The following is a 144,179-nucleotide window of genomic DNA, read 5'->3' as shown; positions in this document are numbered from 1 at the left end:
CCTCTTTGCACTCCTGTGATTTTCAAAAACCCCAGTGCTCTTTGAAGGCACTCTATCATTATCATGCACGGCGCAAGTTAAAAGCCTTTTGTTCTTTCTTTTCTTTTTTCTCTCCTCTTCCACTGGTACGGTCCTTTCCAGGAGGCGTCCTGCAGCCCAGCAGCAACCTGGGGTTAGTTTTAAATGGAACAGCAAAGTTCAAGGGTTTTGAATGGCCGATTCAGTTGCAATACTGAAACGCAGAGCAACCATACTGAGCGGGCAAATGAGTGCTACAATGCATAAACCTCTTTTATACTTGTCTGGCAAAGCTTTTCAATTGTGATTAAATTCATCAACAGAGTCTGAAAACCCCAAAACTGGATGTTTGCCCAATTCACGGGTTATGCAATTACGAGTTATTAGAGTCCAGCAGTCTAATGATGCTGCCAAGCCCCAAAAGAAGCTGGCTGCTCTAAAATACTGTGAGCTAAAAATGCAGTTACGCAGCTTCTTCTATAAGACTTTTGCACTCACTGCCTACAACGACAGCAGTGATGTTTCCTGGTGACCCTGTAACAGAGCTCAGAAACTGCAAATATGGAAGACTTCTCCTCTGTCCTGCAAGGAATTAACGGGCAAACCTTGCCCTAGTTTCACTGGGGAGCAGGTATTTTACTGTCAAGTTTCCCATATTTTACAGGTGAAGAATAGGGCTAACTTCCCAAAACTTACAGTGGAAGCTTATAGCAGAGACCATAAACTGCAATGGATAATCTATCATTCATGAAACTTTAACATGAAAACACACTTCCTTGTAAAAGCTAAGATGACGTATGGTGAGGATTGTTTATCATGCAGTGAATTCTCACATGTACTGTTGCAGTGGTTTCTCCCAAAGGGTATGTCACAAATCTTGTTGACTTAAGGTTGCTGATTCACACAGTTTGGAAAGTGAAGAAGGTTTCTTAGGGAAACAAGTTTTGGGGACTAATTCTGGGAATTCTGGGAGTGTGCTCTTGGCCAGCAAAGCTCGTGAGCAGCATTCCCATCTTTTTCTTTCTTGTCAGCTCCTGTGTAAAACAAAAGCAGAGACTGGCTTAGCTTGGACACAGACTGCAGAGTGGCATCTGGAACTGACTTAGTTCTGCTGTGCGTAGGGAATTAAAGTAAAGAAATAAATGTATACAGAAGTGAGTGGAAAGTATATTTTTAAATAACACCTCTCATTATCTCAAAATCAGTCCTATCAGACATACCATAAAAACACAGATTGTTTTTTTTCTCTGGAATCACCTCTTACTAAAAGAGGGGTGAAATACTCTACGAGGTGACATAAGAACGTTTTGTTAATTCTCTATGTCTTTATTATGTCTTCATCTCTGTTCGGAGAAAGAAGAATACATCTTCTATATGCATCTATATGCTGGTATACACCGCCATACCTCCTGTTTCTGGAAAGCACCAAGAAATTTAGGTAGCTCTTCTGAGTCCAATTCAGGAGAACATACATGTTCAGGAAAGCTATAAAGCCAGCATTTTACCCTTGTGCTTCAGTGACCTTGTCTTACGACCAAGTGCTTTCCCCCAGAATGGCTGGGCCTTAAGCCATGGTTGAACACCAAGGGCCCTGTTTCTGGGTCAACCCACAGAGAAAAAAGGATTCCCCATACGAGATTCCTCTGATGGGGCTCTGGCAAATACCAGCATGCTTTACTTGTCGGGACTTCCTCTGTGCAAACCGAGAAAAGCCTTTGAAATAGCAGCCCAGTGTCAAGCTGAGAAGATTTGCTTGACAGAGAGCCACGCTCACCACAACAGAAATTCAGGATGAACAAACGCACACACACAAACCCCTTGCGCTTTCCTCAAAGTGAGACACACCTGCTAGCTCAAGAAGATGACCATGCACTAGCCTGTCAGTCAGCTCATCATTTCTCAGCAGAAATCATCCCAGGAATTACAGGACTTTGTTTTTCTAAAACAGTCTGTGTCAGAGAGAGAGAGAGAGAGAGAGACCTTCCCAACAGCGCAGTGTGGGCAAGGGTTTGTATAACATACACCATGCCGTGTGGCCAGATGACTTACAGAAACCCTCCTGGTTTTCAGTACCAAGGGAAAATCATATATCTCTGAATCTGCACATGCTGGAGGAAACTATTCCAAAACAAAGCATAATTCAAAGTTCACAGTTTTGAATGTTTATTATTTTATCTGTGCCTGCTTTTAATATTTATATCTATCTCCATGGCAAAAAAAAAAAAACCAAACACAACACCTTTTTTTTTTTTAAGATTAAGTTCTATCATTGTGGGAAACATTACACAAGCAAACAAAGCCACATAAAACAGCTTTGGAGGTCAACATAAAAACAAAATCAGGCCATTTCCATGCAAAACTCTGGCCAATGGCACAAGCCCTCACAAAGTGTGGTTGACGTTAAAGAAGATTCATGTCTAGAAGGACAGCAGGGCCTTTCTTTAGGGGGGAGGGAGAGTGCTCACGATCCCTTATTGAACTTCACATAACACTGACCAAGAATGGCACTTCTTCAACGGAGTTTTTAATTGCTTTTTGGCTTTGTAAAATTGAAGAGTTAGCCATAGATTTGGAGTTATACCTCCATGGACTGGAAAAACTCTATCCCTTTGTGTTCCATGTTACAGTCAACCCACCCCTTACATAGCCTTCAAACATAGGCATCAAAACCAAGTAATTTACCATAATCTTAAGATATACAAATACATACCCAGCTGGCTATCCCTGCCAACTGGGTGACCAACAGCTGCCAACTTGTGACTAACCTAAAACCTGACCTTGCAAAGTCAATAAGAGCTGTGTTCCTTAGCTAGCAAAGATCTCAGCCCTTTACTTAGCCACTACATCATAAAAATAAGCATATTTTTCTCCTTTGTATTTACTCTTTTCAGTTTTTAATATTATACATATTTAGGAACATGTTTTTACTCCCCTGATCACTACTTCTGTGTGGACACTGCTGTCATTCTGCCTCACTGATGAACTATCTGAGGCACTGAAACCTGAATTAGCCAGCTGGAAACCACGCAAGGCAGTAAGAGCCAAAATTTTAACTAAGCATTTCCAGACCCCACACCTTTATTTCTGCAGACACCCCAAGCTCTTTATGCAGTAAAAATCTTGTTGGAAAGACCTGGCTGGATGAATAAAAAGACAGAATGAATCAACTGAGTTAAAATATGAACAATCTGAACTTTAACCTAATGTTTTCACTGGATTTTTTTATTGCTTTCTGCATGATCTCTGACTTGTCAAGGATCAAAAGTGCTATCACATCATGATAATCACAGAAAACATTCTTTTTCTTTCCCAGACGGAAGCCAGAGCTGCTGGCAGCATCCTTTCTCCAAAGGTTGTGGTGGCTTTCTACCTCAGCTCAATACAAGGGCTTTTGGGTCCTAACACTGTCCCTACCCCTCCTGTGGTACCTGCAGTGACAGAGGCCAGCCTAAGCATCTCTGGTGGTTGTTCCCAGACCTGGCTGTGCCTGCACTACCTGGGCAGTGAGGGTGACTCTCCTGCATGGTGTGCCTTTCTCTCTGATCTGTAGGATCCATGGCAAATACCTTCTCGCAGCTTGGCAACCTTGTGTAGATGAATGGCACTTTTGATAAATAAGACCACACTGGGCTGAGAAGCTCCATTCCTTGAAGTGCCAAGGAAACTCCCTCACTCATTATTGAACAGCCTACCATGTTGTGCTCTGCTATAGAAGACATCAACAAGCCCTTGCTTTATCCTCTGAGAATATGATAAATATCTGATAGTCACAAGCCGCCTAATGCCAGGCAAGTTTCCAGGTAGAAGGCCTGATTGAATCGGCAGCGTGCATACCTCACGTCCTTGCAGTTGTGTGGAGGCAGGGCCGGTCCCTGCCTGTGTCACTTGGGCCAGTTTGGGAAATGAATTTGGCAGCTTGGGTCCAGCTTGTGGCCAACCAGCGGCTGCACTGAAAAAAAATCAGGGCTGGAGTTGGCACCAATCTGAAACTGCTGTGTGATACATTCATCCCACATGTGAAAGGTCAGCCTCTACTGTTGATTTCCAGAACTTCAGCAGGCTTTGGATGCTTTTCCATTTTCAATTTTCTCTGCACACAACTGCAGCAGAAAGAGTGGTGTCTCTATTGTGTGATGTAAAAAATATGTAATGTAGAAAAATGTACTATCCTGGCAAGTAATAAAGAGTTAAAGTCAGTGGAAAGAATATTTTTTTATAAACTCTGACAATGGCTAATACTTTCCACTGAAACATTTTCCCAGTGATAATGGGGTCACACCGCCATTTTGTATTTTGGGGGACAGTGGGGGTATTTTCTGATGTTACCAATGTTCTGATTTTCTGATGTTAGAAAAAATATTTAAGAAAAAAAATTGGATTGAGCCAACATATGAAAGTGAAACCTTGTGTTTTTCAAGTTGGTATTTCAGCATTTCAGTATGATAAAATATGCAAATGCTATTACTTCAAAGCATGTCTTTTCAGTGCAATTTCCACATTGGCTTTTCCAAAAAACACATATTCCAAAAAACACATATTCCAAAACTCCCTGCTGCATAAAAAGGAAAGAAAACTGTCTAAACAAATGCATTTGAGTATGTTTTTATTAAAATAACTGTTAAAATAGTACAGTCTCTGGTGGCAGGAAAATCCCTCCTCCAAAGAGCCAGCATGTATTAAATTTGCATAACAATGTTCTTAATAACACTCATCAGGGATTTTAGCTCTTGCCCTGCCCATGTTCCAGGAAATTCTGTCTTCCCATTGCAAAGAAAAAGTCGTTTCTTCCATAAAGACTCGCCTTCCTGGTCGACATTCAAATAATCAAAGTGACTTATCAAAGAAAGATCTGCTTATTTTAGAGCTGTGTATGATACAACTGCGGCTGTGGTTTCTCTTTTCAAGTCTGATTTGTGCTTTACTTCCTTGCTCTATTTGAAAAGTATTCAGCTGAAGCACAGTGTAAAATTAGTTAAGCAGCTCTTGTGGGTAAGTCTATTTGCAAGTTCTGTGTGGTCTTGTTTTTAACAACACAAAGACAGTGGACCTGTTAACACTTGTTTAAGAATTTACAGGCGTTAGGTCCTCCTAGCAGAGCTGACTTTTATCCATAGTACAAAATCTACCACACTGCCTTTTCCTCTTGCACAAGAAAAGGGAATCCACTCCAAGCATTTCTAAGAAACTTTGGGTAGCTCACAACAAGTCCTTGCCCTCCAGAATCACGCTCTTCCTTGGCAGGATTACTCCAGTACCAAAAAATGGACTAGATCTTCATCTAGCATCACCCATCACAGGTTTGGATAGGACAGTGGGAATTTATCGCTATTGAGGATGTTGTTCAGTCTGAAAAGCTAGACGTCTGACAAGGGCTCCTTGAAGGTGTCTTGCTTACCTGATCAGCAGAGATGTCTCGGCTTTGTGAGTGCCAGCTTATCTTTTTTAAAATGCACATAAAAGGGGCCACAGCAGCACTGAAACAATCTTCAAAGTATGTCTAGCCCAAACCTAGTCCCATTAAGTTTGGAAAGGTTTCTGTAAGTTCATCACTGGCTCTGCTGTTAACAAGTGTTAAGAAGTTCTCGTGGCACTGAAATGCCGCTGCTTATCTTGAGGCTATAATTACGCACTACTACACAACTGAGCAGAAAGCAAAAGCCCTGGAACAGACCAAACTGCCTTTTTTAGAAAACAATACCCATTTTGCAGCGATAGTCATGCTTTTTCTTTCTGTTACTTAGCTTTGTTGCTTTTACTGCCAACCTGGGATTTGCTGAGCAACAATTCTCTTGTTTTGGTTTAAGCTCAGGATTCCTGCAGAGCACAACGCAACAAAAAATATGGTCCTATGTGCTGGGGGAGAGCGTTTGGTTTTCAGATATTCAAATACAACCTAGTTGTTTAACTTTTCAGACCAAGAAATATTATCAGCTATACTTGCACATGATACGTGTATCTCATTATAAGGTCTGATCCATGCTCACTGCACAAAGACCCTTCTGAAGAATAACTAATAGGCTTGTAAATTTCTACCAGTAGTTTGGCGTTTTTTTCATTTATGCTGCCTTCTGCTCCAAGGGACTTTGAATAGGAAATCCACAGTCAAAAGTTAACATGTCACCAAATAACAGTTTTGCCTGTTTACGCTTCCCAGCAAAGTCCTGGAAAGGGAGGTCTTCTTCACAACCCTCCCTACTTACCCAGAGCATACCAGGCTCACTGAAGCTCTTCTGCTACAGTGCTTGCTATCCAGTGCTTACTTAACATCACAGAGTGGCTTTCATAGTCTGTTTCATGAAAAGGAACAGGTGAGAACAAGAAATCTCTGTCAGGGAGTCCTTGCACAGGAATGCTGAGCTCTTCCCATCTCCCTGCTCAACTGCATAGCCCAGCTAATGCTTATATAAACCATCATGGAGATACACTGATTTCCACCAGCTGATGATCCAAGCCTGTATCCTTTTGATACATTTTGGCATGGCCGCAGCCTCAGTCCATTTTTTTTTTTTGGTGCAAATGGAAGTACTTCAAAGAGAATCTCTGAAATATCAATAAAAGATAAAGACTGGGTTACATAGAGACACACTCTAATTTGTATCACGGAAGGATCTGCCCCAAAGACATTAACAGGAAATTCCTGTGTCATCTGTGAGAAGTTCTTGCAAACAAATGGTTTTGTCATCAGAGATGGACCTTTTTTCTTTTTCTTTTTCATTTTTCCTCTTTCAGCAAATTCTCTGGGAAATGCAGGTTTTGGGTGGTCAGGCTTCTCTGCAGATTCAGATGGGATTTGAGGAGGACTTTCAGCTGAAATAAAAATGACACAATAACTCACGAGTGCTTAAGGTACCTCTTTGAGAAAACACCGGAAAGATGCATTCTCAAATGTGTCTTCAGGTTCATGTATCAAAACACGAAGGAGTTGTTCCACCTTGACCTGCCAGGACAGTTTTCAGAGCCCCGAAGCAGGCAAAACTCACAGAGGACCCTCCTCACCCACCTGCACTCTCCTACAGCTCTTGCTTTCCAGAATGGCTCCACTCACTCTTGACTGCTGAGGCTTTTCCATTTTGCATGGACATAATCTTTGAGCCAGGGAGGAAGCAAACATACAGAGGAATTGTACGAGGACCCCTGTACACCGTGCAGGCTGGACGCTGCACATCACAGCCCCCTGCTGACTTAGATGTAGCATTAATTCAAGTAAGTAGTCTTAGGGCAATTCCACGACTTGAGCACTTCCATGAACCATCAAGCAAGGGGGTTGTTTCATTAGCTCACTGAACCAGTAGACTGGAAGAGACCTCAAGCAGCCTCCTCCTTCGTCTTCTGACCACATGCCTGTTAATGTCATGATCCCACAGAATTGCCCGTGCCAAAGCCACAAATGGCCCTCTGACATTCTTTCAGCATCTCAGTGATGGATACGCCATAACCAGGGCATCTGCACCTTTGCTATCCTTACCTTTAGATTTTCTCTGAATTTCTTCTTGCTATGGAGGGGTTTTTCTCTCTTTACTGGAACCTTTTACCTATCCGAAGACTATTATCTTTCACTTCTTTTTGGACTAACAACTTTCAGTACAGTCTTCCCATGATTTATAACTACAACATGTTCATGGATAAGACACTGTCCTTGGAGATGTGGTTTTAACACTTAGGTCACACACATACTGGGTGTTCTAGCCACATGGCTTTGGGCAGTTCTTGAAGGGAAAGTACAGGAGCCTTGTTATGATATGTAGAAGTCCTGTTATGAGATCTATGGTACCTTTGTGGAAAAATCTATTTAGAAAAGTCCACATTTCAAGTTCAAGTACATAACACCTGTACCCCATTCCATTTCAGCCCCTGCTGAGAAAGCTAGCCCGTTGTTTCTTGGGATGAAAATGAAATGTGCTACTTCGGGTCAATCAGATTTTATGGTCAAGCTCAATCAAAAATGTTTGCACTGTTGTTCCAGGAAAAAAAAATCCTGTAATCAGTCTGACTGACTGCACGTTTGGGACATTATTGTTCAGCGGCTCAATCAAAAAAATGTATAATTTCATAGACCTACTCATCATATTCAGACACATTAACACCTCCATAGATTTTTAAAAGTCCAGGAAGAAGTTAATTTCAGCTATGAAAGCTAAAATCACTTTAGTTCTTACTTTACAAATTTCTAAAATATTCTTCGGGAGAAAACTTAACTAAACTTAATTTAGTTTTCCAGAGGAAGATTCAAGATCATGGGCTTTTTTAATCCTTATTTTAATCTGATTCATGGCATACTACCTTTAAATTTAGAAGAAAACCACCTTGAACGAGTCCCGAAAGAGGGATTCAGATATTTTAAACAAAGACTTTCTATACACAAGCTGCACTGAAACACTATCTTTCCCTACATGAAGATTTGTCCCCAATATGCCAAATGCTAAAGACTGCCTCACTAGGCAATCTTACACTTTCAGCTCGTTTTCTAAATAGTGTTTTGATTTTCTAGTAGTGTAGCTGGCATCCGGTATTTTTCCAGTGTTTATTATTTTTGCTTCCTACAGGAGCTTTCTTTTTCCTAGTTACACTTTTCCCATTGCAAGCTTTGGTCAGGGTCCAGGGGATTGCGGTCGGGTTCTGCAGGGATTGTTCTCCTGGTTCTCTCTCTCCATGCATATTTCATGTGCCCATTAGTTTAGGTGCCATAGACACAAATTAAAACCAGCATCATTTCTGTCAGAAAGGACCATATTTCTCTACTCATTCATTATTTATATTGCTTCCTTAAGTGGTGTTGTTCTTGCTTGTTTGTCTCTAATAGGGGATACAAGTTATTTCACCGCCTTTGTTCATTACTGAGGTTGGGATGATCAGAAGGTCCACTGAGCTGTAAAAGCAGTGAGGCTCATCTCTGCTGATAGATAAATCTATGAACAATAGCTGTTGCTGAACAACTAGCCCCATTCAGCCACAGAAACCACACTAAACTCACCTTTCACCGTGTGTCATGGGAAGGAAGATGATTTCTGTGCTTTGGGCCCATTTGAGCACTGAATGCTTCACCTCTGCACCTAGAATGGGCTATGAACTCGCATGGTGCATAATCAGCCTCCAAGTATGAGTAGATAAAAAACTGTCCTGCGTCACTGAGTCTGGTTTTGTGAACCTCACCTTCTTCTCAGGAACAAGTCAAACTGTTTTTAAAAAGCTGTTTGATTCCCTTCTGCCACTGCTTTTACCAGGAAGCCTCCAGATTCTCTCTACTCTAATTTCCATTCTGTACTTACACATGGTCACTTTTGACCCTTTTTTTTTGTTTGCGCTAACATCATTACCCTCCAATTACATAGTTCTTTCCACTACGGTGCACTACCAAGCAATGTACCTTGAGGGAGCAGCTGCAGAATCTCGCACATTTTATTTTGTTATGCTAAAAATGTGCCTATGAGGCTGCAGCAGAGACAACTCCACTAATCTTGACCTAATCTGAGGCCAGCAAAAATTTTGAGACTTAAAATGCCTTGCATTTTCTTGGACAAATGGCAGGAATTTGGTTTCTGCCATCAAAGCCACTGTTTTTCACATTTTCAAGCTATTCCTTGCCGCCAGGAAAGCCACAAATTCCCTTTAAAAGAAGAAGGAAGAGAGATGTCTTTGCGTGTCATATGAATGCAGACTGAAGCTTTGAGAAAAGCACCTGATGCCATTAAATTCTTAATAAGATTGTGAGACTTGACCACACCACACTCTATTTTTCTCCAGGTAACACTACACCAGAGGGATTGGTAGGTCTACATTACCACATGCTGCAGTGCGTTCATCCTAAAGAGGTGCTGGAGGACTGTCATCTCTTATCAGCAGAGTCAGTGAGGACACTATCTGAATGCAAGATTCCCATTACACAGGGAACAGGGCATTTGAAGGATATCTTATTTCCCCTTTCTCTCTCCACAGCTATGATGCTATAGATGTCTTGTTGAAGGAGAGGCAAGAGCACGGGTCTAGTGCACTCAGTCCTTGTAATTTTGGTGAGTCTCACAGGGACCAGAGCTTCACTTGAGAGCAGCCTCTGGCTTCGGGTGCCACCACTGACAGCTAACCTTTCAATGAACCTGACCTCCAGCACCGTTGTCTGGTCTTCTTGGAGAGCTGAAGGGCAGTTAATAAATGCCTTGGCAATGGGTGTTTGCTGAAGGCTGCTGTGTTTCCTGCTTTCAGACATGTCACAGTCAAAGACTGGGGAAGGCATGGTGCTTCCCTTACCAGAGCACAGACAGCTTGGGAGAGAAGGCAGGCAGGAAGGCAGGCAGGAAGGCAGGCAGGAAGGCGGGAAGGAAGGTGGGAAGGCAGGAGGGAGGGAGGAAGGGAAGAAGGGAGGGAGGAAGGGAAGAAGGAAGGGAAGAAGGAAGGGAGGGAGGGAGGGAGGAAGGCAGGCAGGAAGGCAGGCAGGAAGGCAGGCAGGCAGGCAGGAAGGAAGGCAGGAAGGCAGGCAGGCAGGCAGGCAGGAAGGCGGGAAGAAAGGTGGGAAGGCAGGAAGGGAGGGAGGAAGGGAGGGAGGGAGGAAGGAAGGAAGGAAGGAAGGAAGGAAGGAAGGAAGGAAGGAAGGAAGGAAGGAAGGAAGGAAGGAAGGAAGGAAGGAAGGAAGGAAGGAAGGAAGGAAGGAAAAAGTAGGACCAGTCCATAAGGGGCAATGCTGTACCAGGCAGAAATTAAATATCAAGTATGGCCCTAAGACACCCCATCCATCCCATCCATTTCCCTCCCATCATCTATCCTTACCCTCAAGGGACTCTGACAGACTCCCCCTGTCCTGAACTACAAACGTTTTCACCCATTTCCATCACCTCCTTTCCTCTCTTTCCTTTTAGGGAGTCCTTTAGATGTTAATCAAAGCTCCAAAACAGAAGAGCTCTATTAGAGCAGAGGAACAGTATTTAAAATGAATTAAGAAAACAATATTAGGCAGATTATGAGCCCCCGGTTGTGCAGAGCCATCACTTCCCCCCCGCCATGTCTTCTGCAGGCAGCAGCAGCAGCCCCAGCAGGCAGGGCTGCCGGCAGCGCGGGCGAGCACTGCCACCAAGTGCAAACCCAGCTCCTCCGCATCTCCCACGCAGGGAAAATGATTTTTAAAAGCCCATATTCACACATTCTCTTCAGTCCCTTGCCTTAATGAAACTGCCACAAGTCCCACAGGTGGTCACACTGGCTTTTTTGGACTTTTCAGCCTATAATTACTCCATCGCTTCATCGTTTTTACTCCATGAATTAATATTTCATCCTGTTCTTTCACCTTCTTTTTAACCAGCAGTTTTTTAAGTAATTCTGCATAGGCAAAAGCTGCTAATATCACAGACCTTTCAACAGCTGGTTAAATTAACTGTGTGATGGCAGGGCATCCAGCAAGCTGTGAAGTGCAGAAATAAGAAGTCTCCCAGTGGTGCTGAGAAGAGAAGGTAGAATACAGCTTCAAGACTTAGAAAATAAAATTAGGTCCTGACTATGTGGGGATGATGAGGAAAGGTAAGTTGAGCTAATTCAAGGTGTGAATGTAAATTGGATCAGGTAAACCGCATTACATTCCGAAGTGAATTAAAAGAAGCAGAATTAAGGCCTATTTTAAATCAAAATAAAAATGGCACTAGAGTGAGGCAATGCAATTTACCCAATACATTTAAAAGTTAATTTGATTAACTTTCCTGCAGGTCCGGTCCCTGTAGAGACTAGCCCCAGATCACAATGCAGGCACAACCAAAAGTGGTTCAAAACAGTGATATTCCCTCCTGTGGTGCCCTCTGGCACTGGCTTGCTGAAATGAATTTGGTTCTGCTCCACTCCTGTATCGGAAAAAGCAGCCTGGCCACTGCTTCAGTTACCTGAACAGTACCATCTCTGTCTTTGGTTTACTCACCTGCAGAATGGGAATGCTACTGTTCTTTACAGAGGGTAAATAATGAAGAAAACGCTTATGGTTTGCTCTTGTCTGTTCAGCACTGAAAGATGTAACATGATAAACAGAAAAAACATGCTCTGCTGGCTAAGAAAGGACAGGTAATTTAGTTCTTTTCTTTCCTCATTATACTATTAATAAGAATATAAATGCTTGTGATAAGCATTTAAATATTTGTACTACCGATGAAATCAAGTCACCCAAGCAAAATTCCCTGTAAATATAAACCAATGGAGGATCTGAGCTACAGATACTTGTTTTCAGAATCAGGCAATATTTAGGAACAACAGCTTAACTCTGCTCCACCACAGTCTCCAAAACCCGTCTGTGCCTGGTTCAGTCCTCTGGATGCCAGCAAAACTGTGCAGAATTGCCATGAACAATGCACTTAGCAAGGCTAATAAGCAGTTCCTTCCTGGCTCAGTTCCACATCATGGTTAAAGGTAAGGGAAATAAAATGAAGGAAATGTTAAAGGCTGTTAGTAGATATTGCAGTTTATTCCCAGCTTCATAACAGCAGAGTGGACTCTACAGCAATACGCTATCATCTGTTTCTTGGTGATCAGCTGTACAAAGTCATACTGTTACTTACTTTTAATAACTACATTCCCACTAATGCTCTTCATAATTTACATACTACACATCCCTGAAAACAAAAGTTCTGAAAATATTTTCTCTGCTTCTTCCTTCTATTCTCCCTCCTCACCTTAGCAAAAATTAAATGTAGGGGGGGAAAATCACTGAGAACAAAGACAGAGAGCAAGCTGGCAAATCCCTTGCTTAATTTGAGAAAGAAGTGGCCTGTCCAAGCGGTTACACACCAAAATGGGCAAAGCACGAAATTTCTCATAGGCCACATGAGTCTCCACCATGTGTGATGTCTGCAGAGCATCTGCCCCTTGCTCAGTGTCCGTAAATCATGGCACCACTTTGTCGTGGAGGTGTTACCAGCATTAATGACAGACAAGACAAGTCTTGTGTGTTTCATGTGAAAAGCCCAGGTTAGGCAGGGACAATGCTGCTGGGCAGGCACCATAGACAAAGTGGGTTTGGGTCTTTTAGATGCCCTGCCCTGGTGAGAGACTGCGAAGGCCGAATAGCCTGGGTGGTTTCAGAGAAAACAGGACGGATGAGTACCTGAGGCACCACGTACTTTCAGCTCAAGTCATCAAGAGGATTTTCAAATTCAGGCAGGATCTCCAAGGTAGGAGCTGCAAAGAAAGGCAGGAAGAGATGGATAGCGTCTGACCTTACACCACTTTCTGAATAAATCTCGGCTGAATTTTAACGCTAACCACTAACCACTCGGTGCTGGGAAGCGAGGGAGACCAGCCAGGCAGACAAAGTGAGGACACGGTACTCCCAAACAGGTGACGAAGCACAACAGCCCTGCAAGGGGCATCTGGGGGTAGAGGACCCATCCCAAAAGGGAGGCCAAAGGTTGGGCAGTACTTCTTGCCCTGCTCCAAAGAGTCAGAGAAGAGGACAATAAATACTTCCAGATGCAGGCTTTAGGGAAGGGAAGGAAAGGAAGACACAGCAAAGGACATTGTGCAGCTGTAGGGAAATACCAAACACCCTTTTTAGTACAAAATTCATGATGTCAGGGGAAAGATCCTGATTAAATCTGCTTTTTTTAACATATTCCTAACCCGAAAAATAATTCAGTGGTAAAACAAAGAGAAAGAGAAAGCCAGCTCACACGGGACATTTACATTAGGCAGGACAAGCCCTTGTAAATGTGCAGCAGGGATTAATTGCACTTTGGCAGACAAGGACTAGATGACCTACCGTAACAGTTCTGGAGGTAGCTAACAGCCAGAATAAGTCATCTTGAAAATGCAGTAGGGAAGCTTAGTGTCGCAAAGATTCATAGCAGAAATGGCCGTGTTCTGCTGCATGATAATAAGAACAAGTACAAAGGGGTGAAATAAGGACACAGGCTTGGTTTTGCATTCTAATTTCCTGATTTTTGTCAGGTTATGCTATAACTTAAACATTCCGAAGAGGTACTGCAGTTTTGTTGACTGAGAAATTTGTATCTCTTTTATTTTTGCTTTTCTTTTTCTCCTAAGTAGAAGGGGGAAATATCTTATGACAGATTATTAAATTCTAAATGGCTGATGCAGCTTGGCAATAGGCATTTTACAGGGAAGAATGTACAGAATTAAGTACGTTTAGTGTGTGCATTACATGGTTATACCACAATTATTTATTCAGGTAATCATATCTTTTAAACAAAAACCCAATCTTTATATAAGCATGATTTATTTACCCTAGAGACTGGAAAAGCTCTCAGGGAAATGTATATTTAGATATCTCCAAAAAGTGACTTATTTACCCGGTTCAATACATTAAATCTGGAGATTTAGACGATTCACCTGACAGACATCGAGGCCTCCCCTGTAACTGTTTCATTCCGATAAGCAAACATGCATTTCATGCCTGTTTACCAGGGAAAAATTATTATATTTGCACAATATCTTGTAATGACTCTAAAGAGGTGTTTAAACACCACTAGCATTTTCAACCCCCTACACAAAAAGCAAACAAACACAAAGACAGTCAATATTGTCTTTATACAGTAGTGTATTCAGCTATGCTGCGGCTTTGATTCAGGGCTGGTGAACATTTACATCTCTCAGACATCTGCTGTCTTCAGACAGGCAGTCATTTTGTCTTCAGTTTGGAGCAGGCAGCGGAGAGTCTACAAAGAAAACATGTTTCTTAAAAATGTAATTGAGCTGTTTCTTGTGTAGGGTATTCTGATTTAAAGTGCATGGCTGCTATTCACGTAAAGGAAAGCAAACTTTCTACTAAAGACAGAGATTTTTATATAGGAAGAATGTTATTCCAGCCTGTCTTTTCAAGGTGGCTTGAAAAAAATTATGTGAAGTGCGATAACAAGGAAGAAGGGAAAATCAATGTCTTTGTTTAGCATGAGAAGCTAGATTGCCCCTACAGCCAGAGTTACATTTTTCCCAGATGGCTATTTCCCCAATGACAAACTCAGAATTAATTTTTTTCCCAGCCCCCTAGAATTAAGATGGGGAAGAAAGAAAAGAAAAAAGAAGTGTGATGAGAATTCAGACAAACCATCCTGGTTCTTTTTTCTCTTCATGTGCAAAAGGGAGGTTAGCATGCCACGTAGACAGCCCAAGTTTCACCCTCTAGACCTAATGTCACCCACCAAACACAGACTTGCTTTCAAAGTTGGCACTGGACACTTTCGTCAGGAGAACGGCAGAGCATGTCATACTCTGATGGGCTGAACCAGATGGACGTAACCTAGCACAGGAGGAGTTTGATAAGAACAGTTCCTCAGCGGACAACAGCTCATAGCCCCTGTATAATTAATATCCACTCTGGCCAGCAGCAAGGTGAACACCAGCGGTTTGGGCACCTCCAGTGGGAAGCTCAGGAGTCCCAGGAGCACCTGAGTGGAAAAGTGTGAGGCCTGCCTTCAGAGAAATATGAGATACTTTGGTAAGTAGCAACAGGGTGGCAATTTGCATAAGAGACTGACGATAATATTGGTGCTGTCACTTTCTGGAAATGAAAAACCATTTTTAGAATTCTAAGTGGAAACTATTCAACTTTTATTGAGCATATTATGGGATATTCAGAGTAGAGGCCGGAAACAGCAAGAGAAGAATCAGAGGCATAAAAAGGGAGGGGACCAAAACCAAAAAGCAAAGTAAGGATGCAAAGGATAAACTGCTATCAAATTTTCCACTTAACAAGGCGTCTCATTTGGGACCCCTAAAGCAGGAATTCCAAAGAGACCATTTCACATATTGGGAAAACAGCAGCAGTAGTATGGGAAAAGCCAGATTTTCAGACCAAGTTGAAACACAATGAAAATGGGATAAAATAAAATTCTGTAGTTTCCTTGGCATTATGACTACATTACGTAGAAGCTTTACTCCATAAGAGAGCTCTGCATTACTCTGCTCACACAGACTTACGTGTCCTTCTGTTCCAGCGAACCTCCTGTCCAAGTAAGCTCTTCCTCTTCTTCCTCTGCCTCCATCTCAGCCCACATAACCAACTTGCAACAGTCTGGATGTCCTCTTTCAAACTTCTCAGTGCTGGAGGTTGGAGTCTTCAGTACCAGTTTTGCCAACATTGTTATCACGGATGTCCAAACACCAAATGTGGAGGAGAAAGAGACTCCCTCCACTGAATTACGTTTTCCAGTTGTGTAATCGTAGTATTTTGCTCTTATAAAACACAACACTTTTCATTCAAAGACCTCTGAGCTTCTAACTGATTACTTAATTAAGTCACAAAATGTTCCTGTGATCTAGGAAAGTATTGAAATGGGTGAGTAAACTAGTATAGATGAGTAAAGTCATTAGTCAAGATGACTAACAGAGATGAGAGATGTACTAATAGAGAGTAGTTGCAGTAGAAGAAAATGAGCTTCAAATGGGTTAGCAGAGTGATTTTTAGAGAATATTTCTGAACACCTACACTCTTTCATAACCAGCAGAAGCTGTGACTGCTCAGGAATGTCTAAAAACCACACTAGGTCTGACTTACCTAGGGACACTGACAGAGAAAAACAAGACATTTTCTAAACAAAAGTGCGTACTGGGGCATAGGAACACAGGGCTGCACAGACCACCTGGGCTACTCAGTCCACTCGCTCACCTACGTGGACAACCACAGAAATTATGTTCAGTTTAGTAGTCCCTGCAGATAGTACACTACTCACCACCCATCTCCAGTGTCAGTTGTCATTTTAGATGCTACTGGCCCAGAAGTCTCTCCTGGATGGATCTCACTGTCACCTGGCTCCAGTGGATGATACTGAGATTGCCTTCCTGTATGGACATCTCTACCAAGACTGCATGGGCAACGTGCGTTTTGACCAAGACAACCATGGTTCTATTCAGTCATCCCATGCTCGGTCTCCCTGCAGTCTATGGCCCACCAGCACCTTCTCCAGAAGTAACAGGAGAGAGGAGCAGAGAGAGAGACGGTATCATTTATTTCCCCTGTCGAGTAGTGAGGGTACCAAAGGGCTGATGGATGTGGAGTAACGCTTAGGTAAGATTGACAACTATTTCCTCCTGCTTCATACACATAACCAGCACCCACCTGTTTTCCTCCCACCCAGAGATATTTTTGAAAGCTTCTTCTAGCAAATTTCTGCACCAAAATTAAACCCATCTAGCAGTCAGCCTCACTGCCGTGTTCCCACGTCAGCTGTGTGTCATGACAACAGATGATAGAAATGCTGCTATTCAGGCTTCAGGGTGCGTGTTTCTTTTCTTTTTTTTTTTAATTTTAATAGCTTTAAAAAGAGCTCTGAACAAAAGTGCTTGCTCCGTGATGCAGCACTGAGCTAAGGCACGCAGGGCAGGTATACCTGCCCACACACCAGCGGGCAAAAATAGGTAGAGTGGGTGAGGTTTCCTGTGGCGCTGTGGGGGCTGAGGGAGAAACACTTCAAGGAGAAAAAGAGATGGCAGGAGAAGGGAGAACAGAGAGAAATGAGAGGTAGAAGCAGAAGCGCTCCCCCATCCCCGTATGCCAGGGCTCCACATCCCTCCCCTGCGGGGCTTCAGCAGCGGGGCGGCCCCATAGCCCACACATGGGTGTCCCTGTCCTGCCCCGTGTCCTAAATCAGGTCAGGCCTCCCGGCCTTGGGGTGCTACCTGGCAGATACAAACCTGAGCAGCTGGAGGGGCCCTGCCATGCCCTGCCTGCCTCCTCCTGACCCACGGTGCTGACCCAGGAGAGCAGTGGCCACTCGGAGGCCCCAGTGGAAACCAGGAGGTTGCCACCTTCAGCGTCTACCAGCTGATCAGGGATGAATCCAGTGCTCTGGAGACGGCACCATGTCCATCACTACTTGCTTGCGTTAATGCGTGGTACAAGTGCCACAAGCCACCTGAGGAAGGTGAGTGTCAGTTTAGGACCAATTAGCCACGGCTGGGTTTTCACTGCTACTGTCCATCCTCGTAAATCTTACCTGTGGTCCAACAGATCAGGACACCCCAGGGTTGGCTGAGCTTTTGTTTTGCCACCATTGTGATTTTATAAGAAAGGGCCATCGTACGCAGAAGTAAAACTGTGAAAACCAGGACAGCTGACGTACATTAGTAGATTCTTGGTGCTAAATATTTCATTTGCCCCATGCTAGGTGAGCAGAAGTATTGACTGGCTTTCTTTGGAACAACACCTGTCCTGAAAGTTCAGTGTCAGCAGTGTAAAGGAGCCTGAGGGAGGCAATTTTAGACACAGTCTGTGTTAGGGTTCCTCTCCATGCTTCTGAATGAAATGGAGGGTAGACATCTTTGGAACACGTAAAAAAAACCTTGAAAATTTCGGGCCCTCAAAGGCTACAAGCTCAATAGCTAAGACAGGCAAAGGACATCATGGGTTAAAAAACAGCACTGAGAAGCACAGCAGCTTGTCTCAGGTCTCACAGAAAAACAGTGACAAGGGCTGAGATGGGGAGCAGATTTGCAAACCAATTTGACTGTGCAAAATTCTTTCCCACCTAACTGGCTAATGAGAGAGCATTGCTCTCGTAACACTATGTACCTATTTTCTACCAGTCAAATTTCTGAGGATGAATATGATTTGCAATTCATTTTAAAGTGAGTATCTTTAAACTTTCTTACATACCATGCTCCTGTGAAATGCAAAAGGCAACCATAAAAAAACCCCAAACAAACAAACAAACAAAACCCAGCAAAACCCACAAACCACTTCATAACCCGATGGACAAAAATTAAAGGACAAAATAATTATAAAAAAAAAAGATCCAAAGCAGAATAGCAGATCCCAGGAGAAATCCTCTTTCAAGGATCACCACAATAAGCACAAGTTCCTGATCTCACCCAGCCAGTGCAAGTCCCTTTGCATGCATCCTGGACAAGCGGCCCCAATGGGTTTTGCTCTCAGTTTCAAGAAAGGGAAGTTTGGATTTCCAGGCAGGGAAATCTTGCTCTGCGGCCATCAGCTGTGTTACTCCATGGGAGTACAGCATTACGAATGAAAGCCTCCTCCCATGAAACAAGATATAATTTCTGCTAGGACAGACCTGCAAATACTCCTATCTACTCAACAGCTGAACTAAAAAGTTTGTATGTGTGCCCGCCCTTTTTGTTTTGTTGAATGCACTGCTAGGTCCTCGAGGAAGAAAAAGAAAGAAAGCTAGTAAAAGTAGGGTCCCAGTTACTTTGGGATCAGGCTATGCAAGGGCAGTCAGAGGCTCAGAGAGGAGGGCATCTCCAGCTGAAATTGCTGCAGTTCACAGCTCACACCTCAATAATCGTCACAGTTGTTTCTGTTTCACAGCATCATAAAAGACCGCAAAGCAAACCCTGAGCCAAGCAAGAATTTAAATGCGTCTTTGAGGCCTTTCACATTTACAAAATCGCTTGTGTCTATGCTTGATACTAAGGGCTGTTTCTGAATACAAATGCTTCCCTGAATCAGGGCTACACAAGTATCAGAAGCTTAGATCAAGGAGCTGATCTGTCCAAATGAGACATTAGAGGCATGATGAAATGCTGCAGATCTTCCCTTTAATGAAACTTAGTTTATGAAACGCTTTAATAAAGCTGCAGTGAGTATATTTACATTCCCAATAGAGAAAAGCTCCCTCTTGAAACAGGAAAAAATTACCACAATTAATAATATCCTGATATTCTTCATAACGCCAGTAGATTGCACGTTTTTGTTGAGCTGCTCATCATTTTGAATTTCCATGCATCCCTTTATTCCACATCCACATCTACACCCGCTGGGGCACTTTAAGGATTAAAATTCATTGCTGGATATTAAAAATAGCAAATGAATCTCATGATTTCTTTTGTATCTCCCCAGTTTATTCAGCATACAAAAGACAAAATCAATGGCATCCTGCCTGAGGAGCGGGGTTATTTTTATTTTTGTACTTTTTTTATACTGCTGCAGATTTTTTGCTTTACTCTTGAAACTGTGTTGTGCTGCACCAATATATTTTCACTCTATGAGTTTTCAGATCATCTGCATTTTGCTGTGCTAATCCCGGATGTTTAATACCCAGCAAAATAGTATTTATATCTCATTCATCTTGTTCTCCAGCATCTCCTGTGTATCTGCGTGTTCTTTTTCCATTGCCAAAAGCCTGAGTTGAAATATTCAGAAATTATTTTCTTCCCAGGGGCGCAGATCCAAGTAAGCACTTACACCTAAGCTTACATACCATTGAAGGTAAACTTGGCCTTGAGAGGCTGAGGTGCTTCCTCAAGCTGAGAGGGCCAGAGGGTAAAGGAGGGAGGGCTGCCCCTATGGGCTCTGCCCTCTGGGGAGAGATGGGATCCATAGAGCTGGCATGGCTGTTGCTAGAATTAGTTTGCATTCTGTTTTAGAAAAACATTGTGCTACTTCCTTTTCTTCCATCTTTTGGCACTTCCACAGCTGCCCATGGTTTTCAAATAGTTGCAAGTGGCAGAAAATTATTCAGGAAACAGTGCCTTTATCACCTAAGGACGTGTGTCATTCAAGTGACCAATGTGTGCCCAGATTTCCTATATCGTTTCACCGTTTTTTTTTTTTAGTAGGTTATTCCCTTTTGCATTTACTATTTGTTACACCCACTTTGTCTATTACTTTTCCTCAGATGAATGCAAAAGCAAGTTTAGCGTTTCAACTGTGCTAAGTGTCTGTTAATTTAATCTCCATCCCAATTTATTAACAGATGGACTTTCTACCAAGAACCGCTATATCCCCAGCATACTGATAAAACCCTTTCTATTTGTCCTCATGTGTCTGATGGAGGCAATTCACTTTGCTTTAACTGTCCTCTTTTCTCTGAAATTATCGGCTGCCTAATTACTCTATCTACGTGGGTTCCTTCATTTCCCAACTACCATTCAGGAGATTGGGTTATTTGATTTTATTATTCTTGATTCTGAACCATAAGACTTTCCATTTTATGACAGAATTCTTTCGAGTGTAACTTTTTGGTCATGTTTTATTATTCGCTATAATTTTAAGGCAGAAGTGAAAACACAAAGAATATACTTTTTCCTTCTGACACCTCTCTGGTACCATTTCTTCTGGGACTTTTCCCTGAAATGTGAAGAGGCTCTTCCAGTAAAGCAAAGCAGATGTTTTGCAACTGTTTTCACAGTTAGATTTCCCTGACAAGCTATATATAGCATATGCGCCCTGTACTGCAAGCATTGTGTGAACACCTCTACTTCTAACCAGTCTCAATGAAATTAATAGGAATGTGTACCCCAGTAAATTATTTTTCTTCCTGGTTGGGAGAAAATAAATTCTCTTTGCATTTCCATATATCATAGAATCACAGAATGGTTTGGGTTGGAAGGGACCTTAAAGATCACCTAGTTCCAAACCCCTGCTGTGGGCAGGGACACCTCCCACTAGACCAGGCTGCTCAAAGCCCCATCCAGCCTGGCCTTGAACACTTCCAGGGATGGGGCATCCACAACTTCCCTGGGCAACCTGTTCCAGTGTCTCACCACTCCCACAGTAAAGAATTTCTTCCTAATATATAAGCTGAATTTCCTCTCTTTCATTGAAAACCGTTACCCCTCATCCTATTGCTCTACTCCCTGATAAAGAGTCACTCCCCATCTCTCCTGTAGGCGCCCTTCAGGTACGGGAAGGCCGCTATCAGATCTCCTTGGAGCCTTCTCCTCTCCAGGCCGAACAATCCCAACTGTCTCAACCTGTCCTCATAGGAGAGATGCTCCGACCTCTGATCATCTTCATGGCCCTCCTCTGCATCCACTCCAACACGTTCATGTCCTTCTTATGTTGGGGTACACAGTACTCCAGGGGCCTCCATTTAGCAAATGGATTACAAGGAAACCTTATACATACTTACAGTGCATCTCGTGATGGAATTTGCAAGGATTTGGAGTTTATTTCTTTGATTTCTACCTCCTAACTTATGGCTCAGGTAGCTGAGAGATGTGTCTAAATTCCAACTTTAACTAAAGGCTTACAAATTTGGAAAAAAATGGAGGCCTAATATGAACTTATCCTGAATTTAACTCGAGTGCACTTCAGATGCAGTACTTGATTGGATCCCACCCAGCGTACCTGAAGAGCAGTAATCCTTGAAAGACAACATCTTGACTTTGTCTTCCTTTAGAAAGTACAGACATTTTCAGTTCACTTCTGCTTCCTTTTCCCTGCCGATGAAGCAATGTTTGTTCCTTCTATAAAATGGAGCCAAACAAGGCAATTATGAGTCATCAGAAAAGAGCAACAGCAGTAGACGGCTGTCGACGGTGATCAGCCTGAATTGCTTACTGCCCCCCTGCCGATGCCTTGCAGACTTTGGCATCTGGACGACAACTGGGACTTGTCTGGGGAGCAGGCTTGGTGCCCATGAGGCAACACGCAAAACCAGTTTTATCTGAAAGCTAAGTTTGCATTCTCAAAACATTGCAAGTCTAACACTGTAGACTACTGCCCTAGCTGATCACAAAACATAAACACTAGTCACAGTACGTGGATGTATTCCCTTCTAAGCATAATAGAGATAACATATTGTCAGAGCAGAGGCAGGTAAAGGGAACATGAAAAGATTCAGGCTGTTTTGAGATTTTACTATGCAGAAAACCTCTTCTTGTTTGTCTGCAACTCTTCCGTACTGCCCTCTGAGTTAGAACTTCACACCACTGTGCAGTTGGGCATCTGGCAATAGTTGTAGTAAAGAGATTTTGAGGCACACGTCATCAACATGTATATAAAAATGAGAAAGCCTAAACAACTCCAAACAATGCAAGGAAATTACTGAAATTAAAAATGATGGAGAAATGTGTTCCCCTTCTTTAATCAAATGGCAATATGAAAGAAATTCAGCAGACCTCAGCGTTTACACCAGGGAAGACTTATCATTCACCAATGCGTTCTGTAGTTTCTTTTAGTCAGCGATAAAGTTTTGTTCCCTCTGTTTTTTACAACAGGGGAAAGGGGGGAGCGCGGCATTGCACGCATCACTGTATTTTCACGCACTTCTTTCAGGTTCCTAAATAGACACTGACCACAGCGGCAGAGGCAAATTAACAACATCGAACACACCTAAGCAGCCACGAAAGGGAACTGCACGCATCCTGCTACCAGACGCGACGCAGGCAGAGGACGGCGACGGACCCCCGACCCCGCCACAGCGGGCGGCGCGGCGTGGGGCGGAGCGGAGCGGGGCTCGGCGGGAGCCAGCTGCTGCCGGGGCGCCCCGGGGCCGCCGCCGCCCCCTCGCCCCGCCGAACGGCGGCCCAGGAGCACCCTCTAACGGGGAGCGGCGGGAGGCGACCGCGCAGCTGCCTGCCGGCGCGGGGCTCGGGCCTGGGAGCAGCGCGGTGAGGCCCGGGTTTGCTGCGGCTGGTGGCGCTGGTGCGGGACCCCCGCGGCCGCCCCCCGCCCCTGCCAGCGCCGAGCCGTGCTCATTTATCCTCCCCGCTCAGGGAGGGTGGGAAAGTGCCTGCGAACTGGAAGGTTTTGCGGCATGCTCTGATCTCCTGGGGATTTTGGCTGGGTCTCGTCTCCTGGAGGAGCTGCGGCCATAGATGAGCGCCCTCAGCCAAGAACATTCTGTCTCTGCGTCTCACATGCTTCCCTCTTTTCTTCGCTGCCCTGGGGTCCCCGGGGGCAATGCTGTCTCGGGGCATCGCAAAGGGGCTGGTGGCTTCTCTGGTGGTCGGGTCTCAATCCATGGGGAGCGTAAGGACAAAAACCCAGGGCACAGGGATTCTTGGCGGGATGCAGGCAGCAAGGATGGCGGTGGCTCCAGACGCAGACAGTGGCCAAGCTCAGTGCGGATGGCCTGCCAGCGGCTTCAAGGCCTTATAAAGAGCAGCTTTGGGAAGCAAAAGACATTCCTGACAATCCCTACGCTATTAGAGGCAAAAGCTCCAGTGCAAAAACATAAAGCATAGGGTAAAGGGTCCGGCCAGAGGTTTCAGCTGAAATTTGGACCTGTTGCTGTCAAAGCAATGAATTCTGGGTGAATAAAAAGGGGTCCAGCTAGAGTCACCCTCTGGTGCAGTCCCACACCCCTCATCAATGTGGGCACTGGCAGAGCCTGTTTGGGTCTTGCAGGCTGGGGGTTGCCTCCATCCTCAGGAAGGCGTCACCCACTGCACACAGAGCGGCAACACTTGGCAGCTTCTCTTACCCAGCAGAGGTGAGCTATCATCTGTGCTGATGATGGGTCATCACCCTTTGCTGGAAGTCCCCAAGTCCACGGTGGCACTTTGGCCGCGCACCAAATTGCACCTTCAGTCCCAAAAGCACATCTCCTGGCAACGCTGCAGGAGCATCCCCAGTGGGTTCACCCACACTGAAAGGAGAGACGAGACGGAAGTAGGGGGTTAGAGCAGGTCTGTCTCTGGCCGTACCAGTTGGACTCAGCGCTGTTATCTGCTATCAAGGGGGAAGGGAGCGGCAGAGGTTGGTGCCATGGTCACCCTCCCCTCCTCGTCCTCAACCTGCAGCTCACACCGCTGCGGCGTCAGGCTCCTGTGGACACCAGTGGTCTGGGAAGAGCGGCTTTCACCCCATTTTGAGGGTGCAAACGGAAGAGCTTGTAGAACAAAGGCTATTATTAATTCCCATCTGCTGAAAGGAGGCTGCAGCTGTTTTGAGAGGCTTTCCTGCAAGCTATGCAGTTCTGCTTAGAATTTTAATGGTTGTTTACCAACCAAAGAGTGCCATTGAAAGAGCAAGATGTTTCCAAGCAAACAAGGTGTGAACGTCATTTCAGCCTGGACATAAACCTCTTCTTTCTCGTGAACGTTTTTCTGGGTGAGCAGACGTTTTTGTATTTGTTTCAGTTTTCAGCTGTTCTTTTTTAACTCATCCTCTCCCATCTAAGAAGTATACAGAAGAGATTCCTTGAAATATGCAGTGCTTTTTCACACAGGCAAAAAGCCTTTGAAGGGGGACAGAAACCCCCAGATATTCTCTCTGTGTGGTCTCTAAATGATTGAAAGAAAAAGGGTAGCCCCATGGAACACTGGTCCACGGTTGAAGTAGTATGCACATAAAACTGGTATCTGACCAAAGACCCTAGTAATCCCTGAAGAAAAATGCAGCAAACAAAAGATTAAAGAAGGGAAAAATGAAGAGGCTTTGTTGTATTCTGGGGAATGACAAGACATAGTGCAGGCTTTTTATCTTGTATTTTCTGCAGTGGCCATGAACTTCAAGAGGATTGTTATTGCTATGATATTAACATGTCTTTAGCCAAACTCTCTAGTGCATGTTATTTATATTAGGAATTAAGTCACTGCAGCTATGTCTGTGCTTTATGGCTGGGTATAAGACCTGCTTCTGTGATATTAATACACGCAGTTTCTCTGCGACATGTATACTGTACACAGCTGAAAGGAGCACTAGAGAAACGCCTGTTAGACACAAATAAACAAAGATTTTTTACTTCAGTGCATTTGCAATCCAAGCTCTTTTTCTTTATCCCAGCAGACTTTGAACTGCCTGACCTGCAGAGGGTGTTTACAGCTGAAATGACAGTCCCTGAATGCAGCCTAGCATTCCTGGTATCACTGCCGCAACTGGGGGATGGGAAGGATCCGCTAGCCAAAAAGTTGTGACCATCCTGCATTTAGAGAGTACTACACCTGAGAAACTGAAAAGACAAGAGAGTTAAGTGACGTAGTAAATGGTGGCCAGGAAATGAATATAACATTGAGGCAGTGGTAAGGAAAGGGTTGGACAGCCTGGTGCTGTTCCGTTGGTTCGTGGAACGGAAAATATTAGTGAGAAAATTAAACTATTCATCTTTCACTAAGACAGAAAGGAAAAGTGATCTGGACAGTCTGACCTTCTAATCTGAGTTAAGTCAACACATAAACAATACAAATGGACTAATATTTCAAGGAATTTCTTTTTAACGACTGTAGCAGTTCAAGTTACCATGTGATATTTTCCTGTAATATAATAGAATCCCACTAAATGGTCTCTATTTGACTTCTGGTGATGGAGACACCAAGGCTCTCTGTGTGTTGTGTGTTTCTATTACAGGATTCCAAAAGGCAGATTAGGCTACTGAGATGGCTTTCACCCATGTAGACATGAATTTAGTCTCTCTTAATAAGTGGTAACCTTCAGCTTTTTATAATGGCAGTGCAAAGTGAATTTCTACTTTGTGCTAGCTAATTCATGGCAACTAACTTCTAAAACAGCATGGGGCTGAGACAGCTCTGGACTGCTAAATATTAGGGATGATTAAATAAATTTTTTTGGGAATAATCACACTTGCCCATTCCTTACAAGTACTTTTTCCTGTAAGCCTACAGCATAGCGCAAACAATGACTGAAACAAGTGTTAAAAAAAAGAAAAAGAAAAAAGAAAAGACTGGGAAATCAGGGGAGTGATAAACATGAGAAAATTAATGGCATAGTCTAAAATGGTCAGAGATATCAACTGAGTGAGCCAAGGGGCGAAATGACCCCTCACTGCCCAGTGTTTTCCTTAGTAAGAGAGTTGATGCTCTCCCATCTTTTAGGAGTGTTAAATAGGATTTAGCTATATAATCCCGCCACCCCCAATCTTATTTATGCATGCTGCCATTCATGGACATGATCTCAAATAATCTAGGCACTTTCATTTACTGTGAGACAGCATCAAGAAAACAATTACACTACCTGAAAATAACTTGATTTAATACACCACATGATTTTACCAACGCTCTGCATGTATGTAAAGGTGGATAAAGAAATCATAGAATCATAGAGCAGTTTGGGTTGGGAGGGACCCCCAAAGATCACGTAGCCCGATCTCCCTGCAATGTGCTGGGACACCTCCAGCTACATGAGGTTGCTCAGAGCCCTGTCCAGCCTGACCTTGAATGTTTCCAGGGATGGGGCATCTACCATCTCTCTGGGCAACCTGTGCCAGTGTTTCATCACCTTCATTGTACAAAATTTCTTCCTTGTAGGTAGTCTGAATCTACCCTCTTTTAGTTTAAATCCATTACCCCTTGTCCTATTGCAACAGGCCCTGCTAAAAAAATTTGTCCCCATCTTGCTTATAAGGCTCCTTTAAGTATTGAAAGACTGCAGTAAGGTCTCCCTGGAACCTTCTCTTCTCCAGGCTGAACAACCCCAACTCTCTCAGCCTATCTTCATATGAGAGCTGCTCCAGCCCTCTGATTATTTTTGTGGCCCTCCTCTGGACTCACTCCAGCAGGTCCATGTCTTTCCTGTGCTGCGGACTCCAAAGCTGGATGCAATATTCCAGGCAGAGTCTCATCAGCATGGAGTAAAAGGTCAAAATCACAGAATCACAAAATGGTAGGGGTTGGAGGGGACCTTCGGAGATCATCTAGTCCAACCCCCCTGCCAAAGCAGGTTCACCTAGGGCAGGCTGGACAGGAATGCATCTAAGTGGGCTTTGAATATCTCAGAGAAGGGGACTCCACAACCTCTCCAGGCAGCCTGTTCCAGTGCTCTGGCACCCTCAAAGACATTTTTCCTTATGTTGAGATGGAACTTCCTATGTTCCAGTTTGTGCCCATTGCCCCCTGTCACTGGGCACCACTGAAAAGAGTCTGGCCTCTTTTCTTCTTGATGCCCACGCTTTAGATATTTATAAGCATTGATGAGGTCCCCTCTCAGTCTTCTCCAGGCTAAACAGACCCAGGTCTCTCAGCCTTTCCTCATAAGAGAGATACTGCATTCCCTTGATCATCTTTGTAGCCCTCCCCTGGACGCTATCTAGCAGTTTGTTTTCTTTCTTGAACTGCGGAGCACAGAACTGGACACAGGACTACAGATGCGGCCTCACCAGGGCAGAGTAGAGGGGGAAGATGACCTCTCTAAGCCTGCTGGCCACATTCTTTTTAATGCACCCCAGGATACCATTGGTCTTCATGGCCACAAGGGCACATTGCTGGCTCGTGGTCAACTTGTTCAACCTGGTCAACCAGGACTCCCAGGTCCCTCTCTGCAGAGATGCTTTCCAGCAGGTCAACCCCTAATTTGTACTGGTGCGTGGGGTTATTCCGCCCAAGGTCCCTACGCTTGCCCTCGTTGAACTTCATTAGGTTCGTTCATCTCCCTCAACCTGCTGGCCCTGCTTCTTTTGATACAGCCCAGGATGTGGTTGGCTTTCTAGGCTGCGAGTGCACATCACTAGCTCATGTCCAGCTTTTCATCCACCAGTACCCCCACATCCTTCACGGTAGGGCTACTCTCGATCCCTTCATCCCCCAGCCTGTAATGATACCAGGAGTTGCCCCAACCCAGGTGCAGGACTGTGCACTTGGCCTTGTTGAACTTCGTAAGGCTCACACGGGCTTACTTCTTGAGCTTGTGCAGGTCCCTCTGGATGGCATCCTGTCCCTCAGGTATGTGAACTGCACGACCCAGCTTGGTGTTGTCTGCAAACTTGCTGAGGGTGCATTCAATCCCACTGTCTATATCATTGATGAAGATATTAAATAGTACTGGTCCTATTATGGACTCCCGAGGGACACCACTTGTCACCGATCTCCATCTGGACATTGAGCCATTGACCACTGCCCTCTGGGTGCAACCATCCAACAAAATTCCGCATCCACTGAACAGTCCAGCCATTGAATCCATATCTCTCCAACTTAGAGAGAAGAATGTGGTGGGGGACTGTGTCAAAGGCCTTAGAGGGATCCAGATAGATGACATTCATAACTCTTCCCTTGTTCACCGATGTAGTCAGTCCATCATATGTTTGCCCTCACAAGGATTTCTCCCCTTCAATCTCTCACACCCAGTGCTGCAGCCTGCTGCGGTGTCATTAGACTCCCAGTGCTATGGGAATGGACACAGAGCAGTGGGCTGGTTATCCATATCACCCCACTGAACAAGGTCCTTACTTCCTTACACAAAACTTGCCCAGAAACAAGGCTGGACAGATTTCTAAACAAGTTCGAACCACAGGAGCACTAGGAAACATCCTTATCTCCCATTTGGGATCAACATCCTTTCCAGATGCAAGAGCTCACTGTCTGGCTGTTCCAACACCCTGGGAAATATGCTGTCTCTCACTGCTTCTGGACCTGTCTCCTCTACCTCAAAATGCTAAACACTCACTGAATTCCCACATCCTTGTAGCTCAAAACCATATCATGCAATCTGTGCACGCCAGCCAAAACACGGCTCATGCACCTTGTCACTGCTGCTGCTTGGGACAAAACAATGCGCCAGTGTTAGTCGCAGCTGCAGGGCTTTATGAACACCCAACGCAGGTCATGACATGGAGAGCCAGGGACTTCCAGCAAAAGCTATGCCAGTTTTACATGAGGCGCAAGGATGGTGTCACCTGAGGTGTAGGAGACTAGCACCTTAGTGCTAGTCTGAAGAGAAATTCTGATGCACAGTTGAGGGATTTTGTGCTCAAGGGCATAATGGGCCTGCACCGCTGCAGCCAACACAAAAAGACGTTTAAGCCTGTCTACCAAATGAACTATGCGAATGCAATGGCAAGAGTTGGCAGCAGCGGGCTGCAGGGGTGCCTTCTGTGAGAAGAGAATAGGGGCTGTCCCATGCCGAACATGGCCAGTTGCAGCCAGTGCTAAAATGGACCCACCACTCACCAGAGGTGAGCAATCCATCAGTCAAGCTGGTGATGTCTCTGGGCAAATGTATTTAAGAAAGGGTAAAAAAACATCTCTCACCAGTTGTGAGAGAGAGGAATGAGAAAACTGAGAGAGAAACAGCACTGCAGACATCAAAGTCAGTGAAGAAGAAGGGGAGGAGGTGCTCTAGGTGCTAGAGAAGAGGTTCCGCTGTAGCCCCTGGTGAAGACCATGTGGAAGCAGATGTCCCCTTGCAGGCCATGCTGGAGCAGATGTCTACACTGCATGCAGCCCATGCAGGACCCCACACCACAGCAGGTGGACATGCCCTGAAGGAAGCTGCAGCCTGTGGAGAGGAGTCCACACAGGAGCAGGGTTTCTGGCAGGACCTGTGAACCCATGGGGGACCAACACTGAAGATGTCTATTCCTGAAGGACTGTACCCTATGGGAGGGAACCATACTGGAGCAGTTCTTGAAGAACTGCAGCTCATGGAAAAGACCCATGTTGGAGCAGTTTGTGAAGGACAGTATCCTGTGGGAGGGACCCCACACTGTAGCAGTGGAACAGTGTGAGGAGGAAGGAACAGCACAGAAGAACTGTTAGAAACTGACCACAAACCCTGTTCCTCATCCTCCTGCACTGCTTGGTGAGGAGGTAGAAGAGTTGGGAGTGAAGGAGTGAAGTTGATCCTGTGGGGGTGGAGAGAAAGTTGTCTTTGTTTCTCACCATGCTGATGCACTTTTAATTGGTAATACATTAATTTTCCCCAAGTCAAGTCTGTTTTGCTTGTGATTGTAGTTGGTAAGTGATCTCCCTGTCCTTATCTCAACCCATAAGCTTTTCCACCTTATTCTTTCTTTTGATGTCAACTCACCACAGACAATAATTATTCCTTGCATGACCCACCAGAAAAATACCACTGGTGTGCAGAAACAGGGGTGGCAGCGCACCTCTTTACTGTTGTTCAGAGAAGTCCATGGACATCTTCCAACTCTTCCAGAAATCCCTTGCAAAAGTGGCAGCAAGCAAAGATTCCTAACTTGGCTAAACCTCCAATGTCCTGTACTAGCCTGTAGACTCGTGTCACTACACAGAGAGCCACCTAGAGTGATTTCCTGCTTCTTTTGCTACAACAGAAATCCATGACCATGTTTCATTGAAAGACTGTGGATTTTATGTCATACAATGATGGAAGTTAAATGCTTCTGTATTTCTGCTACTTATCTGAACAACATTAAAATTGACCACTTAAGGCAAAGCTAGTCAGAATAAATTTGATTTTACAAACAATAATTTTTTTTGTTTTAAGTCTAGAAAATTTCCTTAGTGGAAGCAACTTATCTCCAACATTTCTTAAAGAAGGCAGCACTGAAATTACTACAGCAATAATCTCAGTAAGCGTACAGCACTACCTAATCAGCATCAGGCAATGTGACACAATTAGTTCCCAGACTACCCTCTTTTTCCAGGGTATTCTGCAAGCCTGTGTCAATGTATAGGTTGCTGTAAACATGCAGAAGCCCTGCAGAAGTAAAAAGATGTAGATTATCTCTTGATTTTCTTATTTGGACACTTACACACTCAGAGACTCACGCAGATACTGATGGGAGTAGACCTGTTGTGTGACTGACCACATGAGTTGTGGTTTGTTAGATTACATCTCCCGTGCTATCTCTGCAGTCAGACAGCTGTGGGCTGTGAGCCGGAGGAAGGATGACGCTGCATCATGAGAGCCCAACAGTGTGGTATTCCCAGGCAGCAGCTTGCCATGGTAGGGAAATCCATCCTAATTTAATTAATAGGAAAGAAACATTTGGGATTGTTTGAACAAACCAAAATATTACAAAGCCACTTGGGCTGACCTGAAGCAAAATATCAACATGAAGTATCTCAGACAAGCTGAAAGCTTTGTGATGCAATGTTGTTTTGTAGAAACTACACTTTCTATTGTAAAACAATTTTTAAAAATCCTGACTAGCTTCTTTGGCCGAGAAGAATCTGTCAGTTCCTTGCTCATGGGTCTATATTTTGAATGCTATAAACATCAACTTTTTCTTGGAAGATAATATCACTTTAAAATTCTAATTAAAGACAAGAAGAGCTGAGAGTGCTCAGTGCAGGCCTTTTAATTTTAGATTAACAAAGTCATCAATTTGAAACAGGAACAGACCAAATAAATATGACAAAGTAGAAATGAAAAATTGTCTTTCAGAAATACTCTGCCATTTATTCAAAACAGATGAAGCAGAACACCTGGCTCCTTAATATAGAACAGTAGTTGGGGCAGCTCCATTAGGGGAAATTGATTTCAGCAGAGATGGTCTTGGAAAAAAAAGTAATTTCCAAAAAAAAGTCATATGGAACCACTTGTTATTCCCTCCTCTTCCTTTTCAAATCTGCTTCAGGGAAAAATCTTTCAGGAGCAAGAACGTAAAGATAGCTTCCTTGTGTCTGCTTCCAACAGAATTTTTCATGCTCTACTTCTGATTAAAGGATCTGTTCTCATCAGGTTTACACAAACACCACATTTCATGGTTTCCAGATTCTAGCTCTAATTCCTTTGGCTACTACTGCTCTCCTTGTTGGTCTTCACCTCCTGTAAAACAAATTACAACCTCACATGAATCACTTATTCAATGTCCACATTCAGTTAACAGAATTGCACCAGAAGGAATGAAAAATAAATATCTCAAAGTCATTGAAAACAGAATTATTACTAAGGGCTAGAGCTCCATTGCTCCCTGTTACACATAGCTACGTCTTTCTGTGAAAAGGTGTTATAGTTTTTTTAACCATTGAGTCTGGTTCTGTAAAGAGCAGGTGAGGAGACTTTCCCCATTCATTAATATTTACGGTACTGCTGAATTCAGTTTCAATTTCAGTGGCTGGTAAAGGAGTCCTGCATCTTGTGAGGGCAAGTATTTTCTTGGTCACATAAGCAGCGATGAATTTGGGTAGGAAACCAAAATTGAAAGTAGGATGGTAACATTTCTGCTTTGATAGAAAACAAAACCACCAGCTCAGGAAAATAGAATCAAGCTGATTGTTGTCATGACGCTTCAAGAAATCCAAGTTCACATGTTGGAATTGCTTGAGCTTTCTGTAATAACCTTCAGTAAATCATTACCTTTCTCTGTAAATACAGAGAAATGGAACTACACTGCATTCACCCTTTTTCTGCCTTGCCTTCTTGTCTGTCTTGCCTTGCATATATCATGTATTTCCCAGGAAGGACAGGTCTAATTTGTTTTCTCTGTAAGTTTCACAGAATCACAGAATGGTAGAGATTGGAAGGGTCCTCTGGAGGTCATCTGGTCCAACTCGCCTGCTCAAGCAGGGCCACCTAGAGCACGTTGCCCATGACTGTGTCCAGGCGGCTTTTAAAGATCTCCAAGGATGGAGATTCCAGCACCTCTCTGCACCAGTGTGCAGTCAGAGTATATAAAAACTTTATAATGTTTTATAAACTTCTTATGTAAGCTTGTACGAAATTTATACGTTGCCTAGCACGAGTGCTCTCCTGGTGTGGTAAGCGGGAGCTACCTAAAATGAAACCTAAGAACAAGAAGAGCACAATGGTTTGTAAACATGGGAGTATTTGGGATCCAGGAGCAAGTAACAAAACACTTCAACACCAGTTATGCATGTAATCACACAAGGAACTAAAGAGTGTTTTATCTCCTTAATGCTGTTTGAAGCACTTCAGTCACTCCTGAAACAGCATGAAAATGGTCAGCAGTAGGACAGAGTTCAGAGCCTGCCTAATGAAGAAGGGCTTGAGAATCACTATCCTAACACTGAGCAAGGAAACACATATGTTACTAATATGAGATGGTGCGTAGCATGTTGTTCTTCTGTATGACATCCAGATTGTGCATTGCCTCAGAGACATGCATGTTACCTTTGCGTTTGTCTGAAAATCAGGGTGTTTTTTGTCCAGGCAAAGGTCAGCAGGAAGACAGCTGTTCTGTTGGAAGACTGCGCTTTGCTTCTAGCAGCAGTGGAAAAGTCACTTTTTCTTTCTGAGCTTGTTTCCTTCACACATTTGCCTATTTGGATTGCAGGTAGCCTGGGGCTGAGTTTGCCTCACAGTTCAGGTGGTAGATTTTAGCAATAGTTTTGGCTGCAGTCTCTCATTTCTAATTTGAATAGTTTGGGGTTTTTTTAATAATTCACAAAGCACAAAGCTTTTCCAAAAGACTGAGACTTCGGTTTTGCCTCAACAAAAAAAGATCAAGCAAACAAACATCCTTAACTGGCTGATTTGGGGTAGAGGGAAGAAAAACTGGCATAAATTTAAAGATTGCATTCATTTAGCTAGTCTGGGATTAACTTCTCATGGGCCTCCCCCAGCTGTCAGCAATATATAAGTATCTATCTGTGTCTGTGTATACCAGTAAACAGCTACAAAGAACAAAAGAGTGTCATATTAAATGCTGATCATTTAATCAGTTTGCACCCTGCTACCATGCTGGTTATTTGGCTCCAACACCCATAAACAGTATCATTAGGAGCGTTATTGGAAATAGCAGGAAAACTTTTGCTGGGCAGTAGTTTTTTGCTAAGGGTAGCAGAACTCTTGAAAACTAACTCTAAAATAATATTTGTGTGTTGGTTTTTTGTTGGGTTTTTGTTTATTTCAATTTAACAACTTGATCATAATCTGCTGAATACGTAACACATACAATAGATCACATAAAATCACACCCTTTAAAAATTTGGGAGGTGCAAAACACTTAGCAGAGAGATCTACAGTGTCCTGGCTCAGTGACTTCAAAACCTACCGTGTCTCCACAGAGATTTCTTGGTGTCGTCACCATTTGCGCACCCAGGCAATACAGATGTCTCATGCTTTTGTGGTCTCTCTCCAATGCACATCCAAATTAACTCTTCATTAATGAGCAGGTTCATTCTCTCCACCCAGCCCTGTAACTTCACTCACTTTCTTCTTCTAATGGCTTCCTGCTGACTAATCCACGCTAAAAGGGATAACATGAGAACAACGAATACCCCTTTTTCATTTGCTGAACAGGTAAAAATCACAAAATGCTCGTGGGTTTGAATCCTTCAACTTGGCCTAAATTGAGAATTATTCTGAACCTAGTCACCTATTTCATACTCACAATGGGGAATCACAGAACTTTGCTCTTATACAAAATCCAGTAAGCTTTGTATCGTTCATACAAGCCAAATCTTTATTGATTTTTACAAAGAGGGCAAGGCTAAAATCATTTTCCCGCTACCACATTTCATAATAGAAGTATGCCCATATTTTAGTCTGTGACTATGAAATCTGAATGCTTTGCACTGTCAAACGGTGAAGATGGTTTCATGCACAAAAAAGATTGTTTTTTAAGTGATGGGAAAACATCTGGAGAAACACTTTGGGCAAGGTGAAGTTCTCAGTTTCAGAATTCTTCCCATGAAAGATGCATTCTGACCCGCAATGTGGCCTTCTGACACAAATTACTAAAAAAACCTCTCTATTTTTGTCCAAACTACTTCGAAGACAGTGTCATTGCAGTACTTATTGCACCATGTCAGATGCAACTAAATATTAAATACTTGGGAAAATTCTACCTTTTGTTAGACCAATATAAATCCACAGGAGGATAAAATCAGTGAAGCTACTGTTTTCTTAAATCATCAGAAGTTCAGATTATCCAGACCTTGCTAACCATTGCTAGCATGTGTATTCCATGAGTGTTTTTAACTGTATTGTTATGCAGCTAAAACCTTTCTCTTGCCTTTCAACCAGTACACATGTGCAAAGAAAAATAAAGCAGACAGAACTCTGATCAGTGAATGTTTTATATCCTTGGAGCTGTATTTTGCAGTCACGGGGAAGTTTCAGAAGGAAGAAAAAGTTTTAAGAAGGAAACAACACTATAGTCTCTTCATTTTTACTTCAGAAAAAATGCTGGCAAGATACTCGGCACAGTTCTCTGGAAATACTTAACTGTTGCCCATCTTTTTTCAGCATAAGCACCACAAAGAAAGGCACTTTTTAATGTTTTATTTTGGCTTATTTGCACTTTATTTGCAAAATGCCCTGACACAAGATGGATGAACATCAAAAAAGCTCATGACAGGTCTTGATTCAGTTTTATGGATTCAAGTTAACACCGAGTAACTCGCATTGACACTTCACAGGACAAGTGCATAGACAGGGCAAAACCATGAAGTCACAGTTTACAGAGTTTTCAGACAAGCTGTTTGTATCAGTATTAACGTGATAACTTTCTCTAACCAGAGAAGTATTTCCGATGAAATATTTGGTAAGTAGCATAGAGAAATACCTTCCTTCAAGTTTGATTTAATAAGTCTAAGTCCATTGTACTACTCAAAACACTCAGCTTGCCATATAAATTTAGCGTGATTTCTTTTCAGCCTTTTTAACCAGTGCTAGGGAAAGAGATAATCACTGATTTAATATACGATAATCTCTTCATTCATGGCACAGCAGCACTGAATTTTAACCCAAACCAGGTGAGCTGTATTCTATATTTTTAGATACAGACATTGGTCTCCAAATGAACTCAAGAGGTGTGTGCTTGCATCTAAGGGCAGGTTTTGGCTTTTAGACAAAAATTTTTCTATTCATTTTCAGTCCAAATCAGATAAAGCTGGTTTTCTGTGACTTCACGTCAGTGGTTTGAAGGGAGAAAGAATTATGTCACCTTTTTGCTAAAATTAGACATTTTCTTTGTGTCATAGGTAGAGAGCTCACTCTCTAAGCGATCAATAATTAACAAGTAATTGAATAGTAATTAAAGATTCAAGACTCCTTCTTGTAAACCTATAAACACCACCTTACCTTTATTTGGGTAATTGTAATTAAAGTAACTCGTGCTTATGCTTTGGTAAGGTCAGGGCTGAAGTTAAAACAGCAGCAAGAAGCTTTTTGGAACCATGGGCAACAGTTTTAACTTCGTGTATTTTTAGTAAGGAGACTAATTAGCCATCAAGACATGAACAAAGTGTATGATCTTCTTCTGGAAAGTTGGCAAATCATGATTAAAAACATTGCTATGGTTGAAACTACTGAAACGATGGCTTTCAATGGTTCATTTTTGCTAAATCACAGCCATCGTTCACTGAAACAATCAGTGGCACTTATTATACTCATTAAGTCCTTTCTTAGAATCAGAAATTCAGACTTTGGCCTCATATGGCTTTGGCACTACCAGATGTTCACATAAAATCCCCGGGACTCATTTGCTCATTTTTGTTTGTTTAGGGCTCTTCCTCCTTCCTCTCATCTCACATTTCAACATGGTGTAGCTTTAATTTTTTTTCCTCAAACTTTCAAAAACAATTCAGCCTCAGGCAAAGCCCACGCACACAGCTTCAGGCTGGTAGGAGAAAGTTAGGAATGAGTCACGCCAGAGACATGTGGATGGCTGACTGGAGGGCTCTGGCTAGGGTTATGCATCAGGCTTCCCAAGTGCTCTTCTACTGTAGATCTCACAGAAGTTCACAGATGTTAAAAACAATTAGTCATGTTGAAGGACCTGACACACGTTAAATGCACGTTAAATGTCTTTCCCAAGACCTCATAGTAAGCAACTTTACAAAGAGTTGAAGGCAGGCCATATGATGTCCAGTGCCAGGCATTTTTCTCCAGCATGTCATTGCCCTTCAATACACTGCTGATTATTGGTTTTGAGCAGTGTTAGTATTGTGTGGCATGCAAGGAGTGTGACATCCAAGACTCCTGAAGTCAGGCTCTGAAACCCATTTAATGCTATGCTTAAATAAATAGCTACGTTTGTGAATACTCTACAGGAGGCAAATGCTGCCACAGACGTCAGTGGAACAGCCTTCTCACTCCCTTCCCAGTGATTCACCAAAAAAAGCCACTTTCTCTAGCCAGAATTATTTTCCTTTCTCCAGTCCCCTCTTCCTTCCTTGCACCAGTTTCATGCTTTCTTATGCTTTCTTTCAACACCTTTACTACCACATAGGCCCTTACAACTTCAATGGTGGTATTTTGCCGTCCCATTTCTAAAGGCATGAGTCCAAAATGCCTTCTTCCTAGCTGCAGCCACCTCTTTGCTTTCTCTCTATCTGCCCTGTGCTTCAAATACTGCTTTAAACTGTGCTCCTCTCAGGCTAGACAAGAAGGGTGTGACCAACATGCTCTTAAAACCCCTTTTCTAGACTGCCTTGGAGCAAGAAATAAAGCAGTTATAAATAGCAGGGTAGAGACTCCAGATTGGACGGCTGCTCTTCTCTTCAAACTTGAAGTTGCTCCTCTTTTCTTCTTTTCCTTTCTACCGGTTTTCATTTAGTCAAATATCAAGGAAGGATTCATACTGCTCATAGGCAGCATGTACAAGGTCTGTGTTTCTACCTTACTGTGAATAACTCTGCTAACCAATGGAAACAGTTAACTTAGCACGGAGCTGCGGACATGAGGAAAGGAGACAGAAGAGCAGCTCTGAGTCACTTCTGCAGGTACTTACCAGCTGGGTCAGATATCTTCTGACTGGATCTGTTATGCTGCCCCGAAGGATTACGTTCAGCAAAGGTCTGTGACAGCACTCCGCCAAAAGTACTCTTTAGTGTATAATAACGGAGACACGGTGAGGATGAGATAGTACAGGGCCCCTTACAGATGTTCTTCCTATTGGCAGCTCCTTCCACACAAGCAGTTTACCCAGGCATTGCATCCGGCAGATTATCATTTTCATGACCCTACTCCCCTGGAAAACAAAAAAAAAGGAAAAAAAAAAAAGGCATTTTCTCATGTTATTTTCCTTCTTACTCAGTACCGGATCCAGACTGTCCCCTGTGCTAAAGGGAAGTTTATAATAACAAAGGCTCACAGTGCTTTTAGTCTTCATTAAAGCATACAGGGGGATGTGTCAGCTTCAGGGCAGACATGGAAGATGCAAACACAACATGGGACTGGTTTGTGTTTATATATACTTATGCAGGCTTTCCTGAAGGGCTTGGAAGTCTCTCTCATATACAAACAAAGATAGTTTATTGGTTACAAATATTAACCTCAAAAAAATGAGTTTTCTGTTTTTTCACACTTATCTAAAACAGATATTGCTTTCCATAGCAACATCTTCTGAAATGAAAAAGAAAGTCAAAGGAGCTCACTCCTTCCTGTTTTCAAAAATATTTGTAATATCTTGGCTACTCTATACTCATTTATTAACTGGCATGTCAAGAAAAAAAAAAAAGGGAAAGACATCCTTTTAAATGGGATGAGATCAGATCTCAGCCACTAAGGTATCAATCTCTAGCCTCCGTTCTCCAAAGTGAGAGTATCACATTTATGTATATATCATTGATTAAAGTCAGACTAATATTTAGGCAAACATTTCATCTAAGGATCTGGACATAGGAGATGCAAATAACACCGTTTTACTACTCCATTAACTTTTACAGGTGGAAAAGCTGAAATACAAAGATACCCATTTCACTCTTGCTCACAGAAGTCAGAGGAAGTGCCTCAATAAGCTGGATGTCTGCTCTTCTTCCATACTCATAAGACTTTGCAAGCTCTATTTTGCCTTTCTCAGATGTTTTGATCCACTCTTTTGTCCTTGTCCTTGAGGAAAAAGACAAAAAGAAGCAGGAAAGGTAGATGGTAAGGCCTGGCTTAATTAATCCTCAACAGAAAAAGATGTCTCAGTGGTAGGAGAAACTTCAGACAGAGGAGAAACAGGAGAAAATGGAAATATTAACTTGGAAATTAGAGATCTAGTGGATCTTTATCCAATGCAACAAAATTTAAAAAATACGGTAATATAGCACTAACTATTGTGTGCTGCACCAGTATTATTTTACCTTCAGAAGTGCTCAGCAGAGGGCTTTTTTTCCCCTTGGTCAGCTGAAGACACTCATGTTATTAGGAAAGAGTGTCAGGAAACGAATATAAATGTTATTGTGAGAGGAAACCTGTTTCAACTCCCATGATTACAGTTTAACACAGCTGCACCCCAAGAGAACAATAGCAAGATTTATTTCTTTTATAAGTCTCAATTTTATAAAGAATAAAAAAGTCCTGTTAAAGAAAGCTGTGAGCACAAGAACTGTCTGGGAGGATGTGAACACAAAAGAGAGGGAGGAAGAGAGAGCACAAGAGAGCAGGGATGCACATGTACTTATGAAAGGGGAAATAAACGTTTCGATCTAATAGTTAGCTCATTTCTTTTGGGTACTTAAAGAAAATGAATCATAAAACCTCCAATATTCTAAGCAACAAAACTCAATAAAAAGCAAGGCCTATTTTACATGCTCACTGTAGGGACCTACTAGCTGTGTGCAAAGCACAACAAATGGGCACCCAGGCAGAGGGTCCACCTGTGTTTGCTGTGCACCTCCTGATCCCCTTGCAAAACCAGGTCCCAACGAGTGATTTTCTAGTCTCCCAATGGCCTGCCACAGCTGCCTTACATCGTGTTTTTAATTTGTGTTTTGCCTATGCCACAAGCAACTTTGAATCTCTCCCTGCTGATGATGTGCTGTCTGCGTGCACGTGGGGCAGGTACACGTGCCTCGGCACCTCACCTCGCCCCTGAGGCACGGGCGTATGCTCAGATCAGTGTCTGAGGGTGTGGAAGCCGGGCTCAAGGATGCTGGGATGTGTTTCATGTCTTGCCAGTCAGTGCCTGGGAAAGGCTCAGCAATTCTCTTTGCCTCTTCCACCTTATACTTTTGTATAAAGCCCTTCTGAACCAGTGGACTTTCTCTTACTGCAGGTGTCTCCCCAAAACGGGCCTCCTTCCTATTTGCTGGTGCTACCAGGCTGGTTGTGAAGGGCTGCTGTTCCCTACCAGTGACCCGGCGCTCAGGCCCCCACCACTCATCGGTGTGCTGCCTTTGCAGCTAACCCAGAAAGGTTCCCATGCCTGAGGGGGAGATTAGCCAACAAGAAATAGAAATCACATTCAGCGCAGTGACCATGTCAAGCCTGCAAGAAACCTCCTACCCCCAGTTGCCTGTTTTGCAGCTGGGACGAGCAAATCTGCCTCTCAGCTGAGAAAACAGAACAGCCATTCGTGTGTATTATGAAAAATAAAAGTCAAGGAAGCAGAAATAATAAAACGCAAAGCCCAACCATCAGAAACAACCACTAAGCAGACAGTACAGCCTACCAAGAGAGATCCTCTCTGCATTTATTTCTCTAATACATAACTAAATGTTGTATATTTAAGCTGCTTCCATTGATCTGCAAAGTTATTTTTTGGCAGGGCAGGGGAGAGAAATTACTGTATGAGAAATATGTAAAAAGAACTGCTTAGTTGCCTTCTCAAATCCTGCATTAGAAGTCAAAATACATTCCAACTCCTTTCATTTGGTAAATATTTTTTCCAGAGATTATGGCATTTCCTCATCGCCTGCCCTAAACTACCAGTATCACAGTTTTCTCTGACAATAGTTTCTGCCTATCAGTTCAGAAACATCAGCATTCAAAAGTGAGAAAAGTTTTACATTGTGGTTATAACAGAGTGTGCAGTCAGGAAATTTTATTTCCAGATCTGCTTTGGAAATAAATCTGTCTGGCAAATCCTTTGACCCTTCCGTGCTTCAGTTTCTCTGTCTATAAACAGAGAATCATCTATTTTTAAATTGCTGTGAGAAGCCAAGATGTACTTATCTGTGTACAAACCCAAAATGCTGTGTTTTGAAATGTGATCAGCTATCACCCCCTGTTATTAGACACTATATACTGTGATTTGAAAAACACAAATGTCTGTGTGCTACTGTTTAGATGCAAAATCCAAAGTATGTTAATTTTTATATGAGGTATCTGAAAAGAAATTAATAATTCAAAAGGAAGGTAGACAATTTGAAAACACATGGTAGCCATACTGTACCTCCTAACAGTTCCCCCCATTTCTCCTTCTATTTCTACATGTACATCAAAAGTAGAATAAAGGAAGAGCAGCAAAAAAGTGTCAAGTGTTATGAAGGAAATTGGTACACAACTAAAATCAAGAAAGCTTCCCACTGGTTTCAACAGATTCAACTTACGACTTTTTAGGTTAATAAGAACCATTTTGCTCTAGAAGCCAAAAGAAAAAAAACACAGTTAAACATTTCAGAACCAGTTTTACTTCCTAAAGCAAAGGAGTGAGTGATCATGGATTTATTACAAAGATGTAATCTTATTTTTACAGTAATTTTGAAAAAATAATTATCTGAGTTATTCTTTGCATCGTCATTGTCATCTCTTCCTTTTAGATAGGCAAGTTGTGTTCCACCTTATGTCATTACTCACAGACACGCTGCAATGTGTTAAAGTCAGTATTTCCAAATGGAGAAAAATATATCTCATAATTTAACTTTTTCAGCTCTATTTGTCTGCCACCAACTTTCAGAGAATGAAAAGAAGAGATGGTCACAGTGTTGGCTTTGTTTCTATTAAACATGCGTTCTAAGATGCTTGGCCCTCTGTTGCTTTAATGTATGCAGTAGTAAGAAACTTCTCCCAAAAAGCTGGAAACTGTTGCAAATCCTTGGGAAAATGTTTAGTCTCTGAACTTGCCACTAACAATAGCGTCATAAAAAGACTACAGAATAAACTTGTCTCTGACATAATTCAAAGGGATAGCAATGAAATTAAATTAGGAACGGGTTTGGCTTCAGAACTTAGACCAGTCTGTTCCTAACAGATCCTGCAACAAACCCAGAATCCAGATTTTCTTATTCTGAGCAGATGTTTTCCGTTCCTTTGCATAGAGCGGCACCAGTAAATATGATGCAATTTTTTAGACCATCCACATTAACAACACTTACATGAGCTAAGGGTGCATCACTAACCCTGGCTACTAAATGCTCACATCTGTTTTAAAAGGTCAGTCCAAGGACCACCCACTTAACACAGAGAAAAGGGTGACCTCTGCTATCTCCATAAGAATATACTTCTCCTTTTCCGGGACCAAGACTGTCCTTCAGGCTTTAAGCTGAAAGGAGGAGGGAGACAGAGGTTTCCTCCACCATGGTCGCACCATATGGAGCCAAGCAGAGTCCCCTTCAGTGCAGCCCCCATGAAGCCATTAGCAAGGAAATGTGCCATCAGTTTCACTCAAACAGCATGGCAGAGAGGATGCCAGGAGGGATACCTCTAGCTGCTTCTCAGTTAGCAAGATGGCAGCTCTAGGTGAAAAAATCTGGAGTATTTTCTGCAAGGGAGTATTCTTCCTTCTGGGAATGACCCTCATTTACCTACCAGGCTCTCATAACTTTTACTGAGTGAGAAACCGCCTGCCATTTATTCTGTGGGATTTGCAAAACTGAAATGAAACTTGGAGTTTAAACAGCCAAAAGGGTCAAAAGCATCTTTAAATTAAAAAAAAAAAAAAAGTCAGACGGAAAGCCAGAAATCAGTACAGAATTATCTCTTAAGAGTGGAAGGTGTCAGATCTTTGCTATTTCCAGAGCACACAGAAGAGCACCTTTGTTCTTTGTTTCTCATCTCCAGTCTCTCCAATTTAGATATCTACATCTTTCTGGCAGAAATCACCTCCAAAAGGAGAGTAAGGAAGGAGCAGAGAAGGAAATTTCTCATGCATTACATACGCTGCAGTCAGAAGCCAACTTTCCCTTGCCAGTAATTCCCAGTTTGCCTCACTCCCCATAGTTTTCAACTGCCACCATAGTTTTAAAATATTTGTGCTGATTTACAAATATAGAATCTGAAATTGCCCTATTTTCTCCTCTTGCGAGCGCTGCTACCAGCTCCAAGGGCAGGATGGCTGGTAGTAACAGCCACTATTTAAGTGCCAGCAGACAGCCTTTGGAGGGACTGGTAACCACCAGATAGAAAGGATTACTCCAGTCCTCTGCAATCAGAAAAAAGCCAAAACTGCTACCGTATGAGCCATCATCCTCCTACCTTACTTTGTGAGGTGCCAGCTATAGTTTTTTTCAACAGAAAAGATGCCTGATATCAGACTATTTTGTGTCCTTGCTATATTAAGAATGCATAATTAGTTGCTTCATTAAGTAGTTATTAACAAGTTTGCTGCTAGGCACCCCTTACCCAGAATACAGACAATATCAAAGAAATTAGGACAACAACCCTCAGTTTGCCATGGTGCAATCTGGGAAGTGAGGCACGCGGAGAACAGGTATCCTGCTGGCAGAGAGAGAGGCCAAGTGTTGTACAGGGAGAATGTGTAGGAAGAAAAGGAGCAAAAAGTGGAAGATGGGTGATGATACAGCTGATGAGGAAGGAGGGAAATCATGACCCTTGCTAAGCAAGAAGTCCCACAGGGACAAACCAAAGATGCTCTGTAATATTCCCCCAGGAGTACTCCGATCTGTGTTTTGGGTTAGCTCGCTGTGGGGATGGGCATGGTAGGAGAAACACAGCCCTTAAAATGCAGGTTTTCTGCTGATCTCACACAAGGACACCATGGTCAGGAGAGTTACATTCTGATTTCATTTAAGGGAACCACTTACGAACTATTGCCAGCCAACTCAGAGCCGTGCTGCTCCACGCATCACAAGTGACTCAGAGTCATGATAGCTTGAACAAATAAACAAATAACAGTCGAGGAGAGAAATCAAAGGCAGAATGGAGTAATGCAAGCCATGTTTCTTATTGCTTTTCATACAAATCATCAGATGCTGAATCCATCCGCCTAAAAAAAGGACAGAAATTTTTGTTCTCCAGGACTTGGATTAACTTTTGTGTGGTTTCCTAATTATGCTTCTTTTAGTTTTTCTCTGCTTCTTTAATTGTTTATTATAAGCAGAAAGCAAAGAAAACATACTGATTTTGCAAGATATTTTCCTTTGGAGGCAAAGGAGCTATTGGGACTTTGCAGTAGCTGCTTACATCGTCTTTTCTTTCTAGGACCTGTCTCTCTAACTCAGCATTGCTTTCTTTCACAATTATTTTACTTTCTTCCTTGGGTGGCTTTGAGGTTGCAAGAGCTGAAGAAACCCTTCCTTCAAACATCATTTTGACAAGAAACACGTGGGTATATTGCTTCTTCATACTAATTTGGAAACTTTCCTTTTGAATTTGGTGTGCAAGAAAACAAAGCAAAGGTCAATTTAAGGAAATATTTGTCCTAAAGGAGGTCCAGCCTGTTCAGGAGGCTTTCTAGAACCACCAAGTCATTGCAAAGGTGGTGCCAACATGGAACAAAGCAAGCACAGCTTCCCCACACTCCTTCCAACGCGTACACAGGAATTTATACTGCAATACTGCTAGCAGGAAAACAAAAATCAAGCATGTGCTACAGTTATTGCTATATTTCTCACAGAGAATTAGACGTGCAATTAGCATACACACAAAATAGAAAGTTCTGTATGTGTAGCACAGTAGAAATATACCTTGAAGTATTCGGCTTCAAATAACAACTTTTTTCAAAAGGCCCAGAGATATACCAGTTGCATTAGGAAATTTGGGCCCAGTTATCCCCCATTAGTCAATACAATCTACAGGGTGAATGGATAAGGATGCAGGATTTGCTTTGATGGAGAATTGTCAGTGAAAGGGGCTTTAACGTCAGCATTTCCATTTGTGTCTGGAACAATTTAAATAATGCTTTTGTGACAGAAGAAAGGAGTCAAACATTTGGGAAAGAAAAGTAATTTCATTGTGCATTTTGGGGAAAAGCAGCCCCAGAACCCACTGAAAATTCATCACTCACCTCTAGATTAATAAAGGGTAGAAAAAGTGTTACAGCAATCAGTTCACCAAAGATATTGCTGTTAAGCAGGCCAAGAATTTTATTGCCTGTTTTGTGAAGTCAAGTTCATTGAGTATCATGTTGAAAAGTGCATTAGAGGTCCAACTTCTAAACTAAATAGTTTTGCCTGGCAACAAGACCCTTAAGATGCATTTTCCTGAAGGGCTGCTTTAGATTCAAATCCCAGGCCTCCCCGCTAAGGCATCTGAAACCAGGCTGTAACTTCTCTTGCATACTCCTAGCCCATAAACAAGCGGGGTCATCTGCAGGTTTCTGTGGCAGACACAAGGATCCTTTCATCCTTCTGGGATGTGAAGGTAACATCCACACAGCGTTCAGGGTGGGTAATAATATCATCTGCGATCAGAAAGAGGAGGATAATGTAAGTGCTTAAGAACACACAACTTCCAGCAGAGATGGAGATGAGAACTAGTTACCTCATTTATTACCCAGTAATATTCCACAGGGTTTCTTTGCGGTCATTCTAAGCAAGATACGCAGCCATCTATTATCTTATAATTTCTTGGAGTTCCCCAGGAATGTGATGTCGTGCTACACAAGGACTGTCTTATTGCTGAACGTGCAATGACCACAACAAACAGATTTATTGAACTGCTTTTATTATAAACCTTTTCTTTCAGTTATACCAAACTTTCTACAGTTTTTACCTTGCAGTCAGAAATTTTCCAGGCTTGCCTTTTGGATTAGTACTATGTACTTCGAAAGTTTGTTGGAGGAAGTGAATAAAACAGAATCCTCCCACATACTTGGAACAAAAGGGAAGTAGAAAACCATGCACTTGCCTCAATCACATGCAACAGTCATGGATTCATTTTACACAACTCATGAGAAGGTAAAAAAAAAAAAAAAAGAAAAAAGAAGAGAAACCCAAAAAAGTTTAAAAGAACAAAAGTCAGTATTTATCAGGGAGGAAGTCAAATAAATGGTACCATGCATTTGAACATTGGGTGAACATTAGTTTAGCTTTATGGAAAACACAAACAGTCAGACTTCCTCTGCACCAGCATATTTCAGGCATGAGATGTATCCCTGCTTCCTCTATCGTGCCTCAGGGGAGCAAGGCAGAGAAGATCCCAGCTCCTTCAGCTCCCCACGCCACTCCAGCTGGCCCCAGGGGCACTTCACCTGTGGCTTTCCAGGGAGCAGCCACCACAGCAGCTTCCCAGAGGGCTCTTGGCTTTGCTCAGGTTGCACTTTGCTTTCCTACTGACAGCCCTGTTTAGCTAGTGCTGCCATGCAGCAGGTGCAACTACCGAGGCAGCCCCACTGGTAGCAGCTCTCCAGGAAACAGGGCACCCACAAGCCAGCATTTATGGGGGTCCCCATATCCAACAGGTGTGTCTCCTGACCCGCTTGCAGCTCTCCTGGCTGAAGGTGCTGGCGTATTGCTGCTTGTCTGTGGATTTTGTTACTGCAGCCTTTCTCACTGGCATTTGGTTTGAGACTACCAATTTGCTTCCCAGCAAGGGATTACAAACAAGCCAATGGGTTATATCAACTCTTCATAATTGCTGAAAACGGCCAGCTGTCCAAACCAATGAACTGCATAAAAAGGGGTTTTAGTCCATTAACAATTCCCTGAACTACCCAGACAGTTTCTTTTGGTATGCCTGAGCTAGTGGAAAGGCAGCACAGCTCACATAACAGGGGGGTATTGCTGATTTGTAACAAAGGATGTTGTAATTCTGCCCTGCATAGATACATACAGCTCATTGGCATAGGAAAAACAGCAGCCGGTTTACTGCACTGACAAGTAGAAGTTTTCTTGGCCTACAGAGCTACTCGGTATTACATTGGAGAAGGCTGACTGAGACAATTAATGTGAATTTATTAGCAATTAGGTAAAATAGTTCGTAAAATAAAAGCTGGACCAAATCTTCTCTCTGAATCACACCTGAATCAAACTTCCTCCTTCAGCTGAGAAATACTTAAGTGGCATCCCAAAAGTTGCCACTTCTTGTTTGCAGATCCTGCTGTTCAGAGATGATCAGAAATTTGCCAACAGTGTTTTTCCCCATCAGAAGTTACCAATTGCTTAAAACAGCAACATTTTACAGAAATATTCAGTTCTGACACCAGTTGTCATAAAGAAAAGAAGGGGAAAGAATTTCTATTAACATTCTTTTGGACAGCTCCAGAATGGAGTAATTTGGTTTTTCATTTTGAAAAGAATTTCTGTATTAGCCTCACTTTAAAAATTTATTTGTAGGGTGTTGACATCTTGTTTTCATTACCACAAAGGCTTTTTTTTTCATGAGAGTTATTTTCAAAACTTTCTGTTAAACTTGTAAAATTTGCTGCCAAACAGAAAGTCTGGTTCCTGTACAGTCCCTGTCACCGAGTCTATTTTCTGTTGTGCAAGGAGTATGTCTCATGAAGGACTGAACTGAATTTCAGTCCATGGCTGGGAAATACAGAGATTTAGTAACGTAACTGTTCTTCAAACATTGTATTCATGTGATAACATGATTACTTTCACATTAGATGCAAACTCATGTGATTTTAATTTTTTCCCCTTTATTAATAAAGTCCTGCAAAGATGTTATTTGTGGCTATATCTCATTGCATCAAATTAGTATGCTAGTTTATGCCCGTGAGTCATCCCATTGAGTTAAAATGGTGCTGCTTCTGTGAATGTTCTTGAAGAATGGAGCAAAAGGAGCCTGCAGGGACACTTGGTGTCTATAAAAACCTTAAAGTCCAAGAAATGTACTGGTGGGCACATCTTAAAGTACTTCTCAGCAACATTTAAAAACATAGTATTTGCACAGAAGGATGTTTTTTATTGATTGATTTGATAAAACAGACTAAAACATCTCAGAAAGTGGTGGTGAAGAAAGTCACACAGCTGCAGTGCAAGGGACGTCAGCTTTTGTTTGCAGTTACAGCTTCATTTTCTTTCTGGTTTCTCTTGCATGTACAGTGGTCAGACTTAAAACTAGGCAGATTTACTTTGATAAATAAATACATACTCTACTTCTTCCTTCTGTTTACTTCAAATAGCCATGATGAATGCATGATATTAACTAAAAAGAGAAAATAATAGGGACATCTAACAGAAAAAGGGGGTTATATGTCAAGTGCTACGTGTGGTTTCACACTAATGAATGTGCCAGGTAGATTTCTAGCCAGCTGCATCTGGGATCTCAATCCTCCAAATTTGTTTTAGTGGCCAGACCCTCTTTTTACTGTCTCCCCTCACACCTGCACTCATGTCAACCTCACACATCCAAAAATGAGGTTGCAGGCATTTCTAAAGACTTTCCTGGTTGCCAAGATCTCCATTTGTGAGCCAGAGCAATGTTAGTATTGGTATCTGAACTCAAGAATAACCACCACTAGTAATCCTTTAGTTTGGGGGACATTCTCAGTACAGAATCATAATCAGAGATACTCGTAACAGGTGGTCAGTCAACTGTGGCATACGTTTGCCAAGTAGTGCTGTTCATCCCCTGGTTATCAAAAAGCCCAGCAGAATGAGAAAGTAACCCATGACAGACATAGTGTGACCTTAGGTGGACCAGCATATGCCATGGATGGATCAAGGCAGTGCTCTTAGGAAAATATAAAGGTCTCTTGAATTTGCCTTTGTGAACACAGGGAGCAGCTGTAGCTCCTGTGGGTCTCTGCAGAGGTAGCTTGTTATCACATACATGCAAGAAATAGGCAGTTCTGGCATTGTTTCCCAAGTATTTGAGGGAATGTTTGGCTTCCATTTACCATAAAACTAATAAAATAATTCTAGGGAGAATATTTGACTCACAGTAGGCTATATCTATTGCCACACACATTTTAACCCTCCCTGGAAACTCAGCCTTGCAGTTTTTTCAGTTAGGTTTACATAGCTAAGAAGAGTGAATAACTGGGTTCACTTCATGAGCTGACAGAGAAACATCAAAATGGCATAGCGATCTACCTAAATGTCAGACGGTAATCAAGACTCTAATTGCATTGTCAGTTTTAGACTGAATGGATCACATACTTCACTGCATTGCACATCTGTACTGAAATCCTGCACATGGCCAGGTAGAACAGCCAGCCTCTGCTTCAAAACCTGTCTGTGAGTCCCTTCTTCCTGGCATCACATATGGTTTGCTCTGGAATCCTCTGTCCCAAGGGTGATATTAAAGTAGCCGCTAAATGAGGGACAGAGCCTTTCCACCCACTCACATTATCCATCACAGATAATTACCATGTTGTCTGTAAATGAATAAGGTTTTTCTCTTTTTCATTGCTTTTCCAAATGCTTACAGCTGCAATGTCAGAAACAGCATCTGTGACTTTCCTATATTTACTATTAAATTAGAACAGCAATCCTGCATCAGTCAGTTGGGAGAAGAAACGTTATAAAAGAGAATATTAAACACATGCAACAGGAATGATAAGAAAGAAAAGACAAGGAAGTTAATGACAATATACGTGCCCTAGGTGTTTGAAAGTATATATTCATGGTTTATGGAGCTGCATGAAATAGAGAAAATCAGATTCCACAGACCTACAAAAGCTATGGTAACCTTGATAATCCTTTTCAAAATACAAATACTTTCAGCAAGTCCTGGAAATTATTTTGTTGGTGAGTCTAGAGCAAACTGAAGCAATTCTCATTTTGCAGCAGGTTGCAAATAACCGATGCTGTTTTCCTTGTTGTATGCAGTTGTTTTATGAATTATGACTCAGATGGGACAATGTCTGCTAACTGATAGTAAAATAAATTCTAGTCTCATGAGAAAGCTTAATGTAACACGGTAGGGTTACAGGATATTGCTCAGGCCCAGGGCATATTACATTATGCAATATAATCATCCCCAAATCTCCGAACTTTCTTCACATGCACTATTATCAACCATTTGCAATTGGGTTTATTTTTCAGATAGCAGATCTGGCAGTTTACTAGATTAACCAAAGTCTTTCTACAGTGTCCTTTCTAGTCAACCAGAGACACTGAAATTCTTATCACCTGCTGTTGTCTTAGGTCATGGTATTGCTCGCACATTAGCTGTGCACAGGTTTCACAGTTCTGTTCCCCCCATTACAATGCTAAGTCTGAAAATGAGTACACTTGAGTGTTTCAAGGAGTGAACCAAGCAGTTACTAGGGTGTAAACTGCAAAAATAATTAAAATCATTAAAGGCCACTGTAAGAAAAGATACACTCAGTGCGCGTTGAGACTGAGCTGATAACATAAAAATCTGTGGAGTTGATGAGATTTATGGGAAATTATAGAATGTGGCACTTGAGCAGAAAACCTGAATCTGTGTCATAAAGTCACACTTCACAGTGCAGGATCAGACTGATACCATTCTGACTGCCTGATTGTGGTGTCCTGAAAGGACAGCTGACTTTAAAAGGCTTCCTATTTGTGAGGAGAAGAACTTAGAGCTGGTTCATAGGCTGCTGTAAATGGTGAGGATTGTTCAGCTGCATCTCCCAAAATAGACTAGGAGGAGATTTAGTGCTCCTCCTGCTACTCCAGCATGCCTGATCTTTGGCTCTCAGCATTTCCTGCGGCATCAGGACACTCTTTTTCCGCCAAGCATGAAGAACTTTGTAACGCCAGGGCTGGCTGCAGACCTCAACTTCCCCTGGGGAGAGCGGATAATGCTGGACAAGGAGCAATCATGGCCTGAGGCTGCCCTCTAGGCACCCAACACATCTCTGCACAACCGGAGAGAGACCAACCAGGCAGATCTCCAGGAGAGACCTCCGCCTTAAAGGAAATCCATTCAAAGGAGTGATGAACAGCAATGAAAAGTTGCTCTCTGAATATGCCTTCCCTACAAGGATCATCGGCTAATGTGTAATTGCCCAGGTTTAACAGTGGGATCCTTGAATCCCAGTGCACTCCGTGCAAGTGAAAAAGACCTTTGCACCTTGCTGCCATTTCTGCAGGGTTCACTCACAGCAGAGAGGGGCTGGGCTGGGGGAAGTCCTGCAGAGACCCCGCAGTGGGGAGGTGGTGGCGACAGTCAGGGGTGCTGGCGAACTGACAGCGACCATCTGCTGAAGAGGGGTCTTTTACAAGTCAGGGAGAGTCAGAGAAAGAGGCCAGCACCAAGGCCGGATCTTCAAGAGCGGGAAGCATTGCTTTGTTTGAGGGCAACAATGTGTTCATCTTTCTCTGCTTGTGCAGGACGTCTTTGCCCTGAGCCAAGCACCGTGGGGCCTGGCCGTCTTCTTCCACAGACCTGAGTCCCTCAAACCAGGTCACTGACCACCGTGGGAACGCGCCCTGCATCATGCAGGGCCTCTTTCTCCTGATTCAAGTGCCTTGCCAGTGCAGGAGCCAGATGCCATGGCAGCCATGGCAGAGAAAAGAAGCCCTGAAAAGCAGAGCCAGGCCCCGTGGTCTGGAAAGGGGCCTGCCAGGCTATCCTGCCAAAAGCACGGCAGAAAGGCTCTCCATGAGCAGGGGCAAAGCCCCTTGGTGCTCCAAAGCCCTATGGCCCTCACATCGCACAGAAAGATCACCTGCAAGATTGAGGGCCAGGCACTATGTTGCTTTATCAGGGGAAAAGGGTGCTCAAATCGGTAAAAACTACCACAGCAAGAGTGGAGGGCTAAGTCCCATAGCTCTCCAATGAGGTGGAAAAGGCCCAGCCAAACAAGTCGGCTGGTCTCAGTGGTGCTCAAAGGAGCGCACAGAGGCCCTTCAAGACCAGAGGGCCAGGCTCAATGGAGATCAAATCAGGGGAAAGAGGTCCCATAGCGCAAAGGCCCTTGGTGCCTGAATGAGGGGAAAGACCCCTGCAAGAGCAGGGGCCCCGGCACCACAGCCCTGGGACCAATAAGCCCAACACGGAGAAGAGCAGATGCAGATGAATGAAGCAACTCCTCTGCCAGGGCTGGTGTGGCTTTCCCCAGCTCCTCCATGCTTGCCACACTTGGACTTTCGCCCCGGGCCAGAGGAGGTGCCTTGGGAAGGACAAGGTGATCCCTGGTTTCCCAACCCCTTTAGCCATCCCTCCTCTTCCTTTGTGGGGGAACTAGAAAGGAAGAGCAACCTGCAGCCATTGCCCGTTCACTCGCCCCAGGATATTGTCTGCTGGCACAAGGCAAGGGGCCCTGCCAGTTCCAGCCTGCTGGGACTTGGGCTCTTCCACCTCCACCAGGAAAAAGGTCTGCCCAGACCCACCACGGATGCTGCCCTCCAGCCCCCTGGCCAAGGGCACTGATCACCTCCAGCTGTTTTACAACAAGATGGGGCTGGTGGATTTTAGACTGAGGCTCTAGTTTTCGTAGTTAAACATTTCAAACATTCTAGCTTATGCAAACAGGTAATGTGAAGTGTCTGCAGAGGGAAAAGTTCTACAGAACTAAAGCACTTCAAATCTGCTTATTACCTCAAGGATGCCATAAAGCTCCTGGCAGTATGCTGTAGGGCAAACTGAAACAGTTATTGTAGTGAAATGTCCCACTGTATATTTGGAAGCTATTACAAAGGGGTTAGGTGGCATAAAAATTCTGTTTCTCCTATCCAAAGTCTATTAGGCAACAACTGTGATTTTTGTGCCTCTGGCATAATTTTTGGAGTTTCAATCTGACTGTTTGCTTGTTCTGTTTTTCTTTCAAAACTAGTTTCTGCAGCCAAAAAATACATACACGTTTGGTTCACTGCTTAGATCTAACAGACGAAAGGTGGTAAAAGTCACAAAAGCCATTCAGTGCCATCATTTGGTAGTTGTCTAGGATTAACTTGATCTTTCCACAAAATGGAGAGGGAAACTGGTTGGAGAAAAAAAACAACAACAAAACGTAAACAACAAACCCCAAACTAAAAAAACCCAGACCAGAGGAAAATAAAAGGGCAGACACTCCCCCCACCCCAAAACAAGTCTCTGGTTTGAGCCAGACTGCTGAAGCAGGTTGCATGAAAGCAGCTCTGACTTCTTCCTGAGCCTGAGGAGTGCAGGGAGACCCCATGAGACGCCCCTGAAGGTGTCTGCTCTCATGCATCATGTGGTGTCCAGGGAGAGATCGTGTCTTGCAGCTGGGTTCTTCTCACAGGGCAGACCTCTGGCCTCTGTGCATCCCCAGCGTGGTAGGGCCTGGCCAGACCTCACTGCTTTCTGCCTGCCTGCCAGCCGAGCCTCACCCTGCTCTGCTTCTCCCCTGGTTCTTGCTGAGTGCCCGAGACACACGGGATCACTGGTAGCCCTGGCATTTGGACCTCACCATCTCCAAAGTCCCTATCCCAGCTGCCTAGGATGTGTTTTCCCAACAGTTCTCTCTCTGCACATGCCCAGCTTGCTGTGTGTTGGACCTGACTGTGGGTGGGCAGCATTTGCCCTCTGTGTGGTGCCATGCCCTGCCTGCCACAGCCCCACCGCCATTGTGTCCTCTCCCAAGAGGGATGCCATCTGTCTGGAGAGCCAGGCCAGCAGGAGCACGACACTGGGCTCAGCACAGTGTCCCTGGGGTGCTGAACGGCTTCTGTTGGGGCATCCTCAGAGTGCAAGAACAAAGAGCATGGCTTTGCACTCTGAAAACCAGCTCGGAGTGTGATTGACATCCCTCAACCAGGGGAATATACTTTCTTTTCTTTCTTTCTTTCTTTTTTGTATAAGAAGAATACTAAATCAAGCATCTTAAAGGAGGGAATTTGATGACGGGAACATCTACCCTGTGAGAAGGAGCCTGAACACTTTACAAATTCCATTATTTCAATTCTCACTTACTATACTGGGTAGTTTATATTATAATCCATTACGTCTCAGAAGACCTCATAAGTAAAGCAAGAGCTATTTCTTAAAACAGAATTTAAAAAGTTCTCACCAGGACCTAAATTCAGGGCAAACAACTTATTCAGCTTCCACTCAGAACACCATTAACAGGATATATCCTCTGCAAAACTGGGAAAAATTGAGGACAGCGATTGTTGCATTTTTTTGTTATAAAGCCAAAAATGATCCCAGTCTTGGTTTTCAGACATGCTGAATCACCAAAAAAGCTGTGTTTCATATTTGTGTATCTTCTGTATTTCTCTGGTATTTTTGGCAATTTAAGGAGGGAAAAAATAGGTGCAATATAAGAATTTCATTTTGCATGTTCACGTTACAAAGATTCCAAGCTTAATTCTTTCTGTAGTCCATTTCTAGGCTAATGAGGTCCTGCATTACCTTTTTTTTTTACTATTTCTGACAGCTAGGAGAGCTACTTGATCTTTCATAACCTCAATTATGATGCCAAACAATAAAAACAAACTTCAAGTTTGCGATCCTCCTTCTGCTTTCTGGAACTTTGTATCTCCCAAGGTCTCTGGAAAGGAAAGAGTGCTTATCCCTTTTTGCTTTGACATAAAGAGCAAACAGGAGTATGAATAACAGCCCATGTAAAAACATTTAAAATAAAAGCAATTTATGTTCAGAGCAAGTGAGAGATTTAACATTGGAGGTAAGTTTGCTTTTGGCGAGTTACTATTTTTTATTCCACTTTAAACATAATTATTTTGCATACTTTCCTTTGAAAATAAGCACAAGATAAAAACAGATATTTGAATTCTTGCACGGGGATATTTTAGGGAACTGTGAGCTTTTTTATTATGTAAATAAACTAATAATATTTTACAGTTACCCTATCAAAATGTCTATGTGCTCTACATATGTTACTACAAAGATGAAAAAGTTCTTGTCAGATTTTTTGTTTTTTTTTCAACAAGTATAACTTGCTGGAGTCATTTGAAGACAGTGAGATTGAAACAGCATTTACTGGTTGCTGGAGTGCAGTGAAAGACCTAAGTGTATGCTCCATATAAAATAGCATTACTGTAGTAATAAGGCTGCATTCAAGAACTCGAAAGTTGCCTGTACAGATTCTGTTCAGCCCTCATATGCTTATAAATTTTGATGCATTCTTTAGGTATAAACTTTTTTTCCTTGCATCTGTGCCTCGTTCACTGCATGAAAGAAACTCTGCACCCTTCATGAGCGACTATTCGATATGCTGTTTCATCCCTGTTGTTCAGTGCAGGATCTCCTGCCTTATTAACTTTGCACTATTCAAAGTATTCTGAAACCAAAATCCTCAAGTTCCTCACAGGACTCATAAACAGATTTTTTAAAATACCATGATGCTCATCGCTGTATTTCTATTCAGCAAACTTAAAATGTTTGAGCAAACCAAAAATGGTTTTCCTCCATTTTTTTAGCTGGGACCTGGGGTGTTGAGAATTTAAGATGCAAAATAACTACAAATGCTCAGTGCCTTCTGAGAAATGTGAAGCATTACACTCCATTTCATGTATTCACAACTAGCTCCCGTCAGTTTCAGCAAGTGTGTTGGTGGTCTCAAGTCAGGCATTCAGCAACTGACACCAACTCACCAGCCGCTGAGAAGCCAGGAGCAGCAACCTGGCTAACTCCACAAAGCAGAGGCAGCAGTGGACACCAAACCTAGATCTTCAGGCTGGCATTAACAACTGACGCTTTTTTGGTGATTGATCTGTGCTTTATTTGCCACACAACTCCCATGGTCGACAGAGAGGAGTCCTTCCTACCCACATTGGGCTCACTTATGACATACTAACTCTTTTCCCCATCACTAGTCCATAGTTTTCATAGGCACTAAATATTAAAATAAGTTTGTGCCAAATTTTTAAATGGCTCCTACAATCTGCTTAACTTTAGGTTTTCGTAAGTTTACATTGAATTTTAAACAGGCATATTTTGAAGTGGAAAATTATGCTCAGTGAATTTTTAAAGTTTAATTTAAATTAAAAAATCCGCGTATAAGTCTCTACTTTTTGCAAGAAGAATAGAGAGCTTATTCCCCAAAATGAGAGTGCTTACCTGCTGAACACAGAGTAAATTGCAAGATTAGCTGATCTCACAAGTTTTCCTGCAGGGAAGTTCAAGGCCAGATATCTGAGAAATAAAAAACTGTTCTGGAGTAGTGACTGTAGTTTTGGAGAACAATAACATAGGCAAAGAAGTTAGAGTCCAGGCAGAGAAGCTATGTGAAACCTCAGCACAGAGACGATGATATACTTGGGTGTATGGCCAGGAGAAGGCTTAGTAGAAGCAGAAGAACTCATATACTGCCGCCCACAGCATCAGGGAATCTGTGGGTACCACACAGGGCTGCCATATGGTCTCTGGTGACCACTGCTGAACAGGAGCCCATGACCCAGGGACCACTCAGAAAAAGCTGTGAGAATGAGTGCAAGTTTAGGAAGACACTTTACAGGAAAACAGGCTGAAGAAGTGCAGTCCACTCGCTTCAACAAAGAAAAGATTGAAGGATGACTTCCTTGTAGTCATTTCCAAATTGTAAGCAGGCAAAGACAAAGTGAGATACAGTACTAAATATCAACAGCTAGATATGCTAAAACTAGAAAATGGGAATTTTCCTTGTCAATCATCGGAAGTAATTAGCAATTTAAGAAGTTTCTCAGGATTCAGCAGCTCTCAGAGTCTAATTCAGGGCCAAACTACAAATACTACTTTTAACAACCACTGACTAGTCTGGGACAGGAGCCGCTTGATAACCCTTTAAGCATTAATGAAAGTAAGGTGTGATGGTGCCTCTTGTCCTGAAAATCTATAAAGTCTCTGCTAATTTGCAAGCAAATCATATGAACTGTATTTAAAAGTAGTTTCAAAACCAGCTTTTTTTGAAAATTTACTGCATGGTCTCATGCGACTGTCCCAAAAGTTGCAAAAAAAAAAAAAAAAAAAAAAGGAATAACGCAGATCTTTCACATTTCCCCAAAACTGGAAACTCACAGAACTTTCAGGCATTTGAACAGAAAGGAGGGAAGGGCATGACAGATTTGTGCTGTTATCTGTCATTTCTTTCCATGAGAGCATTACTGACAGCTTGGAGGTCAGACTATTCAAGTGCTTCTGTCCTGCTCTTCCATTGTTTTACCTGCTTAGATTCCTACCCATTAACTCTGAATGCATGATGATAGTTTAATGTAACAGGCATCCTGGATTTTCACTGGCTTGTGACTGTAGCCATTTCCACTTCGAAATACAAGATGTGGACTGGGGCCAAATGGCTCCTCTTATCTTTCCTAGAGCTGTCAACACTGGCTGATGGCAGATATGAGGTTACAAACCCTTTCCCTGGTTCAGTAGCACAGGTCCTATGTCTTTTCCAGTCTGTGAGGAAATAAAATTGTTAACCTGTAAATTGTGCCAGTATATAGGAACACAGTGGACATTTTTTCTATAGTATAGGTATTTAGTATCACCTCGTTCATAGGTTAATGAGTGACTATTCAAGAAATAGAAGGCAACTGCATAACTTAAAACAAACCAGAGGAATAAGGTACAGGAAAACATTATTTTAATGATTCCTGGTAGCATTTCATGGTCAATACATATTGAAGGACATCTCCTTTGCCACTTCATTAGGCCAAAGCCTGCCTCATCATTACAGACACTCATTCAAAAATCCCAGTCACCAGGGAAACACACTATAAATACGACCTTTAGCTGCCACTCATAGGGCTGCCTGGAAAGGCTCCTGCCCCCAAACAAGGAGCAACATTTGCTTTACTCCTCCCAACACTTCCACAGCTATGGTGTGCAACCTTCTGCTGTTTATTTGGTTGTAAGATATTAACTGGCAGCCAGATGCGTATGGTGAAAATAATGAAATTTAAGATGCATAAACAGGAACTCTGTGTAAAATAAGACACAGCTTCTTCTCAGAACAGTCTTGCAGCTTGGAAACATGCTGCATCGCTGAATGCCGTATGGACTGCTTTTCCACTTCTTTACAAGCTTTCTCAAGGGATTATTCTAATAACTGGCATCACGTGGGGATGTGAATCTCTTACATATGTAGTACTATCAGGCAATGCATTCTAAGTGTACTACCAGTTATCATAGCTTTTATTATAGCAATCAATATTTTATATCCTTACATGATGTACTATAACTGCCCTTCCCAATTTACAAACCTTGGGCTGGAAAATGGTATATTTCTTACACAGTATTGACCTACATTATGAATGAAGCTTTAAAGGACATCAGTAAAAAAGAAGAAGAAAGAATGGGCTTGGGTTCGTGCTATACATGGCCATATCCTTGAAGTGGAAGGTGGTCTTTTGTAAGAAACAGTACCGCTTCTGTCAGTATACCAGGAAAAATTTCTTTCCTATCAAGACAATACTGGAATTTACTAGTTTAAAAATGAATTAATTTGAGAACCTGAATTTTAGAAATTCAGAGTTTTAGTGATTGCAGAAATAATAGTGAATTTGTTGTACCTACACTGTGTCATGACCCCCTCTCCCTTTTTTGAGGCACTGAAAATAAGTACATTTAAGCTGTTTGAAACCTCTTTGCCATCTCTGTAATTTGCAATACCATAACCTCTTCTCTTCCTCTTTTGGCATAGTTTAAATCCTTAGCACTTAGAGGCATAGAGAGCCTTTCACCTGGGAATGAGAAAATGCCTTTCCAAATTTCTCAGCCTCCAGCAGAGAGGCTGAGAGGTTTCTCAGCCTCCAGCAGACACATTTGGCTTAAATGTCTCTTCCTGCAAACCCCAGAACTCAATCTACACATAAGTCTTCCTGCACGTAAGGCTTCGGTCTCAGACACATTCTTTGCACCCTCAGATTTGACAAATAATACCTCTACAGTTTTGTTGAAGTACTCCGTTTTTATTATTCCATTCACTTAAGCACCTGCTAAGGGTGAACATAAATCCTTGTGATGTAAATCACTACATTTAGCAGGGATAACTTTGTAGGTGGATCCTCGTTTTAAAGTGATGATTTTGAGTTATAACTGAATGCTTATGGCCCGTTTTTGTAGAACAAAATTTTTTCCTCAGACTGAGATATTAATGATACAGCTAGCAATAATTAAAGATCTGTACGAATATAGGAGGGAGAATGGTAGAAATAGAACATGCAAGTCATAATTTAGAAATATGCAATTACTTGAGATCCCTGGCCCTGCTGCTCACAGAACCATATACCCAAGGATCCTGCTTCTGCAGACTGGCAACTCTGTTCCTGAAGGCCCAAAATCTTGTATGATTCACCCAAGTGGGTTGATCCGTCATTGTAAGACATGTTATGACCCTTCTTTTGGGCCCATTTGTTCACACATCTTATTCTGCGTGCAAAGAGATGCTGCAAGCAGGATATACACAACATCAAAGCATAAAGCAATTTTTCACTGGCTAGCATGCACAAAAGATAGCTGGTATTTAGCGAGCTGCTAGGTAAAGCGCTAGTCTGATGACCACCCCAGTAAGGCTCTGGGGGCCAGACAGGCATTGGTCCATAGGCAGCATCGGCTCCCATGGGATTCTCAGCCCCACAGAAAGGCGGCTGCCACCCACACACTGGTACCGGCAGCTCAGCCCGGTGACTCCCACCTACCTGCCCTCTACTTTTCCCCTAAGATGAAGTTGCCAAGCCGCTATCAAGAAGTCATTGCAGTCCACTAAAGTTCCCACTGAGGAGAAAAGGGGAAATATAACCCCCATTTTTAAAAAGGGGAAAAAGGAAGACCTGGGGAACTACAGGCCAGTCAGTGTCACCTCTGTGTCTGGCAAGATCATGGAGCAGATCCTCCTGGAAACTATGCTAAGGCACATGGAAAATACGGAGGTGACTGATGACAGCCAACATGGCTTCACTAAGGGCAAATTGTGCCTGACAAATTTCATGGCCTTATACAACAGGGTTACAGCATTGGGGGGTAAGGGGAGAGCAACAGATGTCATCTACCTGGACTTGTGCAAAATGTTTGACACTGTCCCACATGACATCCGTGTCTCTAAATTGGAGAGACGTGGATATGACTGATAGACCACTCGGTGGATAAGGGAATTGACTGGATGGTCACACTCAAAGGGTTGCAGTCAACAGCTCAATGTCCAAGTGGTGAGCAGTAAAGAGTGGCGTTCCTCAGGGGTTGGTACTGGAACCAGTGCTGTTTACCATCTTTGTTGGCAACATGGCAGTGGGATTGAGTGCACCCTCAGCAAGTTTGACAACACCAAACTGTGTGGCGTGGTCAACACACTGGAGGGAAGGGATGCCATCCAGAGCGACCTTGACAGGCTTGAGAGGTGGGCCTTTGTGAACCTCAGGAAGTTCAGCCAGGCCAAGTGCAAGGTCCTGCACATGGGTCATGGCAATCCGAAGCACAAATACAGGCTGGGCAGAGAATGGATTGAGAGCAGCCCTGAAGAGAAGGACTTGGCGGTGTTGGCTGATGGCAAGCTCAACATGAGCAGGCAATGCGCACTCACAGCCCAGAAAGCCAACTGCATCCTGGGCTGCATGAAAAGAAGTGTGGCCAGCAGGTCAAGGGAGGTGATTCTCCCCCTCCACTCTGCTCTGGTGAGACCCCATCTACTGCATCCAGCTCTGGGGCCCCCAACATAAGAAGGACACAGACCTGTTGTATCCTGTCCAAAGGAGGGACACAATGATGATCAGCGTGCCGGAGCACCTCTCCTATGAGGACAGGCTGAGACAGTTGGGGTTGTTCAGCCTGGAGAAGAGAAGGCTCTGGGGAGACCTTATAGCGGCCTTCTAGTATCTGAAGGGGGCCTACAGGAGAGATGGGGAGGGACTCTTTATTAGGGAGTGTAGTGATAGGACAAGGGGTAACAGTTTTAAACTGAAAGAGAGGAAATTCAGACTAGGTATTAGGAAGAAATTCAGCTGGAACAGGTTGCCCAGGGAAGCTGTGGATGCGCCATCCCTGGAACTGTTCAAGACCAGGCTGGATGAGGCTTTGAGTAACCCAGTCTAATAGAAGGTGTCCTTGCCCAGGGCAGAGGGGATTGGAACTAGATGATTCTTAAGGTTCCTTCCAATTCTGACCATTCTATGATTCTATGAAGTTATCTAGGTTAGTGTGTTCTTTCTTGAATCTTTGACCCATCAATGTTCCCATCTCAACAACACTGCTCCTGCCTTCAGCGTTACCTGTCATTCTGCTGTGGGGATGCTCTCACAGCTGTGCCAGTAGCCTGGCCTGGCCCCAAGTCAGGCAATGGTGCTCCATCAGGGCCCCCAGCACCTGGCCAACCCTCACCATGGCATGGGGCGAAGCTCACGGTAGGCATTGTGGAGAGGGATTTTCCCAGGTAGCCGAGGATTTCCTCAGGCCCCATTTGCCTCTGCTAGACTAGAAACAAAGGAGGCATTTCTTGTGTCCATCTTCCGTTTCCTTTCACTGCCAATAGGTGCTTTGCCCAGAGCCATCTTGCCCTGGTGGATGAGTCACGGATGAGGGTGGATGCTCTTAAGCACTAGCCTATGTGACCCTTAATATTGGCAAGCTGTAATTTATCCTTCTCTCCCTCTCCCCATACCACAGAACACAACTCAAGGGCAGAGGAAAACCTGCGCACAAATCTCCATGGTCTGTGAGGCAGACGCGGCCAGGTGAAGATGTTAAGGTGATGACTTCTTCCTCTGCTGTGAATGGTGGCATTTCCTCCTCAACATAGGAAGCTGCGTGAGAGGGAACGCCAAGTGACTTGGCTTCCATATAGAATTCGCTGACCAGGAGCCGCCCCTGCTTGAGTACATTAGATTTCATCTGCTTCCCTATTAAAACTTGGGTCCAGGTGCTTAGGATAAAGGGATTTGTATAGTTAATATCTTCCTGAATTCACTCATTCCAGTAACATAGATCTGAAAAATTATTCTTTTGAAATATAGTCTACTCTGTTCTAGACATTCTGTCTTTGGACAAAAGAAGCAAGTGCCTGACATAGTAAGTAATGAGGTACTTACTGTATTTAAATAGATGATTTGGGGGTCCTTCTTTCATTCTGGAATGCATTCAAGGTGTCATTTGGTAACAGCAGAGTTTTCAAGCAACCCTGACTGATGTGATTCATAACAGAAAGCTTTTGTCAACAGCAAGGTCAAACCCAAAGGGAGAGTGAAATGTCGCTGGCTAATCGCTGAAGGACTGGCTTGACCAGACTGGATGCTTTAGAAGAACACAGTAACCTAAAGCAGACGTGGATTAAACTGAACTCGTGTACAAGCGTACACAAGATCTACTTAAATTGAACTTGTCCCTTTTGTGATTATACACAAGCAGTAACAGCAGGATGACTGTTGCAGAGAATCTGCAAATTTTGCAACAGTCTTCACAGGACAGAAAACCCAAGGCATACATTATTTTGGAATTGCGTCTGACCCAGTTTAGGACATTTCATTTGGCAGTGTATTGCACTAAATTAAATTAGCTGGGATGCTGGATCAAAGCCAAGTATTAAGGCAGACTGTTGGCTGAGGGTTTGGGTGAGACACCTCGTTCCAGTTTGTCTTCACAAAATGTACAACTGAGCCATTTTAATCTGTGCGGTCAGCTGGACTGCTCCTATCATTAATAAGATTTATGTAAATATGGTACAATTTAGCAAATATTATACAAAATATTAAAGATCATCTGTGCTCCTTACTCTGTGTCTCATGTCTTGTTTATGCTGAAATATTTTCATGTTCATTTTCTTTTAGGAATGAAGTCAGCACAAATACAATGCTGCCATCTGAGAGTCGTTTATGTTGCCTTAATGATTAGCCAGAGAAGACAACAGCTCTGATTTAACCCTGTAAGGCCAAGTGAGAGCGGTCTGCAACCAATCAAGTGATGAAAGACCACCCCAGTGCAAAGCAATTCAACTCCGAAAGCCAGTAGCCTCCCAGAGCTGTTTCAAGTGCTAGGGTTAAACACAAGACTGCCAGATCTAAGTAAAACATGGGCAGGGTGACCTGGGTTTTGGCGTCAGCCTGCATCACCTTTTCCAGCTGTCTGGAAGGCAAATAACCTTTGTTTCATTTTCAAGTTTGAGGGGAAGCAAGACTGTTGTTCTGTAAAAGCTAAACCCCTGTCTCGGCCATTCCTGGGCCATGGACATACATGTTCTGGGGCAAATCTCATTGTGACCTTGACAGCTTTTTTAATAAGCTTAGAACTTACCTTAAATTGAGACACATTATAAAGATTTAAGCTGTATGAAGATTTCTACAATGGTATTACATAATTTTGAGACCCCAGTTGCCTTTTTCGTGGCGGGGGAGGGGGGGAGAGAAACCAAAATAATTGAGTAATAGAGTTATTCTCTAAATACACTACAAGCAAATCTCGACCCTTTTCTTTTGAAGCGAGTAGGACAAAAGATAGGATAGGTCTGGGGTTTGGAAAAAAGTTCTTAATCAGTACTAAATTGTGGAGATCCTTTTCTACAGGATCCTTTTCTGGAGGGACACTGCAAAGAAGAGTCCTTTTTCAGATCACTCTAAGTCAATCTCCCCACTCCATGTTGACAGCAGTGTTTCACATATGGAAGTACTATTGTGAAATTTTGTTAGTTGGGTTCTTTTATTATTTAGCATTCATCCCAGTGAAAATTTACAGTAGTGCTATGTGGTGCTGCTAGTTTAAGTAAGTATTCTTCCAACCTACAATGAAAAATTATGCATGCTAAATAACCTCATTCCAAGAAAGAAGGGCACGCATGAAACACAAGCATCTTGTGGTAAAAATGCTGCATAGGCAGCAAAAAGCAGCAGCTGGTTGGCATTTGGTAACCACATAATTTGGATCAACAAATCCTATAGTGTGCTGTTTCCTTTGTTGCTAAACCCATAAATTTCAGCGATGATTCTTTTTGAACTGCTTCAAAAGCTGCACTAACAATATTATGTTTTTTTTTTTAAAAAAAAAAAGAGAAAATAATAGAAAAAAGATATATGCATCTAACATTTTCTAATACCAGAAGAATTAAGGGAGGGTATTTCATTGTTATGAAGTATTTTACAGGGACTAAACAAATCCCCTATATGATACTATTGAAAACAGCCAAACCATCTATAATTTAAGGAAATGTATTCTTTACTAGGCTTCAAAGCTGTTTAACTTTTCATATTTTGAAGCCCTTCTTTCAAAGCAATCTACAGTTAGTTTATTTAAACAAACAAGATGCAAGGTCACATCTCAAATGCTTTACATCCTGATGACTTCAGAAACATTAAAATTTAGAAACATTTAGAAACATTTAGATATTAGGAAGAAATTCGTTACTGTGGGAGTGGTGAGACACTGGAACAGGTTGCCCAGAGAAGCTGTGGATGCCCCATCCCTGGAAGTGTTCAAGGCCAGGCTGGATGGGGCTTTGAGCAGCCTGGTCTAGTGGGAGGTGTCCCTGCCCAGGGCAGGGGGGTGCGAACTAGGTGATCTTTAAGGTCCCTTCCAACCCAAACCATTCTATGATTAAGATCAAAGAAAGATATCCTTAAGATTAATTGTGACTCTTCTATATCCTACAGCAGTCTGGACAACAGAAGTGTGAAGTATGAACAACGAAGTTGTTCAACTTAAACTAACATGACAGATGTTAGTTAAGCACACTGCATACGTATTTGCAAAAGTGTCACTGATGATTCCTAGTAACCACTTGCTCTTTTCAGACAGCTCCATAAAACTAAATCCACTTTTATCTTAAGCTTTCCCTCCATAAATTGTCTCAAATCTTTAAATTGCTACTGTAAAAATATAAATAATAAAAATAACTTAGTCCTCAACTGCAGTCTGAGCTTAATTGTAAAGTGGTAACTTAGCGACGAATAAACTTGTGCCTTTCCTAAATCAGATGAAAAGTCTATTAGTTGTGTAGGAGGGAAAGACTCTCATCAAAAGACTCTCCTTCTTCTGTGCGTTCTGCTCATTGTGGTTCATCTGAAGTCTTCTTAAGTTTTACATATGCTGCTGAATATTAAGCTTTTTAAGAGCTATAATTCAATCTATTAATATGCAAATAGTACTCTAAGCCCGCAGCACACTGACTTTAACTTGACAATGAACAAAATATTCTCCTTCTTGAAATGCTAAGCACACTCCAATTCTTCTAGGTACGTACATTGCTGCAAATGCTATGATAAGAAATCCTTTAAACATTTCTAACCAATAATAGGGAAGCAAAATGATTGTAATTAATTCTTTATTATGTATTTTTATTAGTAAGTATTGTTATTTGGGGCATACATAATAACACTGCAACAATTATATCCATCACAGCTTTACATTAGGACCTATCTGAAACCTTGATTTTTTGTATTTTGTTAACAGTGTTTACGGATACTGCATTCTTATTTGAGATTCACAACAGTTCTCCCTGATAAGTCAGGCTGATAAAGCAATCCACCTCCAAAAATGACCAGCCAAGATTTCAGCAGAAACTGCAGTCTTAGCTGTAAGTTACATTACAGCAGGGGATGTCACCAGTGAAGACACAATATCAAAATTTGTGCTGCAACTTGCATTATACCTGAAAGGGGAATAAAGTAATTAATCACCCAGCAATTATTTAAAACCAAGACAATAAATAACACGGATGTAATTATTGTTTATAATCTTATTTGGTGTTATTACTGGAAAAAGATATAAGACTATCTTCTTTTCCTATACAAAATCAGCCATGCTTATAGTAAAGAGCATCATTTAAAACCAGAAACATTGGAATGCCAATGCATAAAATAAAGACAGTCAATTGTCTGGGACAGGCCATGCTAGACAACTGATTTGTGACAGTTCAAGAAACTGCCATTCTTTGCTATCCATTCTGCCCATTTATTCGGGGTGAATGCCATAGTAACAGAATGGAGCGTAACAGAATCAAGCCTCAGCTATTCCATTTTCAGCTAAACACCAGACTTCCCACCAAAACATATAAAAAGGGGATACCAGTGCATGTCTTCCAACAGCACTGCAACAATGGCAACATGTAGTAGAGAAGGGATAAACAGTGTGAAGCAGCTACCACTGTGACAGTTCTTCCCAGGAACTGGCAACCCCGTGAGCACGGATGGAGACGCTGCCTTTCAGAATTTACATGAAGTGCCACAAAACACGTAAGAGGTAAAGGCCTTTGCATTTTCAACAACGTGTAAGATAAGGATAAAGTTTCACTCTTGCACTGGGACTGCACTGGTAGAAGTTCAGACCCACAACTGACAAACCGACATCTCATCTAATCAAATGCATACATCTCATCTAATGTATAAGTGCATTAGAATCTAATGTATAAACACATTATTGTTTTAGGAAAATGCCCATTATCCTGAGCCATTATATAAGTAATTTGTAACTCCTTTGCACAGACTAAAAGCTGTAGAACACATGAGAACATATATGCACATTTACTCAGGATGAAAAGATGATTTTGTAGTACTAAGCCATAATTCTTTCTAAATGGATGAAGTCCATTTCTAGTCTTGCCTGTATTATGAAAATAGTCTTCTAGGATTAATACAGGTTCATATGAAACTAAGGAGAAACGCGCAATGGGGTTAACCAACATGTGGCATCCTGCATCCCTGAAATTTAAGTCAAAATTATTTATGTAAGGTACTGCAGTACAAGTCCTTAAGGATGAAAATCTATTTATGCAGATAACTAGTATAAGACTGATGCAGCAATGTAAGCGTTCTGGTCTGCTCTCACTGGGCTCACTTAAAGAGAGCTCAAATTCTGTGGCAAGGTTAATCCTTCTGTTTGGCAGATTCCCAAACTCCTCTACAGTTTCAGTGGGGAGGGCTCCTCTTCAGCAGGGTATTAATTAACTTTCTTATTTACAGTACAGAACACAAGGAATGACAGTTTTCACTAGAGAGAGTTATAAAGGGATAAGAATGTAAATGTTTCCATTATACAATTACATCTCAAAACTGTGTGGTTATTAATATAAATTTAAGCCTTTTAACACAATACAGTAGCATATCACGAGGGATCAAAAACCCTTCCCCAGTTTCAGAATCAGAATGGTATGTATAGTCATCACCAAACAATGCTGCATATGAAACAGCAGATTCTGGTGAATATCCATCTCCAGACTGAGAATCATTGATACACTTAATTCTCTTCATTTTTTTTTTTTTTATGCTTCTACCAAAGGCACTCTTCCCCTCCAAAATACAGTTTTATTTGCAACACTAAACATACACGAAGTTCTTATCAGTTAAAAACCTGCTGTAACTTAGAAGTGTTATTCTTCATGCTCTTAAAGCCCTTGCACATGCATCAGAAAATGAATGCCACAATTGGGTCACACCAAGTAAAAATAATTTTGGAAAAATATTTTTCATTGCAAAACATGTCAGTCTGTAAACAACGAGGTACAACTTCATTTCTTTACTAGGTCTTATTCTAAGCAGAGGCAAGAGGCAATAAGAATTCATAGATGACAGGAAAAGATGAAGAAGTGTAAATGCTATGCCTGACGACTTTAAACGTGAAGAATATAGAATCACTGAATAATTATTCAGGCTGGGAGAGACCTCAGGAAGTTACAGTCCAATCTCCTTCTCAGAGCAAACACTGTATTCAGATCAGGCAAAAGATGTTTAAACCAAAATGCACTTTCCCTTTTAAAACATTTGAATTGGGTATATAGTTGATGTGCCCCCAGTAAAGTGAACTCTTTTTTACTACGTGCATATTGAATGAGAAAAATTGAGCAACTGAGTAGCTGAACATACATATGGTATATATATCTAACCACTTCTTGTAGTCATGTACACTTGAAAAAACCCAATCTCTTCGTATAAGACCATGCCTACTTTATGGGAAAGAGTTTTATACAAGTGTATAGTTCCTGTAAGCACAGGTTGCATTGGTCACTGTGCAAAATTCCTTAACTGTGAACAGACATTATATATTTTCAGGTAGTATTGTGGCAAAACCATATAATCATCAGAAGCAAGAAACAAGTGCAACAATTCATACATCACTTCTTAATTTTTAATTTAGTAATTATTGAATAGTTCCAGAGCAGGCACTACATTACTTTAAAACACAATCAAGTATCTTTGAAATAATGTTGAAAAATAACCTCTTCACCTCAGTATACACATGCGCATACACACACACACATACACAAATTAATTTAGAAAATTTGTACATACGTATTTTTCAGGAAGCAACTCGAAGAACTGTACCACAAAGAATTAGTTTCCGTACTCTGACACAACAGAAATTATACTCCATTTTTCTGAAAGTAGGGTTTAAGGACACAAAATGCCATGCGGTGCTATTTAGTAGAAAATTAACTTGTAAATAGATTTATCTATTTAGTGCTAGAAGAAAACACAAAACTCCTTAAATAAAACAAATGCCAATTTATCAGAAACCACAAATATTTATTGTCCTTGAGCTAGGCAGGGCCCAGTTATTTGTGTTTCCTTAAGCATATCCCCTTAGTAGACAAAGGTGAGGAAGTTCGTGACTATGAAAATCCAGGATACTTCATCTCTTATTACTGGCTGCAAAGATCGTTCAAGAAAGGAGTATCCTTGTTGAATCTGAGTCTGAAAGTCCATCTTCTTGATTAGTTGCCTCATAATCACCCGCATTATCAGCTAATTCAATGTCTTGATCATCATTACTCTCTGCGCTGTAATCAACTTCTTCAAGAAAGCGAGGCTCATCTTCATCCAAAACATATGTAGTGGGGCTATAATGAACAAGAAGTTGCATGAATCACGTCAAAAGTTTTACTTGGAACAACACATTCAGACTGTGCACTGTCCCTGTCCTGACACACCATAATCCAAAAATTACTTCAGGAAAGGAGCAGTTTACCTGAAATAGTATGGATTTTTTAATTGCACGTAAAACATCTGGGAGCCAAAACCACACTCCTAAGACCCTGAACTCATTAGTCAGTCATACACCGCATGTTATAAAACTGTGCCATGACAAATCAGCGACACATTATAGACCTACATTAATGGCCTGTAAGAAATTCATATAATTACAGCAGTATCAGAAGTTGTTGCAGAAGGATACAACTACATCAAGAAATAGCAGTTCCTAGAAAGTATAAACAAACTAAAAACCACATGAGAGTCTCAAAATTCCATCAGGAAACCTCTGTATTTTATTAAAACACCCATTTTACTGAAAAGCGTTGTGAGCAATTGCACTGTATGTACCAGAGATGACAGAACAAGAAGTCACGTTTATACCTACAACTAAGATTAAGTTCCTATCTGAATCACTTGACTCACATCAGGTCCTCACACACTTGCACGCAGTTAAAACTTAAGATTTGTGTGTTACACCTTGCAACTCAGAGGCAGTGGATTTAAGGAACTGAGAAACTGCCCACAGAATGGTCTATTGCCCTTAGCTAGTGGCCTCCAAGAATAAGAGGACTAACACCTTCAGTGTTAACTGAAGAAAGGTTAAAATATGACTTTCTGATCCTCTCACCTCCCTAGGACAGAGAAAAAAGAAGTGTTTTCCAGACCCAGTTTTACTAACCTCCCTTGGGACAGAAAAAGATATCTGCTTAAAAGTGCTAAGTATTCCTAAATACTTCATAAGTGATTTTATATTCAGATGAAGTCCTAAGAGGGTTTTGTAATGCATTTTACCTAATAATCAAATCATACAGAACTCATACAAAACAATGAGAATGTTCTTATTGAGAGAGATCACAGGGTACTTGCAGAAACGTTTGCGTATTAGTTTTCATTAATTTTGTCTTAAGCCACACAACAGCCTAGCTTGGTTATGGCTTTATAATTAAAAGGATTAATCACTGCTTCTTCCTAAAGGTCTTTTAGGACCTTAAGTGGACCACCTGAAATCTGCAATGCAATCTCTCTTCAATATAAATAAATTTCCTAGTATTCCTCCTCTACCTGTACCCTCAATGACATGCTACACTGTAATGTTTTGTGCTGTTGACAGTTAGCTCAAATACTGGGAGAAGAACAAATGAGAATAACACTTAGTCCTAGCTTAGAAAAAAAAGGACAGAAGACCTAAACTAGTAAAGTTATAAAAAAAATCAGTTCACTCACGGTCTCTGGACTTACATTAAAAATAATATGTATCATAGTTCACTAAACAAATTCCTGCTTAAGCCATGCAAAAAAGAATGGTCCACAAAACTAAATACTTTTAAAGATTATTTAAGTTGTAACAAGGGCAACAACCCACTACACTGGTTAATGAACTGGGTGCTTAAAACAAAATTGGTTCCATGTAAGAGAGACAGTGAAGGAAATAACCAGTATCTTTGCTAAGACACCTTTTTCATTTTACAGGTGGGGAACATAACATACCATAACGACACATGCTTTTCATGAAGAACCTGTGGTAGAAACAGCAAAGGAATACAATTTTTCTGTGCTTTCATTCCTGTGACGCTTTCCACCCTAGGAAGTCACTACCTACCAACACTTTTTCCAAGGAAAAAAAAAGTTGGGGGGAGGAAAAAGCTTAAATGTTTCATTTATTTAAAGAACACAATGAAAGGAACTTCACCAAATATATCACAATCCAACAAGCAGACAGCTTTTTTGCAACTTCTGCTTCAAGTAACTTAACGCAGGCATTGACTTGTTAGCTTTTGTATGCAAGGAATCCACGCTGCAACTGCAGGATAGACTAATTAAATTCACAGGAAATGGAGCCATTAAATCTGAATGCTGACCTAATATTAACCAATAATTCTGAATACTGAAACAGAAAACTACAATGACCTATGCCAATGTTTATTAACACTGATAATGGGATGTTAATGCATTACAGTAGGTGCTTATAAAAATTCATGTTAGTGAGGTATAATACAGAATAATAAAGCTCTTACAAAAATTCTATTTGTTCTTTTTAGTAAGTGTCATTACTTGGAAATTAGCCTTGCATAGTTGATCCAGTTAAAAAAGTAACTAACAAAATGTATTTTAAACAAGAAACACAGAACCGGACACACAAACAAACCACATAGTTCACCTCTTCAAAGTGGCTTGTCAGTTCATAGAATATGTCCCATTTTATATTGTCTTTAGAAACAGGCAGTTATATGTATTAAATACATAGTTGTTACATTTGTATAAATTTGTTTTACTTAGTTACATGTAAGCATGTAGGCATGCCCCTAACTTATAGAAATTCAGCCACTGTGCACAGTCTTAAAGTCAGTGTGTATGATACAACACATTTTAGACATTTGCTCTGGCGTGTATACATTCAAAATTCTCATCTGAAACCGAGGGATGCTTTCTGTTGACATTACCCATTCAATAAAATAAAAATCAAAACTATAAATTACTTTCTCTATTCGAGAAAAGTACCATTAGAATAGATGAACAGATCTTATTTTCAAAGCTACATAAGCTTTTAATGTTAAAACTAGCTCCGAAAGCTGCCTCATAATAATCTTAGCTTTCAATTACCATCCAGGACAATGCACCATGACTTCTCAATCATTTCTTATGAAAATAAGTGTTATGATTATATTTATTAAGATTATTTTTTCACTTTCCCTTTCTTGAGTCTTTATTCCTCACAGAATTGTATCTGAGTACTCTCTGCATTCAAAGGAAGAACCTGTGTCACAAACCACTCATGTATATTTGCTCTCCCATGGCATGTTTTCGTCTGATGTAGCAAATGTTAAACGTGGATATTTAATTTTCCACCAATCTTTATTCTACAGGCTCGCCTGAATCTGCAGAGTGTAATTATTACTTCACTGTTTTACTGAAGCTGGGGCACAAAAAAAAATGTAGAAACCAAAACACCTGAAAAAATTTCTTGCTGTTTAATCAAATTCTTTATATGCCTCCCTGCCGCTCCCCACCCTCGGCATATCTTGTGACAATATATTTTTAGCTACCGTCATGCTGATTCTCTGGGTTTTAATTTCCTAACATTTCCCTTGGGCTGTTTCTAATTAACTTGCTCAATAATCCCTCTTCCTCTACCCCTACACCTCCCGCTTTTCATTTTAAAAGGAAACCATTATTTTGCTCAGGTTAGAAGAGGTTGTTTATCACACAACTACAGTTCTGTAATGTAAGGGATGCCATAATCCCTGTATTTGCTTTGAAGTCACAGCAGTTAAAAGAGAATATTATATGAAAACCTGAAGTTTCGCAGATTTTACTTTAACAAAATTTTATGGGTAAGAAGATGAGCTCCTAAATACCTGATTAATATATCTGATGCAATACTAAAGTTCTTCATAAACATGAAGACCATAAGAATATCCTTTTAGTTTAAAAAAGAGTACTTCTGCATCACCTGCCATTGAATACACTAAATTTAGGAATTAACACAACTCTTTTTCTAAAATGTATTTACATGATTTTTTTTAATGACAATACCTTACTATGTGTTTTCTTATTTATATTAATGCTCCATACATATTAAAAGATAAACTTATTCACTAACTTTCAAACTAAAATTTTATTTGTCCCTCAAAAGACATACTCGGATTTTTCATTATGACTCAATTACAGAGAAATTAATACACAAGCCAGACACAACCATTACTGATTTCAACCCCATGGAGATCAGCGGTTTTCTGAGACTGCAGGTGAAGTGTATACATCTTAAAACTTTGGAAGAAAAAATTAAGAAATATTCCCTGACAAACTATGGAGAATTGTAGCTACTGAGGGAGTTGGGAAAGGAAGGAGAGAAAAATCTGAAGAACTAATGATTCTTTTTAAAACTGCGTTACCAGGGGAGGGAAAATTTTACAGGAGAAAGAGAGTCAGGAAGTTTCACAAAGGAATTGTTTCTCCACACTTTTCCTTTTAATTTCCCTTTAGGGTCTACATTCTCTTCTAGGGATAAGCAATGCTGCTACAGTAGGCAGCGACGCACATGCAGCTACACGTGCTGTCCCCTTCAGGAGCTCTTCACCTATGTGTTTTTCCCAAGTAGTAAGGGTATTTCCTCAAGGGAATTTCCAAGGCTAAAGAGCAGAACAACATGTCCAACTCTTTTCTAAGCCATAAGAAGCTGGGTATCCAAATCCCATGCAAGCCTTGTTTTAAAGTGTCTCCCCCCTGCAAGATTACTAGTTTCCTTATCTTGCCCTAGAGAAGACAAACAGTACTCTGATGCTACAGTCTACACAGAACAAAAAGCAATCAATTTCACTTGGGCCAGAGGAAGGTCCTGGTGCATGGGCACTGCCACCAGGCCCACCACTGAAATTCTGGGTCTCATTTTTGGAAGCTTTTTCTTCCAACATTCAGACAGACAGACAGGACAAAAGTTGCAGTGTAAGATGCCTGCTTTTTAACTAAGTTGTACTCCTAACATGCTGGAAGAAAGGCCAAGAAAAGCTCAAATGCTGCAGGAAAATAGGAAGGAAAAAACTTTTACTCCCAAGTGAAGGAGATTAGAAGTATGCAAATGTGTGGGCAAATTTAAGAGTTATGAAGGGGGAGGGAAATAAAGTAGCACAGATCCCGTTTCCTTCTGGCAGCCTAGAGAGAGACCCTTTGCAGGAAGATCTTGGACACATTCTCACTGCATGTACCCTTCACTCCTTGCCCCACCAGTCTGTTGTCTTTTCTCAAGTGTAAGACTAAGTGCAGGAAGTGGATTTTGCATCAGGTTTTTTCTTTCCCACGGCTCCTTTTGGCAGCCTACTTTTTCTACCATTTTCTAGACATGCTGAGTCCCAAAAGCTCAAGTCTGCTTCTCTGCTATAATTAAATCAAATTAACAAACAAAAATACACCATGTTCTAGAACACGCCAATGAGCCTCAAAACAATCAATGAAACGACTAGAATTTCCAAAAAGAGGTCAAGTTATTGCGCAAAGGATAATTCCAGTAAGGCCTAACAGTTATGACTGCAGTCATGTGTTTTTGTTTCATTGCATACAGACCCTATCAAACCTGTCAGCATAACAACTATAATTCTTACTACAAGATCAGTATTACATTTCGTCTAATCTTTTCCATTTGGAACTGGGGGGAAAACATTGGCAAATGGGTCTGAAATAATTAAAGGAAAATAAAGTGTTTAATTCATCACTTAAAATGTTAAAGGGCACTGTCAGAGGGAAATAAATCTACTTATTGTTTTGTTTTTCTTAAGTCAAATGTGTTTCAGCCATGGTTCAAAATGAACTCATGGAATCTAAGCCTATATGTAATGAAATACTGGAGGCATATTTTAGAATATTAACATTTACTTGGTCATTTTAAGTATAACCAGTAAAACCAAAAAGAATTTGAGAAACTCTCAAAATCATTTGCAAAAAATAAAAGCAGTGCTTCTGTGTGTTTAGACTTGAATGTTTAAACTTGCCTGCTTATCCCCCAAAACATTAAAATTGTGTTTTTGTAAAAAGTAACACAAACAACATCCAAAATAAAATAACTACAATTTATTAATTGTTCTACTCTAACATTACAGGTACATTACAGCTATGTAAAAACTACTTTGTTTTATACTTTTTAGTCATGATTTTTTTACCTGCATTTTCTGTAGGAAGCCTCTCATTCATCTCTAATGGTAAGAAAGGAGCCATGAATCATGTAGGTGTGAGGGAAGTATAAGCAGTACTGTTATTATAATAGAATAATGGGAATGAAAGTCCAGGCATATAAAGCAAGGAATTGTGTGACTGTCTTCTGACCCGTAACTTTCTCTGAAGAGAAATAGAAATTAGCTTTATGAATTTTACTCAATAGAGGCTCTTTGTATATTGCCAGCAGTCAAGTAAATAGATACCTAATAAACAGATGCCTCAGCTGATAGATATTTTTAGTATCTTGTCTAGAAACGTACAGAAACACTAAAACTTCAGCACTTTGGATACGAGGATTGAATCAAAGGATAAATGGACAACATAGTTCACAGATTTGGCCTACAGGTTTCAAGAAGTGTTAATAAAAATCTGTTTTTTTAAAGTACTAAGAAACAGAAAAAAAAATAAATGAAAATCTATTTCCTGTTAATTACAAAGAAAGGGACGTCTGCTGCACAGAAAAGTAACTAGATCCTTACAGGTAGCAGAGGGGGAGAAAGAAAACCCTACCAAGCAAACTTTTCCTCTGAACAGGAGTGAGGTCTCATACGGCTAGGGAGCCCAACTCCCCTGTGCTTCAGCTGTAAGTGCACCCAGAAATATCAGCCCTGGGATTCTTTACATTTCATTGTCATTGGATGGGGAAGTGGGAAAAGGAGAGCTCAAGAGTTTGCTGAGGAGCTGGTACTCATCGTTAGTATGTAAACTAGTTGCAGCCTTCTAGCAAAATGTTCTGGAATGCCTCTCGCACCCCCAGGAAGATAAGAAAAATTATGATTATGGAATCTGAATGAACTTTAACACCTTGAGGCAGTGTCCAGTCTTCCTTTCCACTGTACAAGGGAGTTACAGAATAGCCTTGAAAACTTGTTCAGTGATCATACAAAAATACTGCTTAAATAGAACCTACCCCTCCCCAAAACCCTCAAATCTATGAAAGATCAGGGCAAAAAATCCATGCTCTTCTTTGGCTGTTAAAATATTCCTCATAATTTTTTTTTCCTTTTTTTTTTTGTTCTCAACACCTATCCACTATGTCCTCATCCTGTACTTCCTGAGACAGCACAAAGTTGACTTCAATAGAATTAATTAGAAAAGACTATTATATTAAAATCTATTTTAAATAATATCCAAAACAGAGGAACACGGTATCTCCATTATCCCATAAAAGAGCTGGCCTGTAACTACAATCTGTTATACAGTATGTGTTTCAGTTCTGAATATAACCCAGTCCCTAAAAATAAATAACATGAGACTTCACCCTTGCACATCATCATTCATAAACTGTACAGGTTTTTAAACTTTCTGCTGAGACATGCAGCGAGTGTACCAAAGACAGGAAACTTGGACCCCAAGGATATCTGGCCCAGTTGTCACATGCACATATTTGTTGGGGAGCTAAATAAAATTGCTCTGCTCCAGACAGACTTTTCCAAGTAATTGAGGCAAAAAGTCTGATGGCCTGAGGTCAGAATGTCAGAATATGTCAGAACTCGGCTTCTGAGCTTCCGCAAACAAAAATCGGATCATCTCTTAATTCCACCTATGGCAGTATTAATCCCTTTAGCAAAGAATGAAAGAAAATAATGTGCAAGCATTAATGACTTTTATTGCTAATAGTGGAGGCACTGTGAAAAAAATTAAAGCTTCTTGTTTATGCAAAAATGATGGCTTGTATGCACACAGCGCAGCTATCAAAATAAAATGGAGTCAACCCAGTTATACGGATAGCAAATTCCTATTATCATGCATAGAGATGGGTCATTCCTGTCTCAGAAGGATACTAAAATTATAATTTTTAAAAAAAATCTAGCTGTGTTGTTCTAGATTTACTAGAGGAACATTTTGCCAGGCTAAGTATTATGTACTTAAATATATTTCAATTTTTTAATTAGAGATGATTGCTTAGGTAACTTTTCATGAACAAATCTGTTTGATGATGCATCAGCATGTACAGAAAATCAGTCACTGTACATAAGGCTGCCGTGGTTACACAAAAAGTTTAAGAAAATTCTCACTTGAAAAAAGAGACAGTCTGATAGTTGGTCAATACTCCAGTAGTGACAGAGACAGCAGTACACTTTGCACTTTTCTCTGAAAAATATTCCCTGTTAAGTCTCTGATTTCACTCCCATTTTTTAAATAAAAAGCACTTCCACTGAATTCAATGAAATAAGTCTCTGTATAAATAATTATAATTATCAAATCACTTTCAAGATGGGGCCAGAACGCACAGAGAGTCAGGTACAAATACACAACATATTTCAGTCTTAATGCCACATTTTAAAGATAAGTTGTTCGAATTTACACACTTAGTTTTTCCATCACAGATTCTCACATAGGTATACAATATTCCTATATGAACACTGAGAGCAAGGCACTATTTTCTCACTTCATGCTACCTATTTTTCTATTTTAGCATTATTAAGGTAGATTCACATTTAGTAGATTTAAATTTAATAAATTTAAGAAACAAAGCCATTGGACATTAGAAAAATCTAAACAGTTGTTAACAGATTTCTCCAATGAAGGTTTCAGTGTTCATTTGGCAATGCACAGGATCTGATTTTTTTATCCACTGCCTTAATTTCTTCAGTGCAGGAGCATTTGGTTATTACCTTTCACCATCTGTAGCTGTGCAATGACCAAAGGAAAATATATTTTTTTTCTATATACAAATTCAGTTTCAAAACACTGAATTAACTTATTCATGATCACTCTCCAACTTAAAATTTTGTCTTGCAGTAGAATTAATTTTGTGATTTTCAGGACCTGGTCTTTTGGGATGGAGACTGAACCTTCCTGTTTTTTGAAGTTCCTGACTACCAGTTACCTTCCTCACACAACAGGATTATAAACATTTCCATGTGCAGTCTCCCTTATTATGAGCCTCATGCTATTTTTCATCTATGCTCACATGTGCCAAGCCAACTACACTGTGTTTTCGCAGTAGTCTTTTATTAGTGCTTTCAGAAAACCCAGTATGAAACAGTCCCTGTGCCCCTCGCTCCTAGCAACAACATAAGACATTTATATTGAAGCTTATTTCTAATAAAATTGAGAATGATATAACACTTACGGATGGGAAAAATATTACAGTCTCATTAACATATAACAGTAGCTGCAAATGAAGAAAAAAAGTAAACCCCCTAAAAACTGGAAAGTATGATTAATAGGTGTAACATATCAGTATTAAATTTTGAAGTTCAACATGCTGCATCAACACACACAAGGAACTCAAGGAAGAAACACATGCCCTTGCTGAAAAACTATCATTTAGAGACCATCTACAATAGCTGTCAAGTGCAACTGCCTTACGGTCGCCCTGTATTTATGGAAGACTTCATATTTACAAAATTATTAAAGCGTATATGGCAGAAGTGCCAAGGGATCAGGAGTCTGGCTGTGAAAGTTCTGAGGGAGAGAAATATAACTATATTGTGATTTTAGAACCCTGTATTCTAATTATCTAATTAGCACTCCAATTCAAAGCTGCCCACAACACCAGCACTCAGCGTCTTTTGAGGACAGACTTAAAGACATTTCCCCCTTTTCACAGAACCACAGTATGGCTGAGGTTGAAAAGGACCTCTGGAGGTCATCTTGTCCAACACCCCTGCTCTAGCAGAGCAATCTACAGGAGGTTGCTGAGGACCATGCCCATTCAGCTTTTGAATATCTTCAAGGATAAAGACTCCCATGGGAAACTTGTTCCAGTGTTTGAACACCCTCACAACAAGTATATATCTAACCGTTATATATATAATGCTTAAATGGAATGTCCTCTGTAGTTCATGCTCATTGCCTCTTAGACCGTCACCAGACACCACCAGAAAGAGCCTGGCTCTAACTTCTTTACAACTTCCCTTCAGGTATTTGTACACCTTAATAAAATGCCCCCTGAGTCGTCTTCTCCAGACTAACAGTCCCTGCTCTCCCAGCCTTTCCTCCTACAGGAGATGCTTCAGTCACTTCATCATCTTAAGGGTCCCTCACTGGACTCTCCAGTATGTCCATGTCTCTCTTGTACTGGGGAACCCAGAGCTGGAAACAGTACTCCAGGTGTGGCCTCAGTGCTGCTGAGAAGAAGGAAGCATCACATCCCTCGACTTGCTGGCTACACTCCTCCTAATGAAGCCCAGGATACCAGCAGCCTTCTGCAGCCAGGGCACATTGCTGATGTTCAACTTGGTGTCCACTATGACCCCCACAGCCTTTTCTGCAAAGCTTCTATCCAGATGGTCAGCCCCCAGCATGTACTGGTGTATGGCATTGTTCCTCCCCAGGTGCAGGACTTCACACTTCTTGCTGAACTTCATGAGATTCTTGTCAGCCCATTTCTACAGCCTGTCATGGTCCCTCTGGATGAGCCACTCCTAGTCCAGCATCGTCTGGAAACTTGCGGTTGGGACACTCTGCCCCATCATCCAGGTCATTAATGCAGATGCTAAACAAGAGTGGACCCAGTATTGTGCCCTGGGGTACACCCGCTAGTTACCGGCCTCCAACTAGACTTTGTGCTTCTCATAATCACTCTATGGGCCCAGTTGTTGAGCCAGTTTTTAATCCACCTCACTGTCTGCCTATCTAGCCCATACTTTATCAGCTTCTCTACAAGGATCTTATGGCAGACAGCGTCAAAAATTTTACTGATGTCAAGATAGACAACATCCACTTCCTTCCCCACATCTACCAAGCTAGTCATTTCATTGGAGAAGGTTTTCAGGTTGGTCAAGCATGACTTCCCTTAGTAAATCTGTATTGACTACTCACAATCTTCTCCTTCATATGGCTTGAAATGCTTTCCAGGATTAGTTGTTTCGTCACCTTCCCAGGGATCAAGGTGATGCTGACCAGCCTGTAGTTCCCTGGGTCCTCTTTCTTGCTATTCTTGAAGATAGGAATGACATTCACTTTCCTCCAGTCTTCAGGCACCCATCCTAATCACCACAATCATTCAAAGATTATTGAGAGTAGCCTTGCAGTGACATCAGATGACTCCCTTAGCACTTATGCATGCATCTCATCAGGACCTACAGACTTATGAAAATCCAGTCTGCTTAAGTATTCTCCAACATATTCCTTTTCCACCAGGGGTAAGTATTCCTTGCTCCAGACTTTCCCCAGTCTCTGGGTCCTTAGATTACTGAAAGCTAGTCTTCCTAGTAAAGACTAAGGTGAAGGCGGCATTCAGTACCTCAACCAGAATCAGCTCCAGATGGACTTTATCCTTCCTAACCATGTCTCTGCATACTCAGTGCCTCTATATTCCTCCCAGGTTACCTGTCTCTGCTTCCACCTTCTACATATATTTCCTTTACATGTTTCAGTTTTGCCAGGATCTCCTCATTCATCCATGCAAGCTTCCTGCCATTTTTGCTTAAGTTTCTGCTCATGGGGATGGACTGCTCTTGAGCTTGGAGGATGTGGTCCTTGAATATCCACCAACTTTCTTGGTCCCTTCTTCCCTCCAGGGTCTTATTCCACAGGACTCTATCAGGCAGACACCTGAAGAACCAAAGTGTGCTCTCCTCAAGTCTAGGGTTGTGATCTTGCCTTTTTTGCCCTTCTCCCTCCTATTGGGAACCTGAACCCCATCTTCATGGTCACTGCAGCCAAGGCTGCCTTCGATATTTACATCCTAACATCCTTGTTTGTGAGTACCAGATCCAGCAGAGCATCTCTCCTTGTTGGTTCTTGTATCACTTGGGTAAGGAAATTGTCATCAATGATTTCCAGAAAGCTCCTGTACTGCATATGCCTTGCTGTGTTGTTCCTCCAGCAGATATTGGGGTGGTTCAAGTCCCCTTTGAGGACCAGAGCTTGCCAACATGAGGCTGCTTCTAGCTGTCTGTAGAAGCTCTGATCCATTTGTTCTTCCTGGTCAGGCAGCCCTACAGCTGACATCCCCTATTATGTCATGCAGAGTGATCTGCTCTTTAATCCTCAGCCATAAGCTCTTGCTTGGCTTGTCATTCATCCCCTGGCAGACCTCCATGCATTCCAGCTGCTCTGTCATATAAAGGGCAACTCCCCCTCTTTGTCTGCCTGGCCTGTCCTTACTTAGAGAGCCTGTATCCCTCCACTGCAGCACTCCAGTTGGGAGGCATCCCCATCACGTCTCCATGATCGCAACAATATCATAGCCCTGCAACTGCATACAGATCTTTCTAATTGCTCATACTTATGCCCGATGCGGCATGCATTAATGTGCAAGCACTTCAAAGAGGCCCCCACCCCAGCATGCTTATTTCCCAGAAAGGGTCTGGGTTTTTTCCTATATGGTCCCTCATAGGCACTTCCTTGCTTACATGCAAATGGCTTGAGAGAATGCTGTAAAGCAATGGTTTAAAAAAGAGAACACAGTGACTTTTAACTATTTAGAATTTATGAATAAGTAATTTATATTAAGTATGATACTTAGTGAAGAAGTTTCCCACAGTCCCTTTGTGCACCTCTGTGCATTAAGGTTAATTCAGCTATTCCCACTGCCATTCTAGACTGAAGCCTGTCTATACTAGTCTTAATCTTGTGTGGAGATTGCACCTTCCCCAGATGACTATTCCAAAACTTCATTTTTGCTTGCCATATAGAATTTCTACCTAAAGTCTAGACTGACTTTTCCTTGTAATTTAAGTTCATTACTCATGGTCCTGTCTGCCCTAGGGAGAAGAGGCTCTTTGCACCTGTCTTCTTGTATTTGAAGGGAGCTGTCGTGTGCTTTTCTCCTTTTCCATCTCCTAGTTTTCCTTTTCATTTTGATAAAGGCCTTGTGAGGAAAACTAATCAAAACAATTAATTTTATTTGCTGTAGTAAGACTTCCTCTATCATAAAGGTGGAATTCCATCTGGTGATTTCTCTCAAGAGCTTTACAGTATAAAACATTGCCCCTTACACCCCAGCTTTATTTCAAGGAAGATATTTATTTATTTGAGGTACACTATATAATTTTTTTCAAGCATCTGCACACACCCTTATCAGTTAACATTTTTCACTTTTCAAGCTTTGGTCTCTTTTGCCAACACCTACATCCCATCCCAATGAACAACTGAAGTGTCTATCACACAGTATAAGCTTCTCATTGATTTAAGAAGAATCCTAAACAGACTACCTTCAGATGATACATATCCAGAATCCCTAGCAACGTATATAAAACAATACGTAAGCAATTCAGGTTTTTTCTCCTTAGGCTGATCCCTGTCCATGAGATAAAACTCACTGAATCAGTGCTTTCTTAATCCAAAAGCTTAAGACAAGAGAGCTGCTTTCCATAGTTACCTGATGATCAACTATCTCTGCCCCTGGCATAACAGCAGTGGAGCAAATTTTCTGTACTAATCTCCCTGTAGTATTGCTCATTAAACTACTATGCTACACAAATGGACAAGCAAGAGACATTTTAGAGCAAAGCAGATAATTACATTAATTCATTCTAATGGGCAACTTTTCAACCAAGGCAAGGGATAAAAGAGTTCAAAACCATTCACAGTTACACTTCATTCATTTACACTTTCAGACTACATCTAACAAGGCTAACAGAAATTCATACAACATTAAATGAAAATTTAGAGTGATACACTGAACAGTAACGTTACAAATGCTGAGCACTGCTCTCCGCTGCTACCATCATTTTGGTATAAATGTTACATTAGTACAGTAAACAACACCAAAGCATTCTTAGTGATTAAAATGCTGTGTTTCGCCTGCACTGGAGACACCATGCTAATACCATTCCAGGAGTTGTAGAGTACTTTCTGCTTTTTTCAGCATCTGCCATACGACCATCTCCCAGTCAGCCTACCAACACTTCAGTGTAGCATCTAATCCTACCTACACTTAGTCTAGCATCTAATCAAAGTCTCAGTCTTAAGCATCTCCTTGTTTCAGTTGCACACAAACAATAATAAATTTCATTTTTTCTGCAAATTTCCACAGTGTCACTTCAGCTAAGTTGGAGCAACAGCCAAGGCCACTAGAAAAACATTTTCAGCTCTAAGTATGTCAAATGGTAACATATTATAGTGTGCAAATCTTACTCTTTTCTAAATTTAATGCTTTTCTGAAGTAGGGACTCTGCTTTATTTAATCTCTAATCAGATTTTTCAGAAAGAGATGTCTGCACATTTGAAATCACTTACTTGCTGTGCATCGCCGATTACTGCGTATGTGTGCATACTTCAATGATGAATTACGCGAACGGAAATATGCAATAGCATGCATACTTTTGCAAGCCTATCTAGAGCTTTAAGAATTGTCAACTTAATAAGCTAGCTACTGAGCAGATACAATACATTTCTTTTGTGACCCAAACCTTATTTCACACGTTTTAGATTATTTAAATGTTGATATATATCTCTACCGAAGGGAAAAAAGAAAAAAAAGTTCCAAAGAAAAATGTGCAGTTCTTAGAGTGCTGTAACTCATATAATTTAAGTCTGTCTAAATGTATTTTTAATACTGTAGACAGTAGTAAAAAAAGAAAAAAATGCTCTCAAAGAGACAATTGAAACCTAAGACCTACTGAGTTTTACTGCATATAACAACTCCCCAATGACATTAAAATTGCCAGTTTTTATCCCAGTAAAAAATGTGACACAAAGTCTAACTCTGTATTTATTGTTTTCTCAGAAATTGAAGCAATTGAATTAACACAACAGGTCCCTAATATACTTAGATTAAAAGTTACACTAACAGGTCACAACACATCAATTTATTTTTTTTCATGAGTGGAAGAACATTTTTGAGAGAATCTTTATGTTACTTGAGAAACTTCAATTTTTCCTGAAAAAAAAAAGTAAATATAATAAACGGGCACTACCTTGTCACTTTACAGCTTGATTCAATCAGCTCATTTTCAATGTCCAACAGACTAGAAGGTAGATTGTACTCCAAAGGTGAGGCCATTCTTTTCAAACGCAGTAAGCCAACACAGAACTTTGCTCCCATCTCCTCCAGTTCTCTTGTCCCTATCTGCAATCCCTAATTTAAAACAAGATTTAAAAATACGAAATAGGTACATGCAGATGGATCAACACATGCTGCAGAATTACTATTTAAAACACATTTTGTTATTTTATTTAATACACTTTCTTCATCTAAAGACAGAAAAAATAAGAACTGTAGAGTATCAGAGAAAACTCAGAGCGTAACCACTTGATTCCTCTAAGGCTGAACAGACATTTCTGGCCACATCCACATTTCTTTGAAGGTTTCTAGTCTACAGTTCTAGCACATCAATATTAACAGGACTTAACCCAGTGGCATTGGAAGAGAGACACAGGTCATGTAAAGTTTATATGTATAAATTATTTTAAAAACCTGAGACAAAATTTATAAAAAGGAATTTAAAATACTAGTATTTCAAATACACAATTCTTCAACAGAAGTTCCATCAGAATGAAAATGAGTGAACTCATACTGTAGCTGTGATCAAGTTCACTGCTGTTCTTAAATAAGATTATTTAAGGCCACGAGTTACTCATTGACACAAAAATCTCTTCTCCTCCTGTAAGTTAGAGGCTACATGTGTTAATTCTGAAAGCATTTATTCACACATTTAGTAATCAAAACCAACAAAGTATCAAAAGCCATAGCTGTTTTCTAAATCAAATGATATACCAAGACACTTTCCTCTGAAAAGAGTATTTAGGAGGTCAAGGACAATAAGAACAGCTTCTTCAAGTACATCAGTAGCAAAAGGAAGACTAGGGAAAATGTGGGCCCGCTGCTGAATGAGGTGTGTACCCTGGTGACGGAGGATGCAGAGAAGGCGGAGTTACTGAATGCCTTCTTTGCTTCAGTCTCTACCGCTAAGGCCAGCCCTCAGGAACCCCAGACCCTGGAGGTAAGAGAGAGAGCCTGGAGTAAGGAAGACTCCCCCCTCAATTGAGGAGGATCGGGTTAGTGATCATTTTAGGCAAACTCAATACCTGCAAATCCATGGGCCCTGATGGGATGCACCCACGAGTGCTGAGGGACCTGGCAGATGTTATTGCCATGCCTCTCTCCATCATCTTTGAAAGGTCATGGAGAACAGGAGAGGTGCCTAAGGACTGGAGGAAAGCCAAAGTCACGCCAGTCTTCAAAATGGGCAAGAAGAAGGACCCAGGAAACTACAGGCCAGTCAGCCTCACCTCCATTCCTGGAAAGGCGATGGAACAGCTCATCCTGGATGTCACCTCTGAGCATGTGGAGGAAAAGAAGGTAACCAGCAGCGGTCAACATAGATTCACCAAGGGGAAATCATGCTTGACCAAATCTGACAGCCATCTGTGATAGCATGACTGGCCGGGGGAGAGCAGTGCCTGTTGTTTACCTTGACTTCAGCAAGGCTTTTGACACTGTCTCCCATAACATCCTCATAGCTAAGAAAGTGTGGGTTAGATGAGTGGGCAGTGAGCTGAACTGACAACTGGCTGAATGGCAGAGCTCAGAAGTTTGTGATCAGTGGCACAGTCTAGTTGGAGGCCTGTAACTAGTGGTGCTCCCCAGGGGTCAGTACTGGGTCCAGCCTTGTTCAACATATTCATCGATGACCTGGATGAGGGAAAAGTGTACCCTCAGCAAGTTTGCTGATGATACAAAACTGGGTGGGGTGGCTGACACAGCACAAGGCTGTGGCACCATTCAGCGACACCTGGACAGTCTAGAGACTAGGAACCTAAAGAAGTTCAACAAGGGCAAGTGTAGGGCACCTAGGGACAGTTAACCCCATGCACTTGTACAGGTTAGGGGATGACTTGCTGGAAAGGACCTGAGAGTCCTGGTGGACAACAAGTTGTCCCTGAGCCAGCAATGTGCCCTTGTGGCCATGAAGACCAATGGTATCCTGGGGTGCGTTAAAAACAGCATGGCCAGCAGGTCAAGGGAGGTCATCCTCCCCCTGTACTCTGCCCTGGTGAGGCCCCATCTGGAGTACTGTGTCTAGTTCTGGGCCACCAGTTCAAGAAATACAAGGAACTACTGGAGAGAGTCCAGTGGAGTGCTATGGGAGATCAAGAGAATGGATCATCTCTCTCATGAGGAAAGGCTGAGAGACCTGGGTCTGTTTAGCCTGGAGAATAGAAGACTGAGATGGGATTTGATGATCTTCAAGGTCCCTTCCAACCCACACCATTCTATGAGTCTATGATTTTATCAATGCTTGTAAGTACCTAAAGGATGGGCGTCAAGAAGATGAGGCCAGACTCTTCAGCGGTGCCTGGTAACAGGACAAGGGGTAACAGCCAGAAACTGGAAGAAACGACATTCCATTCCAATATGAGGAAAAGCTTCTCTAGTTTGAGGGTGGCAGAGCACTGGAACAGGCTGCCCAGGGAGGTGGTGGAGTCTCTGTCTCTACAGACATTCCAAACCCGCCTGGACGCGTTCCTGTGCAACCTGCTCTGGGTGACCCTGCTCTGGCAGGGGGGTTGGACTAGGTGATCTCCAGAGGTCCCTTCCAACCCCTACTGTTCTGTGATTCTGTGATATTCCAGAGTGACCCTCAATGCTTATGGAATTGGTTAGTACTGACTGTATATACACTAACAAATTCAATGTCACAATCCAACTCAATCTCCCCCTTTGCAACTTCTGTATCTTAGGAGAATTTAAAAGGATTTTAGTTTGGATCTTCTAAGCCTCTTACGGTAAAGGGTAGTTAAAAAGGAGCTTTGACAAAATAAGCAGGGAAGCAGAAGAACCTGGAACTGGTGGTAAGCTAAGTCATCAAGTAGGAAAACACATGAAGCAAAAAGAATGGAGGAGGAACTTTTTTTTTTACTAAAAAGCTAACACACGCACTCTTTGTGTATATTGCCTCACTTGACACTGTATTTTAAAATGCAAGGTTTAAAAGCAAGTGTTATGTTGCTCCAGAAATGGTACAGTCTGCACATTCTTCATGTAATTCTGTCTTGAACATATGCACACTTAATAAACGGAAAGTTTATTTTTCTTGTGACTTCTTTTTTTTTTTTTTTTTTTATTTCCCCTCGGTAGTCTTCACAAACAAGGTGCTTTTTAGTAACAAGAGATAAAGCTATATCCACTATTCTAAACAGTGCCATCCTCCAGCCAAATGGTACAGAAACCTGTTAGCAGTGAACAAGAATTGGATATTTTAGAATTATTGTTAATAGTAATACTACTTACCTCTTTTATAATGCTTTTGTGCTGAGGTTTCAAAGCACTTTATTAATAAAGGAAGAATTATCCTCACTTTACTGATGGAGAAATGGAGGCAGAGAGGGTTGAAGCGATTTGCACAGTGTCTCACAGCATGTCACTGACCCCGCTGGGAACAGAAATCAGTTCTCCTCACTCCCAGTGCAGTACCTTATCCACAGAGGCCAATTTTTTTGTTTTTGTTTTGTATTTGTTTGCACGTCAGTAACATTCGAAGACCCCAATCATAGCTGGGGCTCCACTACGCTAATCACAGGAAGACACAGTCCCTGCCCCAAAGAGATTAAAATAACATTAAGGACAAGAGGCAACAAGTATGCAGAAGAGGAAGGAGAAGTGTAACAGTAATCTCACTGTTACACAGATTACTAATGTGCACAACTTGAAGGTTCAGAAACTTTTCCAATCATTGTCTACATCTGTTGCTGAAGAAGTTATCGTTAGTTGGAAGATTCCTTATAGACAGTATAATAGAAGTGGCTGTAAGTCAAAAAAAGACAAGAGTACAGTATGAAAGAGGATGCAAAGACAATTGTTAGAAAGATAAAACAGCGTGTGCATGTTCCCAGGCTGCTATTTTCAGCATAGCAGGAAGAGGATATAACTAAAGACAGACCTAAATGGATCAGATTGCAGGTAGATATCTGTGAAATGCCTGGACAATAAATTTGAACTTACTATACTGAAGGGTCTACATACTTGTGCTAAAAGTCCATGCCAAATCCTAGATTTGCTTCTGTCATTTCTTTAAAACATAATGGAGAATGCAATAACACAGAGCTGCCAAATACCAGATTTCTTAATCCATTATTATTCTTCCATCAGCCAAATCTCTTAATTTCATGAAACAAGAGATCCAATGCCTGTTTCAGGAAATAACAATAAACAGTTGCCCTAACTCAGGGACCTGAGGTGAAGTTCATTTTCACTGAAGCCTTAATTACACTCCTCTTCTTGACCTTCTAATTACCTTCAACTGTTGTTCTAGTACCTTTAACTGTGGCCTACTGAAGTTCCTTAGGTATTACAAGCATTGCTTTTAAGCACAAGCCACCTTCAAGTAGCTGCTTTTTTATTTTTAAACATGCACGGATTTTCTTTTTTCTTTACGTTTTATACAACTGTCTTTCTTCTAGACTGTGACATTTTAGATGGCTCACTGAAGTCCTCCTTACTAAACACGTCACGAGAATACCTTCACACAAATAGCGTGTCTCGGTGATCAGAATGTGACCTCAAGCTGAGAAGAATATTCCTGCCATAGGTACTTAATAAATTGAACACAGCCATACTAAGATTTGGAGAAGTCAGTTGGACAGTTAAACATCATCTTGTTCTTCTGCAGTCTTATTCAGCAAAGGCTACAAAGATGCAATCATTTTTGAGAACTCAAAACCTAGAGACTGAAGAATCACAGTAACTGACAAAGTTCGTTGACTGAAAGTTTATCTCCTAAAGTCTTCTCTTTACATGCATTGCCAGATAAAAAAATCTTCTTGATCTAGTTAAAAATTAAGCAATACTCCCAAACTTGTTAATCTCCAATCGGTAAAGGGACTGATTTCAGTTTTCAGGTGGTTTCAATTATTAAAGAAATTGTTCTTTTGTCTCACATATTAATTGTCCTCCATAGTAGATCTTGGAACATCTTTTAAACTGAGGAGTTGCTTTGCAGTATCTTGAATCACAGATCACTGAGCAATATTTGCAGCACTAATTCTCAAGACATTACAAAGGCCCCATACAAGCAGTTAAAACAAGATTGCTTCAAGAGATACAGCTCTGTCACCAGGGATCCTAAATTCTGGTAAGAACTGATAACTTCAATTCTTCAACAGTTTCCTGGCTGGCAATAGTCTAGCATCACCATTGCCTGAGTAAAATAAAAAGGATTAAAAAAGAAAAATTGATGTTCTGATAATATCCAGCTTTGGCAAAGACTCAGCATTTCTTCCACAAAGAATAGAATTGTTGAATAATCCTCTCTGTGATTTGAACAAAATTCAGTGATGATGCCAAACCAGAAGGAGACTGGAAATTTGCTTCAGACCTTTACACGATACACAGTCCAGTTCCTTAGATCAGAATTGTCATGTCCTTTCGGTGGGAAGTAGAAGAGGAGGGAATTTCTACAGTTTAACTCCTCACTCTGTTTTGAAATAACATACTATGAAATATGACATCTAATTTATACTACAAGTTTATTCATAGAGTTGCTGGCCCCACTCCCGCTACAAAAAAGAAGAAAAGAAAAGAAAAGAAAAGACTGAGCTTTTTCATTTCTTTGACCTTCTCATTGGAGAAATGTTGCCCTTTTCTTGTGCTGTCTAGTCACCTTAGCCTTCTACATACCTTTTCTTAATAAGTCTGAGCATTATCATAGTGAAGAAAAAAATGAAGAATCTTCCTGTGTTTTCAAGAGAATGACTAAGACCTCACAAATTGTTTTATTCCAAATAAAATGAATGACAGAACAGCAATTTTATCTCATCAGCTAGTTCATATTACCTAGAAGAATGCTCTTCCTTTTTGACTAAATGGTTTTTCCACATAATTCAGCTGTCTTCCTCCCTTACTGAAAGGCTTTGCAGGTTAAGCAACTTGAAAGTTTGCCCACAAAGCATCTTCAATTCACCTTCTTAAGAACTTCCTGTAGCAACACTGCTAAAGCCATGAAGGTTGTTTAAGAATATTCTGGAAGTTTCAAAATAAGCAAGTTGTATAAGTTCTCATTTTTTTTAAAGCTCTATGATGATGTCATCTGAGGAATAATAATATTCTGACAATAACAGGAAAGCTTCTGTTAACTGACAAAATTAATTCATTCATTTACTAGTTACAGACCTACTAAAATTCCTGCCAAAATATCTGTCTGTCTTCTGTCTAGGGAGATAAGCATGGGTGTTGGAACATACATTAAATGTACCTTGTACCAACTTTTTGTTGTCGTTGTTGTTCCTGCCCAACTCTCCCCCTTGATCCTGGCCTTCTGATCCTCTTTTTGTCAAGCATCTTATTCGAGGCTTGTGGGCATTTTCTTGATTAGCATTCCTAAACACTATTTTCAGGGAGGAAACTGTGACTTCTTCCATGAATGTTCATTTTAAAGACTTGCTTCCATTTGTAGCTAAATTTAACCCAGTGACAGAAGTCGGAGATCAGATAGATGTTAAGGTTGTTGTTATCCTTTTTTCCCCTATAAATATTTCCTTTAAAATAAGTTTTCTACTTGTGAGAAACTATCAACAAGGTCACCTTTTGTTTTCAAATATACAGTCCCATTAGCACTTTCAAAGGAGACAAATTGGAAGCAAGTTTTAAGTCAAGAAGTTAAGCAACTATGATGAGTTCAGATACATGTAATTTGTAGTTCTAGTAACCTGATATGAAAGTATGCTGATTTATAGGCCTATTTCTGTAGCTACACAGGAAAATTCTGCAAGGCACACTAGCAAGTATCTGGTAAGAACCATGAACCGCCATGGTGAAGTCTAAAACTGCCATGTGTAAAGGAAATTTTTATTGTAGTATTGGCATTTATTACTACACAATTTTAATAATCTAATGGAAAGAATAGTTCTTATTTTTTTTAACTACATGCATATATATGTGTTACAAGCAATAATTAATATTAATCTTGTTAAAACAGCCAGTAAGCATAACATATGGGGGGGGAGGGTGCTAAGTGACAGATGAAGACTGTTATGCAACCTATAATATTATAAATTATGTAACAGTGTACATAGATCTTAAAAGAGTTTTAGAAGTTTAAAGCAAGCAAGCAAAGCTATAGAACAAGATACCAATGCAAATGGAAGAAATTATAAAGCAAGAACAGTTTAACTGATATATTTTCTTACCTTGTATTTGCCCTGGTCACATCCACATAACGTGCTTTCCATTGTGTAGCTCCTTTGTACTCCTATCTCTCTCCAGACAACAACTCGTGCTGTAGATTCCTTGGACTTTTCAACTACAAAGCTGCAGCTGCCCATGCAGAATGCTGGGGCAGTCTGACTCAGGATCTTGGGGAGTGCCTGCAGGACAGCAATTTGGAAAATGCAGCGATTCTTTCATTTCACTTACGGAAGCAGGGGGGAGGAGAACATGCAATTACAAACTGTTATCAGAGAACTTTGCTGCAATTTGAATTAAAAGAACAAGAATGAAAACATTTCATGATCTTGAGTTTTCAAAACATAGTGTGTTCAAGTGACAACAGGTTTGCCATTTCCTACTTATTAAAATCGTCTTTTTCAGATTCAATCACTAAAATCAAGTGTTAGTCATGAGGGGAAGTATCAGGATACAAAAGAATTCTTCATGTGATCACATCTCCTAATTCACTGAGGTAACTTTACTCAAATTAAGTGTACTACATACCCCGCATAATTAATTGATTTAATTCAGTTTCAAACTGTTTCAACAATCCAATCTGCAGACCTAACACAGGCAGTATTTTATTAGTACATAAAATTCATTCATATTCAGCAAAGCACTAGGTGCATATTTAACTTCAAGAACATGAATCAAAGTTCAATATAACTGTTTACATGACAGCTTTGGGAAAAAAAACAACAAACAATAAACAGTTATGCAAATGTATGTATTCAACTAATGCTAAATCATGACATTCTTTCCAGCTTTATCTTTTCTTTTTTTATATGTACTATTTCAATAATACATATACCATTATTAGTGTAAGCTTGCCAAAACTTTTCAGTCTGCCTTTTTGAAACCAAAAGTATTTTTCCCTACTGCTTCTACTGACTGTTGTCTTTTGTGGACTATGGTAGTGCAGGCTGAAGTGGCAAAACCCCGCATAAACATGTTGAGCAGCAGACGTGAATCAGACTCAGCGTCCAGGAAATCACACAAGAAAATCAAGGAGCAATTGATTATTTTCTTTAAAAGTGAGGAAGATTTGAGAAAAAAAAATCTGAAAGCATCTGTACTCATGTACACTCACGGATGCATAACAAGCGCTTTAACGTGCATCCACACGCTTTTCAAGCTTAGCTCTACATCTCATCAAAAAAACACGGGGTTTGGAAGCATTAGGTTGCACAGATTTGCAGTTGCCACAAGGCGGCAGTGGAGTTACGCAGAACAAACAGGTAACAAGTTTTTTAAATCACAGAGTCACAGAGTGGCCAGGGCTGGAAGGGACCTCTAGAGATCTAGTCCAACCGCCTGCCAGAGCAGGGTCACCCAGAGCAGGTTGCACAGGAACGCGTCCAGGCGGGTTTGGAATGTCTCCAGAGACGGAGACTCCACCACCTCCCTGGGCAGCCTGTGCCAGTGCTCTGCCACCCTCAAAAGTAAAGAAGTTCTTCTGTTGTTTAGATGGAACTTCCTATGTTCAGGTTTGTGCCTGTTACCCCTTGTCCTGTTGCTGGGCACCACTGAAAAGAGCCTGGCCCCATCCTCCTGACACCCACCCTTTAAGTATTTAGAAGCGTTGATAAGATTCCCGCTCAGTGGTCTTTTTTCCAGACTGAAGAGACCCAAATCCCTCAGCCCTTCTTCATAAGAGAGGTGTTCCAGTCCCCTAATGATCTTGGTAGCCCTTTGCTGCACCCTCTCCAGCAGTTCCCTGTTCTTCTTGAGCCAGGGAGCCCAGAAGATTATACAATGCAGTGGATGTTGTTTGTACAAGTTTATTATGTATATGTATTAGGGGCACATGCCTTAACTACACATCTTTAAGAGGAACCTTGCCTATTCCCATAAATAAAAATTAGTATTTCTCAGAGCAGTTCAGTATTTTTATTTTCTTGCTGCTAGAATATTGTTTGCCATGCTTAAATGACTCATTATTTCATCCAGTAATTATAAATTTACAGAAGCATATTTTCCTTATACTCACCATAATGGTAATGTTGAACCCAAAAAAGCCCGTTTGTACAAAGACTCAAAAAAATAAAGCGCTCTATTAACATTAAATCCTTAGCTGTATTAGTGTACAATGTTTAAAGCTTTCAAAATACTTTGAAATACACTCATGAACTAAGAAGAAATAATTATAGTATAAGCAGACTTATTTAGAAAGTCACGATGTGCACAGAATAATCTTGGGAAGCTATTTGAAAAGTATATTCCCAATTCATGCCAAGTGAAAAGGTACAAACGCCAAACTTACCCTGTAACCAGGGTCTTCCATCAGGTCACAAGAGGCAGCATTAACATTTGTGTGCCACATTGTCTCTTTGATGCTGCAGCCATACATAAATACATTCTTTTTACGAGAGTGACCATGATAATCACAGTAAACCTACGACAAATCATTTGGCAAAATAAAGCCAAGGCATATGGAAGTAACATTTTATAACAATAGTAGAAGGACAAATACAAATTTTTATTTGTACTGTTGAAAGTTCCAAAGAATTAGGAAACACAACTCCTTATATAATTAACTTGTGCATTAAGACAAAAACCGTAGGATTCATCTAAGCAAGGTTTAACCTTCTACCCTAGTAAAGGAACAGATTTAGATCTAAAGGTTTACAGAAGACCAGTCCTCCAACCCAAAGTTAAGCATGACACAGTTTACAAGACCGTATTAAAATGTTTACTTTACAGACTAGCTACTCAGACAAGGTTAAAAAGATTCAGAATTGCTTACACACACATACTCACCACAGGTAAACGTTTTATAGCAGCCAGATATTGCAGTAACCCTTTAGCATGGTAAATAGTGGGATGCAGATCTGGATTTGGATTTTGCCACTGTCTGTTTAAATCTTCTCCACTTAAAGAGCAACGGTGGCTATTGTGGGGGGGTGGAAAAACGCATGATGTAGTCTATATTATCATACTGTTAAATAAGCCTCCCCCCCACCTCAAGTTTTCCTTGTCACCACTGCTTCTTTGGAAGGAGTCTGGCAAGAAACAAACTTCAGTTTTCTAACACGTCAAATAACAGAAGTGTTTGGGGGTTTTTAAGTTATGTTACAGAAAATCTAAAAATAAATTAGAAGCAGCTTCTTACATGAAGTCAGTTGTAATCTTGCTTATTTGCTGTTGAAACTAAATGCTTGCAATTCTATTCAAATGCTAGTTCAAAATCACTAATTTCAAATATATGGCATTTTTACAGTTTTGGTGTCTTAATTTCTGTAATATAAAGACTAATGTAAACCAGAAATCTAATACTTGAAACATGAGGTTGCTAGGAGACAAGTAGCTGTGAGAAAAAAAAAGACAACCAAAAATCCCAGCAAACAAATAAGGATCATCTCTGTATTCAGTAAACTATCAGCAAGAACTTTTAAACTTGCAGAAATTCATGTTCATGCAGTCATCTTCAGTACATTTGTGTTTAGGTGTGTCTGCTGGGACAGATTTCTTGTATTAAACTTTCACTTGTATTCTGAATGATTTAATTCCAGTGGTTCTGTTATATACATGCTTTTACATATATAAAGACAGGGTTCTACATAAATCCTCAATTGCTTTGATTTTTATTTTGTCCACAAAACCTTTTAAAATACTACCCATAACTAGGTAAGAAGGAACTGTAGATTCACCATGCGAAAATTTCCAGTTCATATGAATTCCCCGTAACCAAGTAAATGTAGATTGCTGAATGCTTACTCATAGCAGTATCAAAAGGTTCTGAAATATCCCTTAAATTTATTAAGAAAAGTGGTAGTAAGTGAAAGAATTACCATTAATAAATTAAATCAGGATACTCTCTTACCCTTCCTCTTGCACATCTATTAACTTTCCCCCTTTTAATAACATTTGAAAACAGACATTTCCATAACATCCTTCTAAAAACTATAACTAAAAAAAAAAAGAGAAAAGTTACATAAAAAGCTTTCTCAGATACAAGGACTGTTCTTTTTTATGAGAACTTGTTTAGCTTTTCCTAAAAGCAGCTATGCTCTCATATAACACTCTACACCTATCCAAAACTGTAGCTGAGAGAGACAATTAAAATGCAATGTCAAATCACATAGGAATGATTATTATCCATGAACAACTAAAAATACTTTTTATAAAACTGAAATTCACGGAACAGTGCATCTGCCTTTAAAATGCCAAAAAATTGAAAAATTCTAGCAATTTTGTAAGTGGTTGTTTTTTTCATATTAAGTATTGCATTTGTATGTTTTCGGGATTAGTTTACATTTTCTTTTTTGTTTGTTTTTTTTTTTTAAATAACAGATGCAAAGACTTAGTAGTACAGGTTACATATTTGTGAGTAAACTTATGCTTACTTTCCATTGATGACACCATCTGGATTGAGCATAGGAATAATTTTGAAAATATAAGATTCTCGTAAACATTGGGCACTTGGATTATTGCTCATAAGGTATTCCAGTGTTCCCTTCATAACCCAGCTTGCATTAGTCTCTCCAGGATGTACACGAGCAGATAGGAAAACATAAGGACGATTCCCTAAAAGAAGTATGCACAGAAGTGGCAAAATATGATTCAAGCTAAGTGAACAGTTTGTTAATTGAAAAAAGAGGCAGTAGGCCAGCTCCATTTATTACAATGTAAAATACAGTATTTGGGAGTTGAATATTAATGAGTATCAGTATTACTGATAGAGTTTGCCAGAGTATTGTTATTTGCTAATAACAGAACTGCTAATTCTGCTGTAATTCTGCTAATTACAGAACTCTCACAATGGAGCTTTAAATTCAATTGGACAATTATACAGTCAGAAGTAGTTTGAGCTGGCAATTATGATATGCTGACTTTGATGGCTTTTTTTTTTCCAATAGCCAAGAAAAATACTGTGGTGGAGGAACAAACCAGGAATGCTGTCATAACTAAAGCTCACTTCAAATCACAGTAGCTTAGATCTTTATGAAAGATCTTTTGACAAGGAAATAACCCAAGCATTTGGAGAAAAAAGTTACTCAGAAGTCAGGAACTCTTTTCCAAGAAGTGTTGTCTGCAAAATGTAACAAAAAAATATCTAGCAACTGATTTAAAATATAAGACTATATATACTTTTATATATCCAAATATAAATATCCTTATTTGACTACCACAAATAAATATTATTAAACACAAAGCAAATCCTAAATATTGACGACTCTTAATTTCATTTAATTAATTAACCTTATTTTACATTGCTATTTTTACAATGCACAATAGTTAATACTGATTTTTTTTTTTCATAAAGAGCTAGTTTTACATTATTTTCAGTTGATGAGAATGAAAAGTCATACTTACTGAACTGACAGATATGTTCGTAGTAATTGGACTCTGGCATGGCTGTAATAGTGACTAAGGGACAGTTGTTGCCAGCCAGGGTCTCACAGAGAACGTGTTGTCGAAAATATATTTGTTGAGGGTTGTGCATAGATTCCAGCTTCTGAAGATGCATCTTCATCCCAAAAATAACGAAAAAATACTTCAAATCTTTTGCAGTCACATATCACAGTGTATTCCACAGGTACTATTTAATCAACCTTTCTTTTTGGTTTTCTAAACAATGTTCAAGTTTCCATCATAATTTTTACCATGAAATATCATTCTCTACATCTCTGACTGACTATTTCTCTTTATAAAGTCTGTTTTTTCCAACTGCTTTGAAGAAGCTGAAGGCACAGAGGGTACGTTATTTTCCACCGGATGATACTCTAAATCTATGTGGAAGGCGAGAACCTCTGCTTCATTAAGGTTATCTGTTCACGGAAGCAGAAGCAATACACGGGAACAGAGAGAAACAATCGTGGAAGACAAGACATAACAGACATAACAGAAACAACAGCACAGACCAAAGTCTCTCCAGTCTCTAACTGACAGGCCATTAGGGATGTACAAGGCAAGGCTTTGGAGATGTTCCCTTGAGGGTCAAGGAGGAAACAAGGGGAACGTGCATTTGGGATATTCAAGGAGGGCTTGTGGGGCTATACAGATCTTCTGCACCTGATCCCTAAGGTCTGCCCTTAGCTATCTCTCCATGCAGCCTTGCTCTCTATCCCACACATGCCAGTGCTGTGTGGGGTAGGTGCAACTGATAACAAGACTGGTCTGAGTGGATTTGGGGCCAGCAACTGCAATGAGCAAGGGTTTCAGCATCAGTAGTTGGAGCGGCCACACCTCTTGCGAGCATCTGTGTGGGCACCACAGATTTTGTGTCCAAAGTGCCAGCTACTGTTGGGATCGAAGCAAGCAGACTTGGTGCCACCAGCTAGAGCTGCAGGCAGCGTAGGCACCCCTCGGTCTGTGGTGTCAGCAACAGAAGCAATAGGGGGTCTCAGTGCCAGCTACTGGAGTGGGTAAGGGTCTTAGCGTCCAGCCACTGGGGCAAGAACAGTGCGTGTCCCAAAAACCAGCTAGCAGGGTGATAAGCGTGAAGCAAGGGAGGGTGTCTCAGTGTCAGCACCTAGACTAGGAACATGGGTTACGAGCCTATGAGCCTGGTACCAGCTGCTGGGGGCTGGGGACAAGCATATGCACCTTCCCCAAAGCTAGTGTGCATGGGGGGCTGCGTGTGCAATTTGCTAGCAAACTTCAAGGTCCACTGCCCAGCCAGGACAAGGTCCCAGGTGGAGGCAGGAGTACCAGGTGGGCAGAAAGTCCATGCTGGCATCTGAGGGGAACAACAACTGCAGAGTGCCTGTGAGAAAAGCATGTGAGCGCACGCATCTGTGTGCTAGTGAGCGTCAGGCTGGACTAGCCTGCAAGATGGAGGCCTGCGCAGCAGGTAAGAGACAACGGAATCCAGGCAGGAGTATGGCACAGAGGGGCCATGCCAGTCATCCACAAATGTGCATGTGCTTGCGATTCCAGAGGGTGTGTGGGTGTGTACTTTTACTAGTGAACAGCCATCCTTACCAGCTGGAGAGGAGGAAAGGGACTTGCGTGTCTGTAGTTATCTTTTAAGCAAGTCCTGGGAGTGTTACACACGGGTGTCCGTGCAGCCAGCTGTGCTTGGGGTGAGGGGGATGTGCAAGCCTGTGTGCGCGAGTCTATCTCTCTCTCTCTTTGGGATACACACTCAGACTCGCTAGTGGTTGAACCTACAAGCAATCAGGAAAGCAGCAGACATGTCCATCAGCCTGGGACAGACACCCCTGGGTCCCTTGCCTGGGCTCCAGAAGCCGAGCAGGAGGAACCACCAGACCCCAGAGCTGATAGAGGCGTATAACATCCCTTAATAGGTACTTCTTCCAAGAGCAAGTATGGCTTAATGAAAAACTGAATTCAACATTGTCACGCTCTGGCTACTGAATCCCCAAGTTCGCTTTTATCGCTATGACAGAAACAACCAGCAGACATTCTAGCCAAGAGCTTTGCTTAGTCCTAAAAGCTTCACAACACTACTTCAGTCAATTCATTATCACAGAAAGGTCTCTAATTATCTTGAATATAATAACTTGAATAGGTCAGTTATGCAGAGGCATAGGTAGACCAGCAGGATATGAGTCATTTGACTCAGACACAAATACTTCATCCGCTTAGCACCGTTTCCAGTCAGTTATGAATTATGATTCCCAGAAAATCCATTTAGATTGCAAGTAAGTATCAATTTTATTTTCCTTGGGACTGTTCTTTAGATCAACCTACACAATCCACCAGTCTAAACACTAATATTTTATGAAAATTGTCCATTTTAAGGAGCATTTTTCTTTATAAAAAGAAATAAAAAGAATTAACTCATGAATGCTTGTGTTTCTCATTGTCCAAAAGTATAAATATTTATCTACATAATAAATCATAATCTGCTTACCTTTAAAGTTGAGTATGTATATGGATAATGGTAAGCAAAGTAGCAGACATCATCTTTATGTTGGAAAGTCACTGTGAACGTAATCGTGTAATAAGATTTTCCTTTCTGACCTCCAGCAGCAATTGAACTTCTTGAAAAGTGATTTCTAAGAGTAAAATGAAGGCAATTAGGTATTTTAACACATGACAATAATTTTTTTCATATCATTGACTATTCCTAAACACACATTTCAAGAGCCAGGAAGATTTTTAGTGATTGTATTTTTCTGATGCATACATTCAGGTTAAATACACTGGTTCCTACCATCTGTAAAGATGCTTTATTATAGCAGTGATATACATTCATTCATATTGGGAATAAGCGAGTAAACAAAAACAAATAACAAAACAAAAAAAAAAGGAAGCAAACAACTGTCAACCAAGAAGGGTAACGCATAGATATGCTGTACCACCTCATCCTGTGTTCCAGGATTGCTCTACAGTGATTGCACCATAGAAGACAGGAGCCTAATCACAAGCAACATGTGATCAGTATTACTGGAAGTCACTATTAAAATTTTGAGTAAGCATGCACATATACATTCCATTGAAAGCTTCTCTGTAACAGTATGCAATTTCTGACAGAAGTATAAAAGATGAAAAGCAGTGTGCTAACAAAATAAGACCCTGTGTATTTCAGTCACTTGTGTTACTCTCCATATTATCTCAGGAAGAAAATTCTATTCACAACAGAACTATTAAAACAGCATTATCAAACTCAGAAGCAAACATATATCCTCAGAAATTGTACCTCATACTAATCTTCACTGTGAGATTTGCTGTATGTTTGATTGGTGTACTTACTTATAGTAACAAATATCTGTCCCAACACGAGTCCAACACGGTCGAGAATTTAATGCTTCTTGAACAGAATACATGAGGGGCTGCATACCTTAAAGAAGAAGATACATCTCAATTTAATGCTTAATCTTAGCAGTAATGGACCACAACAACACTTATATGTTGATACTATCATCCATTAACCTAGATAGCTGGAAAATAACCGAAGTTTCAGGACAATTTTTTTTTTTTTAAAAAACAGTAACTCTCTAACATTTGCATTTTTTGGAGGGTGTACTTCAGTTAATATTAAGTATAACTGAGTTGAATACTTAATATGAAGTTCGAGTAGAAAATAATACCTATTAATTGAACCTCATTTACTAGTTAGATAATTAGCCAAATACATTGAATGATTCAATTAAAACAAAAGTAACTATCAGGTAACCATATGCAACATATGAATGAAGATCTAAGGTGACTGATGAAGATTAGTAAATAATTTCAAAGCATCTGGTCAAGCTACCTGGTATTCTTGGATTTTATCAATGTGAACTGTTCAATTATGACAAAGAATAATATGATGTTACTCTATTCCAAGAGTTTGAGGTTGGGGGTGGGGAAAGAGGAGGTTCTCCTCCTCTTTCTTAAAGGATGAATTTCAGAAAACACAGCAGAAAAAAAAAAACCCTCACAAAACAAATGGGTTTAAGTTGAATGGCACACACACCACACTCCCTGCCTCTGACAAGTGAAAGAAAGGCCTATTCAGTAAGCCAGTACTTTTGAATGAGGTACAAACAGCAAACATTACTCATTGGAGACAAGGGTCACCTATGAAGCCCAACATTTCAAAGGAGACTTACTTTTCCTTCTCAAATAACGTGCCTCTCTTCCCATCAATAAGACAAAACAGTTTGAGAATGTCTTCGCTTACTTTCACATTTGAAAACACACCTCTATGCAGAAAGGGATCGATGATGACAGCTGTCATTCCTCCTGCAGCTGTGTTGTTCAACAGGCTTTGGTATTGTCACACTAGTGGTCTTAGGATAAATTTTAGCTGCAGCCACCAGCAGATTTCTTCTGCTTTGGCCTCACTTACAACTAAACTTCATTTTAAAAACTGAATGCCACTGTTTTAAGACACTTTCTTTTAAAATTAAATTTGTCAAAATATTTTCTAGTAATACTGTTAAAAAAGAATCTGATCTGACAACGTGAATATGCTACTGATCCTGAACTCTCTAGCACAGATATTTTTCTATGAATTTCTTCTCAAAATATGGGAAATGCATCTTACCGTAGTTAAACTGACTGTTTGACTTTTCACAGTTGATGATGTTAAATCGGTAACCAATGCCAGTTTTCATTCCACTGACTTCAAAGTAAAACCATTGATGATAATGATTGCTATTTATATCCGAGTTCAGTATTAGATCATACTCATTTCTAAAGATTAACAAAAACAAATCAATCTTTTTTTAAGGAGCAGAAATAAAAGGCCTTAAGTGTGAAAAGAAGAGTTGAAATATCTTACTTTCTGATCTGAATAACTTTGCGTAGGTTTCCAGATTCAAATTTGGAATTAAACTTCAAAACATCTGCTTCCTCTGGTATTGAAAAACTATAAATAGAAAAAGAAAAGGGACCAAAATTAATAAAAAAAAAATTAACTAAACCAAACCCATTAAGTCTATTTTAGCCCTAACTTGGTAATTTAGAAATTATTTTGAACCTTCTTCTAAATACAGCCTGGATAGCAGAAACGCTGTTAACACCAGATGAAACTTTCACTGAAGTCTGTCCCAGTGCTCTGCCACCCTCAAAGTAAAGAAGTTACTTCTCATGTTTAGGTGGAACTTCAATAATAGTACTGCTTTAAGTTTTACAGATGATACCACAGAGAAAGTAGAACAGGGTTAGAGTATTTGCTGAATATTGTTTTCAGAAGGGTAAAAACGTACCTCAAATTATCAAGGTCATACACAACTCTGTCTATAATGTCATTTTGATGAATCAGTCTTTCAATATCTTGAGAGATTTTTGTCCTAAAATAAAAAACAGCGTTAACATTTAAATTGTTGCATACTATTTCCAATTACAAAAGAGGAATTACCTCATACAACAATGTAAACCAACAAAGCTGACATGAAGACAGTGGGACAGATTTTCAGAGAGACCTCAGCCTCACCCCCACTTATGTGCACAAACTGTAAGTGTACTTAAGTTTAAATACCTGCATTCACAGCTGCCTGAGTCTGATATTTGTATGTGAGGGAACTGAGTTTTCATGCACACGACCCCACTGGGTTTTATCGTATGGAAAAAAAGATGCACCATTTCATACTTTATAGTAGAAGCAGGAATTACTCAAACATTACTTATGTTAATGCTTTAATCCAGGACAGCTCTCGATAACATTAGTAACTTACATGAGTCCTACCATAACTAAAATTAAAGAGTTTTAGAGAGTAGGTCGTGCAGTGAGTGTGTTAGTGCACTAGCTTTTCACCTCTGGAGATATAGGTTCATTTATCAACTAGGTAACAAATAAGAATGAATTTGGTGATGTCAGCCAAATGTCAGGTGTATGCTTATCCAGATCATAAAACCATTGCACAACTGGTAGTATCTAGGTCCTGGTTTGGAAAAGTAAGAATGTGTTGCAGTTCAAGAATGAAATATAGTGGCAGAGCTGTGTGGAAAAGCTTGCACAGCACCTGCAATAAGAAGAAAAGGAGGCAGATTAACAATGAATAATACAGGAACACAGTGGTAAAGTACGTTCAGGCGTAAGGAGGTAAGTGCACAACTCTAGGGCCTCTTATTAAATTAAAACCAACTGGAAAAGACAACAAGTCACAAGTCCAAGGTACTGACAAAACTGTAAAGAGGCTGACTCACCACAATCTATCTGATCAGCTTCAGCTCAGAGCAGAACTACAGATTTTTGATCTTGAGCAACTCCTTAGATCTCAGAATGACCTCAGCTCTAAAGGGTCATAATACTTCCTATCATCACAGGAGTTTAGCCAAGACAAAATCCATTAATGAATGTCAGGCATTGAAATACCACAGTAATAACTAATGTAGAAAAAAGGAAAGAAGAAGTGGTGTTCAAGATGCACACAAAAAGGAAAAGTAGTAGCAGACATTTTCAGGTTCCAAAAATTCAAGAGAAAAGAGAAGCTACTTTAAGGTAATTAAAGGAAAAAATATAAACACAACACTGTTGATGTGGAGTTTTGTGTTCATAGATTAGTCCTTTGTGGATCCTGATTTACCTGATGATCACTTTTAAGTGTCAGATGATCAGAAAATACTAAAGTGACTAGAAAATACTAAAGTGTATAGCATAAACCAACCTAAAATATTAAGGAATGGTAAAAAGTAGGAATTTAAACTCAGATTTATAGGATATTGAATTATGTAACAATTTTCTTCCCTAAAAGGTAGAATAATATAAAACACTTCAGTTATTCTCAAGTATATTTTTCCAAAAAAAACAGCAATTTGCTGAGACATTTGGTGAAAATTACATATTACTAAATGTAAATGAAAAAGCAAAAGCACTCCAAAGCACAAATTCAAAAACATTGAGTCTCCTAGCATACTGCAAAACTGAAAAAAACTCCCCAAACTCCATGCCCCATTTATCTAATAAAACTAAAAAGAAAACCCACTAACTCCCCACCTCAGCCCCCCATAACATTTTCTTAAATTACAAGGATGCATTAAGGCAACAATTTGTTTTCTAAGAAAACTTAGCTGCTGACTAGTAACTAACTGCTTACATTAAGGAGAATGTAAATCCCACTGGATGCCAAACGAATTTGGACACAGCTTTGTAAGAGACTTAAAAGCGCCTCCATGTCCCTGACCAAACTCATTTCACCACGTTCCCATAAATTTCTAAAAAGGTTAAGCCCTTTTTAAATGGGTTGCCTTCTCAGAAGTTTGTTACATTGCAGTAACAAGACTGAGTCATTTGTAGAAAAGTGAATTCTTAGAACAGTGTAACTTCAAAAGGTGATACAGGATTTTTGATTTAAGTTTAGCAATATTACGGGGTATTTCACTCTTGTTTCACACAAGACCTAAAAATGTTACTTTCAACCTAGAAAATGCAACAAAAATAAACCATTTTAAAGTTAAAATACAACGTACTCTGGAATTATGTTCACAGTTTAGAAATCAGCTTTACATATAACCACACAAGTGGGTTTGTTGGTTAAAAGTCAGACTTAATACAGTGCTTTAAATTTGAAGAAGGAGCACTGGAATGATGAATTTTATCTGACTTCACTCAATTTTACTCAGGAAAGTTTAGAATTATGAAGTCCTACAAAAATATACATGAAGATTTGCAAGATTTTCTTAAAATGCAGTTCTAGGTGATTTCTGACTCAAAAGTATCTCCCTTCTAAATCAGCTGAATTTATCTAAAAAGAAGCTTATAGGTAAGATTCTTGTCCTTCAACACTGAACCATGCCTTCTAGTAATGCTATATTCATTATGTCATTAGTGTTCCAACACTTGGTCATTTCACTAGGAAGATCACTTTTTTACAATGTGTGAAACAGCAAAAGATTTTAATTATACAGCCTAAAGACATTTAATCTCTTATCCATTTTAATAACTAAATGTAAATATGAAGAATCTCATGAAACTGGTTAAAGATATGAGTATAAAGCTGAAAGCATTCAATATAATAATTAAGGAAGTGGCAAGGTCTCATACCTACTATTACATGTTTTGATAACATGCTCATTTCTCTTTATAGTAACTTACTATGCATATGAGCCAGTTCTTCATACCACTCTGCAAATTATTCTGAAGAGTCACATCACCCTTCACCATATTCTAACATCTCTCAGTGAAGAAAAAAATGGGGGAGTTGATGTGTTAGTTTTTGTTGGTTTGTTTTATTTTTCATTCTGTGTTTATTGTGTGTCATTCTGCAGGACCTACCACCAACTGCATCCTCAGCATTTGCTACCTCTAAATCCTGTTATACTGCAAACGCTAAAGAACAGACACTTAGGTGTACTATTTTTTTAATTTTTCCCCACTACTTTTTCCTGAAAGATAGCTTTGTTAGCACAGCAAAGAGAAGAGCTGAAGTACCTTTAAACTACTAACTGTTCTATTTTTGCTAAGACCTGAAGGGAGCATTCAGGTGCTTTTTTGTGGTTTGTTTGTCGGGGATTTTTATGGGTTGTTTTGTTGTTTGGGTTTTTTTATTTTACAAACTACAAAATTTAGATGGGGACAGTGGGAAGGCAGAAAGGGAGACTATGAATTAAACTTAGTATTTAAAAACTGTATTACAGAATTAGCAATTACAGAATCAGATTGTGTCCTTGGTTTATGCCTTGGCATTGATCAACGCCCACTCACTGAAAACAGTTTTAGATGCCAAAGTAAACATTGTATATATGCCTCTTAATCTCATCCTAAAAACAGCTTCTCAAGGGAATGAAGACAACAAAAAAGAAGTATGGTAACTCACCTCTGCACCCCATATGGCCTTTCCAGAATAGGCTCCTTAAATGGGGGTGGAATATGGCCAAAATAATCTGGATAGGCCACTTCTGAGTATTCAGGAATAGACTTTGTGTTTTTTACCATTTCAATATAAAGATCACAGTCATGAACTGGTGATACATCAGAGACCTCAAGCATGATTTGTTCCCCTGATGAACTAGATCTGGAATCCTCCTCCTCTGAATCCACTCCAGTGCAGCAGAGTTTTCCCAGCTGGACAGATGATCCTTCAAAGAGGCTACTTCCACAGGGTGAAACATGTTCACAAGGTTTACTAAAAGCAGGTGTGGTAAGGATAGTTTTGCTTTCCTTCTTTATTACACACCCTGTACCATAATACTGATCATTTTTTGCACTGTTCTGCAGACTGATTCTGTCCAAGCCTTTCACAATTTCTTGGCTTAGACACTGGCATGATGGAAGCAGGCTTCTTTGATCATTTTGCTGATGTAAACTACTGTCTTTGATACTATCTTTCTTTGGTAGTTCCAGAAAGGCTGGCCTTCTATTGCATTCCTCTGTCAATAAAGGATTACTCTCCTTCAAAGCAACTCCTTTTGTTGTTTGGTTTGCTTCAACACAGTGCTCCTCTCCTGCTGTAGGAACAACAATAGGTCCACTCAGATTTGCATCAGGTACAAAAGGCTTTGGTTCCTTGGAAACTAAGTCATATTCCTTAAAAAACAAAAGGGAAAAAAATAATAGAAAGATTTATTTAAACAAAATGCAACACAACAAAATCTAAACAGTTCCTAAAGTTTTATTTATACTAGAAACCTTTCTCTTTCATTGTTCCTGAGGTATGTTTTGCAATAATCCAAAATAAGTGTAATTAAAAGACAACAGTTATCATGTTTTAAACTTACATAAACATAGTGATGAAGTTTCAGCTTTTATAAGAAGATAGTGTCAAAACAATAAACAAGTAGTTCATCAATAACAAATTACCAAATCAATGCGATTCCCCAGACATTTTAACCAACTACTTTAAAGAGGTACACAGCATTTAAGGAAATACCTAATACAATTAATCTTTGTCAGAAATCTTGTATTCTTTCTCATTATTTTACTTTCTACTGTGTGCAGTAATCCGACCTCAGAAAACAGGTTTCCTTTCTACCTGCCCACAGTACCCTTCTCAGTCAGATTAAAGTAACCCATAACATTTAACTAGTAACTCACTACGTAGCACACTCACACTAGGATCTAGAACTTCAGACTCTTATTTTTTGGTTCAAGGAAATATCCACCAAAAAAGAATGTCAAAGCGTTTCCCAGAGTCAACCCATCATGATGAGGAATGCCCTGGGAATCATATACTTTACCTGAAAGTTTTCTGAAAGTTCTGGGAAAAATTGCTCATACATTTTCAGTTCTTCTATGGGTCTTCCCAATTCCTGTCTAGGTTTCAGTTTATTAATATCAGTCTCAATATCATCATTCTGAAAGAGCACCAGAACAAATTAATCATGCATCTAGAATCAGTGAACTTCTAAAATAATTACTTTCACCTTTTACTTCTGACATGGCTATGCTTTAAAAGCTGAATATCACTATTCTAAAATTAGCTGAACTGCAGCTCTTACCATGAAGCTTTAAGCAGCTAAGTTTTATTAGTGTGCCAGAGGCTCCATTTCAACAGATTACAAAAAATCTGAATTTTCTTGCTTTCATCCAAATATATTATGCATAGACATCAGACTATACTTCACATGAGATCTGTGCATAATCCAACTATTGCAACCTAGAATGTGGAGATTTCATCTGACCACAGTGACAAATGAATAACTGCTTCTATGGAAGATACTCTCTTCATCGGGGCTTGACTACCTTGAATAAAATTTGTCATTCCAGTCCATGGACAGACAATTCAATTAACTCCTGAATATACGTAACATAAAAACAGAATAAGGTAGTTCTGACCAAATGTCCTTTCATGTCCTGACTGGCAGCTGGAGAGCAAAGTAAGGCCCTCCTAAAGTGATACAACAGTGAGAGGTCTGATCCCTACCTCTACAGTTGGCTGAACTTCAAAGTTACCTCGCTGAAACACTGACCTAGGCAATCCCAGTCCAGAATGACGGGAAAAGCTAAAGCAGCTCCTACATACTCAGCAGCTTAGGTGGGACGAGCGAGCTGAGAGAAATAAAAGTTGAGAACAGAGCACTGCTAAAAGAGTTTCCAGTTCTGTTGCACTGTACTCCAGACACAAGAAGTGTGAAGCAAACAGGCTTTGATAAAAATATTGAAGCAATCTGAACAACAAAGGTTGGTATCTTCACGCAGCACCCACCCTCCTCAAGTTTCAGGAGCTTTTTTAATTTTAGAAATTGACTGGAAAACCTCCTCAAAGTCCTTTTAACACTTAAAACATATGGCTGTATACATGATTCAAGCAACTTAAAAAAATTAAAAAACTGTTATGCCTGATTTTTGCCTGTTAATTTTGTTTCATACCAACCTTAAAATGTTGGTCCTTGTCATCATCATTTTCGGTTTCAAGTTCTGATTCTGTTTCAATATCATCGTTATCATCACTTTCATCTACTACGTCATCCACTAAGACACAAAAAAGTTTTGTAAAGCAGATTATACATTTAAACCAATAAACATGCTCAAAAAATTTAAATATCTATGTTCTGTGTTTCTTTTTTTTACGTACCACTTCAAAAAACTGTGAAAACCAACTAGTAAACATCAATTACTACTACCAGATTTACAAAACAAAATGCTTGTTTGACAATAACGCAGACTCATTTTACTATATTTCCATGTAGTTTTAAGTCAAAACAAAGATCTCTGGTTTAAACGCAGCAAAACAAAACCAAAAAACACCCAACATGCCCCCCACCCAAAAAAGCCCAGCAAGACAGCAGATGGCCATTAGAATTACTTCACAAAGCAGATGTGCCAAGAACATCTCAGCATGGCTTGAGGTCAGCACAAGATGAGATGGTTCTAACACCTTTTCCCAAAGTAAGTAATGACAACCATGTCCAAACAACAAAAAGTGAGGTTTCAGCAGCTTTTAGTTGTGGCAGCTAGTAATGACCCAGTATCACAGAACAGTGGGACAAAGTACCCTCTTCACCTTTTTTGTCTCACTTAAATGGGGACTAACAATTAAAAAAAAAAAAAAAAAAACCACAAAAATGAGAAACATATCACTGGAGATTCAACCAGTAAGGAAGACACTCATGGAGAGTGGTCACTGCAACTGCTTAGCATGGACAGGTTGGGAACTAAATTTTACCCCCAAAACATACAGTGACGTGTTATTTTTTAGACATGTTATTTTTTAGACTATTTGGACACTAATGACTAATTTCTACTTGAGTTAGAGACCCAGTGCATTGAAGGATTTAGGACTTCATCCTTTTTCAATAAACAAAAACAAGGGGAAGCAAACTCATTTTTTACATGAGTAAGAAGAATTAAGCTAATTTCCTAATATGTGGAAGTGGGCATCAGCTGGTTATTCTGGCAGATGTACTGATTACTAGTGGCAAATTTCATCTTTTTCTAGAAATCTCATGTGGTTTGAGTGCTGGTGTTTTTTTGTTATGTTTTCTGAAAGAGTGTTTTCCAGTTTTCCATGCAGGAAATTTGTTGACTGTCAGTAAAAGGCTCACTCAGAGGTTTACAAATTATACTGATTCTCTAGTGCATTCAGAATGATTACGTGTATTGCTTTTACAATGCCACCTATACAAGATTATACTTATAATAAATTCAGAGCTGTACCACCCCAACAGTCTACGTGTCTTTTAATACAGACATTTTTCCTTAAAAAGAAAATCCTATGCATCCTATTTCCTTAGGTTTTTCACTACTCTTTTTTAGCAGATAACAGACTCATTTAAAAAAAAAAAACCCAAAACTAGTAGTCTTCAATAAAATACGAAGTTTATAAATACTACATTAAGTAGAGGCTAAATTTCTGTGGATTTTGGAACACATTTCTAATCTATTTTCTACTTTGAAGATAAAACATAAACAAACTCTAAGCTCCTGCAGTTTGAGTCTGACCCATGTGAACCCCAATCGGATAGCTGCCTTCTTTCAGACTACGACCACATTTTGTTTCACGAGATACTGTGAATAAGAAGATACTGAAAAGTCTGACTTTGCCTCTTCATTTTAGAGTAACTTTCTGACAGCAACTTCATCAGTTGCTTACCCAGGTACCAAGCTGTTTCACCATATCTGAAAATGCATTAAACATTAATTATCCAAAAATAATGAAAGGTGTTCACAATGGGATGAATCTATTTCTTACAAAGCACCATACAAATACATTGCAGACAAGTGTTGCCCAAGAGCCTGCAAAAGTCCAAGAAAGCAGCTCTACTTTTCTCATCATGCAAATGAAGGAATAACCACAATAATCTAAAAAACAATGCCTCAAATGGCACATGTTAATCTAAATTCACTACATGCAGTTTATCAGAGTAACAGAATGAAATCAAGGAACATGCACTCCTGCAAAACAGGATGCACACTACATTACATTTTATATAGCAGCATGTATATAATAAGTGGGTTAAAAAGAAAGACCATTTAAGTTTGTAGACTAGTATGTACAGCCTGCGCTTTAGACTTCAGAGTTTGATGAACACCACATTTTAGTTCCTGTTTTGTATCTCAGAAACATAACCACAAGTGTAGACAGAATTTTCATCAGTTAAAACTTAACATCAGAAATTGGTGCTCTACGCTAACAGTCACAGACCCTTTGCCAGCTGAGACGAGTCTCAGAGTCCAAGTTTTAGTGGAGAACACAAATAACTGCAATTGATTCCACCTTACATAAAGCAATGTTAGACATACTCAAAGACAAAATATTACAAAACTACCATACCATCGGGAGGCAAATTGTACAGCTGAGCCACAGGACCACTGGCAGGAATAACTGGGAGTTGGAAATGGAAAGCACTTTTAATAGTTGGTAAAGGAAGACGATTTTTAGGAAAACATTTTCTCATTATTAGGCTGGATGTGTTGACAAGGGGATCAAGAGTTCTTACTGCAAGGCACTCCTATTAACAGGAAGACAAAAGAAAAGTACCTCTCAAACTAATAGTCAAACTACATTTGTTTTACAGATTTGTTTTACAGATTACCCATGGCAGGGGGGTTGGAACTAGATGATCTTTAAGGTCCCTTCCAACCCAAACCATTCTATGATTCTATGATTTCTAGAATTCACTAATAGAAAAGTATTTTGTTTACAATAAATTTTACTATTGTCTCCTTCAAAGGCCAGAAGAACTTCAACCAACTCAAATTCACGTTTATTAAAAACCCAAACTTCAAAATTAAAATACTTTGCCCCCCCACCTTTTTAAATTAAATTCAACAACCCCTCCTAGAAATAGTCACAGCCAAATAATACCAAACATGAATTAAATTCTGTTTTTTCATTCCACTTAAGTCAAGTACAGAAAATAATCCTTATCCCCATAATCAGGAATGGCTATGAATATCATTAAAAGAACTGTAACAAATCTGAGGACAGGAGTTTTAAAGCTGAAGACGCAAAACCAACAATACCAAAGAAAACAACTGAGATAAACTTACTTGTGAAGTGTTGTAAAGAATTTTCATCCCATTGGCATCAATGAATGCCTTTCTTCCCAATTTGATGTTTGTAACGCTTTTAATGCACTGTAAAACTCCTTTCCGTATCAGCATGTATCTGTGTCGACTATCATGACGGTGCCAATCAACATAAATCGTTAAAAGCACCTGCACATATCCTCTGTCCACTGCTCTCCTGGCATTTGTTTCTTTATAAAAAAAGTTAGGAAAGAAAATTAAAAATTGCCCAATGACTTCAATATCATTTCCCAATCAATGTTAAAATTATTCTTTTTTACCCAAGTAACTGAGTTGTTTCATTTAAAGTAGTATTTTAGCCACTCTTTGCGAATTTTACATCAACCTAAACAGAAATGACTGAATAACTGAGGCCAGTAGTCCACACTTCATTCTTCATAATAACATTTCATGTCATTTATGCACACATTTAAGTGTGCATTACACTTAAAGGTAATTGTAAGATACTGTCAGCTAGCAAATTAAAAAAAAAAAGTGTTTCTATAAAGCATATCTATCTCTATCCACACACACTGGGTAGCTACAAGACTTGAAACAAACTTCTTACCGTTTGTAATCCATACAGTTTTGCAGCAGTTATCACTCAGATTTGATAAACTCAAAATACCTCTATCCCAAATACTGGATAATCAGTATGACAACTGGACTCTACACATCAGAGATTAGTGGTTTTACAAAAAGATTTACTTACGTAAAGTGTGGGAAGTTACCTTCTACTTCAAAGACACACCTTTTCAACATTTTATTTCTTTCCCAAACATTAAAATTTAACTGCCAATTTAAAGAACAGAATACTGACAATAATTTGGAAATATTTCTTTCCCTAAATTTCCTAAGGAGAAATTCTAAAATTGGTAAATACACACGTCTGTAAGACCAAGGTATCACAATGATAAAACAAGGGAAAACTCTGCACCCTGTAACAATCGGTACAGAAGTTTCCTGTCATTTGCCTGAAATAGTTTTCTGCAAATCTAATCAGGCCTCAGTTCTCATCCAACTCCTAGGAATGCTGTAGCTTTTATACAACCGTTTGAAGAGAACGAGTTTTTAATTCCTTCTCAGTTACAGTCCTGGTGCAAAATCTGCATAGATGACATTTGTCAGGAGCCACTGCTGATGGCCAAGACAGCCAGCGTCTGGGAACACACCATCATGTCATTAGCCTTGGTTCCACTTCGTGAGCATCACTGACAGACTTGTCATTAGGACCCAAGACCTAATTACTCAGAAAGGTACCTGAAGAAACCCTGTTTTTTCTCCTGCCATCCAACAGATATTTTTGGATGTACATATAAAGAAGATGGACAGGAGTTAAGCTACAGATATCTGTTACTGAAGGGCTGAGATGAGTGACTGTAAAAGGCTATTTCTCCACCTTGGATCCAGACCAGTTCTGCAGAAGCAGTGCAGCATTTCTGCTGCGTAACTGAGGAAGAGACAGTAACTAAACATATTATGTATGTACCACGCAAATACTAAAGCACCAGAGATTACAGATAAAACTTTAGCCTTATTTCAAATTTCCTAGCCTTGATTTTGTTTTGGCCACAGACTTAATTTTAGTTTTACTCTGAGTGTATATATACACACACCCACACCTCTCTCTCAACTAGACAAACAGTTTCTTGTAGTCACTTACTTGATTTTAGCAATGCAGCAAGTGTGTCTAAAGCAACCCTGTCAACATAACAAGAAAAGTCAAAACAACAACCAACCAATAAACTTAATCTACAACGCTATAAATCTATACAAAATATTTACTGCTAACAGATTTATTTAGCATCTATCCCCATGTTTTCCTGCTTGCACTGTATCACAGACTTTGCTTTTAAAATTTGATTTTACTAAAATATCATGCATCTCTGCTATACCTGAAGTCTGATGGTGAAATTTAAAACCATCAGTGTAATCGGCTATACAAACTTTCAGCCTTTGCAAAAAAAAAAAAACCCACCTTAAGTGACAATGTAATGTTTATGAACCATACTCAATGGATGAGATACTTCTGAAACTCATGTTTTTACGTTAGCAGCAGAACAAGTACTTCCACAAAGTAAAGGATACTATTTTAGAAAAGCATAGGTCAAAACTGGCAGTGTATGAATATATTGAGGAGTAATGACCATCAATCTATACTACAGCATAAGATTGTGAGCACAAGATCTTTCCTGTACACAAAGATCTTGTCTCAATTAACTCAAGATGTACAACTAGAAAACATATCTACTTATCTTTAATCTCTTTGTAAAAAGAGACTTCACGCATCTGATCTTAGACCATAAACAAGGGTATCACGACTACTCACATCATGGAATAGTAAGTTCATATGTCTATTTTTAGCTGGGGCTTTAAGGGGCAGGGCATTTTTTTTAAAAAGATATTCCAGTGACCACAAATACCAGATTTAGATAACATAACACTATTTCTTTTGTACTGAAGTTAGAATATGAACAACATGAGATTATTAATTTGCTAACCAGATGAAAAATTCAGTTTTCCATAGCTATGTACTTCAAAAGCGTGGTAGTGTACCCAGAAAGGGCTATCTCCAGTTAGATCCACTTATCTATTTTTACCCTAAATTCACTTAAAAAAAAGAAAAAAAAAAAAAAGAAAAATATATGGTTGGGGGTGGAACTAAAGTCACCACTTCAAGGTACACAGTGAATTTGTTGGTTTTTTTAAAAACACAACAGCCCACTAGACAGATATTGCTTGTGATTCCTACTGTATGTTTTATGTTTTTGCTTTGAGAGTCTACAACTGATTTAAGTAAAACAGAAAGAAAATTCTATTACAAAATAAAACAGACAGTGTCACTCTACAAACACAAGGGAGATGTGGGAGCCAATTCAACAAATTGAAAAACAATGGGATTGTCTTTATCGGTTTGTCCTGATTTGGGAATAACCATGGTACAGTTTCCATGCAGGAACATTAGAGACAAAAAATAACATTTATATTCTTTTACCAGTACTATAACTAGACATTCAAATATTTTGTATGACTCTACTGGGTAAAATTAAACTGTCAGATCTGTGGTTCTCCTTCCCACCTCCCTTTACTGTAACTTTCAAATATGAGTTAATTTTATTTCTCTAATATTATTTTTCATTTAAAAGTAAGTTTTGAAACATATCTAAGGTTTTCCATATACTATATTAAAGAAACCTTACTTACTTCATAAGGCTAGTGTTCTTTTTAGTAAAAGGGCCAATGATCTTAAACATCAATTCTACTACTCCATTCTTTCCCAAGGACACTGCATTTACAGCTGTAAGAGTTAAAACCATTTTAAGAGTTAAATCCATTTTAAGGTAATGTAATAAGAAAGGCAACAGCAAAAATCAATATACTCAAACTAAAATCCATGTGATCTTATTTTGAAGTACAAAACAGTTAGACACGTTTATGCTTTAAGACATACAACGACAAGCAGGCACTACACATAATGTGATAATCCAATCCTGATAACTCTTGGAAAAGAACCAAAAAGATTATTACTTTACAAATAAAATCATGTACTACTTCCAATGCATGCTTCTACTTTCTTTGTTATTAAGACATAAAAAGAATTTTCTTTAAAAAAAAAAAAAATCCCACAGCTTATCAAGACAGCAGGATTTTTAAAATTTCAAGTCTAATAAGTTTATGACTTGCTATTATCCTTCAGTATCAGGACAGATGAGTATGTCCACCAGGATTTGAAAGTCAAGCGTTCACTGTAAGATTTAGGAATGCCAATTGGTATAAGTTTTGCTGAGCTACTCACTATGCATGTATGTTATCAGGAAAAAAAAAAACTGTAAAAATAATCTACTTGAAAGGGAGCAACTCAACAGAAATTATGCTAAATCCTACGTTCAGGGAACACACGCTGGATGGACGTATGGCTGAAGTCCAACGCCTACTGAAAATATGAACTGCTGAAACAGGCATAGAAATTCAGTTCCCAACTGTGTTTAGCAACATGTAGGCCTAACAAAGTATGAAGACAGCAAATAAGAATTAACTTCAACCTAACAAATGCTATTAGTAGTGTAGAATTTAGTACTTGAACCCAAGCTGCAATTTCATGATCATTAGCAGCAACACTACACCACTAGAATCTAAGAAAAGTAAGGACTCTATTCTGGTAGCAAATGCACACACACTTTAAATAGTACTACTCATAGGAATGTAATAAGCTACTAAGTTTTCTGTTTATAAGGAGAAGGAAACACAGAAAAATAGAAATAATCTAAGCAGAATCCGAATTAAAGACTCAGTTCAATTTCCCATTTTAGGGATGTAGCAAGTTTTCAGCTAAGCTATGCAACTACCTGTATTAAACTCTTCCATTTAGAAGGATTTTACCTCATTATTAGACAGTTCAACAGAAATAAAGCTTCCACATTTAAAAAGTACTGGGATTTATGAATTACAGGTGTTCATGCAAATGTCCTTAAAACATAATCTTACAGATCATCAAATCAATTCTCTTGGAGGAACATGGTTATGTTTTCAGTTTCTTGCACTTATTTAAGAGGTTTAATGGTCATTTTCAACTCAAAGGAAAAACTCCAGAGCATCTAACTGACCGTAGAGATACAGCAAGAACCACACTATTTTCATCAACTTTCTAATGCCTGTCCAAACAAAAAATTAAGCTCTTATGGAAAAATATTAGTCCAACAGTAGGGCACTACAACACAAGGAATAAGGGAAACGTTAAATAAAGAAATAAAATATTTCCAGTGTGAACGAAGTTTTACGTTAGCAATCAAGAATAAAATAAAATTATAAAAGCAAAAAAATCATGAACATGTACAATAAAGAGAATTATTATTTAATCTAAAGTGCTTTTGCACACAATGTTATCATTTCTGGTTTCGATCTTAAATCATCAGCATTTATGCAAATTAGATGACTCAAAATTCTGGACATCCAAGAGCACTGGTTAAACACCCCCCAACTATATATATATATATACATACATATATATATGTACACACAGACTGAACAAAAAACAAAGATACACAAGAAGTACAAACATGCTTCACAGCTTTTATTAGAATTTAAGCAATTCTACAATATCAAAAGCAAATTCTCAGATAAAAATAATTATTTTAAACTTCTAACATTAGATCCAATATTTTAACCATATCCAGGTAAAAAACTTTATATTACATGGGAAAGAAAATAATTATCATCTATACTTACAGTTAGTTGAGTAAACTCTTAATACCTGAAGACATGGCAATATTAGCTTGTGGTTCTGCAAATTCTGCTTCACTAAATTCAATGATATATTTAGGGCACCATTAATTCTTGCTTTCATGCCAATCTTTTTGTCTGACATCAAAGAAATACAAGATCAATCACACTAATTTTGAAATTATTATAAAAAAATAAAAGTTAAATGAGCTGTGAATTCCTTCTACTTATAATATCAACTCTGCATATCTATTTTTCACCATTCTTTCCTCCCCTCTATTTTACTCCTCCTTTTGTTCTCCTCTATCAATTCTGAGTACGTGGAAGCTTACACAGTAATAGAAAGAAAAGTTTTCTTAAGTTTCAATTACAAAACTGTAAAGTATTAAGCCATATTACTTAAGTATATCATTATCACCTTTTGGACCAATTTTTGCAAGAAGACTATGAAGAAGCACCATTAATTCTTCATTTGGTGGAGAGTCTTTGCTGGCAGTCAAAAGCAGCTGCAATAAGATCTGTGTCCCTCCTTTAGTGACTAAGACGCTTGCTCTCCGACCGCCACCTAGAAATTAAAACTCAACTGATATCTCCGAAGGCAAAGAACAATTAAGTATCTAAGCTACAGTTATCATAAAGAAAGTCTTTAGAACAGCAATATTTTCTTCATATGTGACTGCAGTATACAAGAACATGCTGGACTTAGCAACATAAATTATTTGTGTATGATTATTTGAAATGTGACTTCATTCTTTATGTTCTTTTTATTCTGCATATAAATCAGCTTTAGGAAATGTCAGAAACAAACAAACAAAAAAACCAAAACACATACACAAAAAAACAAAACCCCCAAAAGTCTGCAGAAGAATACAGGAATATAATCAGAAATTGCTCCTCAATGAAAACTTACCAACTGAGACTACCTCAATGAGAATATTCAATATATTTAGAATAGTCTGAGGATCTTTTGTATTCTGCAATAAAAACCAGAAAGATTTCTTTGCTTAATGGAGATGTCTAATACAGTGGTTTAGATACTGAAAGCTTGAAGAAACTGACATGACAAAATCAAACATAACTTAAGATGTGACCACCCAGGAAACCCACTACGCAGCCTGAATCAGCCACAAAACCAACTGAAACCTAGTTTGTAATATGGCATATTAATTAGAAGTGACAGCTGACAAATAATTTCTTAGAATATTTAAAAATAAGGGAGAGAAATTCTTAGGTAGGTCATTAGGTAGGACCATATCTAATCATTACAATCCTACACAAGTTTTGGAGACTAGCCAGGATAACATGTTTAATAATAAAAAGCCCAGCGATAAAACAAAAACTTGCTATGTACCCATAACTACACAGATTAAAAGGTTTTACCTCTAGGGTTGACAGGATAACTTCTATTCCAGTAGAGCCCTTAGAAGTCATCTCCTTCCTGGTTTTTTCTGCCAATGAAAAAAAAAAGACCATTTTTCTTTTAATATACTAGCTTGCAGAAAAAAAAGTGATGATATATCAGAAAGTGATCATTTTCATACCAGAAAATCTACACTGCAAATAAAAAAAAACTATTAAAAACTGCATATATGTATACAAAACTAACTGAAATAAGTACAAGACTTAAGGTATTTTAAAACTCATTTTTGCTTTCACTTGTCCAACAATCTTGTCATGCCCTAGAAAAAAAAAAACCAAACTGTAAAGACAAAAATCTGTAACAAAGCTCTCTTCCAGATAATTCTACTTCTCATATATAAACACACACATATATATACACACTGTGAATTATTACTTAAATTACTGCTATTTCACAATACAAAATGCACTTAATGTAACCAATACTATATCAGACAGCATTAAACATGGCCTTAAACAGGTAGTTTCAACAATCAGTGCAAAAATGGATGGATAATCAAGTTCACCAAACAGAAACAAAAATTCAAGAAAAGTCCATCAAGAAAGAAATACAAAAAGAAGCCTCAAAACAAAAACTACCAAAACCACAAAACTTAGATATTTACCTTGACTCTGAACCAGATGAAGGATCTTTGAGGTAACATATCTGGCATTGTCTGCTTCTCCTAATACAGAGTCCAAATTTAACTTCTCCAGCTGTGACAGCAGAGACATAGTCCGAGAACTGGTAGAAACGCTACAAGAAAGATTTTTTACATTCATTTTTGCATCTAGAACAGAGAAAAAACCCACCAGCCATAGAAACCCCATGTCAGATTAAGGGGAGTGGCTCCTTCACCTTCATATTTTATCTTGACTGGAAAACAGTCAAGTCTTAATTCTCCTTAATTCTGGCAAACTTACAGATTTTTCAAAGCCTGCATTGCAGCAGACTAATTATATATAACAGCATCTCCAAGAGCAAATGTAAACAGGGAAATCGGTTGCAGTAAATAAAAATCAAGATATAAGTACAAATGTTATTTATCTACGTCAATTAGAGTAACTTAATATAGTTTGTGTTACGTGCCAGGATACTGTATCAAACCTGCCATTCAAGGAAAAACTGGCTACAAACAGTCCCAAAGACTGTCTGCCTTAAAGGCTGGTGTTTCGGAAGTGAAAGAAAAAGTCTAGCATTCATGAAGTGAGCAAACCAGCACCCACTATTTTGAAGAAAAAAAGTTGGAAAGTGTTCAAAGCTATCATCAGAGTTTAGATTCATTTCGAACACAAGGGTATTTTGGCCTGACATCATAAAATCACCTTGAAAATTCATTTTAATATAAAAAACTATTTAAAACCAGCCATACAGGTGTTGCCCTCTATGTTAAGGAAGGGATAGAGTGTGATGTCCCTAAAGAACAGCCAAGAGGAAGTCGAAAGCTTATGCGCAGGAATTACAGACTGAGGCAACAAGGGGAACCTTGTGGTTGGTGTCTATACTACAGGCTGCCTGATCAAGGGGAACCTACTGATAAAGCCTTCTTCCTCCAGCTAAGGGAGGCATCACGCTCAAAGGCTCATGTCTTGCTAGGGGATTTCAACCACCCCAACATCTGCTAGAAAAGCAACATAGCGAGCTGTAGACAATCCAGGAGGTTCCTGGAGGGCATTGACAATAACTTCCTAAGACAGGAAATAGACAGCCCTACCTGAGGGGATGCCATACTGGACCTCATGGCCATCAATGCAAGTGAACTCATCAGGGATGTCAAGATCGGAGGCAGCCTGGGCTGTAGTGACCACACACTGGTGGAGTTCACAGTCCTGAGGGGTATGTGCCAGATCAAGAGCCTGGTCAGGACTCTGAATTTTAGGAAAGCAAATCTCCAGCTCTAGTTAATAGGACCCCCTAGGAAATGGTCCTCAGAGACAAGAGGACAGAACAGAGCTGGCAGATCTCCAAGGATACTTTCCATAAAGAACAAGAGCTCTCGATGCCCAGCTGTAAAAAATCAAGCAAGAAAGGGAAGAGACCAGCATGGCTGAGTTGGGACCTGCTGGTCAAACTAAAAGGCAAGAAGGAATTGCACAGGCAGTTCAAGCAGAATCAGGTGTCCTGGGAAGAGTTAGGGATGCTGCCCGGTTATGTAGGGATGAGGTCAGGAAGGCCAAGGCATGTCTGGAGCTGAGCTTGGCAAGGGATGCAAAGAATAATAAGAAGGGCTTCTACAGGTATGTCAACCAGAAAACGAAGGTTAAAGAAAGCATACCCTCCCTGATGACCAAGAACGGCAAACTAGTAACAACAGACTAGGAGAAGGCTGAAGTTCTCAACAACTTTTTTGCCTCGGTCTTCACTGCCAGCCTTTCTCTCCTCGCGCCTCACAAGTTGAAGGAACACAAGATGGGGACCTGCAGGACAAAGTCCCTCCCACTGTAAGTGAAGACAAGGTTCGTGACCATCTGAGGAACCTGAACATATACAAGTCTATGGGATCTGATGAGATGCACCCCGGACTCCTGAGGGAAATGGATGATGTAGTTGCCAAGCCACTCTCCATGATATTTGAAAAGTCATGGCAGTCACGTGAAGTCCCTGGTGACTGGAAAAAGGGAAACATCACACCCATTTTTAAAAAGGGTAGAAAGAAGGACCCTGGGAATTACTGACCTGTCAGCCTCACCTCTGTGCCTGGGAAGATCATAGAACAGATCCTCCTAGAAGCTATGCTAAGGCACATGGAGGACAAGGAGGTGATTCGAGACAGCCAGCATGGCTTCACCAGGGGCAAGTCCTGTCTGACCAACCTGGTGGCTTTCTACAATGGAGTGACTGTGTCAGTGGACTAGGGAAGAGCAACAGATATCATCTACCTGGACTTCTGCAAGGCCTTTGACATGGTCCCCCACAACATCCTTCTCTCTAAGTTGGAGAGATATGGATTTGATGGATGGACTGTTCGGTGGATAAGGAACTGGCTGGATAGTCACATCCACAGGGTAGTGGTCAACAGCTCGATATCCAGATGGAGAGGGGTGACGAGTTGTGTCCCTCAGGGATCCATACTGGGACTGGTGTTGTTCAACATCTTCATCAATGATTTAGACACTGGGATCAAGTTCACCCTCAGCAAGTTTGCCAACAACACCAAGTTAAGTGGTGTGGTTGACAGGTCAGAGGAACAGGATGTCATCCAGAGGGACCTGGATGAGTTTGAGAGGTGGGCTCGAGCAAACCTTGTGAAGATCAACAAGGCCAAGTGTAAGGTCCTACACTTGGGTCGGGACAATCCTCATGATCAATACAGGCTGGTGTCTGACATGATAGAGAGCAGCCCTGCGGAAAAGGACCTGGGGCTACTGGTGGATGAAAAGCTGGACATGAGCTAACAATGTGTGCTTGCAGCCCAGAAGGCCAATTGCATCCTGGGCTGCATCAAAAGAACTGTGGCCAGCAGATACAGAGAGGTGATTCTCCCCCTCTACTCTGCTCTTATGAGACGCCACCCAGAGTCCTGTGTCCAGCTCTGGAACCCTCAGCACAAGAAGGACATGGACCTGTTGGAGCCGGTCCAGAGGAGGGCCATGAAGATGATCTAAGGGCTGGAGCACCTCTCCTGCGAAGACAGGCTGAGAGATCTGGGGTTGTTCAGCCTGGAGAAGAGAAGGCTCCAGGGAGACCTTATAGCGTCTTTCCAGTACCTGAAGGGGGCCTACACGAAAGCTGGGGAGGGGCTGTTTGCAAGGGCCTGTAGTGATAGGACGAGGGGCAATGGTTTTAAACTAGAGCAGGGTAGGTTTAGATTAGACGTTAGGAAGTTCTTTACAATGAGGGTGGCGAGACACGGGAACAGGTTGCCCAGAAAGGTGGTGGAGGCCCCGTCCCTGGAGACGTTCAAGGCCAGGCTGGATGAGGCTCTGAGCAACCTGATCTAGTCAAAGATGTCCCTGCTTACTGCAGGGGGGTTGTACTAGATGGCTTTTGAAGGTCCCTTCCAACCCAACACATTCTATGATTCTATGATACATAAAGACAGGCAGATTAAACAGAAAGAATGCAATGAAACTTAAGTATATAACATTAGCTTTATAAATACTGTCAGCTTTGCTTATAACAATGAGGAATTATTATTCCTTGATTTGTACTTTACATCTGTGAAAAGGTTTCACATTTACAGTTAACTCTACCAAAATAATTAATTTAGATGTGTGAAAAAAAAACATTACAATTAAGGAAAAAGGTAGCTGACAGCAAAGGTTGTACTGCTGTGAAAACAAACTGATGTAACAGCTGTTGAGGAAACTGCTTCCACCACTGTCACTTTTCCATACTGACATCTAAATGAGACATCTAAATAATTTTATATTGAGAAGTATATCACCTCAATCTTTTGCTAGACTTTGAGTTAAAAGTATTTTTTTGAACTAAAAGAAGTCTGTCTTGGTGGCTGAAATATTATTTTCCTTGTATAAGTAAAGCATAATTCTTCCAATCCTTTCACATAATCCAAAACCAGGCTGAATAGTATAAAACTTTTATTACTTGCATAAGCTTCATTTTGTTTATTTCTACTCCTCCATTTATCCACTGAACTTGAAATACCCCAAAATAAACCCAAGATTTTAACGGAATCCACAAGCTCTGTTGACCTGGTATATGAACTATCAAACGTCCAAAGGATTTTATCTTCACCAGCTCCACATTCTAAACCTTCAGAGTCTAGCCAACCCACATATAAGCCAATGTGTATGAGAAATGCTGCTTCAATTTGTGTGTGTATGTGTGTGGAATAATTACTAAATTGGCTAAAAATACAAAAGTACAGCATTGTTCAAACATTAAGGAAAAGTATAAAATCAAGAGGCTTCTGAGGTAGAAAACAGCTGCAGCTGGCATGAAGAATACAACACCTGTGGTTCCCTGATCAGGATGCTTGTGAAGCTGCATGAGGTATGGGATGGGATGCAATTATTCTGCAGCTTTACCTTATGATGTATAGCAGATGTGGGAATGGGATGATACCATGAAACAGATAAGCTGCCAATTAGCTGCCCACTCGATACTTGGAGCCAACATTTTGTCAAATTTTGATGAAATGCTGTCCTTTGTGCAAACTTTGCTCATTATAATGTTGTTATAATACCAAAACACACCTCCATCCCGAAGGCCACGTGCCTCTAAGGTGCAACCACTCCTTGAGTCTGCGCCCTGAATTTCTTGTAAACTATACCTTTAATTGTGAAGTGAGAGAATTTTACACCAAACATAATAAAAGTATGTATGACTAAAGTAATTCAAACTCCACCTTGAAGATAACAAATAGTATAAAAATAGCCCAAGAGTGGGGGGATACGCAGGGAAGATACGATCACGAAGAATTCCATCACTGATTTCCTGGATCGGTTGACGGGCTGAGCCTTTCTTTCCTCCCCACCCCACTCCCCCACAACACAGGGACGCCTTTGGGTAAGACTTTGATTATACTGAGTGCTTTCTCAGGAAACTTAGAAATTTCTCTAGAGAATCTCTCTCCTATATTTATAGCCAGGCTGTATTGTTTATAACTTTGTTGTGCGTTTTGTATACTTAACAATATCTTTATTTGCACGCACTTTGCAGACGGTGTATTTATCACCGGCAATCCTAAGAACCTGTATATCTGTTGTTTAAATAAACTGCACTGTTTAAGTAGCTAGTCGTTTCGATTTCTCACTGAACGCGACCAAAGACTTGAGAGAGGCCGTGCTAGTTCAGGAGCACGAATAGACTGAAGGTGCAGTCCACTATTAGTGTATCCAAATCGTAACAGTTTAATACATATTAGACACGATTGGACTGATAGTGCTGAATTGGGCATCACTCAGAATTTAAACCTAGCCGCACCTAGCCTCCCACCTCGGTGAGGAGTGGTAGAACGCAAGGGGGTTTATTTTCTGCCAAAACCGCTTTGCCCCTTTTCACTTAACAGTATGTATATATAATTTCCACTGTGGTATATCATTGGTCTCACAATGAAATAAATGTAGTTTTAAAGCTGGAAACAACCCAAGAAAGCTAATATGATCCTTAGGAACAAAGAAAAAAGGAAAATGTAAGTTTTCATAAAGACAAGACTCATTTACAGCAAACCTGATTTTTGACTGCTGTGGCCTGCAAAATCCAAACAACACTGGCACATGGAAGTAATTTACCATGTACATAAAGTTAGCATCTAACATAATTTCTCCATACTTACAAACAGCTTTAAAAGGTTGAAATAAGTCATTCTCACTACTGGCTGGTATAATGATTTAAGTCCTAAGATTAAGAGGTATACTATCCTCCCGGGGGACAGGGTTTCTATCAAGAGCAATGAGTACTCGTAGCAGTTAAAGAAATATCTTTAGAATGGTTTTAGGCTCTTCATCTTGCAAGAAGTCTTCCAACAGAAATATAGCCAAATAAACTTCATGTTTTCAGCATACCAAATAAAGTGTCCTTGAAAATAAGACCAGCCCAGAGTCTATGCTGAAATATAAATTAAAGACCTGCCTTCCTCTTAGCTACAGCTGAGTTTTCTTCTTGAAGAAGAATCGTATTCTTATTTATTAATATTCTACTCTAATATAACATAGTGGTTATAATGCTGTGACAGATTGTCGTGGTTTTGGCCAGACTGGCCAATCAGAATGACAGATGGGCCCCCCCTGCTCCTCAGAGAGGAGAGGAAGGGATAAGGAGATTTACGAGTTTAGAAAAAGAACTAAACTACTTTAATGAAAATAATAATAAATAAGAAAATATTAAATAATCATAGAAAAATAAAAATTAAAGAAGAAAAAAAGTATACAATATATACAAAACCGTATTCAGCTCCCAGGATGACGATCGCCAGCAGACACAGGGAAAAGTCCCAGACTGGAGTCAGCGACGGACAGGAGCTGAATTGCCAAACTAGAGTCAGGAATGCTCAGATCAGAACCAAAGGCAGACGAACAGACAGGGTCCTCCTCAGACGTCCGCCATTGAAGAAAGAGCGAGCCAAAGCAGCCTTGCCCCTTTGATCCCTCAGCTTTTATACTGAGCATGATGCAGATGGGATGGAATGCCCTGTTGGTCAGTTTTGGGTCACCTGTCCCGTCTGCTCCTCCCTGCAGGTGGGACGTCTCTACACTTCTCCGCTTCCGACCCTCCAACGGGGCAAAACAGCGAAGTTAGGTGACCTTGGTTGTTATAGCAATAAGTCTAAGCAAGAGCCCCTGTGCATACCGTTCCTTGGTATAATCAGGTCTTATCACTCTGAGTGAACAGTTTCTGAACAATGTGCTGTTAATTTCAGACTTTAGTTAGTTAGAAGAGGCCCAGCTAAAAAGTAAAATTAAAAATCAGAAAATTGGTTCTGTTTTACCTCAAACCAGGACACAGATTTCAATGTCTGCACAGTAAATCAAAAAGGCTGTAGGACAAAAATTACAGCAGCAAGCCTGACTGACTGCTTCCGCACGTAGTACTGCTGTGACAACCCATTTCACCCAAGAACAAAATGCAAACCCAATTTGCAGTGGGACTCTTTCTGATATTTACAATGCAAATACATATGTTTTGACTAACAAACTGTTCAGCATCTAAATCTAGAAGACAGCTCTCCAAAACAGAAAGACCCCATGGAATTCAGTATTTTTAATCCAACAGCTAGGTGAACCACAGAAATAGTCAGAATAGCACGATAAAAACTGTGTCCTGTCAGAGCATGATTTCCTCTTAAGCTGCTGACATTGCAGAACCTCACAGGAAAACCCCGAACACTGTGGCCAGCCTTTCATACAAGACATGTTTCCCCAAAATGTGACAAAGCCTTCTTGTTACTAAAAGAGACATTTTTCACCCCACCCATTCTAAAGCCTTCTCACAAGTGCACTCTGTAGCCACTGAAGGTTACATACTCTCTACTATCTTTAGTTATCAAAAACATAACTAAGGAGCACCAGAAGAAACTTTATAAGGTCATATAACTACAGAGCTGGATGAACACCACAGGTGCTCTTCATGACAGGGATAGGCCCAACCAGTCCTCAGCAGCCAGCAAAAATGGGGATTCAATAACCAAACACAACTTTGTTCAAACACTTGGAATCCCTTCACTGGAAAGTTTTTCTCCCTGCAGTTTAATCTTGTGATTTCTGGCTCTCCTCACTACAAATGTGACTGTCCGTTATCTGTTCCAGGGGTATACCTCTCCGAGCACAGTACTTTACACATACTTCCATCAAATATTTTTAACCATTTTCTGCATTTCACAAGAGCATTTTGAAATCATTTGGTCCTCCAACATTTTTGCAGATATCTCCAGCTTCAAGCTGCCTGCAATTTTAACCAGAACTGTTCCTCCTCTTTCAGATCATTAGTCAAAGCTCAAAATATTTTCAGTCATTAATTGTAACCAGAAAGGGAAAGAAAAAGCATGTGCAGAAACAAACTGTGCACTATTTCCTTCTGACAGCAACCACCTACCACTGCTCTGGTATCCAGCCAGTGCCCTACGCCAGAGCACGTGGACAGAGCACTCGCTTTAGCTTCCTGATGGCAGTCATATGCAATGGTTATTTTAAGTAAAGCTTTAAACACATCTGTGGTACTTTAATGCCACTTTCCTGCCCATGGGACCTGTTACTCTCTCACACATGAAAAGATCAGATGCTTTTTCAAGATCAACTCAAAACACCGTTGGCTGTTTGCAGCCTCACCCATTTGGTTACCTCTTCCAGGATCCTTCTGTGCAAAGAAGAGAAGGTGGCTGCCCTACAGCTACTCGGTTTCTGCTCCCTGACTCTCACAGACACAACCGTTAGGTTTGCTTTCTCTGTCTTTCACTACTTAACCCAAATCTCATGAGTTCTGAAGACAACTGATAATTATTATTCTGGGATGGATTTAGCAACCCAGAATAAGCACCCTGAGGTGAAGTTTACCAGGCTTATTTGATCCCATACAGTGCCTGTCTCCATAAGCAGGAAACACTTTCTCCATCCCATGTTCAAATGCTGCAGCTCAAAACACCCATCACACCACCATCTTACTTGCAGAAAGGAAGCATGACCAAGTTTGCCGTCATCTCAGCTGTTGCCAAAGTGTACGGTGTGACTCCAGCTAACCAGAGAGCTTTGTGTATTTCCTCTTTCTCTGGTTAGGAAAGGTATGACTACATACAGAGGAAGCAACTGCCCAGACAGTGAGGAACACAGGATGTCAAGAGTTCACATTTGAAAGAGAACTCCACCAACAAGAAAACATCTACTCAAAGACCATTTTTTTCACTGCAGGGACATTTCTTTCAGTCCCAGCAACTCCCCAAAGGTTTAAGCATTCTTACTGTGATTATGAAGTGCTGGATTCACAACTCCCCACTCGCTCACTGCACATGACTTTCACTACTCAAATGCTAAAACACATCATTACACCTTTCTAAGTGCCCACAATGAGAAAGGTAACTCCAATGGCTGTCATGGCAGCCACTTATAGCTACTTATAAAGTGAGTTTATAAAAATTCAGTTATCTTAGAATCGTTTTTGGCTCCTCACCTTGCAAGAAGCTTTCCAAAAGATAACAGTCAAATAAAGGAAGTAACCAGAAGCCTTCAGTTTCCCAACTGTTCCTACTTCCTCTGAAACTACTGGCTGACCAGCCAGCACACTGAAGTATCAGCGAGTGTTTTCTCCCCCCACAGCAAACTGTGTTTCAGCATGTTACAGTGAGCCTTTAAAAAACTATTTTAAAGTAGGTAGGCTTCTCCTGAGTTTGTTTTCATTTTATCACAAGGCAAACCTTTTCTAATTTTTTTTCCCCTCAACCACCTCCCCAGTTACCAAATAATCTTTAGCAAGCTGGTATTTCTGATAAGTTCATAGCTATCTCTGTACAATAAATTCACCGTAATTTATTCACGGTTTATGGAACAACTATTTTGAATTGCAGGATGGAAACTTCCATTTTAATTCAATAACTAAAGAAGAATAAATGGCACTTTAGTAGCCACTCTGCAAAAATCTAGTAATTTTTGTGATAGTATACTTTATGTATTATAATTAGTATTATTTCCAAGAATACCCATTGCTGACTGAGAGTTTGACTTTGCTTATCATGATACCTAAGAAACTAATATATCATAAGTAGAAAACATGATAGTTTCTTTACTATTTCTTTTGATCCATTCCTCAAACAAACAGGAATGGCCACTCTCTGATATCAAGCCATTCCACTGCTGAAGTCAGCAAAAGCAAAGATGATTCTAAATGCAAGCATTTAAATTCAAATTTTAAATCCATCACAAGATATAACTTCAACGCACAGTAAAGCATGTCCTTCATGCAAATTCATCCACTCATTTAGAAAATAACTGGTATTTCAGAGAACTAAGACCTAAGCTAAAAATCTCTATTTTGCCATGTTTTTTTTAAAATCTGATTAGATGGTTTGATTTAACGAGGCGTTTTAACCTGTGATAGCTTAAGAAAGGAGTAAAGACAGAAAGAAAGCCTTTCAATAGTTTCCTGATGCTTAACAAACATGTTGCTTTCCATAGATAATCTCGTGACTTTTTCAGAATATTTGCTAAAACAAGTTATCATGAAAATAACAAACACAACTTTGCAACGCTTGAAACCTTTCTGTAATCTCACTCTTGTTTATCCTAGATCTATGTTGGATTGCAGGACTGTCAGAGAATGATATGCTTCTTATGACAAATTCATGGCTTCTTATATAGTATTATAAAGTTGGCCTTTAATTCCTTCAGTAAAAGTAATTTTATGTTTTGCCAATGTTTGCAGGAAATGATTAAATTTATTGATAATTGTTTCAATGAAATTTAATGTATATTTTATATTTGAACATACACTGAAATTTTTACATTTAAAAAGTTATTTATTAAATGTGAAGCTACTTTATGCTAACCAATATTGACTCCGTCAGTGTTTCAGGATATCAACTTACACATACTTACTAGGGACCCATAATGTATATTTTTTTATCTTAAGATAAAGACTGCTTTTTCACAAATCTCAAATAGCTTGATTGTTGAGAAGTCACTATAGTTTTAAATTTACCTTTTTTCAGATGATGTTTTTAATTTGTTCATATCGGAAACCTGATTCTTCAAATCACCATCTCCAATAACCTGGAAGATATTAAACTAAAAATTATCAATATCTTTCGTTCTTTAATGATTAAATGCTACCACCATATTGGATGTCTCTATACTAGAAGCATTAAACAAGTTAATTCCCATTGATTACGTTTCTCCACACTGTCACAAGCTCTTCTCTCTTCAATTTATTTGATCCAGCTTTTAAAATAAACTATTGCAATATAATTATAGAGTATGATTCTGCATTATAATTCAGTCCTATGAAGCTCAGAGAGCCTGATTACAATAAAACAGAAATTCATATCAGTTACTTAACAGACAATATTTTCATGTCCATGACAGAATTTTATTGAAGAAAGCTTTTGCTGAAGCCAGTAAATACACTTCTTTAAACTTAACTGACAATGTTGTGAGATGCCACAACAGACTTATTTATGACTGCCATTTCATGTACCTATAGGATAACCAGGACTAGAGGCACAGTGAGAAACATGGAGTGTTTGGTGTTCTTATTTAAGCAAGACCTGAATACATTTCTTGGACAGAAACCATATCGTGCTAAGAACTCAATTTTCCTATCCTTTTAAGGACATAGTGTCCTCAGGGTACACCGCTTCCTCAAACGGTGCCTCCAAGCAATTAAGGTTGCAGTCTACAGGACCATTAACTGAACCTCAGTAGCATTTGGGATTTAGTATGAATGACAAACGCTCCCACTGGAAAAACAACAAACACAACAGTGTCGTCAAAGGGCACAGTGGTTAGTTTTAAGGTAGAAGACAGAGTAAAAGGAAAAAATGATGTTCAAAGATACGGGTGGTGGAGAATGAAGAAAATAAAGCACTCGTTCTCTTAGGAAATACAGGCAAGAAATTCAGTCAAGCACACACACAGAGCCCTGCACCCCCCTAAAAAAGAAATCTGCAAGACTTCTCAAAATCTTGTTATTCAGCACATAAAATAATCAGGGTTTTTTTACTGGTAAATTCCACTCCACAACTGCTAAAACCCTAAGGCAGATGAAGTATGAATCAAGCTTCTTTCCAGACTTACCTGAAAGCAGAATCTTTTCCCAGCAGCCAGCAAGCAACTGCTCAACTTTTCACAAGAATTCCAGCTTGACTCAAGTTAACAGGTGTCCTAGATTTCTTCAAGTACCCTTCACATGTAAACTATCTTGACTTCCTTCAAAGAAAATGAATAGTTAGAGAAGAATAGCTGTGTGCATCACAATGCAGACAACTTCATAAATTATAAGGTCTGGATTATTCTAACCAGGTTGCAGGTCTTACTGGGGAGAAAATACTAGATTCTTGAATTCAAATAGCCAAGTGCCGTTTTGCTTGCAGTGTTGACCCGCTGTCAGACAGATGATGAACAGTCTGCCAGTGCCAACAGCGTCTACATATTATAGTGTACTGAACTGCTGTACAAGTGGAGCCAGCTACAGAGCTGAACTATCTTGAACTGCAAGGTCTTAATTTGTTTTGCTCTAAATTCACCACAAAGTATTTCCGTAAGCACTAATGTGCAAATGCTCCAGGTCGACGGGAAAAGACAAGCAGATAAGAAAAAGCACAGGAACCCTCGCAAAAAAAAAAAAAAAAAACCAAAACCAAACAAAAAAACAACACAAAAACCCACCAAACAAAAAAACAAACAAACAAGAAAAACAGTGAGAAGGAGCAGGGAGAAAAATAAAAGAGATAAAAATGCACATATCAGCAATCCAGAGAGTTGTGGTGGAACAGTTATGCATACTAAAGCAACAAAATCTCTCTTTAGCATTTTACTAGGTGATGCAAAGAAGTCACTTCTAAACTATTTAAAAAACTTTTAATATTATGCTTATTTTGAATAAAGGATTGATGGAAAGGTAAAAGCAGAAGGTGCATGAGTCTCAGTTGCCTGCCAGTGGCAGCAGGGCAGAGGGTAAATTAGCCTAAGTTCTTCCACATTTAAAAGACCAACAACAATTAATAAAAATAAGCCTCAAGCTGGAGGGGAACAGAGGAGAGCATGAAGTGCTGACTCATTAAACTCCAAGCTGACATGTGCTGGATTCTGTGCAATCTTCCTCTGCCTTTTCGTATTTTCTGTGGAATGCTATCCCCTCCATCCTCCCACCTGCACCAGGGAAACAGGCAGCTTCTTCACAGGAAACTTCTCCAGACAGGTAAAGTTCCAAGTAAGAAAGCTGCACTCACTATAATAATGCCACCAACACCAAGATAACTTAAATGAACTGCAAGAAGTTATACATAATCTTCACCTTTTCCTTTCTCCACAGAAAAACAAAGACATGCCTATGTGACATGTTTGTCTCCCTTGTAGGTGAATTCTTTGTCACTGAGCCACCGACTCACCTCCTCTACTGATCTGTCTTTTCAGCCCTATGAAACTTTGCCACTCATTGACAAAGCTTGTGCAAAAGGGCAGAGGATACCCCTCAATATTTACCTTTCATGTAAGCTTTGGCATGTGCTAAAATGTAACAGAATAATATGGAAACCAGACTCCTACTTCTTGGATGAATATTCTAACCACAAAGCTACTGCACAAAATGGTGAGCACTATTACAAAATTATTTTCTTTTGCTCAAAACAATGGCTAAAGAAAAGAACTGGCACCATTTCATTCAGACCTCATATTCAGGCGCATCTATTAGGCATTACTGGGAGTGCCTGTTAGACCACAGAAGACTCATAAGGACACCACCTTCATCAATACTAAATTGATTTATATGCATTAAAAGAACACTAAGATGCTCAGCCTCTCCAGGCAAGCAGTAATTCTCGTCACACATTGTAACAGGATTCAGAAGACATTTTACTGACACAAGTAGAAACCTGCATGGGGCATGAAAGGGGAATTCGTAATTCTGGTACTGTGATCTTAACGCTTGCTACTAATACCATTCTGCTAGCACAGGTGACTGGACCTCAGGGCTTCTGCAAGAAAACGTAAAGGAATTATGACCAGGGTCACAGAATCCAGGTGGTGCCATCCTCTCTTATATCAGAATCAGCCCTAGTTCTCCCCATGTGGATGAAGAAACTTTTAGATTTGGACTTTTCTTTGCCAACTGCCAGGTTTGAGGTTTCCTTCCTTACTGCAGTCTCTGAAGATCACACATCAGGTACTTGTGATGTTTCTTGCCAAAAGCGTTCACTAGGGATACCAAACAAACTCTTTTTCCCTGATCTCACATATCTGTATCTGTTGCACAGTCAAAACTGGATCCCAACTCTTCCAGAAATCAAAGTCCCATTCCCATTTTAGGCATTCATTTACTTTTGTGATCCTAGATCCGCTGCTTTGAGGGAAGAGAAACCTAAGATGCCATCCGTTTCAAAAATATAGGCAAATCAATAAAAATCCCCTTCACTAAAATCAGGCCAGTGCCTGCCCCCCTCCCCTTGTTTGTCTTCTCTCCTAGAGGAATCCTTTTTCGTTTTCACACAAATATCAGGAACTTCATACCACAGTAGAAAGCCACCTAATCATCAAATTTACTCACAATCCTCTACCTATTAATGGAAAGAGGGAATTAAAAAAAAGAAGTAAATGCTACTAACTAAATACTTTGCATACACTGTCACGTTGCTCTGCTTGCATTTTCTTTAAGATTATGGTACTTCAACTGATGCACGTATTTCAGTGGACAGTGAGTATACCCCTTATTTAGTGCAAGCCATCCGGGTAGAATTTATACATGCTCTGAACAGCCATCTCTAAATAAAACTGAAGAAATCAAATTAAACTCAGTACACTGATGTATGGCTTAAATGCACTGGAACCTGCAGTTAAGTGTATTCACTGTAAATTGTTTTGCCTTTTACCTTCCATTAATGACTAAGGGACAGTAAAGAAGGCAGAAACAAAACCAAACTCCAATCCTTACTCTAATTTACAAACATAATAAGGAAAAAAATGCATAGTCACCATTACGTCAATGCTGAGTACTTTCATTATCATTTTGATAACATCACATCCGAAGGAAATTCTCATATATTAAACACAGAGTAACGTCACATCTGAAGCTCAATTATTTTAACCAACAGCAGCTCTGCTTTCATGGTTGACTTTCCCCCCCCCCTTTTTTCTTTTTCACTGAAACTGGAAGTTTTTTATACATACATTCAAAATATCTCTCTATATTTGGGAATTATACAAGACTGTCTAGCCATCAAGCCCATTTTCTTGCAATGGAAAATCTCCCGAAAGAGTATGTTTTCAAACAACTGCCACGGAAAGCAGATCTAACAGTACCCTGCAAGCTAATGGCAAGCCAAGGGAGCAGTACTAGTCAGACAGCACAAAATGACTCTGCCATAAAAACAGACGTGCTCGAAAGCAAAACATACAACACATGCCAGATAAAGCTTACCTCTTGAGACCATGCAGGCTGAAAAAATTCCATTTTTCATGCTAAAGTCCTGCTATTAGAACTGTCTCTTAGGGAAAGCAAAGATAATCTGTCTGCTACTGAAGCTGGAAGAGATTCTGAGTTTACATAAACAGAATTCACATGCTTCAATTGACCAAAATACTTTAACATGGAGCGTGACTGTCGTGGACAGGTAAGTGTAACTAAAAAATTTACAGTATCTTCGTATTTTCTTTTCTTAAAATGCCAATCCCCCTCAAAAAACCAAAACAAAACAAAAAACAAACAAACCTACACACACACACACACAAGAAAAACAAACAAGCAAAACAACCCAGAAAAGAAACTCCTTAAGAAAGCCAGAGACCTCTGAAATTTACCCTGGTTAATACTAGGACTTTCCTGAAAAGTACCGTGTAACTACATTCCAAAGACAACTGTTCTTTTCTTCTAATGAAACTAGAAAAATCAAAACTAAGTATGGATATACAAAGTTTACTGGTACTATTAAATCTGGTTTACTTGCAGGATATTCTATTTTTTGTGGTTTTATTCTCCACAAACTCCTTTTCTTAACTAGTATACTTTATAAAGAAAAGCCTTTTTTTGGGTCTGTTCACTATATATTGAAAGAAGATATTTTATTATCATAAATAAATGAGTTACGAAAACCACATATCAAATCATATTAATGAAAAGACAAAACAAAGCTTCAGTTTTATTGTAGCTCTATCATAATAGGTTTGCAAAACCTGCAAGATTGTTCATCTACATGTATTTCCATGTGTTGCTTTGTACCCAAAGCTAGGTGCATCTCAACGTACTTTTAAAGACAGAGCTCAGACTTCATGTATGCTCATCATGGAGTTACTGATTTGAAAGGTATAGAAAAAATAACAATGAACACATGCACAGCAAAATAAGTCACTTCTTTGTTGCATACTTATTTACCAATAGTGGAAGCAAGTAACTAAGCAAAATCTTTGTAAACTCTGTAGTATAAAAAAAACATAGTATGCAAAAAGGAAGGAATACAAAAGTTCAGAGGACAGAATTGTGTCAAAAAGCAATGAATTAAAAAATACAGGAACTAGGCATGAACTGAGAAAACATGTAATGATTTAAAATTTCATAAATGCTAGGCAGAAAAACAGTAAATCAAAACCCTTCACTAGATCAGGTGATTGCATTCTGGGCTATGCTTCCAAAAGACATTTTTACCTCTCACAGAAGTACACGAGTCCCCCCCAGTCCTAGTGCAGATTAAACCAGAAGCAAACTGGCCTTTCATAGCATATCATTTCACATAACCCAAAATCCCAGCAGTTGTTCCTAAGTTGAAATATTCTTTTTCAAGACATTGAAAAAGCCTGTTTAAACACAACCATATAAAAAGACTACTGCATTCTTTGGGCTCTCGGCAATCTTAATTCCAAAATACTATGCTTAAAAAAGTAAACTACATGAAGAAGTATGTTGTTTGCAGAAACAGACTATTTACCTAAGTAAATTTACACTTGTAGAAACAGGCCCTGTGCTGAAAATTTAGGATGAGCAGCAAGACGTGGCAGCAAGCGTCGCTATCTTAGTACCAAAAAGCAAACTACCCGGAGTATACAGCAAAACCCCAGAAATATCCCTGCACAATCCGGAAAACTGCAGTATGTTACTTGAGATTATACAAGAAGCATTCACCAGGACAGCACAGTGCTCTTCCTTTGGCAGCAGTAAGGACTGCCCACTGCTATTAAAACAGCGGTGCTGCCTCCACCATCTCGTCCTCTTGTACGATAAGGATGACTCTCTCTTTGCAAAGGGCTTATAAATTACACCTTAAATAACCCCTCAATCAATCATTTATTGATTCACACATGACTTATTGTTTCCCAGTTCAGTACCCCAAGTGCCATCTTCCACAAGTATTTTTATGAAAAATTGGGGGTTTTGAAAACACTTCTATTTTAAAGCCATACAAACTACCGAAGTTATTGGACTTGAATAATTTCCTTAATAAAAACGTGAGACCTAGTATTAGGTTAAAACTCTCACAGGCCATTTTGAGATGCCACAGTTATTTGTACGAACTGATTCGTATCCTCAAAGCTCAATCCACAGTACAATACATAAATGTTTTGATTATCTATAATCCAACTTAAAACTCTAGCGATTGAAAACCTGGGGAAATCTTTCAAGCTTCACAACTAAATTTCAAGTTGGCAAATCCTACATTGTACTCAACCGCAATCTAGTAAACAGAACCCATATACATGAAGAGTTGTAATGAACATGACAGTGAAAATTTGTTTTCTGAAGTTGCTTATTCCTAGCCCAGTTCCTGAACCTTCTACAAGAACGGGGAAACAAAACCATACTCTTCCCATCCCCAGTCTAACTTTGGGGAAGTGTCATAGGAGCTAAAGTCCTAATCAACAACCCCAAGCGAGAGAATTTTCAGGACCAGCTGTGTCTTAAATTAAATTCAATTGTGAATTAGGACAGAATGGCTTTGAGTACACACTAAACAGTTATCTCTTCCTAATACTTTAATACGCAAGAGTAGAAAAAGCTTTTAGTGTCATCAAAAAATTATAACGTACCCAAGAGTATATTAAAAAAGGCTGCGGACATTGTCTACCTAGACTTTCAAAAAGCATTTGACACTGTCCCCCATAGAATTCTCATGGAAAAACTGGCGGCTCATGGCCTGGATGAGCATGCAATCTGCTGGATGAAGCACTGGCTGGATGGGTGGTCCCAAAGAGTGGTGGTCAATGGAGTTAAATCCAGCTGGCGGCCAGTCACAAGTGGTGTCCCACAGGGCTCGGTGTTGGGACCATTTCTGTTTAACACCTTTATTGATGACCTTGATAAGGACATAGAGTGTGTCATCAGCAAGTTTGCAGATGACATGAAGCTAAGCGGGAGTGTTGATCTACATGAGGATAGGGAGGCTCTACAGAGAGACTTGGACAGATTGGACTGATGGGCCAATGCTAACGGTATGAGCTCCAACAAGGCCAAGTGCCGGGTCCTGCACTTGGGCCACAACAACCCCATGCATCGCTACAGGCTTGGGGAAGTGTGGCTGGAGAGCTGCCTGGCAGAAAAGGACCTGGAGGTTCTAATTGACAAATGGCTGAACATGAGCCAGCAGTGTGCCCAGGTGGCCAAGAAAGCCAATGGCATCCTGGCTTGTATTAGAAATAGTGTGACCAGCAGAAGGAGGGAGGTGATTGTCCCCCTGTACTCAGCACTGGTGAGGCCACACCTTGAGTACTGTGTCCAGTTCTGGGCACCTCAATATGAGAGAGAGATCGAGGTGCTGGAGCGAGTGCAGAGGAGGGCAACGAAGCTGGTGAAGGGCCTGGAGAATAAATCTTACGAGGAGCGACTGAAGGAGCTGGGACTGTTTAGTTTGAGGAGGAGGAGGCTGAGGGGAGACCTCATCACTCTCTACAACTATTTGAAAGGACATTGCAGAGAGGTTGGTGCTGGTCTCTTCTCACAGGTAATTAGTGATAGAACAAGAGGGAATGGGTTTAAGCTGCAGCAGGGTAGGTTTAGGCTGGACATTAGGAAAAAGTTCTTCACAGAAAGAGTGGTCAGACACTGGAATAGGCTGCCCAGGGAGGTGGCAGAGTCACCATCCCTGAATGTGTTTAAGACTCGTTTAGATGTGGTGTTAAGGGATATGGTGTAAGGGAGAACTTCGTAGAGTGGAGCTGATGGTTGGACTCGATGATCCCAAGGGTCTTTTCCAACCTAAGTGATTCTATGATTCTAAAAGTATTCCTTTCATGAAAAAAAAAGTTTGTTCAAGATACTAGAAAAACTAGAGATTCTTTTCTTCCAGATTTAATAGTAAGACTTCATGTAGAAATGGCAGAAAATAACCCTTTACTTAATGACTAAAGCTAACCAACTCCTCTAAGTCGCAAAAAAATCTTAAGTTCTTGGTGGAAAAGAGTAAAATTTTCAAATTCAAAATAAAATGAGAAGGCTAACAACCTTTCTAGTCAAAGAAAAAAAATACTTCTGAAAATCAGCTACTGCCTTTTCCTTGTACCCTTTGCTATAAACATTTATAGTAGGAAACAGAGTCAGCTGATTAGTTTACCCATTGCTGCATTATAGCAAAGTGTTGACTTTTTTACGTGACTAGATAAACTGCAGCATATAATCAGACTTTCAAGATGACATACATAAAGTCGCACAGAAGACTGAAGCATCAAAGCCCTGAACAGCAGCTTGCCAACTATGTCACGCAGCCGCTTACCACCAATCCACTTAACTGTAAAAACAAAGTCTGATACGTGTAGCCAAAAAAAAGCTGTAAATATCCAATAGTGAGTCCCTTAAAAAAAAAAAATCAGGAAAAGAGCAAAATAAGAAAACAGTACTTCATTTCTTGCCTGGAAAGAAGCTCCTAGAAAGTTACAAGCACAGCAAGCATAAGGTTACTCTTCCAGACACGACAAACTTGCCATCACCAGGCTCACAGAGTATCACATTCAAAGCTTGCGTGATTTAAGTTGACAGAAATACTGCAAAAGTCAGCTACTTCTTGCCCAGCTAGCATAACCCTTTCATCAGGTAGAAGGTGAATGGCACGGAGAGGGGGCAATAAAAATAGCCAGGAGGGAAAGGACAGTCATAGTAGAAACTACGCATTTCCCTAGACCAAAAACTGAACAAGAACTGGAAACCCAGTAACTTTGCCCAGCTCTTGGAAACGCTTCATTGACACAGTGCTAAATGTCAGAGGTGCTTCCCAGCCTCTAACCCAGTGACTGCTCCTTTGGCTTACACTCTCTTGACAGCTAAGGTTGGTCTGTAAAGAAATCAACACAGACAATTAGACTTGATAGTTCACCAGCTGAGTTAAAGCAAACCCTCAAGCCTGGTTTTAATCCAGAAATAAAAAAAGACAAGAAAAGAAATCTGTAGCTCCATGTTACAAATTTACCTACTCAAATATACTTCCAGCCCTTCAACCTCATTAGTACGCAGAAACACAATCCTCGCACAATCCCTAAAACTCTCAGCAACCATTCTTACTTTGAAAACCTTGATTTGTACCATTTAGCTTATGAATTATACTTGAAGCAATTACAACAGTATTACCTACCTCCAGAATGCAAAATCCTGGACATCCTCCTTCTCATAAATTGTAAGGTTTTTTTAAAGATGTAGTGAAAATTTATACGTGCCTTTTAATACATTAAGCTTTTAGGATGAGTTTCAGGCCTGCCTCCTCTGCAGCTGTTGCAAAAGAAAGGAAGGATGTCTGGGTGCTCCCCTCCTCCCCCCCTACTTCCATTCTTTCTATGTTTAACCGTCACAAAACTGTATTTCCAAATGTAAACCATGCTGAACTGCCCATGTATCCAGGACACACACTGAACAGTCCATAATCTTCTTGATGCTTAGCACAGGATATTGGACAGTTAAGCTGTGGATAGTGGCAGGGCTTGAAAACATACCCAGAGATACACTGCCATCACAAATCCCTCCTAAGCACTCATACAAGCAGCTGCCTTGTTCAGCACGCTCACACTCACTCCAAGAAACCAGACTTCCCCTCTAAGTTGTTCAAGGACTTAAACACTTTCGGTTGCTGCAGTTACAGTCCAGCGCCGGGGTGACCTGAGTAGCACTCGGTTCTTTTGGACATTAGAAATTCAAATCGCAGGAGCAATCTCCTAAGAGCAAGCAGCTCACAGATACTGGAATTCAAGGAGAAGTTTCAACTAACATGTTGCGAGCCAAAAAACAGGTGGTTCCCAGATATGTCCAGCAGAGTATCACCATGAATTTTAAAGACTGCAAAGTCTCTAATCATAAGATACATTGCTGACAAGTTGCTGAGTGACAAGCTGAATCTCTTCCATAGACTAAAACCTAAACACGAGGTGAAACAGCAAGCTCCTTCTGTAAGCCAAGGGGACTTCAGAGAGCCTTCTCCCGAGTTTTCCCTCTCTAATTGTAGCTTTTCACACATAATTTCAGGGAAGTTGCTCCCAGCAGCAGTAAGCTGACTAATACCACAACCAGCTGATTGTGAGTTAGCATTTATCACCAAGAGAAATAAGTATTTTTCAAGTTCAAAAGCTTCCAATTTACAAGAAGATTTGTGAACTTCTTAAATATGAAAACTTAAGTATGAGAATTGCCATCTCCAAAACCTGAACTGAAAGCTAAGCCTGAGATCAGGTATCACTTCACACAAACATAGATCAGGTATCACTTTACCAACTAAGACTACTCCTTGGTTTGGCATTCTTTCCCACCTTTTTGAAAAAAAATGAAAGGAGAAAATTATTTTTACAAAGCTTTAAAAAAAAATAATAATGTACTTTTCTTAATTTATGCTGGCATAAAGAAAAACACAGTAGGAAACGGAGACATCAGAAACTAACAATAAAAATTTGTTCTGCTGAAAGATCAGCATGTGATAATCTTGACATTAAATAGGAAGGTCACCAGAAAAGGATATTACCTTGTCACTCCCCAGCCCAAAAAATAAAAAGATATTCCAACACAGACTCGCATTCACAATGCATATCATGAGCTATAATTTCCAGAAAAACTCTTTAAGTCACAAGTATGATTTCACTGAAGGACTAACCAGAAGGTGGGGCTATCCCATCAGCAGCATCCTGTCACCCATCATTATGTGCAGCACCGAAATACCACCTGCAGAACAGGGAAGCCTTTCCATGAAATATAACCTATGAACGTAGTTCACACATGTATTTCTCTAAAAGAACGCCATTAATGGGAATACACGCCTTGGAAAGCTAATTCCCTCATGACAGAAAAACAAATACACAAAAAAATCAACATTCATACCATAAGGCTCTACAGAAGTTTCATAGTGTTTTTACATCATACGGGTACACAGAAAAATTTCACCACTGCCTATGACGTACCACGGAAAGCTTACAGCTGTTAAGTGCACATAGTGGAAGTTCATCCAGGTCAGGATAACTAAACATCTGACAAAGCTCCGTGCCTGAAAGAAGTTTATGCTTAAGGAAAACACCACCCGCCCCACGACGTGCAGCCTGTTTCCCCGATTCTCTGTGCGGAGCATCTGCACCGGCGCCTGGTGGAATAGTTGCTGTGCTACATTTCCACAGCTGTGAGAGGAGGCAGAAAAGGGAAAAAAAAAAACAAGACGCCAAAACGTGAATAAACTCCTACCAAGGGGCGTTAGGTCAAGCGGCCGTCCAGCCGGCCGTGCCGCACGGTGCACGAACCTAGCGTTACTCCGGCCGCCCTGTTTTCCACGCCGCTACCACGCGAGGCCGGGCAGGGGCCACGGACCCGCGCCGTCAGGAGGCCGCAGGACCGGGGGTCTCCCACGGCCTTCCCGCTCAGCGGAACGACCAAGTCTTGCTGTACGGCCGCCTCGCACAGCCGGGCAGCGCGGCTGAAGGGCCCCGCACCGCACCCCTCGGCCGCCGGCTACGCCGAACCCCCGCCAGGCCCCGGCGCCGCTCCTACCGCAGGGTCCGTAACCATCTCCGCAGGTGGGGACGCGCTGGGCGCGGCTCCCGGAGAGCGCGGCGGCGGGTGCCCGCGCACACCCGCCGCTCCCCAACAGCGGCGGGGGCCGCCAGCGCCCGGTACGCGGGTGCCTGCGCGAGGAAAAGCCGGTGGCTGGGCAGGCCCCGCCTCGCCTCCCCTCGCCTCGCCTCAACCCCAGCCCCTCCCCGCGGGCGCCTCGCCCCGCCCGGCCCTAACCCCGCTGCGGCCCGCGATGCCGAGAGCGATGCCCGCCCGCGGGGCTTCACCTTCAGCCGCCGTCCCGAGGGCCGGGTGTGGCAGCGGGGGGTACCCCGCACCCCGCGGCGCTCAGGCGGGGGCGCCGTGCCGCGGCGGGGCGGCGGCTCCGCGCTGCGCCCCCACCGTCTTCATGCGAGCGGCGGCGGTAGGAACCTGCCCGCACCGCAGCGCGTCACGGCCCCCCCCCCGTCCCGCCGCACCCCGGACTCGCGCAGGCGCCGCCGCCGGCGGGGGGAGCGCGGTGCCCGGCCTGCGCGGCGGCTCTGCGCCGCTCCGGCCGCTGCTGCCCGGCGGGAGAGAAACGGAGCGGAGCCAGCGGCTGCTGGGGGAAGGCGGGTAGGCCTTCACCTGGGCTGCGCTCTCCCGCCCCTGCCGGCCTTCCCTGCGGCCACTGAGGCGCCGCGCCGGCGGCCAGGGCCGGGTGGCGGGGGAGAAGGAGGAGGGGGCGGGCGGCCTTGAGGCAGCGACTGCACGAAGCGAGAGGCGCCTGGAACTGGTACGGTTGGGGGATCAGCGTGACGGAGTCCCCTGGATCTGCCTCGCCGGTAGCGTGGCCCCTGGCACCGGCCGCTCCCCGCCTCCCCGTGGTGCTTCCCCCGCCCGGCGGAACCCGCGCAGCCCGGCTGCCTCGGCAGGTGAGTACTCGCAGCTGCAGTGAAGCCACCGATCCCTCCGCCTAGGCCTCTGGGGAGGCACTGGAGGACGTAAGAAAACTCAGATTAGTGATTTGTAAAAGCCAAAGGCTTCATTCCCTCCTCTTCCCACCCCCCTCCTTTCCCTCCAGATGTTTGCAAAAGGGAAATACTACTTCATACACGTCAACACCATTACACTTTACAGCAAACTAACCTCTTTGTGCTCAGTTGTGAGCCACTCTAACAACAAAGAAGTAATATTTCCTTTTTCATGAAGTCCCTCGAAGCAAGGAAACTCCTAAGATTACGAGGTTGAATCTTTATACTGATAGTTTACAAAACTTAAGAAGCAGCCCTTTAGTGAAGGCTGGTAAATTGAAATCCAGTTCAAATCTCTTTTCTACCAATAACAGCAAATGACAAAGGCACAATCCCTAATAGAAATACAGAGAGTTCATTTCCCAATAACATTGTGTAACCATGAAGCTACCCATTCCGTAAAAAGCAGATTTCAGATCCTTTGAATTGTATACACTTTTATTCATATTGCCTTTCAAAATACATACACCTGGCTACAGCACTTGCAACTACTGTTTTACACACCATAGTTTATTCCACTCGCAAAGACAGGAACAAAGATACCCAAGACTCTTATACTGTTTAGGGAGTAGCTGTGCATTTTGGGTGACAGCAACTCCTCCTTAGGGCTGGTTCCCCTGAAGAATTGCTCACAGTTACTTCTTGTTACTCCATTAAGTCAGATGCTGTTACAGTGTTAGAAAGGCAAGTTCTATTCTTCATCCATGCAACGGTCCACAGATGATCTGTGCAGAGAACATACGCATCTGTCTATACCTTCCTTACACAGAGCAAAGCTGCTTTATTGGCAAGTCAGGAGAAGCCACACAAGTCAGAAGCAGGGGACTACTTTTGTGTAGCTATGACAGACACAAGATCCCAGTCCTCAGCTTGGTCTGGTTCAATACAGTGTGTCTCACTAATTAGCATCGGCCAGTTTGTATCCATTAAATCAGGAACATCAACTAGAGTTTTGGTGGAGTTAACTCAAGCTTAAAGTGGTATAACAAATTCTTTAGTCCATTATCATATAATTTATCCATAAACGCTTGCTTACATTTTCTGAAGTTCCCTCCCCACCATGAATAGATATAACTAGTTGTCCTCAATTTTATTGTTCACTTGGTCTTTCTCCAGCAAATAATTCAACATTAATTATGCTTCCTAGAGCTTACAAACCTATGGGTTGCGGTCAGAACATACACATGTATTTGGAAGCAAGATTCCTTCCTATCCAAACTTACAGGTTTGGAGTCATCTAGTGTGAACGAGAAGAATGCAGATAATCAAGAATGCAGGAATCTACCAGCACATTGGCAACAAGTAGGAACAGTCTCACTTGTTCCCTAACAGCAGTCGTATTGGACGATGATTAAGAGAGAGTACTTTAAAACAGCAAAAAAGTACAGCTACAAGTTATCCATGAAGTTCTATCCATGGAATTTTTTTAATGCATGATTTTATCTAAAGCAAAGCAAAAGACATGGAATAAACTCAAGTATGACTCTGGCAAAGACAAAAATAGCATCAGGCAGGCTCTGCAAGTAAAGAGCAAATAAGGGGGGTGTAGATAAAAATCTCAGATTTTTTAAAGCTGAAGTCAAAGTCAGTTTATTGAAGTTAGTTAAGAATGGTTTTAAAGAGCTCTCCACGTGTCCTGGCACATGACAAAAATAAATCAGTTAGAAATATGAGAATTTTCTAGTGAAGAAAGAGGACATAGCAGTAGATCCATTTAATTTAAGACTGGCAAAAAGTGTAATTTCATTTAAGAAAAAATGAGTGATAGTAACATGCCTCATACAAATACTTGTATCAGTTACTGAAACCCATTAACTTTTCTCACTGTTAATGTAAATAAAGAATGCAGAAAATAAAAGTTTGTGGAGTTTTTTTAGCTGCATTTTTCTTAATTACTTCACCCAAAAGATTGTTCTGTGCAGAACTCCTATTTTTACTAGCAAAATGTCTGTTTATGGGAAGTTAAAGGTCATTGATTGATTGAACCTAGATTATTTTTTTTTGACAGATACAGTGATTCCAAGTTTAGAATTTATTTCTACAGAGAAAGTTTACTTTTAGCAAACTTGACTCTGGTGTAAACATGCAATAGCAGGCCACTGCCGTTCTTATTTACATAATAATTTTCACTGTTTCAGATGCAGTTTACTTACACGAGACTGCAGGCACCTGCCCTAGCTTTATTTGTTTTCGAACACATTACTGTGTGCAAAAGTGAATAGTTTATCCATTGAATCTTTTGGAAAGATATACTTAAGAATCACATTAAATACAATTCTAAACATTTATCTGATGCTATGAAACTAATATAATGGTTTATTATTCTTTTAATTTTACAAAATTTTACAACATTTCAAGTAAAATCGTTAACAGGCACATAAGACTACTGCAAACAAACAACATGTTATTTAGCCAGAGAAAATCATAAATCTGTGGTGTTTTGAAAATAAGGTGATGGCAAACTATATTGCCTTTAAGTGAAAGCTTGATGGGGAGCCCAGCACTCTTCTTTGAAAACAGCAGCAACAGTAATACTACGTTGTAGAGCAAAATGGGTTCCAGACAAAATTAAATCTGTGATTTTGATATTTGTAAGGAATTCAGCCATAGGTATATAATTCTTAACAGGACAATCCAAACACTTAGAAAAAAAAGTAACAAATATCTGTCAATCTACACACAGTACGGAAAGGCAAGGACATTAGAGGTGTCCAGCATCATAAGCTAAAAAGTCAGCTTGTATGTTTACACAGATCACATTGCATTCATTTAGTATTTTTGACAAGGCAATACAAGCAATTAATCAAGCAACATACTGCGGACGTTTGTACAGACACAAGTTTTCAGACAAAGCCAGGCTCCCCACTCCCAGCTGCATGTTTATAGTCTGTGAAATCAACATTTATTCCTATGTAAGCAGTACATCATGACTTCCAGGATCAGACCATACAGCTAAAATAATCACAAATAATTTTTAAGATTTCATGGTTATCCCCTCTGGAAGCAGGAAAGGTAAGGAGAATAAGAAAAAGCTCTTCAAAATACTTTAATGGGCAGCAATGTGTAAGGATTATTAGATCCTACCTTCTTCATTTGTAATTATCAGCTGGCTACTCACTGTTTACTATTAAATCTTAATGTGTATTATTAGTTAAATCTGCCTTGCCTGCTTCTATACTCCTATGCACT

The 144,179-nt window shown here is 40.4% G+C and overlaps 1 protein-coding gene across 10 annotated transcripts; it reads right to left on the bottom strand.

Moving 5' to 3' along the window:
• Positions 1-34,366: 34,366 nt before the first annotated feature.
• Positions 34,367-140,621, bottom strand: AGTPBP1 (ATP/GTP binding carboxypeptidase 1). 10 transcript variants are annotated; one of them, XR_008463934.1, is made up of 27 exons: positions 140,265-140,398; positions 129,129-129,260; positions 128,035-128,105; positions 117,572-117,702; positions 116,928-116,995; positions 116,458-116,521; positions 115,966-116,112; positions 115,554-115,685; positions 113,532-113,625; positions 111,991-112,028; positions 110,310-110,518; positions 109,591-109,768; positions 107,191-107,288; positions 106,055-106,171; positions 104,695-105,404; positions 101,146-101,229; positions 100,719-100,805; positions 100,482-100,630; positions 99,203-99,290; positions 98,361-98,505; positions 95,855-96,008; positions 94,885-95,065; positions 93,299-93,428; positions 92,802-92,933; positions 90,520-90,696; positions 37,977-38,216; positions 34,367-34,487 (listed from the first exon to the last, which is right to left on the bottom strand). XR_008463934.1 is itself a non-coding variant. In XM_054186815.1 (27 exons), the coding sequence occupies exons 3-27, from the start codon at positions 128,064-128,066 to the stop codon at positions 68,474-68,476; spliced, it is 3,684 nt and encodes a 1,227-aa protein (XP_054042790.1). In that variant the 5' UTR covers positions 128,067-128,105; positions 129,129-129,260; positions 140,605-140,621; the 3' UTR covers positions 65,156-68,473. The 10 variants fall into 10 exon arrangements, 8 of the variants coding, with proteins under 8 accessions (XP_054042790.1, XP_054042786.1, XP_054042788.1 ...); XM_054186815.1 differs by lacking the exons at positions 34,367-34,487; positions 37,977-38,216; positions 140,265-140,398 and adding exons at positions 65,156-68,651; positions 83,310-83,470; positions 140,605-140,621; XM_054186811.1 differs by lacking the exons at positions 34,367-34,487; positions 37,977-38,216 and adding exons at positions 65,156-68,651; positions 83,310-83,470 and having other exon boundaries at positions 140,265-140,396.
• Between the last annotated feature and the right edge of the window lie 3,558 nt (positions 140,622-144,179).

This window comes from Rissa tridactyla, chromosome Z (genome assembly GCF_028500815.1).
Source record: "Rissa tridactyla isolate bRisTri1 chromosome Z, bRisTri1.patW.cur.20221130, whole genome shotgun sequence".
Lineage (NCBI taxonomy): Eukaryota > Metazoa > Chordata > Aves > Charadriiformes > Laridae > Rissa > Rissa tridactyla.
The sequence above is the reverse complement of the archived record's forward strand: the minus strand, read 5'-3'. Positions and strand labels throughout refer to the sequence as shown.

What these genes read in the sequence shown, in the direction of transcription:
- AGTPBP1 (XM_054186815.1), bottom strand. Translation starts at nt 128,066, where the DNA reads ATGAACAAATTAAAAACATCATCTGAAAAAAG. An exon ending in AACTTTCAGAAAACTTTCAG is followed by an intron (nt 105,405 to 106,054) that starts GTAAAGTATATG and finishes TTGTTTTTTAAG; the next exon opens with GAATATGACTTAGTTTCCAA. An exon ending in GATGGTGTCATCAATGGAAA is followed by an intron (nt 93,429 to 94,884) that starts GTAAGCATAAGT and finishes CCCCCACAATAG; the next exon opens with CCACCGTTGCTCTTTAAGTG.